General features: G+C 50.9%; 5 protein-coding genes across 7 annotated transcripts; all 5 read right to left on the reverse strand.

Moving 5' to 3' along the window:
* Positions 1–5844: 5844 nt before the first annotated feature.
* Positions 5845–16554, reverse strand: CACNG6 (calcium voltage-gated channel auxiliary subunit gamma 6). The gene is made up of 4 exons (XM_036273825.1): positions 16161–16554; positions 12431–12505; positions 9823–9960; positions 5845–6534 (listed from the first exon to the last, which is right to left on the reverse strand). The coding sequence occupies exons 1-4, from the start codon at positions 16489–16491 to the stop codon at positions 6296–6298; spliced, it is 783 nt and encodes a 260-aa protein (XP_036129718.1). The 5' UTR covers positions 16492–16554; the 3' UTR covers positions 5845–6295.
* A 6958-nt stretch (positions 16555–23512) lies between these two features.
* On the reverse strand, positions 23513–37589 carry CACNG8 (calcium voltage-gated channel auxiliary subunit gamma 8). The gene is made up of 4 exons (XM_036273818.1): positions 37300–37589; positions 26994–27077; positions 25674–25814; positions 23513–24274 (listed from the first exon to the last, which is right to left on the reverse strand). Exons 1-4 carry the CDS (start codon positions 37472–37474, stop codon positions 23532–23534), a joined length of 1143 nt encoding a protein of 380 aa, XP_036129711.1. The 5' UTR covers positions 37475–37589; the 3' UTR covers positions 23513–23531.
* A 14343-nt stretch (positions 37590–51932) lies between these two features.
* CACNG7 (calcium voltage-gated channel auxiliary subunit gamma 7) lies at positions 51933–69228 on the reverse strand. Its single transcript, XM_036273824.1, has 5 exons — positions 69014–69228; positions 68286–68372; positions 67743–67883; positions 52708–52853; positions 51933–52259 (listed from the first exon to the last, which is right to left on the reverse strand). The coding sequence occupies exons 1-5, from the start codon at positions 69207–69209 to the stop codon at positions 52002–52004; spliced, it is 828 nt and encodes a 275-aa protein (XP_036129717.1). The 5' UTR covers positions 69210–69228; the 3' UTR covers positions 51933–52001.
* Positions 69229–74177: 4949 nt separating this feature from the next.
* Positions 74178–93725, reverse strand: PRKCG (protein kinase C gamma). The gene is made up of 18 exons (XM_036273817.1): positions 93265–93725; positions 92858–92889; positions 91788–91870; positions 86281–86392; positions 85998–86129; positions 85377–85533; positions 84374–84508; positions 84063–84150; positions 83760–83789; positions 81493–81645; positions 80887–81075; positions 79981–80072; positions 79831–79893; positions 79572–79710; positions 78081–78161; positions 76325–76432; positions 74770–74910; positions 74178–74558 (listed from the first exon to the last, which is right to left on the reverse strand). Exons 1-18 carry the CDS (start codon positions 93432–93434, stop codon positions 74370–74372), a joined length of 2094 nt encoding a protein of 697 aa, XP_036129710.1. The 5' UTR covers positions 93435–93725; the 3' UTR covers positions 74178–74369.
* Positions 93726–95890: 2165 nt separating this feature from the next.
* Positions 95891–103906, reverse strand: MYADM (myeloid associated differentiation marker). Of its 3 annotated transcripts, none has more exons than XM_036273821.1 (3): positions 103884–103906; positions 100486–100551; positions 95891–98785 (listed from the first exon to the last, which is right to left on the reverse strand). In XM_036273821.1, the coding sequence occupies exon 3, from the start codon at positions 98781–98783 to the stop codon at positions 97815–97817; it is 969 nt and encodes a 322-aa protein (XP_036129714.1). In that variant the 5' UTR covers positions 98784–98785; positions 100486–100551; positions 103884–103906; the 3' UTR covers positions 95891–97814. The 3 variants fall into 3 exon arrangements, with proteins under 3 accessions (XP_036129714.1, XP_036129713.1, XP_036129716.1); XM_036273820.1 differs by lacking the exon at positions 103884–103906 and adding an exon at positions 102578–102638; XM_036273823.1 differs by lacking the exon at positions 103884–103906 and adding an exon at positions 101203–101889.
* Positions 103907–124202: the final 20296 nt, after the last annotated feature.

Genomic DNA, 124202 nt, shown 5'->3' on the forward strand with positions numbered 1-124202 from the left:
AACCCGGGACTCTCTGGCCCACAGGCTGACACTCAACCGCTGAGTGAAACTGGCCAGGGCTTTATTATTTCTTAAATTATTTTTTAATCCTCACTCAAGGGGATATATATATATATTTTTTTTTCATTTATCTTCAGATAAAACGGGAGGGAGAGAGAGAGAGAGAGAGAGGAACATTGATGTGAGAGAGACACATCGAGTGGTTGCCACCCACACAATCCAACCAGGGCGGGGGATGGACTGCAACCGAGGTACGTGCCCTTAGCAGGAATCGAACCCAGGACCCCCCAGTCCATGGGCTGATGCCCTAAATGCTGAGCCAAACCGACCAGGGCAAGTCCTTGGTTTTTAGACAGAACTGGATATACAAACTGGGGAAGATTTCTTAGAATCTCTGTAATGCCACATCCTCAGCACAGACAGATAGCAAACCATGCTTCTGTGAGCAGTGTGACCACCATCCACGTGTTCCCAGCACTGGGGATTCCCAGGATATGGGGATGAGGAATCTCCCGGGACATGAAATTTCAGGGCTAAAACTGAGACTGTTCCAGACCAATCCAAACAAGTTGGCCACCCTAGTTGTAAGTATATCCATTGTAAAGATGTAGATATGGCCCTGGCCAGTTTGGCTCAGCGGTTAGAGCGTCAGCCTGTGGTCCGGAGAGACCCGGGTTCGGTTCCCGCTAAGGGCACGTACTTCGGTTGCAGTTTGTCCCCGGCCCTGGTTGGTTGTGCGGGTGGCAGCCACTCGATGTGTCCCTTCATGTCGATGTTTCTCTCTCTCTCTCCCTTCCTCTCTCTCCCTCCCACTCTATCTGTACAAAAAATGGAAAAATATCCTCGGGTGAGGATAAAAAAAAAAAAAAAGATGTAGATATGATCCCTCCAGTGATTCAGAAAACAGCTATTTCCTTTCCCTCCACCCCCCATCATACCCACCTCAAAGGTTTTATTGTTTACCTGTGGGACACCTAGGCAAGTCCCATGACCCTTACAGTCATCTTAGGTATAATGACTTACAGTCCCTGTTTTTCTTTTTCTTTTTCTTTGGTCACTCAGCAAGGGGAAAAAATAGCGTTAATTCAGTCATTGAACTGCTTTTGGCTTTGGTGGGCTTGGTCAGAGTCTTCTTTATCTCCCCACCTGGAGATTCTAGACTCCCCCCTCCCCCCTTCAAGGCTTCAGTCTTCTCACCTGCAATTAGTTTTCCAGGCCTGTAAACGCATCTCCTTCAGGTGGTCCCCGAGGACCACTGTTCCATTGGACGTCCATCAGCCCAGTTCCAGCTTCTCTCCGCGGGGTTCACCTCTACCTCCAGGTGGCGCTCAGTGAAAGGACATAAGGCACCTCCTGATTCGTTCACATTCTCTCTTCCTCTCCATCCCACTCCCTCTCTCCTCTTTCCAAACTGTCCCTGAATGTCGTCATAGCTGTTATTCAATCTTGATCCTTTGAGATGTTTCCAACGGGGGCCAGACCCCACGCTTCTCTGGGCCCTGCACCTCACCCCATAATACGCGCTGAGTGGTCCAGCTGAGGCTTTGCCCCTCTTGAAGGTGGAGGTGAGAAACCATCACCCTCACCACTCCTACGTTGGTGAATCTGACTGAAGAATATGAGGGTCTTTGGGGCACAATTTTGACTCTTGCAACTTCTCTGTGAATTTGAAATTATGTTCCCAAAAGTTTAAAAATGTATATAAAAAGGACAGGAGGGTGGTAGAATTTCAAGAAGCTTCTATTTTAGTACAGATTGGCAGCTACAAGACAGTCACAGGATGTAAACTACAGCTCAGGGAATATAGTCAATAATATTGTAATTACTGTATAGTGCCAGGTGGGGACTAGAATGATCGGGGTGATCACTTTGTAAAGTATATGACTGTCTGACTGCTATGCTGTACACCTGAAATGAATATAAAATAATATTCAATGTCACCTATGATTCAACGTTTTTAAAATTATTTTAAAAGTTTCTATTTTGTCCCAGCCGGTGTGGCTCAGTGGTTGAGCGTTGACTCATGCACCAAGAAGTCGCCGGTTCGATTCCCGTTCAGGGCACATGCCCAAGCTGTGTGCCTGATCCCCAGTGGGGGGCATGCAGGAGGTGGCCAATCAATGTTCTCTCTCATCGATGTTTCTCTCTCTCGCTCGCTCTCTCCTTCTCCCTTCCTCTCTCTCTAAAGTCAATAAAGAAAAAAAAATTTTTTTAAGTTTCTCTTTTGGCCCTGCCCGGTTTTGCTCAGCGGTTAGAACATCAGCCGGCGGACCAATGAGTCCCAGGTTCGATACCAGTCAAGGGCACATACCTCGGTTGCAGTTTGTCCCCAGGGCCCTGGTCGAGTCGTGCAGGAGACAACCAGTCTATGTGTCTCTCTCACATCGATGTTTCTCTCTCTCTCTTTCTCTCTCTTCCTCCCACTCTATCTGAAGATATTTGAAAAAATATCCTCAGGTGAGGATTAAAAACATAAATAAATACAAAATAAAAGTTTCTATTTTGCTTCACTACAAAAAAAGAGGTGAAGAGATGCAAGTTATTGCTTTGATAAATTATCTCGTCCTATGATGCGATTCCAGTTGTTTGTCTTTGAGGGACCTCTATTCCCTTCTTCCACTTCTGAGAAGTCCAGGAAAGAAAGGGGGTGCAGAGGGAAGGCCCCTCTGGACAAAGAGCCATTTCCCCATGAGCAGAGGCCCCTCCCCCACGGCAGACATCCCTCCTCTGGCTTCCCTGAGCTGGCTGGGCACAAAATCAAGTAGAAAAACCAAAACAAAAAACAAAAAAAAAAGTTGATGATCTCTGTTCCTAGTACTTATCTCAGTTTATAATTACACATTCATTAGTATGATTATGTGATTCATATGTTTCCATCTCCAGACTGGCAGCTCATCGGGGGTCCCTTTTCACTCCCTACTGTATGGTGAGCCCAAAGTGCCACTGGTGGTCCATAGTAGCAGCAAGGCCGAGGCAGCTGTGACTGGGCCTGACTTCTGGGGCTTTGCAGGGATTATTCGGCACGTGCTCCTCACAAGGCCTCGGGGAGGGTAAGACAGGAAGAAACGGAGGAACAGGGAGGGCGGGCAAGTTGCTCAGGTATAAAAGGTGGAGCCGGTTCCGCACCAGCCCCCGGAGTTCCCGGCCCATAGTCTCAACCCCACGCTCCCTCTGCTTGGTCAGTGAAGCGAACGCGCATGCCCAGCTCTCTCCCCGCGGGATCCTCAGCACCACTCCGAGCTCAGTGCAGAAGCGATGGGCGTGGGTTAGGGACTGAATGACACAGGTAGTTTCGTGATCAAGAAAGGGTTACCCCACGTTTCCTGGATGACAAAGTGTTCTCCTGGGGAGGAAGCCGCGTTGAACCCTGAGATAGTGGGTAATTATATTATAAGTGTTATAATATTTATGTAACATATCCTGTGCTAATATCTATGTGAAAATAGCCATGTTATAATGGGATCATATCTATGTAATATAATGTTATAATATGTATGTAAAATAATGTGATTATATTGATGTAATATGTGATAAGATCCGCTATAATATGTAATATTTATGTAATATAATATGCAATATCTATGTAATATAGTTATAATATTTATGTAATATAATGTCATAAAATTTATGTAATATAATATGTGATCATAACTTATAATGTTATAATATTTATGTAATATATGTGTTATAATATTATATATAAATGTCATGTTACATGTGTTATATTATAAATATTATAACACATATAATACAATGTTATATTGCATAAATATGATGTTACATATATGCAATATTATGAATGTTTAAATATTTACATGATAGGATATTAATAGACTATCTCAGATAATAATTAGTATAGCATAATGATGTTATAAATATATAATTATAAAATTGTATTTATAATTAAATATATGAATATTTGAGGCTATATTATAATATAATATTTATCATATTAATATTATAATCCATTGAATATAATTATAGACTATATAATACTGGTATAATGATATGCTTTATTTTTTTAATTAATTTATTTTTTTAATCCTCACCCGAGGACATTTTTGCATTTTTTGTTCAGACAGAGCGGGAGGGAGAGAGAGGAAGGGAGAGAGAGAGAGAAACATCAATGTGAAAGGGACACATCGAGTGGCTGCCACCCGCACGACCAACCAGGGCCGGGGACAAACTGCAACCAAAGTACGTGCCCTTAGCGGGAACCGAACCCGGGTCTCTCCAGACCGCAGGCCGACGCTCTAACCGCTGAGCCAAACCGGCCAGGGCTAATGATATACTTTATATAATATTTTATATACTTATATTTATAATTTACAATTAAATATAGAAAGAGAATCAAACTCAGGATGTGAATACATTTATATTCATAAACCAGCATGTATTCTGTATTTTAAATAGTTTTCTATGTTGAAGAGACTTTGGCCTTTGAGAGGTAAGAGATCAGCTTCAGCGATTCCTATCTAGTGGCAGAACTGAAGCTGTGATTTCTGAGTTGAATCCCTTCATCGGTCTTCGTGAGGGAGGAGGAGGACCCTTCGGCCTGGGGACCCGAACACCTGAAGGAGGCCTTCATTCACCCACGACTGCTAGCGCTGTGTTCTTCCCGCTGCTGCAGCGATCTGTCCACAGCAGCCCGTGTTCCCAAAGGCGGCAGACGCTCTCTGCAGATCTTCTGAGTCCTCCCGAATTCCCTTTCATGTCCTTATCCCTACCAACGGTCTTGTCGAGGCCATCTGGGCTTTTTCTACCGTGCACCTCAAAACTCCTGCAGCCCTACCTGCTCCCCAGTCCCAAAGCCATGTCCAGATTCTTAGGTACATGTTAAGCAGCACCCCGTCTCCAGGTACTAACGCTGGTATTAGTCTGCTCGGGCCACGTAACAAAGCATGACCGACTGGGTGACTTAAACCACAGAAATGTACTGTCTCATGGTTCTGGAGGCTGGAAGTTCGAGTTCACAGTGCCGCAGGGTTGGTTTCTTCCGAGACCATGAGGGAGAATCTGTTCAGGCTTGCAGACGGTCCACCTACTCCCTCTCTCACCTCATCTTCCCTCTGGACATGTCTCCTTTTCTCGCAAGGACACCAGCCATACGGGATCAGGGCCCACCCATAAGATCTCATTTTAATTTGATGACCTCGGTAAAGACCCCCGTCTCCAAAAAAGGTCACATTCCACCCTGGCAGAGTAGCTCAGTTGGTTAGCGCGTCATCCCAATACGCCAAGGTTGCAGTTCGATCCCCAGTCAGGGCACATACAGGAAACAACCAATAAATGTATAGATAGTGGAACAACAGATCAATCTTTCTCTCTCTCTCTCAAGTCAATAAAAAAAATATTAAAACCAGCCCTGGCCAGTTTGGCTCAGCGGTCGGAGTGTTAGCCCATGCACCAAAGGGTCCCAGGTTCAGTCCCCAGTCAGGGTGCATGCTGGAGGCAACCAATCGATGTGTCTCTCTCATATCAATGTTTCTCTCTCTCTCTCCCTCCTCCCTCCCTTCCACTCTATAAAAATCAATGGAAAAAATGATCCTCTCATGAGGATTCTTAAAAAACTAAAAACAAACAAGTGAGGTCACATTCCAAGGTCTAGGCACTGAGAACGCCAACATACACTTTCGGAAAGAACACATTCAACCCATAACAATGTTTGTGTTCTAAATTTTAGAATTTTCCATCATTCTCCATAAGCCCATGCATATGTGGCTTCAGGGCTGATAAGTAACATATAGTGTGTTTCTGGGAGCAGAAGGATCACTGTTCTCTACCCCAGAAGGCACGATCACATCACAAACAGACTCCAATTCAAGGCTGTTACATTTCCAAACCTTTAATCCCAAATCAGACCACAGTGAGATCAGACCCAGACATTTCCCCCTCCTGTTTCTCTATGTCTCCAAATTTCAGATTAGTCCGAAGAAGGCTTTCCCACAAGTGAATACAGCCAGATCTCAGAAATGAATAGGTCCAATTCTCTCCCAACACACCCTGACCTCATCCCCCCATCCCTAGTTACCCCATCAGGTCCCACCAACCTTCCCTGGGGACCCTCGTTTGCAAAAAGCCTCTCCCACCCCACCCCCAAGTGACCCAAATTCAGCCACTGAGGAAAACATATTTACAAAGGGAAAGATGAGGGCATGAGAGACAGGTGTGCGAGCAATGTAGGCCCCAGAGCAAGGAGAACAGCTTCTCCAGGATGTGGGGCAAAAAATTTTGAGGGGGCAGGGGATAAAGAAGAAGGGTTTGGAAGGAGCTTAGAGAAAGCAACATGGTGGCTCTAGGTGGCCCTGGGCCCCTGCTTGGGACAGAGTGAGCCCCAGGGCCAGGGCGGCAGGGTGAGCAGGAGAAAGCAGATGCCCACCAGCAGCAGGACCAGGCTGGCGCCCACACAGCAGCCCAGAGACCAGGAGTATTCGTAGGTGAGGGCCGGGGCCGGGGGAGGCTCTGGGCTGACTCTTTGTATCAGGGCTCGCACGGAATGCCGGAACACCTCCAGGCTGACCAGGAGCAGCAGACCTGTGGGGAGAGGAGTGACATGATGCTCAGGCCCCCAGAAACTCCCGACTCGGATCTCAGTATCTCCTCCAATGCACCCTATCACATGCTTCTCTAACAAGAAACCTGGGGGAACCCCCCGCAGGCACTCTCTCATCCATCCATTTATTCATTTATCCAACAACTATTTACTAAACACCTATTACATAGCAGATGCACATTTGGAAGCTGGAGAGAAAGAAGGAACAATAATTGTTAGAGGCAGAAAGTAGAATGGTGGGTGCCCGGGGTGGGGGAGGGGAGTGGGCGTTGGTGTTTAATGGGGACAGAGTTTCAGCTGGGGAAGATTCAAAAATTACAGAGCTGGCCCTGGCTAGGTGGCTCAGTTGGTTGAGCATCGTGCCATGCACCCAGAGGTCACTGGTTCAATTCCCAGTCAGAGGACATGCCCAGGTTGTGGGCTCGATCCCCGGTGGGAGGGTGCAGGAAGCAGCTGATCAATGTTTCTCTCTCACACTGATGTTTCTATCTCTCCCTCTCTCTCTAAAAAAATAAATAAAAACATATTTTAAAAAAAATCAAAGCCAACCTTTAAAAAAAAAAAAAGAATGCAATTTGATTTAAGAAAAAGAAAAAAGAGCCCGGCCGGTGTGGCTCAGTGGTTGAGTGTCGACCCATGCACCAAGAGGTCACTGGTTCGATTCCCAGTCAGGGCACATGCCCAGGTTGTGGGCCCAATCCCCAATGCAGGGCATGCAGGAGGCGGCCAGTCGATGTTCTCTCTCATCGATATTTCTATCTCTCTCTCCCTCTCCCTTTCTCTCTCTCTAAAATCAATTAAAAATAAATTAAATAAAATAAAAGATTAAGGAACAAGACAGACAAAGACCCTGACATCATGGAGCTTATACTCTACTTGGAAGAGACAGATGGTAAACGATGCCTACAGGAGACAATGAGAAAATATAAATAATGAAGCAGGCAGGTGTGACGGGAACAGTGACAGAGTGACCGCAACCCAGCTTCTGCCGACTGCAGCCCTTCAGAAATGGGGACTTAATTTGCCAGACTTTCTGATTTTTCGAGAGAGAATTTTAATTTTTAAATTTATTGATGAGAGAGAGAGAGAGAGAGAGAGAGAGATTGATTTATTGTTCCACTTAGTTATGCATTCATTGGTTGATCCTTGTATGTGCCCTGACCAAGGATTGAACCCGCAATCTTGATGTATCGGGATGACGCTCTAACCAACTGACCTACCCGGCCAGGGCTAGAATTTGTACATGATTATGACTTTCATGGGAATTCACCCCACCTTTAAATACTGGCTTAGAAAAATCTTTGCGCTGCCTGCCAAGGAAAGCGCAGTACGGGCCATCGCTGGCCTGCCGGCTGCCAGGTCACAACCTCCAAAGTAAACACACGAGGAGACATAATTTCAGGGAGTGATGCACTCTGGGAAGGAGATAAAAACAGTCAGTGATGGGAAGGGGAGTGACATCCAGGGGTGGGGCAAGGACTTTAAATAGTGCCATCAGGAAAAGCCATTTCAGTTGAGACCAGAATGAAGGATGACAAGAAGCCAGCCACGCACAAAAGCAAGCGACAGCTATTCCAAGCAGAAGGAACGGCTGGCGTGAAGACCTGTGGTAGGATGGAGTATAGTGCGTTGAGGAAAAGAGAAAAGGTTCGTGTGACCAGAGCAAAGAGAGTGTGGAGGAGGAAAGTGGTGGGCAAAGTGCAGACAGAGGTGGGCAGGGGTCAGATCATGTAGGACCATCTAATGGTCATCATGGGCGTGAATCCTAACTGCCTCTCCTCTCAGATCCTGGAACCTGGCTCTAAACTCAGTTCCTGACCCTTCTTCCTCTTTGCCCTCCAGTTCCTCCAGGTTCTACCATGATTTTTTAAAAAACATGTTATTATTGATTTTTAGAGGGAGAGGGGAGAGAGGTAGAAACATTGATGAGAGAGAAACATTGATCAGCTGCCTCCTTCATGTCCCCTACTGGAGATCGAGCTCACAACCTGGGCTAGTGTCCTGCCTGGGAATTGAACCTGTGACCTCTTGGTGCATGAAATGATGCTTAACCAACTGAGTCACATTGGCTGGGCTTTCGCATGGTTTTTAATCAGGGGCCTGAAGAATACAGCCTGGAGTCTGTGTACCATGGTTCAGTGTCCTCTCTTGAGCCCTTTATGGCCCCACACAGCTCAGCATTAGGGCATTGGAGATGGAAAAACATCTGGACAAGGAAGAGACACTGTCCAATCTCCTACACTTCTTTGTTAGTTCATGCATCTTTCATTCATTCAACAGATCTTAATTGAGCTCTCATTATGAAATATATACATGAGACTAACAAAGGCCCTGTCCTCCTGGTACATCAATCCAGAAGGAGAGATGAACAATAATCAGGTTAATGTATTGTGGGCTGACTTGCATCCTGTATTTGAAGATACGGTCTTTAAAGAAACAAATTAAAATGAGGTCATTAGAGTGGGCTCTAATCCAATATGGCTGCTGCCCTTAGCAGAGACTGGGACACAGACACACACAGAGGAATGACTGTGTGAGGACCCAAGGAGAAAAGGGTCATCTACAAGCCAAGGAGAGAGGCTTCAGGAGGACCCAGCCCTGCTGCCCCCTTGAACTTGAACTTCCAGCCTCTAGGACTGTGAGAAAATACATTTCTGTTGTCTAAGCCACCCAGTCTGTGGTGCTTTGTGTTGGCAGTCCTAACAAACAAATACTTAAATAATTAATGACCTTTCTATCCACATCAGAAAACATTTGATACATTTCACAAGATGCAGTATTTTTTTTTTTTTTGGACCCTCAACTCCAAGGATGCAGACCCCTCCAGGTCCAAATCTAAAAGAGCATTTTTCAAGACTCTCCAGTTCCCAGCCAACAACAGGGCTTAGAACTCTCATATTTGAACCTACTATTAGCCCTGTGCCTCCCAGCATGCAACAGTGTTTGGAGATGTCCTCAACCTCCCAGCATGCAACAGTGCTTGGGGACCTTAACTCCCAACCTTCAACAGTTCTTGGACATCCTACCTCCCAGTATGCAACTATGCCGGGAGCTCACATAACCCAGCATGCAACTGTCCTTAGAGATCCCACCTCCCATCATGCAACAGTGCTTGGAGACCCTACCTACCAGCATGCAACAGTTCTTGTAGACCATGCCTCGAAGTATTCAACAGGGCTTAGAGATCTCACCTCCCAGCATGCAACAGTGCTTGGGGATCCCACCTCCCAGCATGCTGTGTCCTCAGTCTCCAGGCTCTCAACCCTCACCTGAGAGGCCAAAGCAGACAGCTCCAACTCGGACCAGGAACTCTGCGCCCTTGCTGAGCACCATGATGATGCACAGGCAACCCAGGGCCAAGACGGTCAGACCGAGCACTGCTATCACCGCAGCTGCCAGATTCATCTCTGCAGAGGGAAGGGGAAGAAGTGGAGACCACGGGATGGAGGAGTGGGGAGAACTCCCTGAGAGGGATCCAGAACCAGGAAGAGGGGAGATTCAGGCCAAGAGACTTTTCAAATAGAAGATGACCCAGGCCAATACTTATACTGTTTACTTATACTGTTGTGGGAACTAAGACTCAGACAGGACCAGTTATTTGCCTGAAGTCACACAGCAAAGAGGAGACAGAGCCAGAACTAGAAGGAGATGGGAGCCACCACTGATTACTTATGATCTGGTTACCGTCTGTGTACAGGTGAGGAAACTGAGGCAGTGGGTGTGTGGGTGACAACGGAGGAGGTATGTGACCGTGGAATGGTCCAAGTCCGAATTCCCCCTGGCCACTTCCTAGCTGGAAGATTCTGGTTAAGTCATGGAACCTCTCTGAACCTCTAGAAAATCAAATTCCCCGTTGGATCAGGCTGTTTCGAAGACTAGAAATCACAGGTGTGAAGGGTCCAGTGCAACACGTGGCACCCAGCAGTTGTTCCATATGTGTGCACTGATATTTTATCATCCCAGAGGAGCCTAGTAACATGTCCAAACTCACTGAACATCAAGGCGAGAGAAAAAGTAAAGAGAGTAAGGAATCGGTGTTTATCAAGGACCTACTGTGGGCCAGACAAGGACCTACTGTGGGCCAGACAGCACGCTATATGTCCTGACTACATCAGATGAGATTCATGAATTCATGACGTGGCCCTGGCCACTGTTGCTCAGTGGTTAGAGCATAGGCCTGCACAGCAAAGGGTTTGATTCCTGGTCAAGGGCACATACCTGGGTTGCAGGTTCAAACCCCACCCCAGTGGGGGTATGTGGGGGAGGCAACCAATCCGATATGAGATCAATATTGTTTTTTTTCTCTCTCTCCCTCCCTCCCTACCTTCCCACTCGCTCAAAGAAAATCAATGGAAAAAAATATCCTCGAGTGAGAATGAACAACAACAACAGCAAAAGATTCATGACATGATCACAATTCTCTTGCGGGTGGGGCTTTTGAAGTGCCAGGGTGATTAAGAGACTATGGTTAGAATAGAAAAGGTCAAGTCTTGCCCTGGCTGGTTTGGTTCAGCGGTTAGAGCATCAGCCTGAGGACTGGAGAGTCCTGGGTTCGGTTCCCGCTAAGGGCATGTACCTTGGTTGCAGTTTGTCCCAGGCCCCTGTTGGGGTTGTGTGGGTGGCAACCACTCGATGTGTCTCTCTCACATTGATGTTTCTCTCTCTCTCTTTCCCCCTCTCTCCCTCCCACTCTGTCTAAAGATAAATGCAAAAAAAAAAAAACGAAAGAAAAGGTCAAGTCTTAAGTACTAACTTGTCCAGTGTGGTAGCCATTAGCCACATGTGGCCTTTTCATTTTAAATGGATTGAAGTTAAGTAAGATCTAAAACTCAGTTTCTCGGTCACAGCTGCCGCTCTCCAGATGCTCAGCAACCACCTGGGACCAGTGTCTACCACATCGGCCAGCACAGACACTGCACGTTTCCATGTTCACAGAAGGTTCTGCAGGAGAACGCTGCTTTGGAGTCAGAATTACTGAGGTTTGAGTCCTGACTCTGTCTCTCCACTTCCTGGGAAAAATACATGTAACTACTTCTGAACATCCCTTTTCTCACCTGGAAGGTGAAGATAAAGCCCCTGCCTGCAGGGTGTGGCAAGGATGGAGGCCTCATGAAAGGAACCTCCAGCACCATGCTGAACTCAGCATGTGGTAGGTAGAGGTGCATTGGTGAGATGCTGAAGTGCTATCCGCAAAGAGGGGCTGTCACTTGCCCAAAGTTGCACAGCACGTGGCAAAGGCAGAGCTGGGGTAGGACTGTCGGGCACAGGACTCTGGAGAACCATGACCCTACTGTCACCACACCCCAAAGGTGGGCCTCCCCAGGACATAGGAGCTGAGCCCTTCCTGAGCCAAAGCAGAAAAGAGGACAAGTCTATCAGGAACTCTAGCCCATCCAGTGTGACTCAGTTGGTTGGGCGTCATCCTGGTCAGGGCACACGCCCAGGTTGTGGGCTTGATCCCCAGTAGGGGGCATCCAGGAGGCAGCCGATGAATATTTCTTTATCTCTCTCCCTTCCTCTCTTTGAAATCAGTAAAAACATTTAAAAAAAAAAAAAAAAACCCTCACCCTGACCAGTTTGGCTCAGCAATTAGAGCATCGGCCTGTGGACCAAAGGGTTGTGGGTTTGATTCCCAGTCAAGGGCACGTACCTGGGTTGCAGGTTTGATCCCTGGCCCTGGTCGTGTGGGAGGCAACCATTCGATGTGTCTCTCTCACATCGATGTTTCTCCCTCCCTCCCTCCCTCTCTATATGTCTATCTGGAAAAAATCAATGGAAAAATATCCTTGGGTGAAGATTGGAAAAAAAAAAAAAAAGAACTCTAACATGGTCAGCATATCCCCACCACCACCTCACTGCAGGGTGAAAAGTTCCTACCTTTCTTTGTAGTTCTCTGGAAGATGTGTGCATTCTCCCCCGTGGTGAAGAATTTAAAATAGGTGCAGTTGGCTTCTGTGGGAGCAGGAGAGAGAGAAATTAGGGAGGTGATGGCATGGAGGCCCCTAGTATAAGTTCAGAAGTGGACATTAAACAGAGCTCACAGTAATCTAAAAATATGACATGAGCCCTGGCCAGTGTGGCTCAGTGGTTAGATGTCAGCCTGAGCACGGAAGGTTCACGGGTTTGATTTCCGGTCACCAGCACGTACCTGGGTTGCAGGTTCAATCCCAGGCTCCAGTTGGGGCACATGTGGGAGGCAACCAATCAATGTGTGTCTCTCATATCTATGTTTCTCTCTCTTTCTCTCTTTCCTTCTCTTCCACTCTCTCTAAAAATCCATGGAAAAAAATATCCTCTGATGAAGATGAACAACAACAAAAAAATGACACGAGCATCTCTGGCAGACAGAAGAGAAAAAAGGATGCTCAGTAAAAGCCACCTGCTGCCACACAGCTTATCCAGGAGCGGGGATTCCAATGAGGAGCTTTGAGATCCAGATCTGGGGCTTTGAGTGGGCTATTGACCCCTCTGGGCCCTCTGACTCTTCCTCTATTAAATGAGATAATAGTCTTTCTTGGCTCCATCATATGGGTTGGCTGAGAGTCGAGTGGGGTTTGAAACAGACACTCGCTTTATTCAACAAAGGACCTCAAGATCCAGGCAACAGAAGAAATGATTTCAGAATGGATTCTGGTCTAGGATACACAAAGGACTCCTGCAGGTTGGCAAGAAAACAAAGGTAACCCTGTTGAAAATGGGCAAAGGATATGAATAGACAAGTCATGGAAGAGGGAGCCTGGATGTTTCACAAGTCTGTGAAGAGAGGCTGCCCCTCACCAGGGATCGCAGAAATGCCACTCAAATCAGCAAGGAGATGCCACTTAAGAGCCATTAGATTGGCAAATATTAAGAGGCTAATACCAGGCGTTGGAAGGCTCAGAGGGAACAAGCTGAGAGGGTAAACTGGTCCAGGCATGCTTTGTTTTATGACACTTAGAAGATTCTGCATTTTCATCAACATTGAGGTGAGACCCTCCCTCCACCAGCAAAACAATACATTTTTTTAAATTATGACTCACTAAAGGCTTGGAGGATGATTAGCATTTTTTAGCAATAGAGGGTTTTTTAGACCTAATGCTATTGCACACTAAATGCACTATAGTATAAACATAACTCTTCGGTGAGTGGGAAACCAGTGCATTTGTGTGACTGGCTTGATTGCGGTGGTCTGGAACAGAACTCGTATCTTCGAGGAACGCCTGTGCTAGTCTTTTTAGAAGACAGACTCTGCCCTGGCCAGTTTGGCTCAGCGGTTAGAGCGTCGGCCTGCGGGCCGGAGAGACCCGGGTTCGGTTCCCGCTAAGGGCATGTACTTCGGTTGCAGTTTGTCCACGGCCCTGGTTGGTCGTGCGGGTGGCAGCCACTCGATGTGTCCCTTCACATCAATGTTTCTCTCTCTCTCTCCCTTCCTCTCTCTCCCTCCCACTCTATCTGTACAAAAAATGGAAAAATATCCTCGGGTGAGGATAAAAAAAAAAAGAAGACAGACTCTGACAGACTAGCAAATCAAGTATGTTTATACCCTATAACCAGCTATTTAAATTCTGGGGATACATACAGACAAAAACCATATGTAAGAATATACACCAAGGTCAGGGTGTGATCCCTGGTCAGGGCACCTACAAGAATCAACCAATGAATGCATGAATAAGTGGAACAACAAATCGATGTTTCTCTCTCTACCCCACTCTGTCTCCCTTCCCCTCTCTCTAAAATCAATCAATAAGTGAAAAATTTGTAAAAAGAGAGAGATGTGAGGGACCTCATCGTATGCAGTGTGGTGGGGTGGGAAATCCCCTCCAGGACAGCGAGAACCTTTGGGACATCTTTGTGGACTAGTGAGATGCAATACAATGTCGTTGCTAAGAACAGAGATGAGCAGGGTTCAAACCCCATGGACAAGCCTGCATGTATCCAAGGAACTGCTTTAGGTCTCCCCTCCTCACTTTTCTCTTCTGTAGAATGGGGGTGATAACAACTACTCACAGGGCTGCTCTGTGGATTAGCGAGTTAATGCATGTGAAGTACCTAGAACAGAGCCGGGCACTGCATAAGCGTCCAATATTTATATTACCGGGGCATCCCATTTCACAAAAGTTTAGGAACTTTCTGCGCTCGAGGATCTTAGAGGCGAGTTGTAGCCTGACTGCCGGAGTGAAGTGTTTAATCTGGACACTGAGTGGGTGGGTACCTCTGGCAACAAGAGTTCTTGACATAACGCTTTGCTACCAAGGGCTCAGCTCATCCTATTTGGAACCCCTTGGAGGTAAGAGTCCACATCTGGAGAAGTGACAAAGGAGGGAAGGCCCCTCTGGAGCCCAGAGGGGCAGAAGATCTTTGAGGGGTACAGAGGTGATAGGACAACCTTGGGACAGTAGAGTGTGGGAGACCCATGTGGGTGACCAAGCACGGAATGTCCTAAATGGGCCCTGAGGGGTGTCACATAGTTTCATCAGTAGAGGAGGCATGAGATCCGGGACCCAAGATGGGCAGGCTGGCTCCCTGGTATACACAAAGGGCATGGTGTACCATCAGGAAGCGTGGGTGGTAGGGGAATGCTCCCTGACATAGTTAGGGGTGAAGAACCACATTGTGGGAAAGTGAGGTGTGGGGGTGTCTGTAAGAGAAAATGAGAAGGATGCAGTGTGTAATCTGGGTATTTAGAGGTGCGAGGGATGGGAAATGAAGAACATTTCTCTGGAAGCGGCTGCCCTGGGGTGTTGGGAGGTGTTTGTGAGAGCTCATTTCGGGGAACCAGTAGGAAGGAACAGGCATGGATTCTACTTGGGGTGGGGGTCAAGGCTGTCTGTCTCCCAGGGCCCACAGGATGGGGTACAAGCTGTCTCAGGAGTGGGAAGAGCAAGCTGACACCAGGAACCCAGTCTCTCTCGAGGGGCACAGGCTGTATGTGGGCACATGCATGGGGCACAGGCTGTCTCAGGAGGTGTGGGTGTTTTGGGGGGACGCAGGCTGTCTGAGGGCACCAGCTGTGTCTGGAGTCACAGGCTGGGTGTCGGGGCCGAGGCCATGTATGGGGAGACAGGCTGGTCTGGGGACACACATGTCTGGGATCATAGGCTGTACTGGGGTATAGGAGCTCAAAAGGTCATAGGATAGTCTGGGGCACAGGTTGGTTGGTCTAGGGGTACAGGGAACAGGCAGGTCTGGGGGTATAGCTGGCCTGAGGTTAAGGCTGGTGTAGGGGTACAGGCTGGGCTAAGAGTACAGGCTGGTCTAGGGGTACCTGCTGGCCTGGGGGTACAGGCTTGTCTGAGGTACAGCCTGGTCTGATGGCACAGGCTGGTCTAGGGGTACAGGCTAGTCTGAGTTAAGGCTGGTCTGGGATACTGGCTGGTCTAAGGTTAAGGCTGGTTTGAGGGCACAGGCTGGTCTAGGGGTACAGGATGGACTGGGGAACAAGCTAGTCTCGGGGTGCAGACTTCCCGTCTCAGCAAGGTTGGTGCCTGGAGCAAAGGCGGTTGGGAGCACAGGGCACGCTCCCTCCCTGGGGCTCCGGCTCTCTCTGGGCACAGGCTGTTTCTGGGGCAGTTTTCTCCCACCCGGGTTCTCCCGCGGCCTGGGGTCCGAGCCCTGGGGGCGGCCTCACCTCCGGGCAGCTGGGCGGGGCCGCACGTCTCCCTGCCGGCGGGCACATCCTGCTGCCACAGTCGCTTGACGCACATCTTCCACAGTCCCAGGTAGGCGGCGTCACACACGGCGCTACCGTTGGCCTTGAAGGTGTTGAGCTCCACCCAGAACTCGGTGCCCACGGCCAGCACGGCCAGCGTGGCGCCCACCGCGGTCAGCAGCAGCACCAGCTTGACCTTGCCCTCCTGCTCCGGCGACAGCCCGGGCTGGCGCTGCCCGTCACCTCGCCGGGCGGCCGCCCCCCGCCTCCGGTCCTCCTCTTGCATCAAGAAGTTGGACCACATCATCATCCCGGCGGCTGGATGGGCTCCGGTGCCGGTGCTGAGGAGACTGAGCTGGGAGGGCTGGGGGCGGGGCGGGGATGGGGGCGCGCCTGGGGTCTTGAAGGGGGTGAGGGGCTGTTTCCACTGGACTACAAAATAAGGAATCCCAGAATCTCCCTGGAACCTCAAATGGGGGAGCCGAGGGTGCCTCTGGGTCCCAGAAGCGGAAAAAAAACAAGACCCCCTACACCCCGCTGGGGAACCCGTGGAGGTTCAGAATGGGCCTGAGTTTCCACAGAAACAGCAAAGACGATGGGACCCAGAGGAAAATCAAAATGCCAAGGAGGGGGCCTGAGGGCCCCAAAGCAGAACTGAGTGCCACTTGAAGCTCTCAGGGGCTGCTCCGGGCTCCCACGAGGCGCAGAGTTCGGGGTACCCAGGAGAGGAAGCTGAGCTCCTCTGTGATCCGAAGAAGGCACCTCCTGGCTTCTTTTGGGCTCAGAGTCGGGGAAGGAAGGACTTGGGTCCCCTCTGGGGTCTAAGAGGGAGATCAGATGGCCTTCTGGGTCTCAGAGAGGCGGCAGGACCACCGCCCCCCAACATTCACAGAAGGGAAAGCGGAGTCTTGGCCGGGGTTCAGAAAAGGGGGGGCTGGGGACCTGCTGGAATTCAGAGAAGAGACTCGATCGGAGCTCTGCACTGGGGCTGAGATGGGGACCGGTGAGGGACACAGCGGAGTCCAGAGAAGGGGCTCAGAGCTCCCCCAGAGCTCCCACTGAGGCTCAGATAGAGGGGCTGTGCCCCGAACTGCGGCTCAGGAAATGGGGACAGAGATTCCCCACGGTTTAAAGGACAGCTGGGACCCGGAAGGGACTCTGTGTCCCCTCGGGATCACTGGGCTCCCCCTCCCCCGGGCTCCCAGGGCCTGCTGGGCCGGGACAACTCCAGGCTCAGCTCCAGGCCGAGCGCCTCCCACAGGCCTCCCACCCCCGGCTCCTGGGCTGGGACCCCTCTCGCCCTCCTGCCTGGGCGCCGCGCCGGCCCCAGCTCCGCGATCCTCCGAACCGTGGGCTCCGCACCGCCGCCCGCCCGGCCGCCGGACCTGCGCTGCGCTCGCCGCGGCCTCGCCCCCAGCCGCCCACTCCACCCTCCCGGCTATTTCGGGCCCGACCCGTAAATAACACCCGCACCTGTCGCCGGGCGCCTGTTGCCATAGGGATCCCGGGTATTTTAAGGAGACAAGGGGCGGGGGAGGGACTAGGGGCCGAGTCCCAGACCCGGCTGGGGCCTGAAGGGACATTTATTTCCTTAAGGGGCAAGCGTGGGAGCTGAGGGTCCCATCTCCCAGGTGGCAGGGAGCCGGGAGTTTGCTCCCGAACAGGCCCAGCTGGCCCGAGGGAAGAGGGGCTGGGGCCTGGAGCGCTGGGTCCGAGGGAGGAGGGCTGGGGCCCAGATCCCTGGGTCTTGAAGGTGGAAGGACAGATTTGGTGCTGGGAGCTCCCCAGGAGGTAGAATGGCCAGGCCCAGGCAGAGGCTTGTTGATGGGAGCAGGGGAACCAAAGCCATAGTCCTCTTCACCGAGTTTATTACCCGAGCACCCCGAGGGCTTCCCATGCAGATTTGCTCCTCTAGGGGCAGGGACGGGACAGCCACGTGGCATGGCAGCAGGGTCTGGTCTTCCCCCTTTCGCCCCCACCCTCAGCCCTTGTGCAGACAGCCCAGGTGGGACCCACCTGCACCAACTCCTCTGCCCACAGTGGACTGCTCCAGCTGGCTGGTGTGCCCCGGCCTTCTCCGTATACCCTGCTCTGGACGCAACTTCCATGGGAACACGCATCACCCTGGTGTGACTGTGTGCGTCTGTGGGCTCGCCCTCCAGCCTGGGGCACAGCCCAGATGCAGGAGGAACTCACCTCCTCCACAGCACTGCCCAGCCCAGGACCACACAGGAGGCCTTAGGAAAAGTGCGCTAGGCCACGTGAATGAATGAATGAATGAATGAATGAGCCAATGGCTGAACCATGTGAGATGACGACACACAGACATCCCCTCCCAAGCTAGCAAAAGTGCCCCCCTCAGAGCACAGCCCCTTCCGCTAGGCTGTCCCACCTGTCTGCAGACCTGGGCAGCTCTGAGATGCAGGGCAGGGTGGTACCTGGAAGGCCTCAGGACATTTCTTAAATGAATGAGTGCAACCTGTTTCTTCCTTCACATCCCTGCATCCTCCCAGGCCTGGACAGGCTCCAGAAGGGGACCTCGGGGTGCTCGGTGTTGAGCACAGCCTGGGTGGAGGATGGAGCAGGGCAGGGCAGCCCCAGGGAGAGTCAGCCTGCCCCCTGAATCCATGTCCCCTCTGGGCCTTGGGCTTCCCCATCTTTCTCAGTCCATCTGCTGTGACAGCTCTCTCGTTTCAGGGTGCACTCTCTGTCGCCCATCTCCCGGTCTGCAAAGCTCCCTATCTGTCCTTTCACAGAAAGGGTAAGAACTTTCTTTGGAATAGAAGTCCTTGTCACTTTCACACCCGGAGGATGGCTTGGTCTCCTTGCCCTTCCCCCCCCACACACACCCTCTCTCTTTCTTCCACTCCAGCAGGGCCCCAGTCTCCACCCTTGTATTGCAATCACCTTTTATCAGGGTCACATTATCAAACCAAACAGTCGCTTTGGGGATTTTCCTTGCTCTCAGCAGCATGGCTGGTTTCCTCCTGGTCTCCACCCACTTCATGGCCACTCCTCTCCCCACTCTGCTATATTCCCTTCTGACCCGGATGCAGATAGATGCTCCGCCCCCACCCCCACCCGCACCCCCGTCCCACGCCCTCCCTGGGCTCTAGCTGGGGTAGATTCTCTGTCGGCATTCTCCTCCTACCTCCTCACCTAATCCAGTCTCATGGCATTTAATGTCTCCTGTGTACTGACCTTTCCAAAATTTATATTTCTAGCCATGACCTGTCCCTCAGCTACAGTCTCACATTTCCAACTGGCCACTTGATACCCCGACTTGGGTTTCTCACAGGCATCTCCAAAAGATGCTGATTCCTCCACCCAAACCCTGACTTCTTCCCCGGTGCCCCCTCGTGCACTGCTAAATTAAGAATTCCTGTCTAGTTCGGTGGCTGGTGTGGCTCAGTGGGTTGAGGACCGACCGATGCACCAAGAGGTCTCCAGTTCAGGGCATATGCCCGGGGTTGTGGGCTCACCCTCCATTGGGGGGCGCACACGAGGCAGCCGATGGATATGTCCCATCAATGTTTCTACCTCTCTCTCCCTCTCTCTTCCTCTCCAAAAAAAAAAAAAAGGAAATCAATAAAAACATTTTTTTTTTAAAGTTCCTGCTTTGGTTTCTCAGTCTCTGTCCTGCAGCATCCAGTTCATTACTACTGGTTCTGCCTCCAGAACCCCATTTCTGTCCATCCTTGCTGACTCCACCTGGGTCCAGGCCTCCACCTGCCTGAACTGGACAAGGACCAGAGCCCCTACAGCTTGACGGCCACTCTCACTCCTGCATCCACTCTCAGCGCCACAACGTGGTTCTGTTATTTTGGTTTGTTTTTTAAATGCGGTTTTTATTGATTTTTGAGAGAAGGAGAAAGAAACATCGATGTGAGAGAGAAACATCAATCAGCTGCCTCCTACACGCCCCTTACTGGGGATCAAGCCTGCAACCAGGGCATGTGCCCTGACTGGGAATGGAACCAGGACCTGTCAGTCCATGGGATGGTGCTCAATCCACTGAGCCACTCTGGCCAGGCCTGTTATTATTATTTTTTTTATCCTCACCCAAGGACATTTTTCCATTTTTTGTTCAGACAGAGTGGGAGGGAGAGAGAGAAAGAGAGAGACAGAAACATCGATGTGAAAGGGACACATCGAGTGGTTACCACCTGCTTGACCCAACCAGGGCCAGGGACAAACTGCAGCCAAGGTACGTGCCCTTAGAGGGAACCGAACCCTGGTCTCTCTGGACCGCAGGCCGATGCTCTAACCACTGAGCAAAACAGGCCAGGGCTGTTATTCCTTTTTTTTTTTTTAATGAAAATATAATCATATCCTGCCTGTGCTCATCTCAGGGAGTCTAGAAAATCAGGTTTCTCCCCAGAACTAAAAGGGCCTATGTGAAGGGCCACCAGCCTGTTCTGACCTCACCCTGGTTAACGTGCCCACCCTGGGACTCTTCTGGGTGTTTGTGCTGCCTTTAGTGACCAGGATGCTCACCCTGTCCCTCACAACCCCAGTCTCCAGGGCCCTACCCCATCATGGTCACTACATGCTGCTTGGTTTTTAAATCAGTTCCCTGTGACTGAAATTCTCTTGTTTGCCTCTCCTGTGAGTTCCAGGAGATCAGGACCAAGGCTCAGCACATGCTTTGGGCCTCACCCGAGTCCAGAACAGGATGGTGCTCAGTGAGTACTTCCTGAACACTGAAAACTAGCAAAGCGAAGAAATAGCTCCTTCCTGTACAGCGCACTCACTTAGGAGTCTCCACGTTTTCGTCTAGGCAGATCTTGGGATCTTTCTCTGTGGCCCTAGCTCTGTGTCTCTGTGGATTTGCTGTCTCTGAGCTGTCTCACGTCTGAGTTTTGCATCTTTGTGCCAGCCTTCCTGTTCCTTTTTCTCTCCTCTCTGGACCCCCTAATCTTTTCCTCTCTGCCTCTGTGACTCACCTAGTTTGGGTCTCTATTGCCCTCATCCCTCTCCCTCATCTCCCTCCCTCTGCCCACCCCCCACCTCTTTGTTGCTCTCTGACCTTTTGACCCTAGAGTCTACTACCCTCAACCAGTTCTGCCCCCTCTCCCACCAAACTTGTCTCAAACCCCACCTCTCCCTTGTCCCCTCCTATTGGTCACCCTACACCAAGTTCTTCCCCACATTTTCCAGGATGTCTGAGACTATCCCCACAGCATTTCTCCCTGGTCCCCACTCTCCAGTCTCTCTCTCCCTTTCTAGTACTTCCACAGGGGACCCTATGGGAAGTCCCAACACCCAGTCCCACCCTTTTCTGCTGCTGCTCCATGTTCTGAAGACAGAGGCTGGCAGAGCCCCTGGCAGCATGGGCATCACTGCCCACTCCTCCCTGTCTGTCCTCCCACCAGACCAGGGCAGGGCCAGGCCTGATTATCTCTGTCCTCCCAGCATCTCAGAGCACCGGGCCTGGCACCTGGGAGACCTCAGGAAATGTTTGCTGAGTCAAAGAAGGGAAACGGCTAAGCACCATCCCTTCTTCGACCTCAGTAACCTTCAAACCCATCTCCCCTACCCCCACAGCCCTTGTGGAGCAGACTGTTCGCTTGCTCAAAGCTCTCCCATAGTTCCCTGCTGCCCCAACTGAAGCCTGAAACTCCAGCTCCTTAGGCTCTGCCTTCTAGCTGCTTCTCTGGGCTCACCTCCCATCCCCGCCTCATCCTTCAGTGTACCCAAACTATGTGTACTGTCCCCTTGCAGCACGCTGGTTCGCTCCTCCAGGGCTTTGCCCCCAAAGCCTTCCTCGCCCGGCAGGTTCCTACTCATCCATTTGAAACGGAGCTTGGGCATGACATTCTCTCTCAATTTCCCTAAGTACTGCCCATTCCTGGCAGCCGGTCACTCCATTCTCTCTCAAGGTGCCCAACGTGGTCCCTGTTACCAACACCAGTCACCCTGCCTGGATTGTGGTTTCGCCGGCTCCCGTGAGGTCTGCTTCACTGTTTTACCTCCTGGGATCCTGACTCTAGCACAGTACCTGACACATTAACAAAGACGCAAAAAATGGGGAGTGAATGGCTGAATGAATGAGTGACACACATTTCTAAGTCCCGGCGCCTCTCCTGCACACCAGACACCGTGCCTGTGCGTCGGGATTTGTGTAATGATCTGCTTTTCTCCCGAGTGTGCCTTTCAAGAGCCAGTGCCTGCGTTTGATGCTGAATTCCAGCGTGCCTCTGCCTCTCTCATCTCTGAGTTCCTGCCTCCCCTTTGTACACCATTCACGTTGCACTCCTGCTGAGTGCCATTCATTCCATGGCTCCACACTGCCCTCAGAACAAACTCTCAACTCCAGGCCGAACCTACAAGTCCCCGGGAAGTCTGGCCCTGTCTCTGGCTCCAGCCTCATCTTCAGCCGTTTGCACCTGGCTCACTACATGACAACCTTCCCTGGCAGCTCCTCCTGCCCCAGGGCCTTTGCATATACTGTTCCCTGGCTGAAACACTTCCCTCCAGCTTCGCCTAGCTTCTTGTCATCCTATTCGTGTAAGCTAAGATACCCCTTCCCTTCAAAGTGGGTTAAGCCCCCCCTGACGGAGCATACTGTAGCATTTTGGATTTTTCCTATGTCTTAACTGTAATTTACTATTTATGGATACAATTCCTCGATTAACACACAAGATGTTAACTCCACGAGGACGGTGGGGACCCTGTCTGTTTTCCTCCCTTCTGTAGGCTCAGCATTTAGCACAATGCCTAGAACTTTCAGTATGCAAACAACTCGCTGGTAATGACCGAACCAGTCACGTTCTGTGCCTGTTTATATCCTTCACAGTGCGGTCCTTGTATACAACGGGTGCTTAATAAACCCTGGTGGAAGAACGAAGGGAAAGTGAATGAATGTCCACCGCCATGGCTAGTCACTCCGCCTTTCCGCATCCCTTCCCTTTACCTGTCTCTTTACATAGAACATATATATAGTTTGTAGGTATAACTATATATTTGTGTGTTATGGGCCCCTCTCCAGGAGTAGGCTGGGCTGGGAGTCCCTCCCTCCCCCCGCCCCGCCCCCACATGCACACAGCAAAATATTAAAAAGAAAACATCTCAAAACTGCAAAAAACACAACAGCCCCGCCCCCAGTCCCACAAAAAAATAAAACACGACGCTCCCTCACGCAGCCCCTACCCTTTCTTTCCCTTCCCCCTCCCTTGGGGTCCCTGATCCGAAGGTGGGGGCGCTCCCCCATGCCTGGGGGGTGCGGGGGCGCGGGGGTAAGGCCAAGCAGTCTCCAGCGCGCTCACGGGGAAGGAGGGGGCGCCCACGACCCCCGGCAGCCTTGTTGCACGCGCGCCTGCGCACGCGCCCGGCGCCCCCCGCGCGCCCCTACACCGGTGTGGTTTTCCTGTTGAGCGTGTTGGTGTTGGAGGCGGCTGCCTCCTTGGCCAGGGTCCCGGGGGCGGGCGCGGTGGGCGCAGGCGGGGCGGGCGCGGGGGCGGCGGGCGGCCCGGTTACTGTGACCGTGACGCCGCCACCCGCCTCCTTGGGGAAGGCGTTATGCAGCGTGAGGAAGCCGGGCGCCCCCCCGCGGTCCCGCTCGGCGCCCGCCCCGCCGCCGCCGCCCGCCCCCCCCGCCGAGCCGCCGAACGCCCCTCCGCTGCTGGCCCCCGCCAGCCCCGCCGCCACGCTGCCCTTGGACGGGTCGCGGCTGAGCGTGTACATGGAGATGTCCGTGGAGGCGAAGCCCGGGCCCCCGGCGCCGCCGGGAGACACGTCCCGCGACGGCGACGGCTCGCTGGAGCGGGAGCTAGAGCGGGAGCGGCGGCGGTAGCGGAAGCGGTAACTGGGCAGACGGAGGATGGCCGAGGGGCCGCTCCCGCCACTGCCGCCCGCGCCCCCGCCGGCCTTGAGCAGGTCCGAGCGAGACTGGCAGTGCGCCTCGCGGCTGCGCTCGATGTAGATGTTGACGGCCAGCACGCCGATCACCTCCGCCAGGATGAACGACAGCCCGCCGAAGTAGAAGGACCAGCCGTACGAGTAGTGGTTCTTCTTCTCGTCGTCCCGCTTGGGGCCCGGCTCGCCCGCGTTGGCCGAGATGTACACGATGACGCCGATGATGTTGCTCAGGCCTGGGCGGGGATGGTCAGACGGGAGCCTCTAGGCCACCCCGGCCCCAGCCGGCCTGCCCCCGCAGGCCTAAACTACACCCGGATGGTATAGGCCCCGCCCCAAAGGTTGAGCCTAGTCCCAGGTGGTCTAAACTCCTCCCAAACTGGCCAGTCCCCGCCCCCAGGAAGCCTAGGACACTCCCCAGGTCTAATCCCACCTCGTGGAGAGCCTAAGTCCCACCCCCCAGATAGCCCAGGCCCCGCCCCGGCTACACTAAACTCCGCCCCGGCTACGCTAAACTCCGCCCCCACATGGTCTGAGACCGTGCCCTTAATGGTTCAGACCCTGCCCCAGGTGGTCCAAGCCCCATCCTAGGTCCAGGGCCCGCCCCAAGGTGTCCTGGGCCCCTCCCTCTCTGGTAGCCTAGGACACACATCATCTGGTCCAGACCTCACCCTGGGTGGTCCAGGCCCTACTCTGATTAGTCTAATATCAGTATTGCTGTTAGACGCCTGGGTTTTCCCCTGTCTGCAAGTTTAAACTCTTAATCAGATAATTCCACTCTGACTCTCTAGGCCCTGACCCTGGCTGACCTAAACTCTTCCTTTCATGATTATCATCCCAGCCTGGTTATCTCGCCTAGGCCCTCTCCTGCTGGTCTAAAATTCGTCCTTATTAGAGCAGGTCTCATTTCTACTCTAAGCCCCGCCTCCAGATTGCCCGACACCGCCTCCCGCGGGTCTAGGCCGGACTCCTGCCCAATCGCAGGTCGAGCAAGCCCCGCCCCCTGCAGATCTTGCTCCACCTCCAAAGTATCTCCTACCCTTTATGCTATATCCTACCCCTTCTCTGGGTTCCACTACTTCAAAAAAGCTCTGCTCCCACCCCCCCGGAACTTGGCAGCACTACTCAATTCGGGTAGAAAGGGGGCGCTCTCCTTAATGAGATGCCTCACTGGGAGTCGGTCTGGAGGGCTCCCAGGACCTTTCTGGACCCGCCAGAATCTACAAAACCCTACCCCCTGAAGCAGGCTCCTTCCCCTCTGCATCTAAATCACTTTCTCTCTCTGCAGCCTGGCCTTCCACTGCCCAGCCCTGCCCCTCTATCTTCAAGACCTCAATTATGTCTCAAGGCTTAAGCTCCTCCCCCTTCATCACCAGAACCGCGGTCTTTGGAACCTAAACTCCCGCATCCCAGATTACGCGCTAGACACCTGTCTGTGCTGGGTTCACTCCCCCGGAAACAGCGGGTGGCGATGGAGTTTGGGAAGAGCCTAGGCGGGCTCCGGGCCTCAGGGGGCGCCCGGGGCAGTGTGGCTCTGCGCGCGCGCGCGCGCGCACACACACACACACACACACACACACGTGGCGACGCGGGTGGGCCGCCCCAACGGCTACCCCCCCTCCCTCTGCCTCTCACCTGCTGCTACGAACAGAATTCCTGCGCCCAGAATGATGTTCCTCTTGGACTTGTAGACTCGGGAGGCCGCCACGCACACGCCCCCAAGCAGCAGCAGGATGGCGCTGAGGATGGGGAAGATGCTGGACGCCCGGACGACTCCTGCGAGGGAGAAAGGAGAGGAGGGTGTGAGAGGAGGGGGTGAGCGCCAGGGCTGTCAGACGCGGCCGCCTGCGCCCCCCACCGCCCCCGCGCGCTGCTCCTCCTGCCTTCTTTTGCCTACACTTGTCCTCTCTAGTTCTCCACTTTTCCCTCCCTGCCCGTGTTCTGGTTATTTCATTCATCCTCCTTTTTAACATTTCTCCATTTCTCGCTCTGATTTCCTCCTTCTATTTCTCCTTTTTTCTGTCTTCCTCGGTTAATATTTCTCTCGCCTGTCATTTTCTTTTCCCCTTTTTATTTCTCTAAATCACTCTCACTCTCTTTCTCTGAACTTCTCTATTTCTGTGGACCCCTTCCTTTCTCTTTTCCCTTCTTGCACAATCCTTCCCTTTCTGTGTATTCCCACCCCACCCCCCCACCATCCCTCTCTCAAACCAGTTAATATTTCTCTCCCTCCTCCTCTCCATTCTGCCTGGCTCCATCTATCTGGGTTTCTCTTTTTTTTCTCTCTCTTTCTCCCTGCATCCCTGCATCCCTCTCTCTCTCTTCTTTCTTTCCTTCTTCTCCTCCCCGCCCCCTCCCTCAGCTTGGCTTCATCTCTCCTGGTTTCTCCTTTCTCTCTCGCTCCCTTCTCTCTGCCACCACCCTCCTTTCTGTCTGGCTTCATTTATAGCTCTGGGGTTCTCTTCTTTCTCTCTCTCTTTCCCTCTCTCAAGTCTCTCTCTCCCTCTCTCTGCAGTCCTTTCCACCCACCCCCCAAACCCTAGGCAAACAGATTTTGAGATTTCTGAGCTCCGCGGAGGCCACAGCCAATCATAAATCAGAATTTGCCGCGTTCTCGGGGTAGCTACCAATCGCATCACAGGCTTCCCCAGCCCGCTACCGAGAGTGGCCAGTCAGCGCCGCAGATTGCTTCACAGCCCAGCAGCGGCCAATCCCAGTTCAGAGAGCGACAACATGGCTGCCAATCAGCTCCCGTGATCCCCTCTCAGCCCGCCCCGAGGTGAGAGGAGGGGGCGGGGGAGGGACCACTGGGCCAATCCAAGACCAGAGGATCTCAGTGTCTGGACTTGGATTAGCTGGCACGCTCATCTCTGCGTGTAGATCTAACTGCCGGCCCCTCTCCCGCCCACCCCCAGGCCGCGCAGTTCCCCGAATCTGTCCCGGACCCCAACGTACGGAGCAGATACTCCGCGCTGTCATGGTCGTAGTCAGTGTCCTCGGGGAAATGGTTGATCTTCACGCAGACGCCTCTTTTCAGCCCTGGAGGGGGACGGAGGTGGAGGTGGTGGTGTGGGGGGACTTAAGAGTTGGGGAACCCCCGGTGAGAGAAGACTCACCCCCTTCCCCCCCAATAGCTCTCTCTCTCTCTCTCTCTCTCTCTCTCTCTCTCTCTCTCTTTCTGACAAAAAGTCCTGGCTCCTGAGCCTTTCCCCACATCTGGGACAAACTGTCAACCTCCCTGGCCTCAGTTTCCTCATCAGTTAAAAAGAGAAAAACAGCCCTGGCTGGGGTGGCTCAGTTGGTTGAGCGCCGTCCTGTGCACGAAGAGGTTCCCCAGTTCGATTCCCGGTCAGGGCACATACCCGGGTTGTGGGCACATACAAGGGTTGCTGACTCATCCCCAGTAGGGGGCGTGCAGGAGGCAGCCATGGATGGCTTTTTAAAAATTCTCTCTCATCGATGTTTATTTCTCTCTCCCTCTCCCTTCCTCTCTCTCTAAAAAAATTAATTTAAAAAAAATGTTTTTTAAAGGAAAAGAGTCCAGCCGGTATGGCTCAGTGGTTGAGTGTGGACCCATGCACCAAGAAGTCACCGGTTCGGTTCTCAGTCAGCGCACATGCCCAAGTTGTGGGCCAAATCCCCAGTGGGGGGCATGCAGGAGGCCGGCAATCAATGTTCTCTCTCATTGATGTTTCTATCTCTCTCTCTCTCTCCCCTCCTCTCTCTCTAAAAATCAATAAAGAAAAAAAAATTCTTTTAAGGAAAAGAAAAAAAAAATCCAAAACTCACTAAAAGGACACAAGAACCTTTTCCCTGAAGCCCGGGCTAGGACAGCAAGCTCTCTGGCCTTCTGTTCCCCTCTCTATAAGAAGGCGTTGGTTTCAGCAATGTCAAGTCGCCCTTCCAACCCGAACGAGTCTGCAAATGCGTGGGAACACCAAGGAGGCTGCAGAGGGCGGGGAAGACTGCATTTCCCTTATGAAGTTTTGAGTTCAGTTGTGGGGAGAGCAGCCCTGGTGGTTGTAGTCTGTTCAATCCTTCCTATAAGGAGATTCCCAGCGTCTTACCTGGAATCTGCTGGAAGGGGATGGAGTGATGGGAGCAAACAGAGGCACGTGAAGGGTATGCCTCTAGAGGTCTTTCCGCCTTATCTCCTTCGTCCACCCCAGAATCCTATCCTCAGGTCCTGAACCTCACTCCCTTTGAGAACCTATCATCTCATGTTTGAGAACAGTTCCCATGCTAACACATAGCTGGAGACTGATATATATATAAACATAGATATACATTTTGTTTCCTTGATTCTTCAAACTCCTTCTGAACTCCAGGCTGGGAAACAGTCCATTCACATTTTCCAATGATGAAAATTTACTCTACCAGTGGGCAGCTCACGGGCGCCTCCTTGAGGAAGCGGTTCCTGGGCTCGCGCATGCGCACATGCATTCACTCCTCCCACTAAGTTGGGTCGGGTTCCCCATCTCAGCTGCAGCGGCTCCCTGTACAGTACTACCCGCTTTCTGCCATGCATTGGGTTGATTGATAAACTGAGAGTTTCTGCAGGGGTTGGTGGGCGGGGAGCACTCATGGGGTCTGATTACTCTGTGTGTCCCTAGCATTGCCTGGCACAACGGAGGCCTAAAGAATAGGTGTGGAATGAATGAATGAATGAATGAATGCATGCATGCTAGCAGAAGGCGAGATCCGAGGCAAAAGGTAACAGGAAAAGGAATGAGGATAAAGACAAGGATTTCGGGCCCAGCCGGTGTGGTCAGTGGTTGAGCATCAACCTGCACACGAAGAGGTCGCTGGTTCCATTCCTGGTCAGGACAAATGCCAAGGTTGTGGGCCAAATCCCCAGTGAGGGGCATGCAGGAGGCGGCCAATGGATGTTCTCTCTAACCGATGCTTCTATCTCTCTCTCCCTCTCCCTTTCTCTCTCTAAAATCAATAAAGGGGGGAAAAATTTTAAGACAAGGATTGGGAAGAAGAAATATAAGTCAGTGAGTAATTCTGCTAAAAGCTAACTTTGGTAAGTGGTAGATGAACTCATCCGGAGCTCCCCAGAGTCCCATGAAATAGGTAATGTTATTGGTGTCGTGCAGTGGCCAGACATTGAGAATCAGAGTCCTACTCCTTGATAATGAAGCCCGGCTCCATCATGTCCTTATTCGGTGACCTTGTTGGCGTTACTTTAGGTCAATGTGCTTCAGTTCCTTCAGCTACTAAAGGGGGATAATAAGACCTACCTCGTGGGGTTGTTGTGAGGATTGATTGAATTCAGGTAGAGAGTTAGCACTTTGCCTGGATCACAATTAAGTGCTCAGTCATTATCACTGGATCTGCCCATTGTGCGGATGAGGAAACAGAGGCACAAAAAAGGTTCATCAATTCACAGCTGATGGGTGGTGGAAGCAGATTCAAGCACACAGCGTTTGCCCTACTGGAATGTAAGCTGTTCACCACTGTATCCCTAGCACCTAGAACAATGCCTAGCACATAGCAAGTGCTTGATAAATATTTTTATGAAAGAATGATTGAATGGGCCAAAAAGCACGTGAAAATGTACTCGACCTCACTAATCATTAGGAAAATGCGGATCAAAACCACAATGTGATACCACTTCATACCCATTAGGATGGCTACTAGAAAGGCGGAGGGGGCAGAAAATAACAGAGTTAGCAAGGATGTGGAGAAATTGGGAGCTTTGTGCACTGTTGGTGGGAATGTAATATGGTGGAGTTGCTAAAGAAAATAGTAAGAGGTTTTATCCCCAAAATTAAAAACAATTACTGTATGATCTAGCAACTCTACGTTTGGGTATACACTCAAAATGATTGGAAGCAGGGTCTCTACGAAACATCGGTCCACCCATTTCCATAGCAACATTATTCACAATAGCCAGAAGCAACCTGAATGCCCATCAATGGATGAATGGATAAAATGTGGTATATACAGTCAATGGAATATTATTCAGCTGTTTAAAAAAAGGGGAGGGGGAATGCCCTGGCCAGTTTGGCTCAGCGGTTAGAGCATCGGCCCACGGACCAGAGTCCCGGGTTTGGTTTCCACTAAGGGTATGTATCTCGGTTGCAGTTGTCCCCGGCCCCGGTTGGGGTCATGTGGGTGGCAGCCAGTCGATGTATCTCTCTCACATCAATATTTCTCTCTCTCTCTCTTCCCCACTCTCTCCCTCCTGCTCTATCTGAAGGTAAATGCAAAAATGTCCTCAGGTAAGGATATAAAAAAAAGCAGGGGATGGAATCTGACATGCTAGAACCTGGATGAACCTTGAGAATATTGTGTGAAGTAAAATACACCAAACACAGAAAGACAAATACTGTATGAGTCCACTTCTATGAGGTACCTAGAGGAGACAAATTCAGAGAGATGGAGGCGGGGGGAGAGCGAATGGGGAGTAGCTGTTTAATGAGGACAGAGTTTCCATTTTACAAGATGAAGAGCTCTGGAGATGGATGTTGGTGACGGTCGCACAACAATGTGAATGTACTTAACACCACTAAACGGTGCACTTAAGATGGTTAAAATGATCGGTTGTATGTTATATGTATTTTACAATTCTCAAACGATGATCGGATAAATGAATAAATATATACACCCTCAAGAGAAAACTCCTACCCATCAGCACATTCATTACGGTGTGGTAGATAAGCTTGGGGGTTCAAGTCCTCTCCTTTCCTGAGTGGGATCACAGACCTTCTCTCACAACATTGATGGCAATTGAATGACACTGAACACGGGAAGCACAAGGCACACGGACTCTTTCAGCAGAACAGCGGTGAGAGCAGTATGACAACTAGCATTTCTGAGGGCCAACCACACACCAGCACTGCTCCAAGCCGTTGACAGGTAGTAACGCACTCCATGCTTATGATGGACCCTAGGAGCACGAAGCAATAACGGTCCCCTGCTCTGCAGATGAGGAAGCTGAGGCACGGAGTTGAAGACGCCGCCGAGTCCCATGTGGATGGTGAGTCTTGAGAGGAGATTCAGGAGCAACTGGGCTTCACAAGCCAGCATATTGCCCTGGCTGGTGTGGCTCAGTTGGTTGGGTGTCATCCGGTGCACGGAAGAGCATATGCCCAGGTTGGGGGCTCGATCCCCAGTAAGGGACATGCAGGAGGCAGCCAACTGATGTTATGCTCTCACATCAATGTTTCTCTTTCTCTTCCTTTCCCTTCCTCTCTCTCTAAAAATCAAATATATACTTTTTAGCCCTGGCCAGTTTGGCTCAGTGGTTAGAGCATCAGCCTGTGGACCAAAGAGACGCAGGTTGGATTCCAGCCAAGGGCACGTACCTCGGTTGCAGTTTATCCCCGGCCCTGGTCGGGGTTGTGCGGGAGGCAGCTAATCAATGTGTCTCTCTTGTATCAATGTCCCCCTCCCCCTCCACTCTATCTAAAGATAAAAGGAAAAAATATCTTCGGATAAGGATTTAAAATATATTTTTATATTTTATTAAATATATTTAATATATAGCCAGCACATTGAGGGCAGTGGAACACAGTGGCTTGAGTGACTAGGAGCTGCCTCAGCTTCCTCATTTCAGAAATGAGAATGATAATACGACCTCAGAGAGTTGGATAAGAATTCAATGAAACACACAGTCAAGCACAGGACACATGGGGGTCAAGGGGGCGCTATGTGTGCTATATGACCTGACTGGGCAGGGAGCGTGTCCTGTGCGGTGATGGCGAGGGTGTGTCCCCGAGTCTTCCCCAGGACCGGCCTAGGTTGGGATGAAGGGGGAGCAGGCGAGGTGAGGACGTGTGGAGAAGTGGGTTTCAGCCAGCTCTGCCCCTGCCACGTCCGGTGGCCATGTGGCTGACTCACTTCCCCTTTCTGGCCATCCGCTTGCAGCCCTGACCAACACAGGCGGTAACGGCACCTTCCCCTGATGCAGCTGGGAGGACTCGGTGAGATTATAAGGCGTGTGAAGAGCTGAACACAGGGGCTTTGTGCTCAGAAGAAATGTCTATGGGTCCAGGTCATTGTGTCCTAGCAGAGGACCTGCAACTGCAGCTTAAGATTCCCGGGGGAGGGGCTAGACCCACACAGACACTACCAGCCCCGACGGCTCATGGGCACCAGAAACATAGCAATGGAAATAAACTGTGAGGGTAAAATACTAATTTCAGGCTTAATATGAAAAGGAAATGCATAATATTTCATTAATTTTTTCATATTGATTACGTGTTAAAATGAAATTTCGGCTCTGATTTCAGAACTTCCTATAAAAATGCACAATAGCCCTGGCAGTGTAACTCAGACGGTTGGAACATCGAACCCACCAAAAGGTGGTGAGTTCGATTCCTGGTCAGGGCACACACCCAGGTTTGGTGTTTGATCCCCAGTCTGGGCGTTTGCGCAGGCAACTGCCTGATGCTTCTTTCTCACGTTGATGTTTGCTTCTCTCTCGCTCTTGAAAAAAAAAAGGTGAAAAAAATACATAATGTTTTATTAATTTTTATATTGATTACATGTTAAAATTAAGTTTTGGCTCTGCTTGATTAAATACAATATATTGTTAACCTTTATCTGAGTATATTCTATTGTATAAACTATGTTCATTGAAGTTTTCCCTGTGTACTGGTGTTAAAGTAGCTATTAGAAAATTGAAATCATTTATGCACTCATGTGATGTTTCTGTTGGGCAGTGCTGGGTGAGAGGTTCTCACTTCTAGATTACCAAGGTGGAGAAATTCTACAAAATAATGAGAACAACAAAATAGGAACTACATAACCTAGTACTGCTGGCCTTTTAAATGCTCTACACGTACTAACTCACTGACTCCCTCCATAACCCTATGGTTAGGGGCTATTCTAGTCCCCATTTCACTGATGACAAAATGAGGCACAGAGAGGTTAAATATATGGCCCAAGGTCACCCCTCTGTGAGTGACACACAGGAGGTAAACCCAATCTACTGCATCTCTCAGAGAGGGGGTTGGACCCCAAGAATCCCTGGGGACACAGTGCCTTCAGGAGAAAGCACCTCAAGGGGACCAGCTTCTATACTCCTGGATCCCTGATGGGCTAGAGGCTGGTGGATGTGCTGTTTTGCTTTCCTAAGGAAACAAAACAGACCTGGATGCAAATCCAGACTCTACTCCATATGAGCTATATGACCTTGGGAAAATTGCTTCACTTCTCTGAGCCTCAGCTTCCATTTCCAGCATTTGGGGATATAACTTTACACACTGCACAGGGTTCTCATGAGCACTGAGCGACAAATGAATGACAGTGATGGTAGCCCTGGCCAGGTAGTCCAGTTGCTTAGAGCATCATTCTGATATACCAAGGTTGAGGGTTTGATCCCTGGTCAGGACACATACAAGAATCAACCAATTAATGCATCAATAAGTAGAACAACTAATTGATATCTCTCTCTCTCTCTCTCTCTCTCTCTCTCTCTCTCTCATCAATCAATTAAAAATGTTTTTTAGGCCCTGGCCGGTTTGGCTCAGTGGTTAGAGCGTCGGCCTGTGGTCCAGAGAGACCCGGGCACGTACCTCGGTTGCAGTTTGTCCCCCGCCCTGGATGGGCCGTGCAGGTGGCAGCGACCCGATGTGTCCCTTTCACATCGATGTTTCTCTCTCTCTCTCTCTCTTCCTCTCTCTCCCTCCCACTCTATCTGAACAAAAAATGGAAAATGGAAAAATGTCCTCGGGTGAGGATAAAAAAAAAAAAATGTTTTTAGGTTTTAAGTGACGGTAATGCTAACAATAAGGCCAGCCTGCGTGTACCCCTCCATAAAACACTTACTTCCTTTGGCTTCCAGAACACCCACTTACCTCATTTCCCCCAAATCTCTTTTCTCAGCTCCCTTTCTGGCTTCTTTGTGTCTCTCTGATTGACTTTTTGTGGACCATGTTTTTATTGATTTGAGAGAGAGAGAGGAAGGGAGAGGGAGAGAAAAACATAGATGAGAGAGAACCCCATCTGAGAGAGCCACCATTGACTGCCTCCTGCACGCCTCCTACTGGGGATCAAGCCCACAACTCGGGCACATGTCCTGACAGGGGATCGAACTGGCGACCTCTTGGTGTACAGGATGACACCCAACCAACTGAGCCACAATGTCCAGAGCTCTGATTGCCTTTTAATAGTGGACTAGTTCAGGTGGCACCCCTTCAACTAATTTTTTGGTTTCTGTCTCTTCTCATTATCTGGGGAACCTCATCCATTCATAGACCACGACCCTTAGTTTATGTCTCCAGCTCAGACTGTCCCCTGAGCTCTGGCCTCATATCATATTGCTGACAGTCCAGATCAGGACTCTGCCAGCTGTGGCCCATGGGCCAAGCCCAGTGAAGAATGGGTTTTAAGTGTTTCAAGTGACTGGAAAAGTCAAAAGAGGTGACCGTGTGGCACTTGAAAATGATACAAAATTCAGATGTCCGTGTCCACAAGTGAGGTTTGATTGGAACACAGCTATGATCATTCACTCACACCTTGTCTCTGGTTGTTTTCAGGTGGTTGTGACAGAGATGACATGCCGCAAAGCCTAAAATACTGACTATATGGGACACATTACAGGATTTGTTTGTTTGTTTGTTTTGTTGTTTGTTTTATCATGATGACCCCTGTCCTAGAGATAACTCTGACAGGCAGGTTAAATTTAACATGTCCAACCCTGGCTGGGTAGCTCGGTTGGTTAGAGCACCATCCTGATACACCAAGGTTGCTGTTCCGATCCCCGGTCAGGACACATACAAGAGTCAACCAATGAATGCATAAATAAGTGGAACAACAAATCAATGTCTTTCTCTCTATCTCTCTATCTCTGTCTCTGCCCCCCCCCTCCCCGGTTCCATTCTGTCTAAAAATCAATGGAAAAAATATCCTTGGGTAAGGATGAACAACAACAAAAACTGAAGTCACTGCTCTGCTTAAGAACTTACGATGTGGAAGCAAAGATGGTGTGGGATCTAGAAGGACTGCGTGATCAGGGCCCTGCCATCTCTCGGACTCCCTTCTCCTCACATGCCCCTCACTCCCTCCGCCCCCGCTGCTCCACCTTCCCAGTGGTCCTGCCTTCGTAGCCTCTGCTTCGCCTCTTTCTACAGCATGTTCCCCCAGACAGCCACAGGGCTCATCTCCCACTTCCTTCAGACTGCCACTCCATGTCACCTGCAAAGCCTCCTTCTGCACAATTGTACACACATGCTCCTCACATGTCCATCGCTTTGGCACTGAGCTCTATCTAACACCCTAAATGTTTTCTTTATTTATCTCCTTTATTATCTGTCTCTCCTTCTAGAATACAAGGCATATAAAAACAAGGATTTTTTTTATCTGTCTTTTTCTTTTTTTCACTGTTGTAGCCCCAGAATCAAGAATAGTCCCTGGTAGTCCAGCCGGTGTGGTTCAGTGGTTGAGCATCAACCCATGCACCAAGAGGTCACCGGTTCAATTCCCAGTCAGGACACATGCCCAGGTTGTGTGCCCAGTCCCCAGTAGGGAGCATGCAGGAGGTGGCCAATCGATGTTCTCTCTCATCGATATTTCTATCTCTCCCTCTCACTTTGTGTATCTCTAAAATCAATAAAGGAAAGAAAAAATAATGGTTCCTGGCAGCCCTGGTTAGTGTGTCCTCCCCATACGCCAAGGTTGCAGGTTCAGTCTCTACTCAGGGCACATGTAATCAACCAATGAATTCATGAATGAGTGGAACAACAAGTTAATGTTTCTCTCTCCTTCGTTCTTCTCTAAAATAAATAAATATATAAACTACTTTATTTTTTTAAAGGAATACTTCCTGGCATTTCTTATAAACGCAATAAACATTGGTTGTTGAATGAATGAATGAATGAATGAATGAGTGAGTGAATGAGTGAGTGAATGAATGGCATTCTTGCTCTGTGCCCTACACTGTCCTAGGGGTTTCAGGATGCAATACCATCCACGTGGCTCTGTTCCTGCTGCTGTCAGACCAGTGAGTGAACCTGAAGTCAAGTGAGCACAAGAGGAAGAAAGTAACCTAATGAGAGAAGTGGACAGGATGTGAGACGATAGGGAAGGGAGGTGACTGTGGGAAAATGAGATTCCTGCCACCATGTCTTATCCAGAGAAGCAGCAACTGCTTAGATCCCGCCAATCCTGGCCGGGGCAGACCCCCTGGCCAGGGCAGACCCCTGTGTTGTTTGTCAGCCTTCGGCTAGTTCAAAAGAAGTCAGAAATTAGATTTTCTATGAGAAGCCTCCCTGTTTTTAAATGTTGGCAATCATTTCAGATTTTGGTTTCGTTTTTAAACACTCTGCATGCCAAACCAAGCAGAGCTGCAAATCCCATTCATCAGACCTGAGTTCTCTTGGCTCTGTCCCACCCACGGCTGGGTGACCTTGGGCAAGTGACTTAACCTCTCTGAATCTCAGTTTCCTCATTCCCGACAGGAGGGTGGCACCCAGCTCACGGGATTACATGAGATGATAACATTCCCTGCTCATCCTGAGTACTCAGCCGAACAGAGGAGGAAAGGGGGGGGGAGAAAAGGATGCAGGAGAGAAGGGGAGATCCCAGATGGAGCTCTGGATTAGGCTAGTCCCACAACTTCTTGTGGCAGCCCGGCTGCAGCTGCGAGGCCCAGAGGTGCACCCTGAGGTGCTAAGGCAGCGGTCACACATGCGGAGAGACCTCTGGGAGAGTAGCCTGGAGAGGGAGAGAGCAGGACCAGAGGAAAAAACAGAGATGGAGATAAGAAGGGGCGGTGGGTGGGCTGGAAGAGAAGTGAGGTCTGGAAGGAGGCAGAAGAGAAGGTAGGCTGGAGCAGAGGAGACAGAGGGAGCCATGGGGAGGACAGGGGGGACAGGGTCAGGGTGGGAGGTCGGTAGAAACCCTGGTGGGGAGAGGCAGGGAGGGAAGGAGGGAAAGTGCAGGAGAGATCGGACGGGAGGGCCATGAGCATGGCCAGCAGCGCGAGATGTTAAAGGGGAGGAACGACCAAAGCGAGGCAAAGGAATGGACGAGATGAGGAGGGGACCGTGAATGGGGCAAGAGAAGGGGCGCTCCGAGGACTGGGGTAGATTGTGGGAGAGAGAACAAGGGTGCACTCAGGCGGGCGTTCAGACGAGGGGTGCAGAGGAGTTGAAAGGCTGGCGAAGGGTGGCGGGTGGGCAGAGCGCGGACCAGCAGGAGCTGCAGGACCACCCATGGAGACCACCCAGCAGGTTCAGGAGCGCAGGGGAGGGGCTCCCAGGAGCGGCGGAGGGGCTCCCAGGAGCGGCGCAGAGGCCCCGCCTACCTTCCAGGCAGCAGATCCTCCAGAGGCCCGAGTGGGTGAGGCCACCCGGGTCCTTCTTCTCGGAGGAGCCGCCCCCGCGGTGGTGGGGCCCGTCGTCGCCCGCCGTGAGGTTGGTGGTGTTGCAGATGAAGGCGCGCGTGTACAGCCAGTAGTCGGTGCTGATGGCGATGGTCATGAGGCCGAAGGCGGCGAAGGCGCCCACCGTGGTCAGCAGCACCTGCACCCCCTTTTCGCACCAGAGGCCCCTCTCTTCGTTCCAGCGCTTCAGCGACTCCAGTTTGACCACGGGCAGCCGGGGGGCCGCGGGCCACCACCGGGGCAGCGGGGGCGGGGCCGTGCCGGCGGCTGGGGGGGGTCACAGCGCAGGCAGAAGTGGGGGGCCTAGGCCCGCTGGGGCTGGGGAGGGGCAGCGAGGACGAGGCTTGGCCAGGAGGGGTCAGAGGGTGGCCATGGTCACCAGCTGGCGGAGAGCAGGAAGCGAGATGAAGGGTTAGGGGACACAGGCACCTCCCCAGCCACCCTGGCCCACCCACCCCAAAAAGAACCCCACTATTTTCTCCGTTAAACAAATTCCTTCCACTGTGCTTCCCACTGCCTCCCTGTCTGTGACAAAATCGGCCTCTGCTCAGGAAAGTCTACGCATCAGTCCCACTCCAAGAAGTACCCCCACCATCCTGACAGGCTAAGACCCTCCTCCAGCCCCTCCCCCAGCCCCTCCCCCCTGCTCCCTGTTCTCACCAGGGAGGGCAGCCCTCACCCCGGTCCCCAGTGCTTCCTTATCCCAAGGACCCCTTCCCCTTCCTCCTTTCCTCCAAGACCCCATCATCATCTTCTCATACACTGGCTCCTTCCTCTCTTCCCTACTAGTCCTACCTCTTCACCTACTGTGTCCTCTACCCAATAAATATAAATCTCGCAATCTCTTCACAAAAAAAAGTCTTCCCAATGAACCCTCACTGTTTGCACAACTCAGAAGAATCACGTGGTTACCACTAACACTTGCCCCCCCAAAAAATAAGCTCCTCTGCCTGGGGACCCCCTTCCCCACACTGAACCACCCCACTCTCTGAACCAAGGTTTCCAACCTCTAACGCACCTTGGAAAGGTCACCAGAGGCCATTGGAAGAACGGATACCTGAGTCCCAGCGGAGAAATGCTGATTTTATGGGTCTGCTCTGGTGCAGCCCAGAGCATCTTAGCTTTTGAAAGCTCCCCAAGGGGTGGGGGGAGATCTTCATGGGCAACAGACAACACATTAGCCCCACTGGTTTAGAAGAATGCCCCCCCCCATCTCCATCATATCCCTTCTAACAGCTCCTACTGTGTCCCCTGGACTACCTCCATCTCCTACTACGTCTTTGACTCAAGAAAGCCCTCCAGTCTTTTCTTTGCTTAGACAAGTCTTCCAAATCTGGCCCCCACCATCTCTACAACTTAGACAAACTCCTCCTGACCATCGCTTTCTCCTTCTCCATTAAGAAAAATTTCCTCCATGAGCTCCATGGCATGTTCTACTCCCAGGAATCTCTTCCTCCCGACCCCCCATTCCTCTTCATTCAGAATCTCCCAAGCTCTGACCTGGACGCCCTCTGCTGTCCAAGGAAACCCACCTCCCCCTGCCCAACACCCCCCCACACACACTCCATTCCGCTCACTGCCCTTCCACCATCTCCCACCCCCTCTACTCCACCAGTTATCACAGGAGATGAACCCCCCAACTCTAGATCTCCCCAGCTTCCTTGAACCTCTCTCTCTCTCTCTCTCTCTCTCTCTCATCAAGTTCTACGAACCTTCCCTGACCCCCTGCCCGACTTCTCTTACATCATAAAGGAATCTCCTTCACCCCCTCCCATTCCCATCATCTCATCTGTTCAGGAAAACCCCCTTCATGTCCCCTTCAGACTTCCCTTCTTGGGAACACCCCCAGAACTCCCCCTACTACTTCACCTGTTCAGGAATACGCACTGTACACGCATTTTCTTCCCAATTTAAAAAGAGGCCCCCTGCAGATAGTGCCCCGGAGAAAAATGTGATCTACAGGACCACAACTCTATTTCAATGAGGAACAGTTTTCTCTTTTTCACCCCCCACCCCAGTACCCACTTAGTTCCCTCTTTTAGAGCAGTCCCACCACACGGCCCAGCCCTCCCTCCAGACAGGTGTCCGTTACCTGCTTCCACCCCTCACTTTCCTAGACTTTCTCCCCAAACCCTGATTAGAGTCAAGAGCCTGGAAGCCATAGAGGATGGGGGGGGACATGCTGGGTCCCAGTACCAGGGTGACCTTGGCCCCTTCCACCCCCATCAGCTAGCCTCCACTGGGTCTGCTCCCAGGGGTTGCTGTAAAAGGTTGTCTATGGGGGGTGTCTCCATGGCAACTGGGCCCAGGGACCCACACATGTGTTCCCTCCCCCACCTCAGCTCCTGCCTGCCCACACGCAGCCCGACCGGGCCCCATTCATCAGGCACTCCACACTGACACCCCCAGCCGCCCTCTCTCTCTGGGGCTGACCCCTTCCCCTCTCCTCTCCAGGAAGAAGCCCCGTCTCTTCTCCTCTGGTCTCTGGGCCTCGTCTCCCCCACCTGGGCCCCTCGCCACCAGTACCACCACCTCCACTGTCCTGGCACATTGCTGCTTCCCCCTGGGTGAGCCTGTGACCCCAGGAGATACCCCTCTTCCTGCTGGGCCCCCTACAACACAGGACCAGGAGGAGATGGAAACAGGGATAAATGAGGGAAATTCTCCATCCAAAAACGATTTGAGGACCTTTCATTGTATCGATTTGGGGGGCAATCTGTTTGGTTTTAGGGACTGTTTCCTCGATCCATCTGTCAGAGGCAGCAGAGGAGGGAGCAGGGGACCCCCAACTCTAAAGCTTCTGAATATGACAGGGGTTACCATCCCCTCTCTCTGAAGGGGGCCAGGCTCCTTCCTCTAGAATGAGGGGGGTCACAGAACCTTCATTCTACATCCACCCACCTCCGTTTAATAAAAAGATCTGTCTCACCTCTGTTAATGGTAGGTCAACTCTCCGGAGCACTGAGGAGGGGACGATGAGCCCCCTGTCGGCGCCCCCCGGAAACACCCTTGTGGTTTCCAGTCCTCGCTGTTCCCCCTCCCCCAGCAGCGAGGGACCCAGGCGTCCGACCTGGTTGTGGGGTGCAGATGAGGAGGCGTGTGGGAGAAGGGGTGCTGAGGTGGGAGCGGAGGCTGAGGGGCAGCTCTGAGATTGGGCCCCAAGGGAGTAGGGGGGTCGCGATGGGGAAATAAAAGGTGAGGAGACAATTTGGTTCTCGTGTCGCTGGGTAAAGTGCGGAGCTGGAGGACGAGAGAAGAAGGGAGGAGGGAGGGAGCGGGAGGGGGAGCCGCTGAGGATGGGGGAGCCACGGAGAGGAGATGGGGGAGGGAAATGATGAGGGGGGCAGGGTCTGGGTGGCAGAAGGAAGTTGGAGAGAGAAACACACACAGAGGGAAATATCCAGAGAAAGAAGGGGACAGGGACGGAAACCCAAAAAGAGAAACCAAGAGACGGGGGAGGGTGGAGGTGGGGGAGGGTGGGGGTAAGGGAGGGGGGGCAGGGTCTGGGTAACAGAAGGAAAGAAGAGACAGAGTCATCCAGAGAGGGGGAGGAGAGACAGATGGGGAGAGACAGATAGGGAGAGACAGAGAGGATGGGGGAGAGGGATACAGGGGGGAGAGAGATTGGGGATGGGGCACAGTCTTAACAGAGAGAGGGATGTTTTACAAAGAGAAAAGAAGGAGAGAGAGAAGGAGAGAAATTTAGGGGAGAGGGGTGTGAGTGGCAGGAGGTGTTTGGAGACAGAAAGGCAGGTGCAGAAGGCAAGAGATTCAAAGAGAGAGTCAGATGGAGAGAGACTGTGACAGGGCAAGAGAGAGACCCAAGGAATGAGAGACAGAGACCCGGGAGGCATGGAAAGCAAGGTGGAGGAAAGAGGAGAGAGGCCAGGCTCAGAGCAATGAAGGGGGTCTGAGAGAAGGGACACCCCTGCCTCCTCCCCCACCCGCATCCCAGCCCCTGATCCCTACCCCCAGCCCCAATTCAAAGCCACCACCCCCACCCCCACTAGCCTCCATCTCCACAGCATCGCTTGCTACCGCCACCGCCTCTTCCTGTCGTCATAGCAACAGGATCCAGGCTCCTCGCCAAGGCTGGCAGCCGCGGCCGGAAATGAGGGGAGGGCCTTTGAAAAAGGACCCCAGGAGCTCGCCCCTTTCCCAAAACCAGAGGGCTAACTCAACGTCCGAGTCTTCCCACCCCCGCCACACACACCCCCGAGAGGCATGGGCGAAGATCCCCTGAAAATACAGTTATATTAAATGTACGAGATTAGCAAGCTTTTTGAGTTGTGCCAACAAATTTCTTTTTTCTTACCCCCTACCCACCCCTAAATCCGAGAGTTTGATTTCCCCGAGGTGGGCATGGGAATGAGAAGCATAAGTAGGATGTCAGAACCCGGGTGGACGTAAGTCTGAAAGGAACCTGTCTGGGGTTGGGTCAGGGGGCTATGCCACAGTTTCAGGAAGAATTAGAAGTAGCCCGTGGGTAGGGAGTGAAACAGGTCAAGGGGGAAAACATCAGCTGAGAGCAGAAACTTCAGGGCTGGGTTCAAATCTCAGAGATGCCCGCCCCTGTGCGTGACCTTGGACAGAACACTTCCCTTCTTCCAGTTATACCAGGGGCCAAACTGCCCCCATTGAAGGGAAACAGGGGAAAAGTTTCTGCCTGCAGCTTTAGGTGAACAATTATTTCAGGGCTGCGTCCTCATGATAACCTATCACCCCGAAAAGCTCGCTCACGGGGACTGAGCATCGGGCTAGGCAGTTTGTACGCTTTGTTGTGTCGTAGAATTCTTACCGAATCCTTGCACATGGACACTGATGTCCCCATATCATAGACGAGCAGACTGAAATTGGGAGATGGGTCATGATTTGCCCACATTCACCCAGGGAATAAAAGGCAGAGCTGGGATGAAGTCGACTCTTAGCAAGGGTTGCCAGGAGGGTCAGCCATGGGTGAACTCCAGAGCCAGTGAATCAACCATTCCTCTGTTTTGGGGGGCTGGCAGAAGACAGAGATGACCTGTGTCCCCGACACATCCAGCGACCTCCCCCGGAAGAGCTCAGATTTCCAGCGGAATGTCTGTAGGTCAGTTTACTGACTCAGGAAAGGCGTTTAGAGAACCCTTGGGACACCCCCGGTTTAGACACCCGCCGAGAAATGCCGGCCTCGGAGAAGGGCCTGGAATTCACTGGGCTGAAGAACCGTTGTCCGGCCTCTGCTTTTCCGCCAGGAGAGTACAGCCGGGACAACAATGGGAACTGATACACTTGAAGTGCTGATCATACAGATTCTGAGTGGTTTTCCTGGTGGCCGTGGAAATCAGTCAGGCCTGACTGCTTCTCTGTTCTTTGCTGGGTGGGGGGCTGATTATATCCTAAGTGAGAGAACTAAAAATGAACAACGAAAGCAGATACCTTCAAAGGGTAAAAACAACTCTAAGGTAATGAAACCAGCCGGGGTTTCTAAACCTTGAAACTGTTGGCATTTGGGCCGGATAATTCTCTGTGGTGGGGGCCATCCTGTGCAGTATAGGAACTGGAGAAACCTCTCTGGTCTCCACCCACCAGATAGCAGGAGCAAGGGATTGCAAAAAAAAATAATTCAGTCTGTTTCACCTCAAATCTTGTTTCTTATAGGAAAAGGCTTTTTAAAAAAATCTTCACCCAAGGACAGGCCTCCGTTGATTGAGAGAGAAAGGGGAAGAGAGAGAAAGGGGCAGAGAAACATCGATGTGAGAGAGAAACATTGATCGGCTGCCTCCTGTACATACCCAGAGCAGGGCTCAAACCTGCAACCGAGGTATGTGCCCTGACCGGGAATCGAACCCACCACCTCTTGGTGTACAGGACATTGCTCCAGCCAACTGAGTCACACCAGCCAGTACAAAAAGTCTTTTTTTCTTAATTAATTAATTTATTTATTTTGGAGAGAGAGAAACATTGATTTGTTGTTCCACTTATTGATGCATTCACTGGTTGATTCTTGTATGTGCCCTGACCAGGGATCAAACCTGCAACCTTGGCGTATCAAGACAATGTTCTAACCAAATGAGCTACCTGGCCAGGGCCTAGAAAAGCCTTGTTGATGTTGTTGTTGTTGTTAATCCTCACCTGGGGATATTTTTTCCACTGCTTTTTAGAGAGAGTAGAGGGGAACGAGAAAGAGAGAGAGAGAGAGAGAGAGAGAGAGAGAGAGAGAGAGAGAGAAACATTGATGTGAGAGAGACACACCAATTGGTTGCCTCCTGAATGAACCCCAACTGGGGCAGGAAATCAACCTGCAATCCAAGTACCTGCCTTTAACTGGGAGTCAACCTGCCCGTGTGAGGGCTGACGCTCTAACCACTGAGCACAGCTGCTAGGGCTAGAAAGACCTTTAAATGTTTATAGCTGTTTCTTCTCTTACTTGCCTTTACATCCCTAAATAATTATTTTCTGGCCCTGGCCAGTTTGGCTCAGCGGTTAGAGCGTCGGCCTGCGGTCCGGAGAGACCCGGGTTCGGTTCCCGCTAAGGGCACGTACTTCGGTTGTAGTTTGTCCCCGGCCCTGGTTGGTCGTGCGGGTGGCAGCCACTCGATGTGTCCCTTCACGTCGATGTTTCTGTCTGTCTCTCCCTTCCTCTCCCTCCCTCCCACTCTATCTGTACAAAAAATGGAAAAATATCCTCGGGTGAGGATTAAAAAAAATAAATAAATAAATAAATAAATAATTATTTTCTGGATGCTTCCACATTATGGACCTTTCTTTTTTTCCTCTGATAGATCAGGATTTAACTCATCTAGACATCACTTTTCCTGCTTTTTCTCCCCATATAAATATTTTTAGTTCTTCTACTGGTTAATTTGGTGACATTAAGCAACAGACTTATATCATGATTTCTTGTTTCCGGAAGCATCTCTCTTCTTCTTTTTTTTTTTTTGTAACAGCTTTATCGAGATGGAATCCACATACCATACGATTCACCCACTTAAAGTGTACAATTCAACGGCTTTTAACTGTAATCGTAGGATAGTGCAACCATCAACTTGAAATCCATTTTAGAACATTTTCATGAGCCCGAGGAGAGACCACACACCCCTGAGCCAGCCATCGCTCCCAATCTCCCCCCACGCACACCAGCCTCAGGCACCCACTGATCTACTTTCTGTCTGTGTAGATTTTCCCAGTCTAGACACGTCTTACAAACAGAACGCTCATTAGCCACTGGCCTCTCTCACTTAGTCTAATGCCTTCAAGGTCCACCCATGTTGTAGCAGGTATCGGAACTTCATTTCTTTTTATTGCCAAATAATATTCCACTGTGCAGAGAAGCCTAGTTTTATTTGTCCACTGGATAGTTGGGTTAGTGCCACCATTCTGGCTATTGTGAGTAATGTTGCCATGAACAGTCACGTACGAGTGTTTCTATGGCCATATGTTTTCACATCTCTTGGGCATAGACCCAGAAGGGGACTTGCTGTGTCACAGGCTGAGAAGAAATGAGGTAGCATCTCCAGACTTCATTTTTTGGATAGAAATATGAGGACCCCCCATCACTGCATCGGCTCAGGGAAGGACCCCTCAGAAGGGGTGTCACAGATGTCACGGGGGATGGGCCCTTTCAGATCTTCATTCTCAGCTTTGCTTGTCAATGCATCTTATATGCATCAAAATCTCCAGTGGGCCTGACCCAGACAACTCAAGACTGTGGACACAGAGATAAGTCTGCTAAGCCCCTACCTGAGAAGGCCCTTTGCTCTTACTTCCCCTCACCCCATGTGATAGGCAGAACTCGAAAAGGACCCCCAAGATTCCAATCCTCTGTTATATACACCTTGCAGGATCTGTGAATGGGACCAATATCACCCCATGATTAGGTTATATGACATGCCAGATGAAGGGATTTTGCACATGGAATTAAAGTTCCTAATCAGTTGCCTTGAAGTTCATTAAAAGGGAGAATTATACTGGGTGGGCCTGGCCTAATCAGGTGGTCTTTTAAAAAGGGGTCAAGAAGTCAGGGAGATTCCAAGTAAGAGATTCTCCTACTGTCCCGGTACAAGCAAACGGGCCTGTTGTAGAGAGGGCCATGTGACGAGGACCTGAGGGTTTACTGCTAGAGAGAACACAGGGACTTCGGTCACACAACCACAGGAATTCAATTCTACTCAACCTGAAGAAGCTGGAAAGTCTGTCTATAACTGAACCTCCAGGTGACATCTGCTTTCAAGCCTGTGGGATCCTGAGCAGAGGACCCAGTGGCACTGGACTGGGTTCCTGATCCATGGAAACTGAGATAAGCCACTGCCTTTATGGTGAATTATTACACAGCAACAGATAACTGATCCACCCTGTCAATCACCGTGACCCCTGAAGGTCACACAAGGTTCTTCAGCCTCCTCAGTGCCTCCCTGCCCCTCATTCCCCACGTGTGGAGCCCTCTCCCTCCTGATGCCTTTCATAGCCATGCCCTTGTCTCTGTCCTGCTCTGTCTGGACTCTGCCACCAGCCTACACCCCTGGTGGTAGAGTCCAGCCTACTGTCCCGCCAGGACAGTTTTTATTTGGCCCTTAAAGGCTCCTTCTAACATTCCAATCGACCCTGTCCCTCCCCTGCTTAAAACTGTCCTCTGACTCCCTGTTGCCCTCAGGAGAAAATCTAAGCTTCTCCCCTACATCCTATGCCAAGATTGCCAGTCACATCGGATGCCTTCCTCCCCGGTGCTGCCCCCTGCAGGCCGGAGACATCCCCACCCCCTTATGCCCCGCACCTTCCTGTGTTTGAGGATTCTGAGTGAGGCTCCCTTGCCTGGAATCCCCTCCCATCTCTCGGCCATAGGACAAACCCTCTACCTTCTCTTGAAGATTCCATTTCCATGCTTCTTCCTCCAGGAAGCCCTCCCTGATCTTCCCAGGCTGCCTCAGAGGTTACAGCTGTGTTTCTACCATGCCCTCTACTGCTCTCATTAGAGCGTAGTCACCCTGTGTTGTGAGGTTCACGGCATCGGTGTCGCGGTGGGAGACAGAGAGCCTCGGTCTGCAGGTGCTGAATGAGTGGATGGATAGATGAAGGAAGGAAGGAAAGACTCCGGGAACAAACGAGTGGATACAGATTCTAAGGTGCCTACCCTCCAGCAGCCACTTAAACCCTCTTATCCCTGTCCAACCCCTCTCCCGCCTCACATCCTGAGTGTGCTGTCTCCCAGGTGCTCGAGTGTTTGTCGGCAACAGCAGCTGGGCCCTTTGTGTTTTCTCAGAGGCACAGAGTGGTGGTGGCGTGTTTTCCTGCTGCACCAGGAAGAGAAGATCAGCGTTTCTGAAACGTCCTCATGCAGGGTGAAGTGGAAATATTCCAGCGCTAGGGAGTCAGGCGGCCTGAGTTCCAATTCTTGCTCTGCCTTGTCTCCCAAAGGGGCCCAGCACCAGACGCTTGTTCTCTCTGCACCTTCGTCCTGTTGTCTGTAAGAGTGAATTGCAGTCGGTGATCTGTCTGTGGGTGGGGTGTTCTGGGACTGTGATTCAAAGTCACACATCCTAGGAATTCACATAGGATTTTCTGGGTATCTGTGAAGCCCCTGGAATTAGCTACCAAATTTTGTGATTATGGGTATTCTTTTGGGGAGGGGGTTCATAGTTTTGATCTGTTTTATAAAGGGATCCCTCATCCCCTAGAGTTAAGAGTCACTGCTTAGCCCTGGCCGGTTTGGCTCAACAGTCAGAGCGTTGGCCTGCGGATCAGAGAGTCCCAGGTTCGGTTCCCGCTAAGGGCATGTACCTCAGTTGCAGTTTGTCCCCGGCCCCAGTTGGGGTCATGTGGATGGCAGCCAGTGTATGTGTCTCGCCCACATCAATGTTTCTCTCTCTCTCCCTCCCACTCTGTCTGAAGATAAAAGCAAAACTGTCCTCGGGTGAGGATTTAAAAAAAAAAAAAAAAAAGAGTCACTGCTTATACCTCAATTTAGCAAAATCTCATTTGTGCTAATAAAAATAAAGGCAGAAAAAACAAACAAGGGAGAATATATATACACACATAATGTCTAAAGCAGGTTTTTCTCCACCTCTGCACTAGTCCTATCTTGAACCAGATCATTCTTTTATCTTTTATTCTTTTAAAGGAAAAAAAAATTTTTAATGGTATTGCCCGGCCAGTGTGGCTCAGTAGTTGAGGATCGACCCATGCACCAAGAGGTTGCCGATTCGATTCTCGGTCAGGCACATGCCCAGGTTGTGGGTCAAATCCCCAGTAGGGAGCATGCAAGAGGCAGTCAATCAATGCTCTCTCTCACTGATGTTTCTCTTTCTCTCTCTTTCTCCCTCTCCCTCCCTCTCTCTCTAAAATCAATAAAGAAATAAAAATTTTAATAAAAAACTTTTTATTGATTGATGTTAGAGAGACAGAAATATTTATTCATTGTCCCACTTATTTATACATTCATTGGTTAATTCTTGTATGTGCCCCGACGGGGGATCCAACTCACAATCTTGGAGTTTCAGGATGATGCTCCAACCAACTGAGCTACCCAGCCAGGATGCAATGGCTTATATTTTTTGAAAATTTACTCAATGTGTGGCCTCACAGAAGTAAGTTAGGTTCTCATATCTGCTACTGCATTTAATCTGTTGTGTTATCATCAGTCCTGAAACCACTCAGGGACACCAAGTTTGTGGGTTCAATCCCTGGTTAAGACACATAAAAAAACAACCAATGAATACATACATCAGGGGAACAACAAACTGATGTTTCTCTCTCTCTCTCTCAAAATTAATAAATAAAATTAAAACAAAACAAATCTTTAACTATGGAATCACCTTCCATTTTCAAAATATAAAAAGCAAAGCAATAAGAAAAAGCCAGCATAATTTTTTATATTTTTAAAAATATATGTTTATTGATTTTAGAGAGAGGGGGAGGGACAGGGAGAGAGAGAGAGAAACATCAACTGGCTGCATCCTACACATGCTCCAACCAGGGGTCATACCTGCAACCTGGGCATGTGCCCTGTCCGGGAATTGAACAGGGGACCTTTTGGTGCACGGGACAATCCTCAACCAACTGAGTCACATCAGCCAGGGATAGCTTGATTTTTTTTTTTTTTTTAATCCTCACTGGATTTTTTTTTTTTTTTTCATCTATTTTCAGACAGAGTGGGAGGAGGGGAGAGGGAGAGAGAAAGAGAGAGAAACATCGATGTGAGAGGGACACATCAACTGTTTGCCTCCCACACGACCCCGACCAGAGCCGGAACCAAACAGCAACCAAGGTATGTGCTCTTGACTAGAATCAAACCCACGACTCTTTGGTCCGAGGGCCGTCGCTCTAACGGCTGAGCCAAACCGGCCAGGGTTTGCTAGCTTGATTTTTTTAAAAAAAGAACATAAACGTTAGGATTTTGGGTTGTTACCTTCTGGACAAACTCAGCAAAATTTCCAGCGCTGGAACCACAATGTCCCATCTTGCTGGCGAGACAGACAGCGCCAATTGATCAGGACGGCAGACAGCACTAAATGATGGGGACATCCTTCCCCGCTGAGCAGAAGTTTAAACTCCTTATCAGCACTGTGCTCTGGGCAGCCACAGGGAATCGATTAATCTTAACAAAGAAGCGGAAACATATTTGCCATCCCAAATTTCGAGCATGACTGCCAGAAGTTCTTGAAACCACTGAAAATGACTCAGAATATTTCCCCCGGGGAGTCTGGTCCTGCTGAATCTTCCTTCTTTCCTGCTAACCTACACCCGCCTCCCTCCAAATCTCCCCATCCCATCCCCCTCCTTTGTTACAGAAAAACAAACCGAAGCCCCAGAGATTAAAAGACTTGCTCCAGCCCGGCTGGTGTGGCTCAGTGGTAGAGCGTCGACCCATGCACCAAGAGGTCGCTGGTTCAATTCCCAGTCAGGACACATGCCCAGGTTGTGGGCCCGATCCCCAGTGGGGGGCATACAGGAGGCAGCCAATCGACGTTCTCTCTCACTGATGTTTCTATCTCTCTCTCCCTCTCTCTTTCTCTCTCTGTAATAATCAATAAAAAGAAAAAAAAGAAAAGACTTGCTCCAGGTGGGAGAATGAGTTTGCACCCAGTTCCTGACAGAAAACGTAGCTTCCCAGAGAGTAGACGCTGGGGTTAGACAGGCCTGGATGTGAGTTCTCCTATGCATCTTGCAAGCTAGGTGACCTCAACTCCCTGGGTCTCCATTTCTGCACCTACAAAATGGGACTCTGTGGAATGCCTAGTTCATAGGATAGCTGGGAGACTCTAATCGGGTAACCAATGAAGAGTGCCCAGCACACTGTCTTCTGACACAGAATGACAGCTTGATAAGTGTGGGTGCGGCTGAAGTTCTGAGTGTCCCTGGGAGGTTAAGGCAAAGAGCCCTGGCCAAGTGGCTCAGTTGGTTGGAGCATTGTCCTATACACCAAAATGTCCCGGGTTCAATTTCCAGTCAGGGCACATGCCTAAGTTTCAGGTTCAATTCCTGGTCCTTGGTCAGGGTGGATTGATGGTTGTCTCTCTCTCACATCTCTCTCTCTCTCTCTCTCTCTCTCTCTCTCTCTCTTCCTCTCTCCCTCCCTCCCTTTCTCCTTTCCTCTCTCTCTCTCTCTCAAGTCAATAAAAACATATCCTTGGGAGAGGACATTTTTTAAAAAGACAAGGCAAAGCTAGCACTATGTTGTGTTTCCTTTTCACTACATCTCAAGAACAAGTTTATCAAACATTCAGGTTCTTTTTAGTCCCTAAATGTAGGCAGTGAGATCACAGATCTGTGAGCCCAGTGTGTGTGTGTGTGTGTGTGTGTTTCCTGCACCAAGGTTGCTGGGAACATCTCATGAGGTCCTACAGGAGAGGAACGTGTGTGGTTCATAGTAGGTGTGCGATCAATGGTAACAGTTAGTTCTCAACAGAATGGCTGAGCCGAATGTCAGGAGAACCCATCACTCCCTCAAGGCTCAAGGTTCTGCCAATTTCTACCCGTGTGACCCTGGCGGAGTCATTTCACCTTTGTGGCCCTAGTGAGTCCAATAGACTCCAAGTCTCGGGGAGAAAAATTAAATGAAACAGTGAATGTAGAAAAAAAAGGCGAGTAATAGTAACAGTACTCTAAGTGGTCAGAGTAATACCAAGAGTTCGTTTTTATTGATCCTGACCCGTGTCATTTGCTGTCCTACATGCTTTACACGGACTGAATGATAAAGTGCTGCTGTTAATAACGCTGAGGATTAAGCAGTTAGACAAACACCAATCTAACCTTATTCCCTGACCCTAGGGGTAGAGACCTGAACCCTGCCCTCTGTAGCCAATGCCCTCCCCCTGGGCAGGCAGAGACGTGTTTGAAATAAAGTTTATTGAAGTTCTGTTGGTATTTACATATGATACACGGTAAATAACAGAGCCAGGCCCCAACCCACCCCGGAAGCCCCCCTCCCCCCAGCCTCGTTAAAAATCGCTGCGTAAAGACAAGTTAACTGCTGCGGTCCCCCTCCCCCCTCCCACCTAAGATGCAAACTAAAAGCCCCCGCCCTCCCCTGCCTCCCCCCACCCCGGGGGCCTTTCTGCTTCCGTGTACAACACTGTGCTACCTCGCCCTTCCTCCCCTAATAAGGGGGGTGGTGGGCGAATTTCTAGGAACCCCCCCCAAATCTGTCCAAGGGGGAGGACGGACCCTTGAAAGAGGCCAGAGTTTGGAGTCTGAGACGGGAAGGGGAACTTCAATGAGTGGGGAGTGCCAGAAAGTGGAAGACTTCGAGGTTTGGGGGGTGTTGACCCCCGCTACTGTCTCTCCCTCCCCCGACGGGGCCTCGAGGGGAAAGAGGCGGGCGCAGGTGTGGAGACGGCGTGGGATCCCTCACCCTAGGGTCTCCCTCCTTGTGTGGTGCGCAGGGCAGGTGCACCCAGGGGTTTGGGAGGAGCGGTGGAAAGAAGGAGACAGACTTAGAGGAGGAAGAGGAAGAAGAAGAGGAAGAAAGGGACGCGAAGGGCAGCAGAAAAAGCGAGAACATTGGGGAGACAGCACCCCCTGAAAGGCAGGTAACCCCCAGGAGGCCGAGAAGAGCCCAGCCGGTGAGAAAGGGGGTCTCCCAGGGGAGCAGAGAAGGGTGTGGGAGGCCAGATCAACCATACCCACGGCCTCCAGACCCCAACCCACCCGGAGCTGTGGGCGGAGCAAAGAGGCAAGGCCCGGAGGTGGGAGGGGGCCAGGAAAGAGAGAATGAGGGGCCGAAGGGAGAAGAGGATGGTTGGCATTCCTGGCGGCTGCCGGACCCTACTCTCCAGCCCAGCGCCCCTTTGGGGAGGCGGCAGGTTGGGGGTCTCAGGGGAGGTGGACGCCTACAAGGTGGAACCTAGAAGGAGGGACTGGGGTTGGGAGGGCGGGGCCAGAGGAAGGGGCGGGGCCTAGGGAAGGGCAGGCCATCGAGGGAGGGGCCATCTGGAAGTGAAGGGCCCAATGACGTAAAAGGCCAGGGAAAGAGGAGGGGCGATTGAAAGGGGGAGGGGCTAGGGCGGTGGGCGTGGCCGCTGGGAGAGGGCGGGGCTAAAGCGTGAGCAGCATCCTCCAGGTGGAAGCGGAGTCCCGAGGAGGGGGAGGAGCTGCGTGGAGGGGAGACCCCAAAGAGGAGGCGGAAGGGCGCTCCGAGGGGCAAGGCCTCAGCAGGGCGAGGTGGAGATGTGCAGGTGGTCTGGGTACTTGATGGCGGGAGGGTAGTTCTGCGTCATCTGGATGGACACGTCGCTGGAGATGTCGGAGGGGCTGCGGCCGCGGCGCCACGCCTCGGGCTGCAGGAACTGGCCGGAGTAGTCGGAGCAGTCGCTGAGCCGCGGGCGGTAGAAGGCCGGGTGCGGGCGGTACATCTCCTCCTCCGCGTAGCGTTTGGTGAACAAGTACACTGACATCACGCCAGCCCCCTGTGGTAAGGCAGGGTCAGTCCCAGAAGCTGGTCCCAGGCTTACTTGACGCCTCTAAGACTCAAGACCCCCAGGCCCCAAGATTCCAGGCCTCCAGCTTCCTCCTCCCCCAGGACCCCAGGAGTTGGAGCTCCCAGTCCCCTTTCTCCCCAGGACCCCAGGAGTCCAGGTTCCCAGCCTCCTCTCCCCCAGGACCCCAGGAGTCCAGGTTCCCAGGTTCCTCCTCCCCCAGGACCCCAGGAGTTGGAGCTCCCAGTTTCCTTTCTCTCCAGGACCCCAGGAGTCCAGGTTCCCAGCCTCCTCTCCCCCAGGACCCAAGGATTAGATCCTCAGCCACTACTCTTAATCCAGAGTCTACACTCCCAGGCTCCTCTTCCTCCTGGACCCAGGAATCAGGCCCCCCCGACCCCTCCTCTTTCAAAACTCTCATGTGGACCCCAGACATCACCTCTTTGAGTAGGAAGGAGGACGCAGCGAAGGCAAAAGACCACCCGTAGCGATAGTGAAAATACTGCTCAGAGCTGCTGGGCCGGTTCATGACCTCGTCATTGATGCTGGAAATGTAAAGAACCAAGCCCACCACCAAGGAGAGGCCTGGGGGAGCAGAGGGGTACCCTTGGTCCATTAGCAGTGACACCCTTTCCCCAGCCCAGACCCTCCCCCCCTCCCACCAAGGTTCTCTCCCTCTCCTCCCTACTCGGGCCTAGACTAACTTCTAGTTTTTGAAGCCCTTTGGATGCTGGGCCTGGGCTGGGCGCAGATATCCTGGAGGTGAATTACCTTCCTTCTCCCTCACCCCAAATGTGTGTCCAGGAGCTCACAAAGTCATTGGGGAAGGCAAATATGGACATTGGTCACCAGGCAGGGTCAGGATCAGAACAGGGTCAGGGGGGGCCAAAGAAAGCTTCCTGGAAGAATGGCCCTTGTTCAAGTCCTACAGGATGAGGCTCAGGGAAGAATAAGAGTGTCCACTGTACCACTCTGGGCAGAGGGAACAGCAGGGACAAAAGCTTGGAGGCTGAGCATGACCTGACCCATCCATGTGGCTACGGCACAGGCCACCGCCACAAGAAATAAGCCCAGAGAAGGAGGCAGAGACACAACCATGATGAGCCTCGCATGCTAGGCTGAAGGGCTCAGCCTTGAGGCCAAGGGCACTAGGGAGCCATGGAAGGTCTGGGGCAGAGGAAAGACAGGGTCAGAAGATCTTTTGGGGGCTGATTGTTTCTGAAAAGAGATTGGAAGGGAGACACTGAAGTTCCGTGTTCCAGGGGGGAGGAGGATGAGGCCTGAGCTGAAGCTGTCTGGATAATCATAACCACAACATCAATAATAATAATAATAATAATTAGGAACTGCTTACAGAGGCCTTGCTCTGTGTCAGGCACCATTCATTCTCAGTACCATATATGCATTAACTCATTCAAACCTCACAACAACCCTTTCAAGGAGGTACCATTTTTATCTCCATTGACGGATGAGGAAATAGAGGCACATGAGAAAGGTGGAGAGGAGAGGCCTGGGTTGAGAATTTTTAAGAGGCAAATACTTCCTCAAGGTGAACTTTCTTTTTTTTTTTTTAATCCTCACCCGAGAACATTTTTGCATTTATCTTCAGATAGAGCGGGGCGGGGGGGGGGGGGGGAGAGGGGAAGAGAGAGAGAAACATCGATGTGAGAGGGACACATCCACTGGTTGCCTCCCACACGACCCCAACCAGGGCCAGGAAAAACCACAACCGAGGTATGTGCCCATAGCAGGAACCAAACCCAGGCCTCTCTGGTCCACAGGCCGACACTCTAACCATTGAGCAAAATTGGCCAGGGCTGAACCTTCATTTTTTTTAACAGTAGGCATGCCAAGGGTGGCTTAAGGAAGCTACAGAGTCCCCTGCCCTAAATTAATCCATGTAATCCTTATCAGCATCTTCCCCCAGAATCCTACAAATAAGCTCTTGTGTGCCCATCACCCCCAGAATAAATAGGAATTCCTCCCATTGCCTACAATAGGGTTCAGCAAACTATGGCTGGTGGGCTAAGTCAAGCCCACCTTCTGTTTTGGTCTGGCCTACTAGCTAAGAATGGTTTTTATGTAACTAAATGGTTATAGAGAAATCAAAAGAATGGTATTTCGTGGCATGTATAAAATATGTGAATTGCAAAATATTAAAGATAAAATAACCGTATGACCCAGCAATTCCACTCCTACATGTCTACCCAAGAGACTTGGAAACATAGAAACATATGTCTACACTAAAACTCGTGCACGAATGTTTGTAGCAGCATTATTCATAATGGCCAAAACGTGGAAACAACCCAAATGTCCATCAACTGCATGGATAACACAATGTGGTATAGCAATAAAAAGGAATATTATTCAGCCATAAGAAGGAATGAAGTACAAATTTATGCTACCACATGGATGAATCTCGAAAATATGCTACATAAAAGAAGCCAGCCCTGGCCAGTTTGGCTCAGCAGTTAGAGTGTCTGCCCAAGTACCCGTAATGAGTCATGGGTTCAATTCTGGTCAAGGGTTGCAGTTTGTCCCCAGCCCTGGTCAGGTCGTGCAGGAGGCAACCAGTCAGTGTGGTTCTATCACATCGATGTTTCTCTCTGTCTCTCTCTCTCTCTCCCTCCCACTCTATCTAATGATAAATGGAAAAATATCCTCGGGGGAGGAATTAAAAAAAGAAGAAGAAGAAGAAGAAGCCAGACGCAAAAGACCACATACTTTATGGTTCTGTTTATATGAAATGTTCAAAACAGGCGAATCCACAGAGACAGATTAGTGGTTGCCAGGGAACGGGGTGGACGGGGATTTTGACTGGCTGCTGTTAAAGAGTGTGAAGTTCCTTTTGGGGGTGACGAAAATGTTGTGAAATTAGGTAATGGAGATGGTTGCACAACCTTGTGAATTATGTGTGGGAGAAAAAACAGAATTAGATGACCTTTAGGTTATATGAATTATAATACTTCAATTTTCAAAAGTCTGTGAATTTCAAATTTCAGGGTCCATAAGTAAAATTTTATTGCAATACAGCCAGTATATTTACACCTTGCCTGTGGCTGTCACCGCAAAGTTTAAGTAATTGCAACAAAGACTGTGCAGGCAGCAAAACTGGAAATGTTTCCTATCTGGCTCCTGGGCAAACGCTCCTGAGCGCTGAACTAGTGCCCACATGGGCTGGTGCCTGCCGGGCTCGTCCCGGGCCAGCCTCCCCTTGCTCCCTCTGCTGAGACCACATGAATTCCTCATGTTTGCTTGAATACAGCAAGCTCACTTCTGCCTCAGGGACTTTGCACTTGCTGTTCTCTCTCCCTGGAATGCTCTCCCCCAGATGTCTCTGTCTCTCTCTCCATTACCTCATTTAGCTCTCCTCTTCTTCATCACTTGTTTAGAAAGGATTTCTGTGATCTCCCTGATTAAAAAAAAACAACAACACTCTCTCTCATGCAAAGTAAGAGAAACGTGTGGCTCACTGGTTGAGCATCGACCCATGCACCAAGAGGTCACCGGTTCAATTCCCGGTCAGGGTACATGCCCACGTTGTGGGCCTGATCCCCAGTGCAAGGCATGCAAGAGGCAGCCAATCGATGTTCTCTCTCATCAATGTTTCTCTCTCTCCCTCTCCTTTCCTCTCCCTCTAAAATCAATTTTTAAAAATGTTTAAAAACAAACTACTAGGGGCTACCGTGTCTCATGTAGCAGATTATCAAATGTTATAAAGCTTGCCTTGTCCAGTTTGGCTCAGTGGTTGGAGCATTGGCCCAAGGACCAATGAGTCACGGGTTCGATTTCATTCAAGGGCACCTACCTCAGTTGCAGTTGGTCCCTGGCCCTGGTAGGGGTTGTGCAGGAGGCAGCTAGTTGATGTGTCTCTCTCACACTGATGTTTCTCTCCCTCCCTCTCTCTCCCTCCCACTCTATCTGAAGATAGATAGGAAAAAAAATTCTCAGTGAGGATTTAAAAAATAAAATTAAGCCCTGGTCGGTTTGGCTCAGTGGTTGGAGCGTTGGCCTGCAGACCAGAGAGTCCCAGGTTTGGTTCCCGCTAGGGGCACGTACCAAAAAAAATTAAAAAGTTATGAAGACAACATTTTTTTCTGGGGAGGCCAGAGGAACAAAAGCTCTTTTTTTAAAATCCTCACCTGAGGATACTGTTTCAAATATCTCCAGATAAAGTGGGAGGGGGGAGAGAGAGAGAGAGAGAGAGAGAGAGAGAGAGAGAGAGAAACATCAACATGAGACACATTGCCTCCTGCATGACCCCGACTAGGGCCAGGGACCAACTGCAACCAAGCTACGTGCCCTTTGACCAGAATCAAAACTGCAACTCTTTGGTCCTCGGGTTGAAGCTCCAACTGCTGAGCCAAACCAGCCAGGATGGAACAAAAGCTTATATGTTGCCATTGGGGATGCAAAATGGTGCAGCCCCTACGGAGAGGAGTTTGACCATAACTAACAAAACCACACAGGTATTTATCCTTCAACTCAGCAACTTCACTCCTAGGAATTTACCCTGAAGATATCTGCCCAATGATACGGAAGCTCATAGGCACATGTTAATTCCCCGCAGCAGTGTTTATAACGGCAAAATATCTGAAACAACCCGGCTACCCTTGATTCATGAAATGATCTATAAAATCCCCTAACGGAGTCCTGAGCCACCGGCCAAGGAGAATGAGGTCGAGCACTGTGAACTGATGTGGATGGAGGTCAGTGGCCGTCCAGACTACATCACTAATTAAAAACAAAAGAGAATGCACAAAAGAGTATACAAAATGCTACTGTTTTTTTGTGGTTTTTTTTTAAAGCCTCACCCGAGGATATTTTCCTCATTGATTTTCAGAGAGTGGAAGGGAGCCAGGGCCAGTTTGGCTCAGGGGTTAGAGCATCGGCCTGTGGCCCTCAAGGTCAAGGGTTTGATTCCCAGTCAAGGGCATGTACCTGGGTTGCAGGTTTTATCCCCAGCCCCCAGCCGGTGTCGTGCAGGAGGCAACCAATAGATGTGTCTGTCTCACATTGATGTTTCTCTCCTCTCTCTCTCTCTCTCTCTCTCTCTCTCCCTCCCTCCCTCCCTCCCTCCCTTCCACTCCACCTTAAAAAAAAATCAATGAAGCCCTGGCCAGTTTGGCTCAGCGGTTAGAGCGTCGGCCTGCGGTCCGGAGAGACCCGGGTTCGGTTCCCGCTAAGGGCACGTACTTCGGTTGCAGTTTGTCCCCGGCCCTGGTTGGTCGTGCGGGTGGCAGCCACTCGATGTGTCCCTTCACGTCGATGTTTCTCTCTCTCTTCCCTTCCTCTCTCTCCTTCCCACTCTATCTGTACAAAAAATGGAAAAATATCCTCGGGTGAGGATAAAAAAATAAAAAAAAAATAAAAAAAAAAAAATCAATGAAAAATATCCTTGCATGAGGATTTACAAAACAAAAAACAAAAACAAAACCATACTAAAAAGGAAACCTTAAAAAAAAGAGAGTGCCCGGCCAGTGTGGCTCAGTGGATTGAGCGCCATTCCATGGACTGAGAGGTACCAGTTTGATTATGGGTCGGGGCACATGCTCGGGTTGTGGGCTCGATCCCCAGTAGGAGGCATGCAGGAGGCAGCTGATAGATGTTTCTATCTCTCTAATAAATAAAGAAAATCAATAAAGAAAACTAAATATTTTTAAAAAAACAAAAACAGAGAGTGGAATGGAGAGAGAGAAAGAAACATGAATTGGTTGCCTCCCACATGTGCCCCAACCAGGGTGAGGATCCAACTTGCAACCCAGATACATGCCCTTGACCAGGAATCAAACCCACGACTCTTTGGTGCCCGGGCCGATGCTCTAACCCCTGGGATACACTGGCCAGAGCACAACACACTGAATTTTTACAAATGTGAATCCTACTGACATATTGTTAAAATAAATAACTCGCAAAAGAAGAGAGAACTGTCTTACTTACAGAGTTAGAAAACACCATTTTGCAGCCTGAGTAGTAATAGAAACTTCCTTTATCGTAAAGAAACCTCACAGACACCAACTTAACCAAGGGGAGGGAGCTGACATCCCCAGTAACTAACACCATGACCTCCCGACGGGAGCCTGCCATGTCTTCATTTGGGGAGCGTTCCTGCTGAAAACGTGTAACCTGAATCCACTCCTGAGGAAACTGGGGCAGCGTACAACACAGCCACTGCACCCTTCAAAAAGAGTCGACATGAAAATAATTTTGTTAAAGGTACAGGAACTCTCTAAAAGATTAACGGACATGAAAGAGACACAGCCAGGAAATAGAAAGCGTGATCTTAGACTGGGTTCCAAATCAGGTGGGGAAAAGACTATAAAAGACAGCTTGGGGGCAAAGGGTGATATTAGAATGTCGACTGTGTATTAGTTATAGCGTTGTATAAAGGATTAACGTCCTGGATTTGCACATCGAACTGTGGTTACAAAGGGAAGGGAGCTTGTTCAAAGCAGGTACCTGCTGAAATGTTTAGGGGTGAAGTGTGTGTAATGTATGTGCAAGTGGTTTTACAGAGAGATGCATAGATGATATAAATACTTGATAAATAGATATTAATAGATAAATACAACATAAATAAAAGTAGATGAGAGACAATGGTGATACTTAGATAAATAATAATATAGATATAGATAGATGAGTGATGTATATAATAGAAAGCTAGATAGATGAGAGAGGTGATAGATATGGATGATTGATAGATGATAGATAGATAGATAGATAGATAGATAGATAGATAGATAGATAGATAGATAGAGGCAAGTGTGCCAAAATGTTAAAAATTGGTCTAGCCCAGCCGGTGTGGCTCAGTGGATTGAGCCTTGTCCCATGGACTGAGAGGTCCCTGTTCTATTCCAGGACAGGGCACATGCCCGGGTTGCCGGCTGAATGCCCAGTAGGGGGCGTGCAGGAGGCAGCCAATGTGTTTCTCTCTCACACTGATGTTTCTCTCTTCCTCTCAAAAATCAATAAAAACATATTTTAAAAAAGAAATCCAAACAAAACATGGAAAGGCACAGTTAGGCCCTGGCTGGTTTGGCTCAGTGATTAGAGCGTTAGCCTGCGGTCCAGAGAGACCAGGGTTCGGTTCCCGCTAAGATCATGTACCTTGGTTGCAGTTTGTCCCCGGCCCCGGTTGGGGTCATGCGGGAGGCGGCCACTCGATGTGTCCCTTTCACGTCGATGTTTCTCTCTCTCTCTCTCCCTTCCCACTCTACCTGAACAAAAATGGAAAAATGTCCTCGGCTGAGGATAAAAAAAAGAAAAGAAAAAGAAAGGCAGTTAGAAACATCTATCTCTCTCCCTGAAATTAAGAAACAAAAACAAAATTGGTCTAGGTAAAGGATATATACGAGCTCATTGTATTATTTTTGCAAATTTCCTGTAGGTTTAAATTATTTCCAAAATAAAACAATGTTTAAATAAAATAGGTATTCCCAAGACTTAGAACTACAAACTGGTAGTTACAAAATAGTCATGGCCATGCAAAGTACAGCATAGGAAACATAGGCAATAATATTGTAATAATTATGTAGGGTGCTATGTGGGTCCTAGAGTTATTGAGGTGATCACTTTGTAAGTTATGTAAATGTCTAATGACAGGGCTGTACACCTGAAATTAACATAATATTGTACATCAACTGTAATTTTAAAAAGCAGGTATCCACAAACAGGATCACCCCCCCCAAGGTTCCAAAATGTCTCCTACAGGTTATTTATTCACTGTAAAGAGGAAAATGTCCTTCTTTAATGGAGAACTCTGGTAATCACCACCTTAACCAAGCGTTCAAACTCTGTACCACCTGATATGATTTACTACCTTAAAGAAAAATAGAAAGAACACAGCTCCTCCTAATCTTCTTCCCAAACATGTTTAACCCGAATCTCATCAATCTAAGCTACTCTAGACAAAACTTCCAGGTTACACAAAATACAAGGAAAGAGGAATAAATGAAATGATGCCGTGAGGACCCGATGAAACAAATCCAGGGTATGGGCTATTCTCTATGAGAACAAGGATCGGGGTCAAGCCGATAACACTGAAAGCAATTACCAGTCTTAACATCCCAAAAAGAGATAACCAGACATTATTATGTCTCCAATGTAAAGCAGTCAGACGTGAACAGCACCACTTATCTATAAAGTATTTGGGGTGGGGGGAGGTCAAACCTGCGCCTGGTCAACAACAGTGTTACAGAAAAATATGGGTAGGGATGGACATCTTAAACCATGACACAGGGATGTGACTGGAAAAAATCTAGAGCGTGAGAATTCTGCAAGACAAATGACCAGATTTTCTCGACAAATAAGTGGTAAGAAGAAAAACAAAAAACAGGAGAGGGACTGTTAGGGACTGAAAGAGGCTTTGGAGAGCTATCCACTGAACATGCAAGTGGAATGTGGATCCCAATTTACACAACAAAGTAACTGTAAAAAAGGCATTTATGAGGAACGTGGGAACATTGAACACGTAGTAGATATTAAATGATATTAAGCAGCTATTCTGAATTGTTTAGGCGTGATGACGGTGCTGCGATGGCTATGTTAAATAACCCAATGCTGATTTCCTGGAGAGATGCTGAAGTGTTCGTGGGTAAGATGATTTAAAGCCTGAGACTGGCTTTAAAATAATGTGGTGAAGTGTAGAAGGGAGGTAAGACAGTGTGGCTTAAAAAAAGACTCACCATATGTTGATAATTGTTGAAACTCTGTGAAGGATACATGGCATTTCTTTACACTATTCTTTCTATATTTTTTTTTAAATGAAGCACATTTTAAAAGTCGGCGCTGTAAATAAAATAGTGAGAGAACCAGTCTAGACTAAAAGAGACATTAACCAAATACTATGTGTGAACCTAGATTAAATCCAGGTTCTGTGGGAAAGCTATTTTAAAAAAGAACTGCCCTGGCCTGTTTAGCTCAGCGGTTAGAGTGTCGGCCTGCAGTCCAGAGAGATCCGGGTTCGGTCCCCACTAAGGGCATGTACCTCGATTGCAGTTTGTCCCCGGCCCCAGGTGGGGTTGTGTGGGTGGTAGCGAGTCAATGTGTCTCTCTTGCATTGATGTTTCTCTCTCTCTCTTTCTCCCTCTCTCCCTCTCGCTCTATCTGAAGATGAATGCAAAAGTGTCCTCGGGTGAGGATTTAAAAAAATTAAAAAATAAGAACAGCCCGGCCAGTGTGGCTCAGTGGTTGAGCATCGACCCATGTACTAAGAGGTCGCCAGTTTGATCCCTCTCAGGGCACATGCCCAGGTTGTGGGCCAAATCCCCTGTGGGGGGGCATGCAGAAGGCAGCCAGTCAATGTTCTCTCTCATCAATGTTTCTATCTCTTTCTCCCTCTTCCTTCCTCTCTCTCTAAAATCAATAAAGAAAAACAAATTTTAAAAAATTTCTCTTTTAAATTTATTTTAGAGAGAGAAGGAGGAGAGAGAGGGTGAAACATCAATGTGAGACAGAAACAAGCCCGTACAAGCCCCAAACAGGGATGGAACCCACAACCTAGGAATGTGCCTTGACCAGAATTGAATCCTCAACTTTTTGGTGTATGGGATGACACTCCAACCAACTCAGTCAGGGCTCCAAGGCATTCTTGAAACTACTGGGAAAGTGTGAAAATGGAATCAATTATATTATGGAATTACTGTAAAATTTCTGGATGTGATCATGGTGTTCTGGTTATGTAGAAGCATGCCCTTACTCTTAGATATACATACTACAATGTCTAAAGATAAATTATCATGGTGTCTGAAACTTACTTTCAAATAATAAAACAAACCAAAAAGTGTGTGTAGCAGAAGGTGGGGGGAGAGAAAGAGAGAGAGAGAGAGAGATGCAAAACATTAGCAAAACGCAGGATCTAGGTACACCAGTGAAGTTTTCACTAGAAAATCAGAGTGACTGACGTGAGATAAAATAATGACCCCTCCATCACTCTTTCTCTCCTTAACCTGCTTCATTTTTCTTTATAGCACTTATCAGCACCTGACATTACATTTTTCACCTTTTTGTACTTTTTTGTCACACATCTCCCCCACCTCCACTAGGGTGCTTGAAACTAGTCCACCTTGTTCCCAACTGCATTCCTAGCATCTAGCACAAGACCCAGCACAACCAAAAAAGCTGTGTCTCCTTTTTAATCCACTCTAACTCTCGTTTCTCAACCTCCTCTAAGAATTGACCTTTTCTTGCTCAGCCGGTGTGGCTCAATTGGTTGAGCATCATCTCATGCACCAAAAGGTCACTAGTTTGATTTCCAGTCAGGGCATGTGCCAGGTCTGGGGTTCAATCCCTGGTCAAGGAGCATGAGGGAGCCAACTGACTGATGTTTTTCTCTCCTATCTATGTTTCTCTGTGTATGTCTCTTAAAATCAATAAAAATCATACACACACACACACACACACACACACACACACGTGTGTGTGGTGCTCAGTCATCAAGTCATGTCCATTTTACTTTCTGAATCTCTCATAAATCTAAACCTTCTTTGTAAACCCAGGTCTGCTGATTCAGCTAAGGTTAACTCTCTATATCTATACCACTACTCCCAAATCATCATCTCCCTGTTTTTTTCTAATACCCATACCAGAGTCTGTTCTTTTCTTGTCAGAACTCCCCCTTGGGTCCCCACTATACACATGAAAAGGTACTCATTCCACAGCCTGACATTCCAGCCTCTTTATGACCTGATCCCTGCTAACCACACCGGCCTCCCCGTTAGTCCCATATTTCACATTACAGTTCTAAATAACAAACCTTCTCCATTAGGAGGGGCAGGGGCAGGGGTTGACAAAAAGGAAACACACATTTGCAAATACAAAGGTTTGGGTTGTAGTTTTGCTTTTAGTCATTGAACATTGAATAAAAACAGAAGGTAAATGATTCTTGCTCCTTACTGGCCATTTTCACAGTGGCTCTGGCTCTCCAAAAATAACCTTTTCCTTTTTTTTCTCTTTCCCTCTTTTTCTCCCTCCCTTTCTCTGTAACCCAGCTTTCTCCCTACCCCCTCCACTGCATCTGTTCCAGAATTCTTAGAGCGCAGGAGGCAAGAATCACCTACATTCCAAGCGGAATAGACACCCTGGATTTAGAATAGTGTTTCAGCACCACGGAGAGCGGCACAGTGCTTCCTGAGGTCTTCACACACGCTGTGAATTCCATACAAGGCACTTCTCTTCATTTGAAAAAGTCCCCCCTCGCTTTCAGCATCATTCCCTTGGATGTCACCTCCTGTTGGACTCCTGGTCACTGCCATCGCGCCCACCGCCCCTTCTGTGTCAGGTGAACACATCTCCCCTTTTGCAACACCCCCTGAGCTGTCCTTATCATTAATCCCTTCTACAAATATTTCAGTATGTACTTTGTACCAGCACTTCATCTAGGCTTGGCAGATATTTGTAAAAGTCCCTGACGTTCGGAGTTTTCCTTCTGGGTTAGAGGGGACAGAAAACAAATACGATGACTGACGGCAGCAATAGTGCTAAGAAACAAATCTAAAAGAAGGAATGGGGTCGTAGAGGGGGAAGGCAACTGTACATACTGTTGTCAGAAAGAAACGCAGAAGAGGAAACATTTCCTGCCCTTTGGAATGGGGGGGGGGGGGTTGAGTGTGGAGGGCTGGTGAGTGTGAAAGTTCTCAGGGTGGGGCTGAGATTTGCATTTTCAAGGAGTAGCAGGAGGCCAGTGTGGCTGAAGTTATACGCAAAGGAGAGAGTGTCAGTGGGTTAGGAAATGAGGTCACAGATCTGAGCAGTTGCCAAAGCATGAAAGGCCAGCATGAGGAGTTTGGACATACTCTAAGTGCAAGGGGAATTCGTCAAAGCGACGAAGAAGTAAGTGGTGTGTGACAAGCTTTGATGGATGGCAGTCGGGGGGCTGTTCTGAGAGTGACTGCATGTGGGCTCTCATTTAGGATCCAGCCATGTCTCCAGTGACCCACACACGTACAATGTTTGATGAGTGAATAAATGAGCACATGCATAGAACAAGTTCTTGAGGATCAGGGGTTAATAGGGGCCATGCCCGGGAAGCATGCCTCATATGACCTGGAAAAAAAATCAATGCCACTCCAGCCTCCCCACTCTGTCTCTCACCAACCAAACCCAGTCAGCCATCTGGTTCTATTGATTTTTCTGCTGATATTCTCTCTCAGTGCCATCCAGTCTTCTTTATCCTCCCAGCCTCGGTTCAGCTCAAACCTTATCTGCTATTTCTCAGACCACTGCATAAGCATCCTTCTCAGTTTGTCCATTTTCCTCTGGCCCATCCCCCACACAGGTCCCCGAGGGATGTTTAATACCCACCGTGACCCTGTCCTTCTGCCCCAACACCGGCACTGCCTTTTCCAGGACCGAATGCCAACTACATCACTTCCCAGACCTCGAGCTTCTCCTCTCTCTCTCTCTCTCTCTCTCTCTCTCTCTCTCTCTCTCTCTCTCTCTCTCTCGGTTTTCTCATGGGGAACATGAGATGATTGGACCAGATTCTCTCATTTCAAGATCTAAGATATTTATACTATTTTTATCCTTTCCACTCCTTTTGAATCACCTTTGTTTTAATGATTTTATGGGGCAGTCTAGTGCCGGGGTAAAAGCCTGGGTTGGAATCCAGCTTTCGTGATGGAGCAACTTCACCTCTGATTGCTTCTGTTTGCTCAGCTGGAAAATGGGAATAGTAATGACATCTGCCTGACCAGGCGAAGAGCAAGAAATCGCTTCATTTGCATAAAGCATGTAGAACTTCCCCAAACCATGGCACTCAAGAAAGTGTTCATTATTATGCTGGATGTTACTACTACTACTATTTATGTTTGCATGTATATATGTATATAAAACTACCATGTCTTGACCAGTTATTGTTATTGACCAGACACTGGGTTAGCCCTTCACACCCATGATCTAGACCAGGGGTCAGCAAACTTTGATTGTCCCACTGAATGTATTTGTATGGTTTGTGAGCTAAGAGTGGTTTTTTGGTTTGTTTGTTTTTTTAATGGTGTGGGGGAAGAAAACTATTTCAATCCTTCACCATTTATCCCCCCTTTACCTTCTCCTACCTCCCCCCACCCTTCTTTCCCTCTGGTAATCACCATACTGTTGTCTGAGGTGGTGAATACACAATACAATATACAGATGATGTATTATAGAATTGTACCCCTGAAACCTATGTAACTTTATTAACCAGTGTCACTCCAATAAATTCAATGAAAAATGTAAAAAATATATATTTCATCACCCATGAAGTTGACACTGAATTTAAACTTCAGGGCCCATAAATAGTATTAGTGGACCTCAGCCATGTCCACTGCTTCATCTCTGGGTGCTTTAGCAAACTTCTGGTTCGCAAAGTCTGAAACATCTGCTACCTAACGTTTGCCGACCCCTGGCCAAGACTTGTTTTCTTAACAACTCCACACTTTTGTAGCATACACAGGAAGTCTTGAGATTTGAACCCAAGTCTTTCCAGGTTCACAGATGCATGTTTCTTCAGTCATTTTACCCACAACCTTGAATGTACATGATGGATACCTTGTGGTGGATGCATAGGTTGTAGTCTATGAAATAAACTCAAGGAAAGTATTCAGGAAGTGGGGTTCAATCCCCTTCAAATTACTCTATGGTTCCATCAGAGGCCTGATTTCCAGTCCTAATAGCATCATTGATTCTGAGCTTGGCCTTGAAAAGTCAGGTCCTGGTGCACTGTAGTAAGCATGGATTTGTGATGAGAAAATCCTCAGTTCTAACCCCAGCCCTGCCATTGGCTACCTAGGGCTTCTCTTCTGTTCCTACTTTTGTGAACCACAGACAATGGGGTTTTCTTTCTAATGTTTTGGGTGGATTAAATCCAGTCTCCATGCCCCACTTTCTCTCTCTAGGCCACTATTTTTTTCCATCTGAAAAAAGGATGAGACCTTTCGCTCTGACACTCTGGGATGGTGACATCCCATGTATCTTATTTTAGCTCAGTGTCTGGCTCCACATGCTATGATTCAAGTCTGCACAGAGGAAAAAGTCCCGTCAGTTCAGGTTGGAGGCACAAGGGAGGCTTAACCTAGAGAAAGCTGGGGGAGGAGCAGGGAGGGGCCCGAGGGAGAGGATATTCAAAAATCTATCTTTATTTGCAGAATCACCTTGAAGCAGGGACCTGAGCGTGGGCCCCAGGAGATAGAATGGAAATGAGGCGTACAAAAGGGTTTGTTCATAAAATATCAACTGGATTCAAAGGACCAAATGGAGTTTAATTCAGTTATGTTGAGTTCATTTTAACTGAACTGAAGAATTGAGTCTGAATGAATTGGGGTTAGGTGGACCAGATGGATGGAGTTAAACATGTTAGAGCTGAGTTGATCTGGGCTGACCTAACCTGAGTGGGACTGAATAGACCAAACTGAGCTGCATTGGGAAGGACTCTATCCTAGACCTCAGCACACTCGAGTCCTCGGGCACCAGCTTATGCTGGTATCTTAGGTAACTCCCTGCATAATTCTGGAACTCAGCACCCCTATTTCATTAAGTGAGTGTTCATAACAACTCCCGGGCAGAGATGTTATGAGAAGGGTGTGCAATTACTCATAGATCAGAAGAAAAAGAACTATAAACACATACTAAACTCTGATGACATGCATAATGAATTATTTAAGGTAAGGTGTACTGACGCTTCAACTCACTTTGAAATGCATTTTTAAAAAATTAGTGAGGTATAGCCCTGGCTGGGTAGCTAAATGGTTAGAGCATCATGCCACTACACCAAGGTTGTAGGCTTGATCCCCAATCAGGGTACATTCAAGAAACAACCAATAAATGCATAAGTAGGTAGAACAACACATCTCTCTCTCTCTCTCTCTCAAATCAATCAATAAAAATAATAATAAAATAGGTTGATGGATGGATAGAAATATAGATAGATGAGCAGATTCAGGACAAAGCAAATCTAGTCCTATGGTAATGGTTGACTCTAAGTGGTGGGTCCATGGGTGTTCATTCACGCCAACATTGTTGGCCTTTTCTGTCTGAAAATTTTTTAGATAAAATGTTGCACAGGAAATTGAAAGCCTTGTAACCTGTTACTTGCCAGAATATCAGGAGCGGTTAAAAAAATGCAGCCTCTGGAGGCGAAAGTCATGAGTTTGAGCCCCAGATCTGCCTCTCACTGGTTGTGTGGCCCTGAGCAAATGACTTCATCTCTGGGAGTGTATGTTTCCACATCTGTGAAATGGGGTTATTCATAGCATTTACCTCACAGGGTCCTGAGTATCAGCACAGAGCCTGGTGCCTAATGAGCACCTAATAAGCATTTGGTCCTCTGTAAAATGGGCGCTGCTATCTCCACCCCACAGAGGAGAAGCAGGGCTCAGAGCGGTTCTGGAATTCCTCTAGGATCACACAGCAAGGAAGTGGCTTCCTTAGCGGAAGAGGAAACCACGGGTTCCTGGACCCTAAATGAGCCCCCCAGCCCATAAGTCCTTTCCTTGGGCTCACCCGATAGGATGAAGAAGATTCCAGAAACGAAGGCCAGAATGGTCCTCTGTGGGCGGATGTGGCCGATGTTGCTGATGACGAAGGCGGTGAACACGAGGAAGAGACTGACCATGGGGAAGGGTGTGGCTGTGCGCACCGTCTCTGGGGAGGGGACACAGGAGAGACTGGGTGAGGACGACAATCTGGGGGGACACCTCCCCATTCCTCTGACCTCTCTACTTTCTGCCCCTTTAGGGGGTTTCTCCCCTTTCCACAGACTCTTCCCCTTTCTGATAATTCCACTGCTGACTCCACGCCTTCACCTAGGCCACACCTCCTGTGGTTTGACCCCACCCCTTGTGTGTTGGCTCCACCTATTGTCTAGGCCCCGCCCCTTTCAGCCCAGCACCTCCTCCCTACCTAACCACTCTGCCTTCTTTCCAGCCTCCACTCCTTCCCCTCCACCCCAACCTTCCCTGCTCCTGCCCTTTCTCCCAGGACCTGCCCTGGGATCCTGCCCCTTGTTGCCTAGCCCGCGCCGCCCTCTACCCCGCTTCCCCTCACTCAGAATATTCTCCGTGTTTTCCGTCACCAAGTTGATTTCTGGTTCAAGAAAATATTCCGAGGCCACGCAACGACCCTTCTCCCGACCTGGGGGGATGATGAGAAGGCAGGGCTGAAGGAGAGGCTTCTAAGCTCTGGAGAAGCAGTCAGGGGCATGATGTAAAGTGGCGAGACCCGGGATGGGAATGGCTTAATCCAAAGGTTATGGAAGGAGATGGACAGGAGATCTGGGAGCTCCTGTGGCCGGATGCCCTAGAGACCAGACCCATGGATGGAGGACAAGGCTGGAACCCTAGGTCCCAGGTGGGGAGGGGCTGTGGGCCAGGGCTTCTGGACCCCTAAAAAGAATAAGGCAGCGAATGGCAGGATTCCGCAAAGAGGGAGCCTCTGCGATCCTTGAGAGGCGTGTTTTTTAAATCCTGTTCATTCAGCACTAGCACTGTCCAGGGGAGAGCTCCGAACCTAGATTACCGCTTCTAAGGGAAATGAAGGGACTGCGGTTCCCAGGGGCTTCGGGACCAGGAGATTGGGTGAGCCCTGTGGCTCCTAGATCCAGGGAACAGAGGGCTAGGAATCGGGTCTCCACGTAGGAATTTGATTCTCCAGGACAGAAACGGGATCCGTTTCTGGATTTCTGGAACCCAAGAGATGGAACTAAGGATAAGGGCTCTTGGGTCCCACCCAGGCAAGGCAGGGACAGTTGAGTGGAGGGCAGGTGGGGTCTGTACCTGCGAAGAAGCAGACGCGCCAGAGGCCGGCGTGCAGTGCCATCTTGACCTCCGTGGTTTGGTTCTGCGGCAGCACCGTCCCCTCCTCCATGTACAGCCAGTAGTCAGTGCTGACCGCGATGCCCACGAGCAGCAGGCCACACGCACCAAACACGCTGCTCAGCAGGGTCAGGGCGCGGCTGCTGCAGTGACTCATCCTCAGCGGCGGGGGGCGCCCGGCGGGGCCTGTGGGACCGGAAGCTGCCCTGGAAAGGCCTGATGGGACCAACTAGAGCCCTCACCCCCATGCAGCCACGTGGGACAGTGTGGACCTGGGCCAGAGACACCAATCCCCAAACCTCTCAAATCTGACCTCTGTGTCCTGACCCATGACTCCCTCCCTGGATTTGAACCAGTGACACCAATTATTGACCTGAAACCCTAGAACTGGCTTTCCCAAATATGACACGTGTGCTCTAGCTCTGGATCCTGATTAGAGACCCCACACCAGACCCCCAACCCCGGGATAAGATTTCTCACCATAATCCAGGACTGAACCTCAACTCCAACCACATGTCTGGACCTGGGTGCCAAATTATCATGACTTCAACTAGAAATTCAGTTTCTAGATTCTAAGCCCTCCAACCTGAACCTCTTGCCTTGAGCCAAGACCTTACCACAGACACTAGACCCCACCAGAATCCTTAAACCTGAGCCTGGTCCCGTGACTCAGAAGCTATTATACTGAGCAGGCCCTCCAACACTAGGACCAGGCTCACACCCCCAACTTTGACTCTGTGCCCTGGCACAAACCACAAACCTTGAATACCAGGCTCCAACAAGGGCCCATGACCTCAACTCTGAGCCAGAACCCTGAGTGTTGAAAGTTCAACACTGGATGCTGAGCAACATATCCTGTGTAGAAACCCTAACCCAAGCTACCCAATTTTAACTCTACCCACTGACCCCTTTCCTTTGAACTCTGTCTCTGAATAGAAACCAGAAATCCCCCAAATGTGTCACCAACAAAGGACCCTAATCCTATGCCCTGGCCTCAGGCCCTTGACCTCAAGCCTACCTAAGACCTTGAACAGAGGCCGTAACCTAAGTTGAAACTTTTAGACTCATATCTTGATTCTTAACACCCAATTCTAACACCAAGAACTTAACCCATAATCTTCTAACTCTGATCCTGTGTCTTGACCTCAATTTGGTACCCCAATGTGAGATTCCAGAACCCTAATTGTCCCCCAGTCCCAATCCAGGCAGGCCCCTGAACCTGGGATGCTGGAACTCCATCCCAAGCTGCTAAATCCCAAAAGAATGGGACCCAGAAACCTGGAGCCAGAATTTTGGATACAGACTTCAGAATGTCAAATCCATGATCTGCGCCCCCCCCCCCCAATTCAGCACCCTAACCAGTCAAACAAATGACCCTCCACACTAGGAATCAGTGCTCTGAACTCTAAAGGAAGTCTAGGATCCCATTCTCCTCCTCTCCCATCACAAGACCCCAAAATTCTCTACCAGAGGCTCTGGACTCCACCTCCCATGCTCGGACTTCCCATTACAGACCCTCTTCAACATCCAGCCTAGAACTGTGATCCCCATAACACTGGATCCTCAAAACAAAAGAACCCCAGTTCATAGCTGGGGCCCCCCAATTCCAATCAGAAATCTGGAGGTTCCAACGAGGATGCTCCTCATCTCTTATCCATCACCCTCACCCCCACCATGAACTTCCCCCAAACTGTGCAATCACATAATTTGGAGGACTCGACATGGGATCCCCATCCTATCTCAACCAGAGACCTCTACATCTCTGAATACCAGGGTCCCCGCCATCCTTTTAACTATAAAGGTTAAGACCCCTAAACACTTCCCAACAATGCAGCCAGGATTTGAGACCCCATTTGTTTAACCATAATGCCGGTAGCCTTGAAACTCTGCGTCACCCCAATAAGGAGTCCAAGACAACTTTCACCACCACCTTCATCCCAGCATCCAGTGCCCCCATCCCCCCGGACTCAAGGATCTGAGACCGGCAGAGCTCAGACCAGCTTTTCCCTCCCATCCCCCGTCCCATGGCTCCAGGGCTTGACCGCCAGCTGCCTGCCCCTTTTCTACTGTGTTTCGCTGGGAAACCAGCATCAGAAACGTTACCCTGACTGCCTCAGCCCAGGTAGCGGACCTCAGCTCCACCCTTCCTTCCTCCGACTCGGGCTGGGACCTGGCTCGGGGTCACCCATCTCACTTCCCCTTTGGAGGCCCCCTCCTCCGTCGCTCGATTCCTCCGCACTCTGAATGGCCCGCCCAGACCTCTACATTCTCCGCCGGCCTCCAGCCCTTTTCCTTCGGGACCCTCCCCCGGGCCTGGGGCCTCCTTTCCGTTTTCTCCAGCCTCTCCAGGATTCGAACATTCGGATCCCCGGGGTCCCCTTCTCCAAGCCTACGTCCAAACTCCATCTCCTTGCAACCTCTCGGGGGGACAGACCCCGCTTTCCGGAAACCCCTTCTCGGACTTAGCGGGCCAGGCCCTCCCTCTCCGCCAGGACCGCCTCCCCCAAGGACCTGGTCTGCACCCTTCCCAGGGCCCACGTTCTCCACTACTCGGACGTGCAGTATAGTTGCCCCACTCCGGGCCCTCGGACCCCGTCCTCCGGGATCCCCTAGGCCCAAATAGCCCTCCGTCCGCCATTGCCTCCCGAACTCGGCCGTCCTGACCGCCGGAATGCCACCCCCAGAGGCCACTCAGGCCCCTTTTAGCCCCAAGAGCAGACCCCATCCACCTCAAGGGACACCCCCACCTCCTTCGAGGACCCTCCCCTCGCGCTCACCTCGCTCAGGGCTGGGCGGACGCTCCGGGCTGCGGGCCCCGCAGCCGCATGACCGGCCCCGCGGCTTCCCCCGGCCGCCGCCGCCACCACCGGGGTCGCCGATGCCCGCGCCCCCCGCCCCCGCCCCGGAGCCCGGCGTCCCGGCCCCCTCCGGGCCTCCCCCCCCCCACCCCCCGCGCCCGCGGCCTCACTCGGCGGACAACGCCGGGAGCTGGGACCGGCGGCCGCTCATTGGCTGCCGAGGAGGAGGGGAGGGGCGGGGAGGGAGGGGAAGGATGCAGGAGGGAGGGAGACAGGCCCTGAGAATGGGGGAGGCAGGGAGAGGATAGAAACAGAGCGGAGCGCCGGTAGGGGCTGGGGCAGGGGCACCCGGAGGGGTGAGACAGCAGAGGACCCGGGCGCACCCAGAGCTCGAGGCTGAGGCTGAGCAATCCTGGAACTCGCAAGTCTGGAGACGGAGGAGACAGAGATGGAGAGAGAGAGAGAGAGAGGGAGAGAGAGAGAGAGGGAGAGAGAGAGAGAGAGAGGAGATGGGCAGAGCGCGGGTCCCAGACCCCCGCTTCCCCGGGCTCAGAGGCTCCGGGGCGCTGGAAGTGGAGAGGTCAGGCAAGCAGAGACAAAAGGAGACAGGGGGCGCTCAGAGGCCTTGGGCTGAGAAATGCTGAGACCTAGACACCTTGAGCCAGGCAGAGACAGAGACAGAAAGAGAGACAGAGAGAGAGAGAGAGAGACCCTGAAAGGAGAGACAGCACGGGCAATCCTTGGGGTCCCCTGATGAGGGCTGGGGTTCTGGCCGGGCCTGGGGCGGAGCCTGGGGTCAGGGCGGCTGGAGCAAGCGGGAGGGGGCGTCCCGGGCCGGGGTCCCCAGAGCAGCAGGAGGGCGCAGAGCGGAGCCGGGTCCTGCAGCCGCCGCGGAGCCGGGAGCCGGGCCAGCACCCCCCCCCCCGCCGTGATGTCAGCGGGGCCACTCTTAAAGGGGCAGGCCGCCCGCCGAGGGTCGGAGCGGGGGGCTGGGGGCCGCGTGCACTGGGTGGGGGTACCGCGGCGGGGCTGGGGGAGACAGGGGAAGCCCCAGAATCCAACTGGACCAAGTCCCGAAAACCCAAGAGGTACAAAGAGACGCCGGGGCTCCCCGAGAGAGCCTGCGAAGCTTTGGGGCTCAGTCCTTTCAAACACAAACATAGGCACACCATTCGACCAGCCGGCCCCGTCCAGGGACTACATTTCCCATCAGCCCTGGCAGCGAGGGGCCGCACTTGGGGGAAGGGTCCACCGAGGTGTCTGCTGGGATGTGTGGTCCATTTGCACTATCCTCCCCACTCCCCCTGCTCGCAAGTGGGTCAAAGGAAGGAAGCCCGGATGGCGCGTCTGCCTGCTGCCTCAGTCGCTGATCCTTAAGGTCACAAGTCTGGTCGTTTAGGGGTCAGTCCCTCTGATCAAATCTCCAGCTGTCTCAATGGGAGGCTTGCCTTTCATCTCCCCACTCAGGATTTCCCAGTGTCTGGGTGTCAGTGTGTATCTGTGAGCTTGTGTGATGCTCTGGGTATGTGCATGCTTGTCTGTCTGTGCCTGGAGTCTCCCTTGACACATGTGCCCTTTGGTCCTCTCTGTGAATCGTTTTGTCTCTGGCCCCATCTCGGTTCTTCTGCTTTCAAGCTGTGAGTATCTACTCTCCCTACGGCTCTCAGCACTTTCCCTCTCGATCCTCCGCCCTCTCCCATTCTCTCTCTTTGTTTCTATGTGCGCTCATCGTCCCACCTCCGCAACCCCTTCGTTCTCCAAGCTTAGAAGAAAACATCCAAACACCTCAGCGTCAGCATCCCAAATTTATTCTCCAGCAGCTGCGGCCGGATGGGAGAGGCAAAGAGAAGAGGAACTGGGGGGGAGTCCCCAGAGTGGCAGGCATGAGGTGGGGGCGGGGTTCCGAGCAGGACTGGAGCCATGCACCTGGCAGGCAGGCGGGGGGGGGGGGGGGGGGGAGTTAGGATGGGAGAGTCTAGAATGAAAGCTGATTGAGAACAGTGGGGGAAAGATCCCCCGCACACCCCAGGCATCCCCAGGGTGCTGGAGCATGTGGGCACAGCCTCCCACTTACTCCAGAATGGAGTGGGGGTGGTCAAGACCTCGCAGGTGGGGCTTTACCTGGAACCCGAGTCTGGAATAGCCCACCCCATGAGACTATTTCCCAAAATGATTTAAAAAAAGAAGAAGAAGAGGCAGAGATTCTACCCACATGGAGTCTAGGACCCCACGGAGTGGGGGTGGTGGTGGTGGTTCTGGAAACCAGTGGGACAGAGTCCAGAACATGGAGATGGGTGAGAATCTAGAGCTCAGCGCATCCGAACCCAGAGCACGGGAAGGCTCCAGAGACTGTGGCGCTCAGAATGGCAGGAACACCTGAAAGGGGCACCTAGGACCCAAGGGTAGGGACCAGAATGCTGGGGAGCAGGATCTAGAATTCGAAAGGAGGCGGTGAAGTGGGGCCCAAGGCTTGCGCAGCAGAGGGAGCCATGGGGACATCTAGTGGCAGAAGACGGGAATTACATGACTGGCACAGGTGCTGGGCTGATGGGGCTGCGGGCATCCGGGTGCACGAAATCCGGGTTCACGTAGGTGAATCCTTGGAAATCGGCCTGGTCGATGCTGGCCAGAACCAGGCGATCTGGAGGGGTAAGAGCTGGCGCCGCCCTCGTGAAGAACTTGTCGAAGTTCTCGCCGCTTCGGCCACACTGGGAAACAGCAGGAAGGAAACGTGTTCTACCTGCTCCTTGGGTACTTGTCTCTGTCCCCCAAAATCCCTCTCCTGTCTCCTTTGGAAGCCCTGCGCATCCTCCTGGCCTCTGTTCCCCACTCTGTCCGCCCCACCTCCTCATATAGGTATTGGAGCTCCTGAATGCCCCACCCCCAGAGACCAAGGTTTTGTTCACAAAGGTGACCTACCGGGCGGGGTCTGAAGGGAGGTGGGATCTCCAGCTGTTCCAGCCGGTCCCAGTCGATCCAGCGGAAAAAGCCATGAGCACGAATGGTGGGTTCCCCATCCGGACCAGAGCCCAGGCGCTTCGCAGGGTGCTTGGTTAGGAACTGTGGGGAACACAGAGAGACAGACAGGCAGACAAGTCCCAAACGGGGAGGCCCAGAGAGCGAGAAAGAGAGAGAGAAGGATGGAGGAACAGAGAGACACAAGCACAGAGATCCAAGGACAGGAGAGTAGCAAGAGGGGACAGGATGGGGAGGGGGAAGAAGAAAGAGGAAGAGAGAGATGAGTAAGAATGGGGTAGGTGAAGTCCAAGCCCACAGACCCAGTGTCAGAGGAGAAAGAAAAATCAGGGTGTGAGGGGTGTGAGGGCCACAGAAACACAGAAAGAGAGGAGGGGGACCCAGAAAGAATCAGAGAAGGGGATGGAAGGGTAGAGGGAGAGAGGGAAAGAGAGAGAGGTTGGAGACCCAAGAGACAAATCCCCAGAGAGAGGAACAAAGGCCCAATATAAAGATAGAGACTCAGAGAAAGAGGAAAACAGAGACCCAGAAATAGAAGAAGAGGACAAGAGGAGGACCCCAGGAGGAGGAGAGTGAGGATGTGAAAGGGAGAGGTGGGGAGGGAGAGAAAGAGAAAGGTGAAAGACCCTCCCTCCAAAATAGGGGGGAATAGAGATCCAGAGAGAGGCAGAAAGCCGGGGGAGGGGGGGTAGAGACCCAGCGAACACAGGCCATGGAGGAGATGGGGCAGGTGACAGAGACCCGGAGACAGACCCTCAGAGAAAGGCATGTGGACCCAAAATAAAGGAGAGACTCAGAAAGATCAGAGGAGAGAAAGCCAGAGAGAGACGGCCAGAGATCCAGAGAGAGTGTGTGTACGAGTGAAGGGAAGAAGGCAAGAGAGAGAGGACAGACATGCAAGCGATAGACAGAGATACAGAAGGACACACAGACAAGGGAGAGACACAGAAAGCCCCATCATATGCAGATGGAGGCGGAGGGATGAGACAGAGACCCAGGGAGAGAGGCAGTCAGAGAGACGTGTTGGCAGGAGCCAGAGCAGAAGTGTGCAGACACCTGTGGAAGAGCTGCCACCGGCTATGTTCTCTCTCCTGCATTCACTCCAGTAGAGGAGACCGAGGCTCCCAGAGTTTCCTTGACTCGCCCAAGATCCCAGGGGAGGACAAGAGGCAGAGTTAGGTTCATCTGAGCTCCCCGTCTCTGGAGAGGCAGGCCCTGGCCTCCGGCCCTTTCTGCAGTGAGCTGGGGAGTGGGGGCAGCAGAGGGGCATAGAGCAGAGGCCCTGCTTGAACTGGAGGTGGCAGTGGGCAGCAAATTACCGTTCTGACCAAATCGCTGTATTATATAAACTCTTCCAGCAGATGGAAGTCAAGTGACTTGAGGGGTGGGAGCCTCTTTCTAATAAATATGCACAGAGACACTGCGTGGGCAGCCCTGGATGGCAGCAGCAGGACGCATGGGTTGTGAGTCTGGGCAATCTGGGAGTCAGGGCTCTCACCCCCTTGCAGATGGCCACGGCTTCTCGGGAGAGTGACTTGGGGTAGGTGACAGTTTGTTCCATGATGGCCTGAAATAGCTCCTCCTCATCTTCCCCGTCAAAGGGGGGCTAAGGAAATAGAAGGGATAAGAAGTCAGAGACTTGATGGATCACCTCTCCTCACATTCCATGAACCCCACCTTCATCCCCCACCATGAACACAAGCCCCCACACACACACTTCCTAGGGGAAAAAAAATGTAAGCAAACTACCGAAGCTTTATCTACCTCGCTCCCCAAGAGGCTTTGATTTCTGATCTAAAATGCTTCAGCTCTCAGCACCCTTTGCTGCTTTGTCTCTTTTCATCTGCTATGTATATCAGCAGGGTGTTAATTAGGCAATATGTCATCTGAATAGAAGATGGGGACAACTACAAGAAAAGTTGTAGCAGGATTCTGGCTAGATGAGTGGTCTCCGGTCTTCTGGGGTTAGGAAGAGCAACATCAAGGATCCTTCATGTGGGATCCAGAGAGTGTTTATGTAATTGAGGGGGTCTATGAACCTGTATAACCATTTGTGCTCAAGGCTTTTTCCACTTCCTCTGTTTCTGGGGGAAATGCATCTTTATTTTTTAACATATCTAACTGGAATTTAGCACTCCCTTCAATTATGCATGTAGGTACACCAATCAGAAAGAATATATGCACCCCTATGTTTATAGCAGTACTATTTACAGTTGCTAAGATCTGGAAACAGCTCAAGTGTCCCTCAATGTAGAGTCGATAAAAAGGCTGCAGCATATATACACAATGGAGTACTATGCAGCTGTAAGAAAGAAAGATCTCTTATCCTTTGAGATGACACGGAGGGACCTGGAGAGTATTATGCTAAGTGAAATAAGTCATTCAGAGAAAGACAAGTATCATATGATCTCACTTATTTGTGGAATATAATGAACAAAATAAGCTGATGAACAAAATATACCCAGAGTCATAGAAGGAAAAGACTGACAAACCTTGGATGGGGGATAAACCAAAGAACTTATATGCATATATGTCTATGTCAATGGACATAGACAACAATACTGTTAAGGAGGGGTAGAAGTAGGGGGGAGGGTGTCAATGGGAAAAAAATGAGAAACATGTAACAAAAATAAATTATAAAATAAAACAAAATGTAAAATTAAATAAAACAAAAATATTAAAATAAAAAATTATGAATGTAGCTAACAAAGCACAGCAACAGGACTTGTGGCTTAATCACCGATAGAAATCATAGATTTTTTTTTATCACATTAGAGTTGCAGGTATCTCAAAATATCGGTCATCTCTACTTCAAAATGACCAGGAGGCCTTCCTATGCACTTTCTATTCCTGTGAGATATTACTATTTAATTTATTAGTAGGACATCACAAATATGTCCACATCCCAATGTTTAATATTTAGGCAACTGTATATATTAAAATTAAATTTATTTAGTTGGTTAAATTAGATTTCACTAAACTTTTGAAATATTGTTTATAATATTTTAATAGATCGATTTTATAATCCTATTATTTTATTTTGTGCATTAACATTGTTCTGCGAAGGAGTACATGGCATCCTGGGAGGACAATACTTCAGGACCAAGAACAGCGCTATCTGGACACCTCTCAGCACTTCCTTAGACTACAGACCTTCCTTCCCAGGTTTTTCCTGAGAAGAAAGGTCATGTAATAAGGTGACGGCCCACTCCATGTTGCCTTTAGCCAAGCCAGCCTCTCCCCAGCTTCCTTACCTGTCCCGCCAACATCTCATACAGAAGAACCCCAAAGGACCACCAGTCTACAGACTTCCCATAGGGCTGGTAGGCAATGATCTGTGGGGGGCGGGGGAAGAATAGAAGGCAAGAATTCACACTTTGCATGCTTTAAGAAGCATAGAACCGCCCTGGCTGGTTTGGCTCAATGGTTAGAGCATAGGCCCATGGACCAAAGAGTCTCAGGTTCAATTCCGTTCAAGGGTATGTACCTTGGTGGTGGTTGGGTCCCCAGCCCTGGTCAGGGTCATGCAGGAGGCAACCAATCAATGTGTCTCTCTCGCATCGATGTTTCTCTCCCCCCACCCCCATACTCTATCTGAAGATAAATGGAAAAATATCCTCAGGTGAGGATTTTAAAATAATAAATAAATAAATAATAAAAAGAAGCATAGGAACCTTCTGGCTTCACCCTCTGGGCACCCTACCACTTTAAGGGTATTCAGCACAAACTCTCCTCACCTGGAATACATTGTTCTTTGGAAAATCGGAGAGACAAACTTTACCTACTTAGGATATTTCTTTTGTCCCAAATACAAAGACTACCTAAGGGCCAAGTCCCATGTTCCACCACCCAGAATATTTAGGTAACTGGACCCTCTCCTTACAGTATCAGGTACACAAAAGCTCAATTTCAGAGCTCAGAGATTCTTTTTTTTTTTTTTTTTTGGTATGTGCCCCTAGCGGGAACCTGGGATTCTCTGGTCCACAGGCTGACGCTCCAACCGCTGAGCCAAACCGGCCAGGGTGAGACCAGAGATTCTTAAATCTGGATGCATTTCAGATTCATCTGGGGGTGCTGTTTAAAAACACATATTCTCAGCCCTGAAGAATTTCAACCTCAACAGGCCAAAGTCAGAGGCAGGAATATGTGGATCTTTCAAAACCTCCCCAGGCGATTCTGATTACCAGCCTGGTTTTGAAACCATTGCTTGGTTACTTGGTTACTAGCACTGAATCATCTGGCAAGATCAAGGACAGCCCCACCAACACTACCTTCCCCTCCAAGAAAAGTCAGAACACACTCTCTAGACATGCAGTCAGCTCCTTAGCTCCACCCCTTTACGAAGCCAGGGCATACCCTGCCCACTTGAAATATTCAGGAGACAGCCTCCACAGGCTTAGTGTTCTAGGGGGACGGGCCCCACCCACTCAGACTAACTGGTAATTGTCTCCACTTTCTTAGAATAGTCCAGTAACAGGCCCTGTTCTCTTGGAATTCCTACAAGTTGGTGCCACTCTTTAAGAACGTTCACCCACAAGTCCCACCCACTTTGCTTATTTAGAGACCCAGCTCCACCCACTTTGAACAGCTCAGGGCCCAGGCCTCTCTGCACTGTTCTCCGTTAGAACACCCACCTCTCATGTAAAGACCCCAGGGTCAAGTCCCCCGCAGGATGAATACTAGACAACCAGCCACACCCACTCAGCGGACTTGAAGAGAGCCCAGGGCAGTGGAATTAGGGTTACCTCCGGGGCTATGTAGTCTGGGGTCCCGCAGAAGGTGCGGGTCGTGTTCCCGGGGAAGACATTCTCTTTACACATGCCGAAGTCAGTGATTTTGATGTGCCCTTCGGCATCCAGCATCACGTTGTCCAGTTTCAGGTCCCTGGGGTGCAGGGTGGGGTGAGTAGGAATAGAGAGAGTGCAATGGGCTAGAGCCCCAAGTTCAAGTCCCTTCCCCTATAGGGGTCTCATCCCCTCCATGGAAAGACCTGGGGCTGCTCACCGGTAGATGATGCCCTGGTTGTGAAGGAAGAAGAGGCCGATGGCGATTTCTGCTGCGTAGAACCTGGAGGAGGGGGTGGGGAGCCTGAGGTCAGTGGCTGGATCCCAACCCTTCCATCTTCCCCCCACCCTCACCTTGGCCGAGACTCACGCTGCATGCGGCTCCTTAAACTTGCCCAACTGCTGAATGTGGTACATCAAGTCGCCCCCGGTCACATACTCCATCACAAAATACAAGCGATCCTGAGGGGCAGTGGGCGGAGGTTAGAGGCGCCCACTAATCGGTCTACACACGCCTGCGCGCCCAGCTGCTCTCTAAATGGGCGCTTCCTACTCACTAGAGACAGACGTGAAAGGCCAGGGGTCCACCCAATCAGAAACCCAGAGCGACTGGCCACGACCCCCAGGAGGCGTGGAAGATTCTAACAAGGCCGACTCAGCACCTCCACCTGCCTCATCCCCCTGTTACCCAGAACTATAGATGTTTTGGTCCCGCCCTCTCAGAATTGCAGCTTCAGGTGCACCCTTCGCTGGGAATCCCGGGGATCCCAAATCTCTTTCACACCCACTCACACCTGTGTTTAGGAGCCAGCGTTATACAGGCCTCACCTGCAAATTAACCATCATGATAATAATAATAATAATGTAAACATTCAGGAAAGCTGGCCACACCCATTCAGAGCTTTTGAAAGAGCCACGCCCTCTCAAACCCTGGTCCCATTCTAAAATCTTGGGAAATCCTTCTTTCTGAGGAGTCCTTCATTCAGAATCCAAGAGGGAGGACCTCCTCTGGGAGCCCAGTTCCGGACACACCCACTCCAAAGACATTCTTCACGCACTCCTTCACTCAACAATCCTTTACTCAAAAACACCCACTCAACACCACGTTCGCTGGGGCCACGCCCACACAGGGCCCCGCCCGTCTGGCCCCGCCCATCCCGAGTGCGCGACGCCCTTGGGCCTCGCCCCGAGCTCAGAATCCTGGAGCAGATGCCTGCTCCATCCAGGGGGGATGAGGCAGGGCTCTGGAGCCAGCCTCCGCCTCCTCGGTCCTTACCGGGGTCTGGAAGGTGGAGTGGAGCTGGGTGAGGAAGTGGGGCCGGCCTCCCGGACCTCGGCCCCCCAGAGCCAGCACGCGTTTCTCCACCAGGGTGCAGTCCACGTCGTCATCCTGCACGATCACGTCTTTCTTCAGGATCTTGATGGCATAGAGTTCGTCGGAGCCCCTGCGCTCGGCCAGCATCACCTGCGGACAGAAGCCCGAAAGGCCCAGTCGGTCTTGGGGACCCCAGGGGTGCAGGCCCCTGCGCCTCCCTTTCAGGGACAGGGAGAAACAAAATCTCAAGTCCTTCCTCTCCCTCTCAGGGGATCTGGCACCCTAACTGCCAACCACTCCCTCCGGGAAAGCAATCAATGCCCATTTTTTTTTACTTTTTTTGTTTGTTTGTTTTAGCTAAACTGGTTATATATGCCATAAAGCAAGATCTCAAATGCTCTACAATCCACGTCTTTGTCTCTCCTCTCCAGAGGCCCGAGGGGCTCCATTCAACCCTTTTGGGGGATTCAGTAGCCTAGTGTGCCTCCCTCTTATCCTCACTAAGAACTAGAAGTGTGTCCGCCCTTCAGACATCCTCCCCTTCCCCCAGGGCCCCAGCAATCCGACCTTCCCAAAACTGCCTTTTCCTAGAACCATGAGGAAGCTGAAGTCCGAGATGTGCAGACGTCCAGGACTCGCCCCGAAGAAACAGCGCTTGGAGTCGGTGGGACTAGGGGATGGGGAGGGGATGGGAGAGGAAGAAGGGCCCATCCGCACCCGCTGTGAGAAAGGGGAGAGATCCCGAGGTGGTCAGATCCCCCACAGGGACAAGGGGGGTGCCCCCAAGAGAGACAGTATCCAATAATGAAAAGGGTGGGGAGAGAAAATAGAAGTTGTCCCCGCCCCCTCCTTGGCTTAAGAACTTTCTATGACTTTCCAGAGCCGGAGGGTTTAGTTATTATTTAACTAACACTTCGAGGGCTTACTATATGCCATGAGTCCTCTGGAAAACTCCCTCATCACCCCACCGACCCCCATTTTAGAGAAGAGGAAGCTGGCACAGAGATGTTAAGTAGCTTGCCCCACATCACATAGCGGATAATAAGCAGAGCCAGAAATCAAAGTCCATTAAAGCCAGATTGTGTCTGCCCCCTTTCTGTTTCTCCACCATCACCCAGCACAGGGCTTGGAACACGAGGTGTCAGCAAGAGGGTGTTGGATGGATGACCGTCTCAGGAGATGAGGGTGAATGTAATTCCTATTGCTCAGCCTTCAGAGCAGACCCGGAATCTGAACATTGTTACCACCACTGTGCCCCTGGGCCAGCTGCTCCCACCTGTGTGGTTGCAATAGCTTTCTCCCTCCACCCACCCGGGCCTTCCGCCATCTACACAGAGGAAGTCATCTTGTTGAAATGGAAACCATCTCAGGCCACCTCGGATGCCCTCCCATGTCACTCGGTTTAAAAGCCAAAATCCGTCCAATGAATGACAAGCCCCGCCCACTCCCAGCCAATCTTCCCTCTCTGACTTCATCTCCTGCTTCCTCCCACCTCCAGCCTGTCCTCCTGGCTGTGCAGCAGATATTGCTGGCCCATCCCCACCTCAGGGCCTTTGCACGTGCTGTTCCCTCTGCCTGGAAGGCCCTTCTCAGCCCTCCTCGTGGCTCACTCTCTCACCTCCACATCTTAGCCACATGGTCCTTTCTCAGTGAACCCTTCTCTGCTACTGCAGTTAAAACCACAAAAACTGCCCTGGCCGGTTTGGCTCAGCAGTTAGAGAGTCGACCTGCGGTGCAGAGAGACCCGGGTTCGGTTCCTGCTAAGGGCATGTACCTCGGTTGCAGTTTGTCCCCGGTCCTGGTCGGTCGTGCGGGTGGCAGCCACTCGATGTGTTCCTTTCACATCGATGTTTCTCTTTCTCTCTCTGTTCCTCTCTCTCCCTCCCAATCTACCTGAATAACAACAACAACAAAAAAAATGCAAAAATGTCCTCGGGTGAGGATAAAAAATAAATAAATAAATAAAAACACAAAAACTTCTCCAAGGGCAATCCCTACTCCCCCCAACGTTTATTTTTCTCCACATCGCTCACTGTTCTCTAACATATTATCATTTACTTTATCTTGTTTAATGTCTTTCTCAGTGTTGAGCCTCATGGGGGCAGGAATTTTTCTCTCTCGTTCGCCCCTCTTTCCGCAGTGACTCAGACCATGTCTTACCCACAGAGGGGCTTGACGAAACGTCATATGAAAGAATAACTGAGGGGAAAAGCGTTCCTTTCTTTGGCCTGGAAACCTGTGTCCCTCTCCTTTGCCTGGGGAATCCTGCACACCCTCCAGGACCCAGCTCTCTGGGAAGCTTTCTCTGGTTCTCCCAGCCAGTGCCAGGGACTCCTGGCACCGCCTAGCACCCAGCGCCCGAGGCCCCCCATTGTCAAACATATTCCTCGTGGCGGTGAAGGTCTCCTTTGGTAACTTTTCCCTGCACTGAAAGAAGAGATCCCGGGCAACGACCTGACTGTACTTTCGGAACAGGGCTTGGCCCACATGACACCTCCAGAAACAGGATCAGTGAGTGAGTAAATGAATGGAGAGAGAGGGGACAGTCATCCAGGATCAACCCTGGTGGCTCCTCCTCAGGGAAGTCCTCCCTGACCACCCTCCTTCCTAAGCTGGGTTAGTCTATGCTTCTTTAGTGCCCTGAGCTCTGAGTTAGCACGCCGGCCAGGGATTTAAGTATCGTATCTGTGACTGTGACCCTAGCTCAGGGAGTTGCCTGAGAGTCAGATTCACCGAGGATTGCTCATGTGTGTGGAAATGAACAGATATTATGGGAGAGAGGTACAGATCCCAGGAATGAAACTGTCACCACTCCAGGCCTTAGTTCCACTTACCTCATACAGTTCCAGGGGGTAGTTGCAGGCCTGGGTGGGGAGAAAGCCAGAGTCAGAGCCCCAGAAAGGTAGGAGATTGCCCTGAAGCAGAGGGTGGGGGCCCGCAAACTCCCAAGCCACAGGGATGGAGTGGAACTCGAATTCCCATGAGACCCTGAGGCACTAATCCCCCAGAAAAGCTGGGGAAGGAGTCCCAGGGTCTTCTGGGAATTGTAGTTTAGGACCAGCTAGCGGTTCAGAAAGGCCAGCTCTGAACAGAGGGGAGCTGGGCTGGGTTCTGTGGAGAAGCCAGGATCCGGGTACCTCAAACTTCTGGAGGAGGCTGCAGTTGTCAGCATCAGCCACCGGCACATTGTAATATTCGCCCTCCTCCTGGTTCAGTAACTTGTACCTGACATACAGACGGAGACCAGAGCCGGGCAGGAAGGGGGGAAGACAGGTGGGCAGGGGCACCCGCGGGAGAGGCAGAGACATCAGAATGGGGAAAGAGACAGGCAGACGCAGAGATGGAGAGAAAGAGTGAGATAAGGAGAGAATGATGTTGGCCTGGAGGAGGAAGACCACACACAGACAGAGGTGGAGATGCCCACCACCCACCCCATCCTGGCCCTCACCAGCCGTCCACTGGTGCCTTGAGCAGCTCAGACACTCCAAAGGACATGGCACCCATGAAGTCGTTGCGGGAGGTCCGGTCCCAGTCCCACACCTCCACGCTGAGCCTGCGCTCCACGTCCCCAGGCTTCAGGTTGCTGCGGAAGGGTGGGGCAGAATGAGGCCCAGCTGCGGGCTTCCCTCCTCATCCTTGCTGCTGGAAGAGGAGGCTAACGCGGCAAGCTGGGCTCTTTCCTGCTCTGTGAGGTGTCTTCCCACCTGTGGTCCTCACGTAGGGGTTCCCTCCCCCAATACCAGGGCCCTAAGTAAACCTGGATAGCTCTCTCCCTGTCTCCCTCACTCCAACTCTTGGCTCCTTCCCATCCCTGTTTCCAGGTCTTTCTCTCCCACTCTGGGTGTCTATTTCCTCTGTCTTTCTGTCAGTTGGCTTCATTTTCTTCCCATGCATCCCATCCACCCACCACACCACCACCACTCTGTTCCCAACCCCCTCCATTCTGTTGGGTCTCACTCTGGGTCTCTCTCTCTCTCTCTCTCTCTCTCTCTCTCCTGATTGAGAGAGAGAGAGAAAGAGAGAGCAAGAAACATCGATATATTGTTCCATTCATTCATGCATTCATTGGTTGACTCTTGTATGTGCCCTCACCAGGGGTTGAACCCACAACTTTGGCTGATCGGGATCACACTCTAACCAACTGAGCTACCCAGCCAGGGCTCTCTCTTTCTCTCCTCCTCCCTCTCTCCCTCATCTCGGTCTCACTCTAAAGTGGTGGGCATTGATGGAAATCAAATACACAGATGTCTGCCTGTCTCTCCGCTTCTGTATCTCCATTCCCTTCCCCCCAATCACTCCATTCCCTTCTCCCCATCCATTTCTGCTCTTTTGTGGGGGTTCCCTCTATCCTAACCCCTCCCACCAGCTGCTCTCTGGGGTCTTGTGAGCCACCAGGACCCTCAGATCACCCTCTGTCAGCCATCACAGCCTCCCCGGCACCCGAGGCTCACAACACAAAGGTCTCGTTCCACACAGGGTTCAGCGTGGCTTTCACCGTCCGGGTCTTCTGTTTGGTCAAGTTCCGAGGGTCTGGGATGAGCTTCAGTTTCACATAGGGGTCAGACAGACCATTGGGGTCCATTGGGATGAGGTTACGGGCCTCACCGACTGAGCCGGGAGGTGAAGGAGGGTAGATCGGGTTAGAGATCCAGGAAGAGGCCCCCTAGCCCGCCCCCAGTCACCATCAAGACTTCCAAGCTCTCAGCTGCCTTTCTCTTGACCCAGGTGTCTTTGATGTCGTACCTCTCCAGGACCCTGAAGACAGGGCATAAAGTCCTTTGACCCGAAATCAGACCCTCCTCCATTAGGACCCAGGAGCCAGGACCTGGCTACATCAGCAGCTCTTCTTTCTCTCACCCCTCCCTCTCAAGGGCCTTGACGCCTCGAATGGCCAATAAAAGGGGCTAAACGTTGCAAGAGGCGAGGCTGGAGACAGGGCTGCCAGCTAGAAGGGGCGTGGCCCGGGTGGTGCTAGCCTCTGAAGGCGGGTCCTGGTGTGGGCGTGGCCATCGGGAGGGGCGTGGCCTTCCCGTCCGGGCCCAGCGAGCACGGGTAAAGGGGCGGGGCCTCACCCGTGATGTGGATCTCATCCGCAGTCGGAGCTCGGATTTCCAGCTGCAGGCGCCCGCGGCGTTCCGTGTGGTCCACGCCGCACAGAGAGGGCACGCTGCGCACACAGCGCCGGTGCACGTTCATCTCGCAGCCTGTGGGGAGGGCGGAGGAGGGACAAAACTGGGGGGAGCGCTTCAGGCCTCGCCCCGACCCCAGACACCATCCCCAGGCATGTCCCGAAAGCCAGACACTGCGCTTTGGAAGGGCCCCAGAAGGCACATGTTCAGGCTTGAGCAAACTCACAGGAGCATTTCATGCCCTGGTGCACCAGCCCGTACAGGAGGGAGCCGCAGTGGTCGCAGAAGGTCGGGCTGCTGTAGCTGTGCAGACGGAACTTGTGTTTGTTCCGGGGGTCCTGGGGGCACAGAGGAGGCGGTCAGAGGGGGCAGCTGGGTATCTGGGACCTAGGGAGAGCAACCCTCTGAACTCTTCCTCCTTCTGCCCTCTCCCAGTCTCGCTGGTGCTCCGCCTCTCTCGTTCATTGCACAGCATTTATTGAGCATCTACTGTGTGCCAGGCACTGTTGTGGGTGCGGGGACCCAGCCCTGAACAAAAATTAAAACTCCATACTCAATGGGAAAAAACTAAAAGCGTTTCCCTTAAGATCTGGAACAAGACAGGCATGTGCCCTTTTGCCACTCATATTCAATATAGTACTGGAAGTCCTAGCCACATGATCAGACAAGAAATGAAAAGTCATCCAAATTGGAAAGGAGGAAATAAAACTCATTATTCAAAGATGACATGATATTGTGCACAGAAAACCTTAAAGACTCCACACCAAAAACAAAAACTACTAGATCTAATAAATGAATTCAGCAAAGTAGCAGGATACAACATTAATGTCAAGAAATCAGTGATATTTTTATAACCAAGTATGAACTATCGAGAAGAGAAACTAAGAAAACAATCCCATTTACTGTTGCAACAACAACAATAAAAGGTACCTACAAATAAATTTAACCAAAGAGGTAAAAGACCTATACTCGGAAAACTGTACGATATTGAAGAAAGAAAAAGAGGATGATACAAACAAGTGGAAGCATATACCGTGTTCATGGATAGGGAGAATTAACATTATTAAAATGTCCATATTACCCAAAGCAATCTATAGATTCGACGCAATTCCTATTTTTAAAAGAACCCACACTCCTATCACATGGTGTTTGCTTTCTAGTGGAGGGGGACAGGAAATAAACATGGTGAATAAATTATATTGTACGATGGGTGGTGATGGGTACTCTGGAGAAAAATGAAACAGGAAAGGGGCCTGCCAGGAGTAGGGGGAGGTGCTGAAATTTGAAACAGTGATCTATCAGAAGGCATCACTAACACACAAGGTGGCATTTGAGACACACCTGAAGGAGGTGGGACTTCCAAAATCCCATAACCCCTCCGCCTCCACCTCATACAAACTGTTGTTTGAGGACTTGTGGGCCACCGTGAACCCCTGATCATTCACTGTCAGCCTCTGTCATTGTCTGCCTGCAGGCGACCTGCCTTCTCTGAGCCCCTGGTGGGATGGAGAATCTGACTTGTCAGTTATAAAGCCCCAGGAATTCTAAATGAAAGATTAAATGTAAACCACACAGCAGGGCCTAGCACGTTAAATGTGCTCAGTACTGTTCCTCTTACTGCTGTGGTTATTATTAGTGATTTTATTGCAGTCCCCACATGGCCCTGGGTTTAAATAAGAGCTAAACCATTTCCCAGCTGTGTGATATGGGGCAAGTTCATGCCCAATTTTGAGCCTTGGCATCCTTCTCTGCCCAGTGGAAATAAACAATCTATATCTTGAAGCAATGCTAACTGTCTAGAGTCCAATTAAGCAAGAATTTAGGACACCCGTGAAGCACTCTCCCTCCACCCCCTCAAAGGTCTGAGTGTTAAATCATCTGATATTTGCCTTTTGCGGAGTATGCATTGCAACAGTTCTCCGAAGGTGAAAATTCAGGACACTCTTGGACTTTTATTTATTTGGCAGTTTAATGGGGGTCCTATTTCAAATGATACTTGGGTGGTGGGAGGGTGTCGGTGGCTGCCATGATCTCTTTCAATGCTCTGGGCTTCTAAAGATGCTCAGCTGATCCTGAATCTAAGGATTCCTGCCTGACCCAAGGGGATACTGTGTACGAAAGACCTCAGCAAGGTGACTAGCACCCATGCATTCCATTGATAGAAGTTGTTATTCTCAAGGTGAAAGTTGCTTATCCAAAGGGTGATAGTGCTGGGGCTCTGATGAGATAGACCAGGGCCCACATCTTCACTCTGTCCACTACCCGCTGTGTGGGCTTCTCCAATCCCTTCCAGAGACCTAAGCTTCCTTCCTATTAAATGGGGGTGGAGAGCATGAATGAGCCCTCCCTGCAAGGGGTCTTGTGAGACCAAGCGCCCAAGTCATGAAGTCATCCTTGTGAGGCCCTTAACACTTCTTTGTTGTTGTTATGCTTGTTGTTAATCCTCACCAGAGGATATTTTTTTCTATTGATTTTTCAGAGATAGTGGAAAGGAGGGATGGAGGGAGAGGGAGAGAGAAACATTGGATCGGTTGCCTCCCGCACCTGCCGAGACTGGGGCTGGGGATAGAACCTGCAACCCAGTTACCTGCCCTTGATCGGGAATCAAACCCAAGACCCTTCAGTGCATAGGCCAACGCTCTAACCGTTGAGCCACACCGGCCAGGGTCTTAACACTTCTTAAGACCTTGACCCATGTTACTTATGAGCTCAAAAGCATTAAAAAGAAAAAAAGAGCTCTGGCCAGCTGTGTGGCTCGGTGGCCCGGTGGTTGAGCATCAACCCATGGACTGAGAGGTCACTGGTTCGATTCCTGGTCAGGGCACATGGCCAGGTTGTGGGCCAAATCCGCAGTGGGGGGCATGCAGGAGGCAGCCAATCCATGTTCTCTCTCATCGATGTTTTCATCTCTCTCTCCCTCTCCTTTCCTCTCTCTATAAAATCAGTAAAGTAAAACAAAATTTTTTAAGAAGAAAAAAGACTCCAGGTGGATAAAGAGGAAAAACCACCTCTTCACTATTCATTTCTCTTTCATCATCGGTAACAGTACAAATTTTAACAATGATAATAATTCATATTTTGTCTCCTGCCATGTGCTGGGTACAGTCCCAAGTATTTGACTCATTTACTTCTCAAAACAATCCTATAAGGTGGGCATGATGATCTCCCTCATTTTGCAGATGAGGAACTCAAGAGGTGCAGAGAGGTAAGCTACCTTTCAGAAGGTCACAGAGCCCACACGTGATGAAACTGGGCTTTGAGCCCGGATGTTCTGGCTTGAGAGTTCCTGCTCAGAAGAGGATGGACCAGTACCTGACCTGATAAGCTGTCGTGCAGATTCAACCCTACACTGTACTCACGAATCCTGACGCATGTGTGCAACGAACACTGGGTAAATCAGAAATAGCGCTGGCCGTGGGGACAGGCAGCCAAGGCAGCTGATCGATAACATCTACAGGTGCTGGTAGACAGTGGTGCTCAATATATGTTCTAGGAAGTCACATCCTCTGTGGAAACTTCAGTTTTCTTCACCTGACAAGCTGGCAAAATTATTCATAGACTTGTGTGTGTGTGTCTGTCTCTCTTTCTCTCTCTGCCTCTTTCTCCATCTACTAATCATAAAACCATCGCCAACCCTGAGTCAAACCCTGGGCTAGACTGTTAATCCTCCTGATTTCACTGAACTGTCAAAACAAGCCTGGGATGTCTGGGTTTATACTGTTCTGTGTAGTAGCCACTAACCACATGTGGTTATTTAAGTCGAAATCTATTCAAATTAAGAGGAATCTAAAGTTTCGGCCTTCAGTCAGGATAGGTTTTTTCAAGTGCTCACTGGCAGTGTGGTGGTTTCAGGACTGGACACGCAGACATAGAACACTTCCATCCCTTCGGAAGGCTCTATTGGTCAACACTGGAGGGTCAGCCCCACTTTATAGGGGAAGTGGTGGGAGGAGACTGAGGCTCAGAGAAAAGAGCCCCCCTCCAAAGAAAGTGAAGGGGGGATCAGGGATGGGCTGTTTCTGTAATGCCCTGAATGGGGGGGGGCAGAGAGAAATTATAGGTATCTGTGTGTGTGCACATAAAAAACTGTATATGAGAGAAACACACGTACCACATGATCTCACTTATTTATGGAATATCATGAACAAAATAAGCTGTCGATCAAAATAGATCCAGAGACATGGAAGTAGGGAACAGACTGACAAACCTCAGAAGGAAGGGGGGTGGGAGGATTGGGGAGAAATAAACCAAATAACTCATATGCATATATGCGTAACCAATGGACACAGACAATAGTTTGGGGAAAACAGGAGGAGGGTAGGAGCAGGGAGAAGGGAATCAATGGGGGAAAAAAGAGGGGCATCTGTAATACTTTCAGCAATAAAGATTAAAAAATAAAGTACAAATGTAAAAAAACTGTATACGTACATGTGTGAACACATGGGATTCTCATTATGCATGGTGTGTGCACATGGAGGAATTTGCATATGCGTGTGTGTGCACATAGAGATCTCTATATGCAGGTGAGTGTGTACATGAGGATCTGTATATGCAGGTGGGTGTGCACATGGGGATCTACATATGCATGTGGGTGTGTGTATCCAGGGGGATCTGTATGTGCACGAATGTGTGCACATGGAATCTGTGTGTGCACATGGGGATCCATATATGCTGTTGTGTGTGTGTGAACATGGGGATCTGCATATGCATGTGTGTGCGCACATAGGGATCTGTATATGCAGGTGGGTGTGCACATGGGGATCTGCATATGCAGTTGGGTGTGCACATGGGGATCTGTATATGCAGGTGGGTGTGCACATGGGGATCTGCATATGCAGTTGGGTGTGTGTACTCAGAGAAATCTGTATGTGTATGTGTTTGCACATGGGGATCTGCATATGCAGGTATGTGTGCGCATTGGGGATCTGAATGTGCACATGTGTGTGCACATAGAATTTGTGTGTGCACATGGGGATATGTGTGTACACATGGGGACCTGTATATGCAGGTGGGTGTGTGTGCACATGAAGGATCTGTATATGCAGGTGGGTGTGTGCACACATGGGGATCTGTATATGCAGGTGTGTGTGCACATGAGGATCTATATATACACATTTGTGTGTGCACTGAGGATTTGTGTGTGCATATGTGTGTGTGCACTGTATTTCAGGATCTCTCTGGAACTCCCTCTCTCAAAACCTCAGCTGTTTTCCATATCCACCATTTTCTACTCCAGGCTCTCTCTGGGTATCTTCACCTCTGTCTCTGAGTATCTCTGTCTGTCTTTCCAAGTCCCCTTTTCCTTCTTCCTGTGTGTCACTGTCTCTGTTCCATATCTCTCTCTATCTTTTTCTGTATCTCTGAGATTCCCTCTCTTCTTATCTCAGAATCTTGGTACCTGTGTCAATATTCCTTTCCCTCTGCCCCTCAATTCTCTGTTTTTAAATCTCTTGAGCACTGGCTCACAGCCCACCTTTTCCAGTGCCAGTCTTTGGTCCCCTCACGCCTGCCTCCTCTCTGTCCCTCACCTGTGTACCCAGCCTGTCTCAGTCCCCTCTGATTCCCCCTTTCCAGGCCAAGGGCAGGGAATCTGGGCCAAACTAGCTCCCCCTATCTCTCCAGCCCCCCTCTCCTCCCAGCCTTAAAAATAGCAGGAGAAATTGGGACGGACGCCGAGGGGGTGAGGGCGGGGGCTCGGCCTGAGGAGGAATAACCAGGTGTATGGGCACTCACGTCTGTCTGGGGGCCCTTCCCAGCGCCTGGACACTCGAAGGTCACAAATTCGTGGCATCGGCGATGAACCACAAAGCTGCAGACTGAAGATGAGAATCATAGAGACACAGAGACAGAGAAAGACCCCCACGGACCGAAAATCAGAGAGAGAGAAAGAACCCCTAACAGAAAGAAAACCAGACAGAGAGGAACCCTGATAGAGAGAGAGTTCAAGTGAGAGTAAATCAAAGGAGAGCCTTCACATGCAGAGAGAGAGAGAGAGAAACAAGGAGATGGAAATTCAAGAGATGGACCCAAAGACAGAAACAGAGACACAGAGAATCACAGAGAAACACAGAGCACAGAGAGGCCAGTGCATATACACAGAGACAGAGACAGAGACAGAGAGAGGGAGCCAGGAAAAGGAAGAGAGAGAATAAAATCCCAGTGAGAGAGACGGGCAGCAGACAGAGATAAGAAAGCAGGAAGGAGAGAAGCAGAGAGGCAAGAGAAGAAGCACACAGGGATGTCCTCGGACAGAACAGAGAACAGCAACTTGGGCAGAAGTGAGTCTGGGGGTGCCGTTGCCGCCGCCCCCCCTCCCTGACTCACTCTGTTCCCAGTAGCAGCTGGTGCTTTAGGACTCATCCCCCTCTCCACCCCCCATAACTGCCGGCCCCACCCGGCACCCACCCGCCAGTTGGTGACCCCACCCGGCATGCCCCTGCCTAGGACAGTTTGATGTTGTCATGGTGACGGCAGCCTGGGGGGTGGGGCTCTGACTTTGCATCTTCAGCACCCCCCCTTCAGCTCCCCTTTTCCAAATCTCCCTGTTCCCATGGCAACAGATTCTCCAAATATCTGTCCCCACCTGGAGCCGGCCAAGGGAGGGGCCCCCAGCACCACCTCCGCGGTGGCCCCGCCATCAGAGCTGCCTCCCCACCACAGGCTGTGCCTCTGCCACACCCCCCGCCCCGGGCTCCCCCGCGCCTCTCTGGGGACCAGGGAACACGTGTGTCAAGCAGCCTCAGCTGTGGGGTCCCAGCCTCCACCCTCCTGAGGGTCCCGGGAGTCCAGGCTCCTGCTCTTACCTTGACATTGCAGGCCCTGTTTTCCAATCCCCCTGCAAGAGGCAAGGATCTGAGGTCAGAGCAGAAAAGGGGAATCTACATCCCCTCACATCTGCGAGCCATAGATGGCCTCTGACCCTCCTGGGGCAGGAGCCAGGAGTCTAAGCCCCAGCTGCCTCCTCTTTCTAGAACCCAGAAATTCTAGCCCCCCCCCACCCCCCACCCCACCCCACCCCACCCCCGCTCTGCTCCCTCAGATCCTGGAGCCCAAGACCCTCAGCTCTGACCAGGAGTCTAGGCTCTCAAACCCCTCCTACCCTAGAGCCAGGACTACAGCCCCCTCTTTCCTCATTACTCAGGGTTCTGGTGTGACAGGGGTCTCTGCCCCTGGTCCCCTCATCCCTCAGGCCCTGGCCCCCTTCCCTCACCAGATGAAGTCGGTGCAGTGGCTGCAGAAGGTTGGCTGCTTGAAGAAGCGGGCGGTGAACTTGTGGCTCTTGACTTCGTGAACCACCTTCTGCCTCAGAGCTCCCTTTCTGCAAAACAGGGGCCGGGGGCCCCCCTCCGAATCGCCTCCGCCAGGGCCCAGGCCTGCCATGGCCCCAAGAACGTCGCAGGGACCAGGATCCTGCCTTTCTGGGGGAACAGGTGGAAGGGCGAGGAGCTGGAGACTCGAGAAAGCCGAGGAGCCACGAGGAGATCCCGAGGTGGGGCAAACTGGGGAGAGGCACGACCAGGAGGGGCAAGCAGTGGCCCCCGGGAGCGCCCAGGGGGAGCGGGCGAGTGGGGCGCAGAGCCTAGGGCAGGGGCGCGAGCAGGCAGCCGCACCGGCGGCGGTGGTGGGAGCTCCGGCTCCGGCACCTGCTGAAATGTGGGAGCCCCGGGGTGGGGGGAGGCGTTGCCATGACGACCGAGGGGCGGGGTTTCAGCTTAAAGGCCTCCCCCTCCCTGAACACCGGACAAATGTCCAAAAATCCTCCCCCTACTCCCCCCACAAACGCACGTGTGCACCCCACCCTTCCTCGGGGGCTGGCTGAAGGGGGCATCCTCGGAGCCGTGCCCTCCCCCACCCCAATCTGTCGCCCGGCCCGCCCTCCATCTCCACTCGGCGCCTCGGTGGCTTCTGCGACTCCTCTCGGATCTCTGTCTCTTTGACTGTGTTACTCTGTTTCAACCCACAAAGTTTGCACTCGGTGCTGGGATCCAGTGGCGCACAGGGAAGCTTGGTGTCTCACTTTCTCCGACGCCACCCTAGTGTTGTTGACTTTTCTCTCGGGGCCTCTTAATTTCTGTGTCTAGGTCTCCATCTGGGAGTGTCTCTCTCGGCGGCTGTTCCTCCCCTGGGGTTCCTGGCGCGCGCGCTGCTCCTTGATGAGTGGGTTGGTTTTTCTTTCCTGGTCTCTGCGCATTTCTATGTCTCTGTTTTCTCTCTTCTGCGCCTGCCACTGAGCCTGTGACCCTCTCTGGATCTTGGTTCTACTACCCTTCTCTAGGTCTTAGTGTCTCCCCCTTTCTTTGGGGGGGGGGTGTCCCTCTCTCTCCGTCTTTGTAAATGCCTTTGTCTCTGTCTCTCTTCCCTCTGTCTGCCAATCTCTCTCTCTCTCCCTCTCCCCCTGGGGGTCTCTCTGTCTTTCCCTCTCCATGTCCCCGTCTTTGTAAATGCTTTTGTCTCTATCTGTCTGTTCCTGCTTGCCTCTTCCTCCGATCTTTCTGTGCCTGTGCCTGTCCTGACCCAATCCCTCCCTCTGTTCGTTGGGGGGTGGGGAGGGGTCCCTCTCTCTCTCCGCCCCCCATCTTTGTCCCTTTCTCATCCACTCTCTACTTATCTCTCTGACTCTGTGCATCCTGTATCTCTCTTTGTCGGGGCATGGGGTGGAGAAGAGGGTCTCTCCCTCCCTCCTCGTCTTTCTGTGATTCTGTCCCTGTTCCTCTCTGGCTCTGGAGTTCTCTGCGCATCTGTTCCAGGGCTGGGGGGCTCTCTCCGAACGTCGGCTCTGTGGTCTCCTCCTGTCACTCGCACCCCGCCCGGCCCCTCGCTCTACCTGCGTCTCTTTCCCTCTCAGGTTGCGCTCGGTCCCTCCCCCCAGCTCCCGGGCGCTTCCCTGGGCTCGCTCCAGGAGCCCGGCTGTTGCCAAAAGCAACCACGGCCGGCCCCAGGCTGCCGGGCGCAGTGCACCCTGGGACTTGCAGTCCGAGCCTCCTTACCGCCAGTTCTCGCGGCGCGGCCGAGAACTTCCTCTCCCGGCAGGCCCCGCGAGGCGGGGCGGGGCGGGGCGAGGCGAGGCGGGGCGGGGCGGGGCGCGGCGCGGCGCTGTGAACGCGCTTCGGAACCCGTGGCGCCCACCGCGCTGGTCTGGCAATTTGGGGGATCCGGGTCTGCCTTATCGAAGCCGAAGGGGAGGTGAGAGAATCCGAGTCCTCTTCTCACCCCCCCCAACATGGGGGTCCTCTGACCTTCCAGCCACCCCAGGCGTCCTCCGTGTCTCAGCAGATGGGGGCAGGGGTGGCCCTGAAAACTAATCTCGGAATCCCGCCGCGCTCCGGGGTTCTTCCCCGTCACCTACATCTCACCCCGGGTTCCAGGGCGGTTTTCTCTGGCCCCTTCCAGAAGGGGTTCACGCATGGGATGCAGGTGGGGAGAGAGACCCCCAACAAGGGGAGGAGACGCCCTTTGAAGCAAGGGTTAGTACGGGCAAGAATTCTGGGGTGGACACTACTGAGATCAAAGGAGGCTATTCCTCACCAAAAGGGGGTGTCCCTGTTCTAGTTAGCTCTCCCCCCTCTTCCGGCGAGACCCTCCCCTCCTTTGCAATTTCTCTTCACCCTTGCTTGGCAGGTGTAGCTACAGAAAATGGGTGGCACGATCCTGGAATTTCCCGGGATTCCTATAGTATGTATATGATTCTCCTTAGGCTGGAGAAACCAGCAGAATGATCTTATGTGGGACAGAGACTCATTTGATCTTTATCAAAGTTGTCTATTGACCAAGTGTGACAGGGGGTTTAGAACTGAGTGGGAACGTAGGCAGGGTCAGACGCTGAAGGCCTTGAATGTTGGACTGAAGGGCTTTGGTGTTGCCGCCTATGGGCGAGGTGGAGAGGGATATGGAAGGATGTGAGCAGGGGAGGGCAGGATCCCACCTGGATGTTGGAAACACCCTCAGGGCCAGGGTGGGCTGGAGGGAGGATGGTCAAGGAGATTGAGGCAATAACTGGGGTGCAACAAAATGAAACCTGAGCAGGGTCAACAACCTGGAGAAGGGGACAGATATAAATAGCATTTAGGAGGAAGAATAGGCAGTGTTTGAGTAGCAGCTGAGAGAGGAGCCGGTAAGAACCAGTGCCTGGGTTCTCAGCTGATACTGAGATGGGGAACCTGGAAGACGCGATTTTGGAGGAAAGATACTGCTCTCAGATTGGGACCTTGTATTTCTCAGGTGTTCATGGGACTCCAGGGATGGAGGACTCTTATTCATTTCTATCCTAACGAGCTCTCCTGGTTTGAGAGAGTAATTAGGCTCAGCTAGTGTTGTTCTGATGAGGCCTAAGTTGTCTTGGCCCCACCCCCGCTTCTCCCACCAGACTCAGGAAATCTGGGCCTTGCCCTCTCTCCTGGAGCCCTCCCCAACAATAAAGCAAGTACATCTCTTCCTTTTATCTTTATATTGAGGTAAAAAATAAAATAAAGAACATTATGGATGTGGGGGGAGGGGGAAGGCTTCCCTCTATACTTGACAGCAAGGACTGATGGGAACCAGAAGCTCCAGGGAATTAAAAAAAAATAAAATATATATTTATACATTTATATATATATCATGTTACGCGTGTGAGTCCCCGAGAAGCAGGAAGCAGCAGCAGGAAGCAACTAGCACACAGAAACACACACGTGTGTATCACACACTCAAGCAGTTCCTCTATGGCGGCAGTGATCCCCACCTACCCAACCCACCCACAAATTTTTTTTTAAAAATGGAGAAGAAACTTCCCCTTTAAGAATAGGACCACCCAGTAATTTTTGCTCTGGTGACAGGCAGGAGAAAGGAAAACACCCTGACTACCATTCCCGGTGAGGCCAACAATGGCCATTTTGTTCTCCCAGCAAAGGCAGTACGTGCTCATTTTAATACCGAGGATGGAGCCCCACATCCCTGCCCCTCACAAATACTTCAGAAATCTTGATACCCACAGAGTAGTTGGGATGGTTCCTTTAAGATGATCTCTAGGCAGGGGTTTTTAGGAAGCCTGGTAAAAATTCTGGAGCCAATCTCAGGCGAGGCTGGGTGCCAGGTGGGGCTGAAGGACCCAGGGTCTGTGATGTAAGCCTTTCACCCGCTGAAATTGATTGACCGCCAAGGATTTTTTGTTTTGTTTTTTTTTTCATTTAAAGGGGAGGTGCACTGTACACCCCCTTCCACTGTGAGAAAGGGGGCCCAGTTCCTAGCTACCCACCCACCCCCCAAACACACACACATACATACACACACACACATACCTACTAAGGCACAGCCAGGGTGGGCACATGCTTTGGCAATGAGGCCCTTCAGGAGGCCCAGGGGCTGAACAGCTGCTAGGAGGGTGTGGGATGTGGAGCTCAGCACCTTTGGAGTTGGGTGTGGCAGGGGGGTGGGGGATGGGGCAAACAAAGAAGTCTCAGGGCTCCCAAGGAAATAGGAAGAAGGAAAATGGGAAGAAGTGATGAGAAAACAAATAGGATGGATGGCCAGGAAAGGACCGGACGGCAGACTAAGTAGAAAAGAGTGCAGAGAGAAAAAAGCTAAGCAGAATGTGGGCAACCCAAGGAAGGGAAGGGAACAGAGAGTACAGGACAGAGAAGAGCAAGTGAAGGAAACAAGAGAGCTGAGTGAGAAGGAGAGCGAAGGGGAGGAGAAGGGTCCCAGGAAGAGGACATCAGAGGACATCAGAACTGGGTAAAGACACCTCCAGAAAGAAGAGGGAATTGGGAGCTCCTGGACAGAGTCTCAGACCCTGACAAAAACCAGGCGGGCCGAGTACACCAGGTCGGCCACATAAGCCAGCAGGTTGATGGCCGTCAAAATGGCCACAGCCAGGCGGCGGTCCCAGGCACACACGTAGTGGACGTTGCTGCTCCGGCAGCCAGAATCCTGGCGCCGCTGTGGATGGCCGCCGTACTTCTCGTCGAACTGGTAGAGAGGCCAGAGGACCATGGCAGAGGCATAGAAGAGGACAGAGAGCAGGGCCAGCCCGGACAGGAAGCTGGGGAAGGGGATGGGTAGCACATTGGTGCAGTCGAATAGGTTTAACAGGATGGCCACCGCGGCCAGGATGAAGCAGATGGCGTAGACAGCCACGCACCACTCCAGGGCCGGCTTGTTCTTGTACAGGTAGACATCGCTGATGAAGGCAAAGATGATGCAGGCCACGAAGGTCTCGACCACCTTGAGCAGGCCTGGCACCGTGGCCATGTAGCCAGTGATCTCACCAGGCCGGGCCCGGGTCCAGGCCACCTCGGTGGCATAAGCCACGCACGCGATGCAGGAGAAGGCGGTGGCCGCAATGGCATGGTCCCTCGTGCGGCCGTGATTCAAGAACTGGACGTAGGTGGTAGGGTAGATCACGGAGGCCGAGAGGCAGAAGAGGGCGGCGTAGCAGGCGTAGGTGATGGGGAAGTTGCGCCAGGACAGTGGGAAGCGAGCCTGGAGCCCGCCTAACTCCACGAGGATGATGACGAGGGTCACGGCGAAGCAGAAGCACCAGGCGAACATACACCAGTTACCTGCGAACCCTACCCAAGCATTCACGCTGGCTACCAGCGAGAAGGCCACACAGGTGGAGAGCAGCTGGAGCAGCCGGAGGAGGCCCAGGGGCTGGGTCAGTGACCGAGGGGACCCCAGGATGGTCGGGGAGCCCAGGCCTGAAGATGACGTCGAGGTGGTCGTGACGGTCGTGCGGGTCACTGTCACTGGCATGGCTGCAAGAAGAAAGAAAGAAAGTGTCCTAAGAAGGTTCCAACCGGGAGAATTCAGGCTTCCAGCTTTTGCCTCCCCCAGGGGAAAAAGGAACCTGGACTCTAACTGGGGGGTATCCCAGATGCAGGCCTTTTAGTTTTCAAACTGGGACTATTAGGATGGCCTATTAGGGTGAGTTGGTCAAGCAGGCCGCAGCCCCCTCCTTCCCTCTGGCCTCGGGTTCTCACCTCTCATACCAGAACCCAGGAGTCTAGGCCCCTATTTTCTCCTCATCAAGAGGCTCCTTCCCTCTCCCTGCTGCTCACCTCCTGTGAAACCACAGAGCGTTCAGGGTGGGGGGAAGTAGGAGGTGGTAAAGGGGCGATACCTGTCGACTAGGGGTGGTGAACACCCCATACAATATACAGATAATGTATGACTGTACCCCTGAAGCCTATGTAATTTAACCAATGTCATCCAATAAATTTAATTAATCAATAATAACAATTTTAAAACCCCCACAGAGCTTTCTTTCTTTCTTTTTTTCAATTTACTGACTTTAGAGAAAGGGAGAGAGAAACCAGTTTGTTGTTCCACCTGTTTATGCATTCATTGGTTGATTCTTGTGTGCACCCTGACCAGCAATCGAACCAGCAACCTTGGCATATTGGGACGATGTTCTAACAAACTGAGCTACATGGCCAGGGCCAACTACAGAGCTTTCTTCCCACAGACACTCGAGGCTGCCCACCCTGTCCTGGGGACTCGGCCACCCAGCATTCAACACTGGGTTCTAAAGCATCTCCCACCCCAACCCCATCAGAACAAGAGGCTGTGTCCTCCATGACCTCTTAACAACCCATCTCTCAACTTCCTCCCTTTTTGGGGTGCTCTGCACCCCAGCCCCTGTGTCCAACTTCCTCCTTCACCTAACAGGCCTAGATATTTCCAGCCTCCTAAAATGCAGGAGTCCAACCTCCACGTGCACATTCTCAGGGACTCACAGCCAATCAGAGCTTCTAGCCAGTCCCAGTAACAGTCTCACCTCTGGACAGCAGCCCCGCCTTCCCCCACCCCCACCTCAGAGATCAGGAATCTTTGAAAAACTTCAACCCAAAGAAAGTGGAACTGCCTCTTGCCTATCCCCCCTGTGCCACATGGAGTCCCACCCCCTCAGCACCCCAACCAGCTAGTCCCCCACCTATGAAGTCCAGCTCCCTGATTCTCAACTGCCCAGTGCCCCGGCCCCTCCACGGAAATCTTTAGGCCTCCCGTGGTCCCGTATACAGCTTTAGACCGGGAGTTCTGAGCACGCAGCAGCGAGCACACCAGTCCCCCGTGCTCTAGCAAATCGGCCTCCCCTTCACTTCCTCCACATCCTCCCTCAGGCCCTAAAAGAGCTCAAGTCTCAGCTGCCACTCCTAAAACGCTCTCTCTCAGGCCTCTCTCAGTCGCAGGGAACTAACACTTCCCCTTCGGCCTGGCCAGCCCCGCACAGCGGCCTCTGAGGACACAGGAGCCCAGCCCCACACCGCGCTCCTTCCGCAGATACACAGGTGGCAGGGCCCCACTCCTTGGAACACAAGCTCCCAAGTACTTTTCTCAGAATCTAGGAGACAGAGACCCCAGTCCCATCCTTTCCGAGACCCAAATATTTAAGACATCCCCCACCCCCAGCTACCCCCTTCCTCAGGCCCAGGGGTCCAGCCCCCAGTCCACTCACCGGCGGTCTTAGCGGAGGATCCGCAGGGAGAAGGAGCCGGCTGCGCAGGCGGATGAGGTCAGACACCTGGAAAAGGTTAGTCAGGGCGCATGAAAGGGAGGCGTCAGCGTCCAGCTCAGCGTCCAGCTCAGCCCTTCCGCGACCCAGGCGACGTCCGGCCCGCCCCGAACTCCCTAGGGTCTGGGGTGGGGAGTGGGGGACCCAGGGCAGCCCCGCCTCCTCCCTGGTCCCCAAACAGCTGGGGCGAAAACCGAGGCTACTCTCCGAAGTGCACGCCCCGCGGGCCGGCGTGGGCGTGTGTGATCGTAACCCAGCCCCCGCCAGACTGCCGCGTCTCCGGGCCTTATAAGGACTTCAAGTCAGCCCAGCCTTCAGGAATGTGGCAGGGGACAGAGAGGACACGCTGGGACCCCCGCCCCGCGCCGGCCTCCGGGATGACCCGCCCCGCTCATCGGTTTGGAGGGAGGTGAATATGGGGCCTGGAACCTCAGTTCCGGGCCCCAGCTGGAAAGGCAGGGAACCCAAATTTCTGGGACGTTCAAAATTGAGTTCTGGGTCCCTATGAGGATGGGATGGGCGCCTGGTCCCCCAAGAGGGTCTCTAAGAGAGGAGTGACCGGGTACCCGGATCCCTGGGTTCGCCTGGCTGAGACCTTCCGCCTCGAGGCCTGGAACGGTGCCCAGCGTTGAAATCGAGAACAGAGAAAAGTAGTCACACCTCCAACCACCTCCAGGAAAACAGGTGTCCCGGCCACCTGGAAGGTGCCTCCTTCACGCCCCTCCCTCCAGGATCCGTTAGGAGGAAGTCGGGGCCGCCCAGGAGGAAGAGGACGGGCCAAAGCTCCTGAGAGGGAAGGCGGGTTCGCTCTGGGGCCACCTTCAGGGTCGTCTGAGACACAGCTCAGGAATGCGAGGACGGACTCGCAGGAGGGAGAGGAACACCCCTACGGCTTCTCGGCACAGCTCAGAACTCCCCGGGCCACACCCCACCCTCTCCCCACCTCCAGGTGGAGCACCACGCCCCATCACTCTACAGACGGGGGATGGTGCCCCAAAACCCCAGCATGTGCTCTCAACACCCAGGGACACTGGCTTCATCTTTGTTCACTCTCGTCCTGTCCGCGCTTTGGAAACACCCGTGCTGGATCTCAGCCCCGGCCTTTCCAGTCCAAAGTTCGGATTCTGTCCCCAGGATGGGGAGGTCAATATTTCTCATCCCCAGCCACTCTTTCCCAAACTCAGGACTCCCACTCCAAGCTCCTACCCTCCTGAGGACCTCCCCGTACCAGATTCCAGCCCCTTCCTAGGAGTCTCCATCCCTCTGCTTCCGCACACCCAGGAGTCCGAGCCCCCAGCTCTCCTCCCTCGGACCCAGGAATCGGGTCCCCAGCCCCTCCTCCCTCAGTCCCAGGAGTCCAGGCCCCCAGCCCCTCCTCCCTCAGACCCAGGAATCCAGGCCCCCAGCCCCTCCTCCCTCAGACCCAGGAGTCCAGGCCCCCAGCCCCTCCTCCCTCAGACCCAGGAGCACAGGTCCCCAGCCCCTCCTCCCTCAGACCCAGGAATCCAGGCCCCCAGCCCCTCCTCCCTCAGACCCAGGAGTCCAGGCCCCCAGCCCCTCCTCCCTCAGACCCAGGAGCACAGGTCCCCAGCCCTCCTCCCTCAGACCCAGGGGTCCAGGCCCCCAGCCCCTCCTCCCTCAGACCCAGGAGTCCAGGCCCCCAGCCCTCCTCCCTCAGACCCAGGAGCACAGGTCCCCAGCCCTCCTCCCTCAGACCCAGGGGTCCAGGCCCCCAGCCCCTCCTCCCTCAGACCCAGGAGCACAGGTCCCCAGCCCTCCTCCCTCAGACCCAGGGGTCCAGGCCCCCAGCCCCTCCTCCCTCAGACCCAGGAGTCCAAGCCTGGTTCCCCCATCGTCGTTCAGACGAGTATCCTGTCTGAGTCCAGGTCCCCAGCCCTCTGCTCTCCAAAACCCGAGTCTGGCTCAGCCCAGTCTTTCTAGGGACTCAGACATTCTGAATCCCAGCCCATTTTTCCTTCTGCACCCAAGAATCCTGGACCGCTGCTCCCACCCTCAGGAGTCACCGCAGCCTCACCTCACAGGCTTGCTGCGACTAAGTTGAAGCAGAGGCGACAGCTGCAGCCTAGAAGGGTCTGCCGACAGGGTGTGGATAGCGGGTGGGGAGGGGACGTGGGCGGAGTCGGAGGCGGGGCCAGAGCGCTGGGCTCCAGGACAGAACGGGACTCCCCCAAGCCAGGGCTACCCCAGCCCCGCCCCAGGGCGGGGCCAACACCAGACCACGCTCTCCCGCACGGCGGGAGGTGGGGGGTGGAGGGCTGAGGTCACTATCACCATGGTGACAAAACAGGAAGACACAACAGCTGGCGGAGAGGGGGCTCTTGAGGGCTGCCCTCCCTGACACAGCCCTAGAGCAGTCTCCAGGGGAGGCCCCGGGAAGGCCGTTGCCATGGCAACCCGCCTGTTTAGATTTTTGTTTAGAACCGAGACCCTCAGCCCAGGTTCCCACCCCAGCCTCACCTCACTCGCTTCTCCCTCTGCCTTCCTGCCCCTCCCTCCCCGTCTGCTCCACCCCAGCCTTGCAGGATGGATGAAATCTCGGACATCTGGGTCGCAGCGGGTTGGCGACCGGGCCTCAGTTTAATGGGGTCTGTGGACTAGGGTCTCTGTCCCCTGGGACCCTGAAAGAGGAAAGAGGTAGCGATCCCTAGTCTTCAAGAAGTTTCTGGGCTGAGGTCTCCGACTCCTGGGTCCCCAAAAGAACAGTAGTTGAATTTCTATGCTTAAGGATGCGAGGGTCCCCTAATCGTTATTTACACTGGGACTCGGTGCAAGGACCGACGAGCTGGACCCGTGTCCCAAATGTCACATTCGATGGAGTGGGGGAGGGGTGTTGACAGCAAAATTCCTGGGATCTAGGGCAGTAGGAGTTGGGGGCACCGACTCCCGGGTTCCACAAGGCGCCCAGGCTGGGGACCCAGATTCTTGGCTCGGAAGAGCAGTCAAAGCTCAGACACCTGGGTTTTCAGAGCAGACGTGGTTGCAAGCCGAGCCTCTTAGGTCTGGAAGGGAGAGATATTTTTGGCCTGCATTCCAAGCTCTCGGGAAGAGGGAGGGACCCAAAAGCTGAATGAGGACGGGGGCTGGGGGTGCCAGGTTCCAGGTTCCAGAGAGAGGGGAGGAGCCCCAGGGGCCCGTGTGCTCCATCCCGGAGCAGGGTGGGGCTGCGGGGTCCTTTTCTAGCGGCGGCTCTGGGGCTCCAACTCGGATTGACAGAGCCAAGAAACCGGCGGAAACTGAAGGTCTGGCTGCCGGGCCCGGGGTCGGGAGGGGCGGGGCGGGGACCGGGCGCCTGGGTCCCTCCCTGGCGGCCGCGCACTCACCACGCTCTGCAGTTGTCCCCGGCGCGGCCTGGCTCCTGGCTGGCGCGGGGCGGGGCCTGGTGGCGGCTGCGGATGCTCCGCAAAGCTGAGCCAACGGGGCCGCTGACCGCTGCCACCGCTGGGTGCGTTCCAGGCCGACGCCCGCGGAAGCGTTGAGGCCGAGCCCAGCGGAGAAAGCGGCGCGAGCGGCGAAGGGAGGGGTCCGATGGGGTCCGGGAGCTCCGCAAACCGGGCTGCGTGCCCTACGGAGGTGGGAGGGGCTGGGGGGGCACCCGGACGCACGGAGCTCTGCAGAAATGAGGTGTAGGGGAGGGGGCAGAGAGAGGGATGTGCAGCCTGTATGCCTTGTTCTGTGCCCCTGCAAAGGGGGTAGGCACAGACCCTCTCTGTCATCTACGCCCTGCATAGGGAAAGGGTCTCCATGAACCCCGCATCAGGATAGGAGTCAGGACGTGGGATTAGAGGTTCTCCAGGGACATCCCCAAGGCCAATTCACACCCCTCCTTGGCCCCCAGGGTAGCAGCATCTCCCCATCCCCTCCTTCCTGCCCAAATATGTTACTCTCTTTGCCTGACCCCCCTGGTGGTACTCCTGGTACCCCAAAAAGTGCAGGGACCGGCTCCACGCGCACACCTTGCTCTCTTGTGTTCGCTGATAGAAGCCTTCCCCCTTTAGGCACTGACCCCAAACGGCGGGGTTCACAGCAGCCGCAACAGGAAGCAAACATTTACAGAGTGAATCATCCGGTGTGATCTTGAGAAGTGAAACCACGGCCCTGGCTGGTTTGGCTCAGCGGTTAGGGCATCAGCTCGCGGACCAGAGAGACCGGGGTTCAGTTCCCGCTACGGGCACGTACCTCGGTTGTGGTTCAACCTATCAACCTAGCCCCAGTTGAGGTCGTGTGGGTGGCAACCAGTCCCTCTCACATTGATGTTTTCTCTTTCTCTCTCCCCCTCCCTCCTACTCTATCTGAAGATAAATGCAAAAATGTCCTCGGCTGAGGATTTAAAAAGAGAGAGAGAGAGAGAGAGAGAGAAGTGAAACCATGTAATCTGGCACAGAGCATTTGTCCAGCCCAGAGTACAACACCCTGACCAACGATGTTGTCTGCAGCCTGTCACTGGACCCAAGCCTCAGACAGGCCAGGCCTCTGTTCTCTGAGGGTAGCAGCTTAGAAGTGATGGGGTACATGGACCCACCCACTGACTTCCTCATAAACTGAGTTTTTTAAAATCAGAAGCAATATTGTGTGGGTTAGCACGATGGTGAATAGAGCCATTGAGTGCAGACGCAGATGCTGCTGTTGGCAGGAGTGTGAAAGGCTAAGAAAGCAAATAACAGCCCAGAGGTAAAATTATTCCAGGGAGAGCCTGGCCAATGTGGCTCATTTGGTTGGGCGTCTGGTGCACCCAGAGGTTGCTGGTTAGATTTCTGGTCAGGGTGCATGCTAGGTTTTGGGCTTGATCCCCAGAAGGGGGTGTGTAGGAAGCAGCCAATGGATGTTTCTTTCTCTCTCCCTCTCCCTTCCTCTCTCTAAAATCAATTTTTTTTTTATCCTCACCCGAGGACATTTTTTGATATTTTGTTCAGATTGAGTGAGAGGGAGAGAGATAGAGAGAAACATCGATGTGAAAGCGACACATCGAGTGCTTGCCACCCACACGACCCAACCAGGGCTGGGGACAAACTGCAACCGAGGTACGTGCCCTTAGCGGGAACCGAACCCGGGTCTCTCCGGACAGCAGGCCGACGCTCTAACCGCTGAGCCAAACCGGCCAGGGCTCTAAAATAAATTTTTAAAAAAGCATGTCCTCAGGTGAGGATTAAAAAGAAATATATTTTAAAAAGAAAAAGAAGAGCTGGGTCGGTGTGGCTTAGTGGTTGAGCATCGACCCATGCACCAGGAGGTTGCTGGTTTGATTCCTGGTCAGGGCACATGCCCAGGTTGTGGGCCCAACCCCAATGGGGGGCATGGAGGAGGTGGCCAATCGTTCTCTCTCGCGATGTTTCTATCTCTCTCTCCCTCTTCCTTCCTCTCTCTTTAAAAATCAATAAAGAAAAATAAATAAATAAATAAATAAATAAATAAATAAATAAATAAATAAGAGCCCTGGCCAGTTTGGCTCAGTGGTTAGAGCGTTGGCCCGCGGACCAGAGAATCCTGGGTTCAGTTCCCGCTAAGGGCATGTACTTCCGTTGCAGTTTTTCCCCGGCCCCGGTTGGGGTCATGTGGGTGGCAACCAGTTGATATGCCTCTCTCACATCGATGTTTCTCTCCCTCTCGTCCCCCCTTTCTCCCTCCCGCTCTATCTGAAGATAAATGCAAAAATGTCCTCGGGTGAAGAAAGAAGAAGGAGAAGGAGAAGGAAGAAGGAAGGAAGGAAGGAAGGAAGGAAGGAAGGAAGGAAGGAAGGAAGGAAAAGAAGACCAAGTTCCCCGCAGAATAAGCTGTGGAACAGGGTTGGAGAATTAATGTAATGCAGAGGGAATGTGGGACAGGACTACTATCCACCTGCATTACATTGCTAGGGCTGCCATAAAAAATCATCACAATCTTGGCAGCTTAAAATGACAAAACATATTCTCTCACAATCTGACATCAAGATGTCAGTGAGGACACACTCCCTTTGAAAGCTCTAGTGGAGCCCTGGCCGGTTTGACTCAGCAGTTAGAGCCTCAGACGGCAGACCAATGAGTCTTGGGTTCAATTCCAGTCAGGGGCACAGTTCGTCCCCAGCCCTTGTCAGGTTGTGCATGAGGCAACTGATGTCTCTCTGCCTCTCTCTCTCTCTCCCTCCCGTCCACTCTATCTAATGATAAATAGAAAAATATCACCGGGTGAGGAATTTTTAAAAAAGCAGGCCCTAGTGGAGAACAGCTTGCTTCCCTCTGCAGACTTTTTTTTTTTTTTTTTTTTTTTTTGGTACATGCCCCTGGCAGGAACCGAACCCGGGACTCTCTGGTCCACAGGCTAAGGCTCCAACCGCTGAGCCAAACAGGCCAGGGCTCTGCAGGGTTCTTGTATTACACAACGAAGACCCACATGAGATAACAGTTTAGTTCTCTCTCTCGTAGCAGTCCAAGAGTTAGCAATCTACAGTGGAGAGGGTACCTCCACAGTCTCAAGGAGCCATTCTCATATTTTGTTCTGTCACCTTCAACAAGATTTTTCATGTTGAAAAAAAAAATGTTTTAATCCTCACCCGAGAACATTTTTGCATTTATCTTCAGAGAGAGGGACAAAGAGAGAGAGAGAGAAACATCGATGTGAGAGAGACACATCGAGAGTGGTTGCCACCCACACAACCCTAACTGAGACTGGGGACAAACTGCAACTGAAGTATGTGCCCTTAGCGGTGTGAGAGAGACACATTGAGTGGTTGCCACCCACACAACCCTAACTGAGACTGGGGACAAACTGCAACTGAAGTATGTGCCCTTAGCGGGAACCAAACCGAGGACTCTCTGGACCACAAGCCGACGCTCTGAGCCAAACCCACCAGGGTGGTTTTTTAATGTTGAAATGACAGCCAACAGGAAGGGGGTAAGGTAGACATGCTTCTTTCTTTTTATGTGTGTGATTCTGAAACCGTACACATTCCATGCATAGCCCATTGTTCAGAACTCAGTTACACGGTGACATGTGTATAAGAAACACTGGGAAATGTAGCCTTCAGTTGGGGAAATATATACCCAGATAAATCTTGTTTTTATTTTTTTTATTTTAGAGTGAGAGAGAGGAGGGGAGGGGGAGAGAGAGAGACATTGATTTGTTGTTCCACTTATTTATGCATTCATTTATTCTTTTTTCTTTAATTTTTTTCTTTAATTTTTTTCTTTATTGATATTAGATAGAGAGGAAGAGAGAGAGAGAGAGAGAGAGAGAGAAACATTGATGAGAGAGAACATCAATTGGTCACCTCCTGCATGCCCCCCACTGATTGGCCACCTCCTGCATGCCCCTCACTGGGGAGCTGGCCCACAACCTGGGCATGTGCCCTGACTGGGAATCAAATTGGCAAGCCCGGCCGGTGTGGCTCAGTGGTTGAGCATCGACCCATGCACCAAGCTGGTTCAATTCCTGGTCAGGGCACATGCCCAGGTTGTGGACCTGATCCCCAGTGGGAGGCATGCAGGAGGCAGCCAATTGATGTTCTCTCTCGTCGATGTTTCTATCTTTCTCTCCCTCTCCCTTTCTCTCCCTAAAACTCAATAAAGAAAAAAATTTAAAAAAAAAAAAAAGGCAACCTCTTTGCGCATGGGTCGACGCTCAACCACTGAGCCACACCGGCCAGGCTCATTGGTTGATTCTTATATGTGCCCTGACTAAGAATTGCATCAGAAACCTTGGTGTATTGGGACAATGCTTTAACCAACTGAACTATTTATGTTGAATTTAAAGCTAAAAGGTTATATTTGTTCAGTTAGTAGATATCTTTCAAATAATACATAAATAAGTGGAAAAACAAATCGATATTTCTCACTCTCTCTAAAATAAATACATTTTTTTAAATATAAAAAATAAATTAATTAAATATAAATAAAACTTAGCCTGGTCAGTGTGGCTCAGTGGATTGAGCATCATCCCAAGGACTGAGAGGTCCTGGTTCAATTCCTGGTCAGGGCACGTGCCTGGGTTGTGGGTTCAATCCCCAGTAGGGAGCGTGTGGGAGGCCACCAATTGATGTTTCTCTCTCACATCATGTTTCTCTCTCTCTTCTTCTCTCTCTCTAAAATGAATTTTTTTTTTATCCTCACCCGAGGATATTTTTTCATTTTTTTGTACAGATAGAGTGGGAGGGAGAGAAAGGAAGGGAGAGAGAGAGAGAAACATCGATGTGAAGGGACACATCAAGTGGCTGCCACCCGCACGACCAACCAGGGCCGGGGACAAACTGCAACCGAAGTACGTGCCCTTAGTGGGAACCGAACCCGGGTCTCTCCGGACCGCAGGCCGACGCTCTAACCGCTGAGCCAAACTGGCCAGGGCTAAAATGAATTTTTTAAAAAAGAGTGTGGCAGGCCCTGGCTGGGTAGCTCAGGGTGGTTAGAGCATCATCCTGATACACTACGCGTGTAGGTTCGATGCCCGGTCAGAGCACATACAAGAATCAATGAATGCGTAAATAAGTGGAACAATAAATTGATGTTTCTCTCTCTCTTCCTCTGTCTCTAAAATCAATAAATTCATATTCAAAAAGAAAAAAAAAGAGTGTAGCAGCAAGGGTGAAGGTGTCGTTGGTTGGACGTGGTGTGGGGCGCATGTCCAGTGAGAGTGGGGGCAGCTTCCCAGCAGGGCTGTGGTTGCACGTGACCCCAGAAACATTCTCTCTGCTGCCTCATCTTGGCCTCCGGCCCAACCCCAGAGGCAGACTCCCCAGCTTCCCATGCCTTCTGGGATGTACCCCGTGTCCTTTCATTAAATTCCTCCTCTGCTTCTCAGACCCGGGAGCAATGTCTGTCCTTTGCAAACCGGAAGCACATCAGGTAGAAAGCTTTCTTGCCAGGCAGGACAGCCTCCGGAATTCCCCCTCTTCCTCACAATGCAGATGGCATTAACAGACGGCGACTTTCTCGAGCAAAACAGACTGCAGTCTTCTGGCGTGGAGACGAAGGGCTGCATTTTGTGGGGAAGGAGGAAGGAAGTCTCTGAGGTTTGTAAAGCTCCCTCTGCTAAAGGTGCTTATCAGATTGGAGAGAAACCAAGCCTGCCTCCGTGGGGAGTGAAGAAATCAGCCGTGATCCTGCAGACAAGGGAACAGTGTGCCTGTCTAAAATAAATAATTAGGACACAGTCATAAGTGAAAAAAGGCAAGGTGTAGAACAGTGTGTGAGAATGTAACCTTTGGCATGAGAACTGTGTGCCGATTTTATTATGTTTGTTTGCATAAACAGCACAGGGAAATGCGAGAAGCTCATAAAAGTGGTGAGCTGTAAGGGAGGGAGGGTAAAAAAAAAAAAATGAGGGCACAGGGGTGGCAATAAAACTTCTTCATGTGTATGCATTAATCATAATTTTTAAATGTGCGAATGCATTCCCTGTTTAAAAGTATACCTATCTATAGATTATATGACTCAATGCATCTGAGATGCTTAGAACAATGCCTCCAAGGGAGAGCATGCTGAGTATTATACAATCTATAATATATACTAGTGTTATATAAACATGCAATGGAAAGTTCTGGAAAGGTACAAAAGCAATTGGTTCAGACCAGAGAGAAAGAACATGGCAACTGGAAAATGAGTAGGAGCAACAGACTTATTTTTCACTATTCACTTTTTTTTTTTTTTTTTTGGTATTATCTGAATTTTTTACCATGTTAAATATAGTACCAGGCCAAAAGACATAACTATACATGCATTTTAAGGAGCTATTTATATAACCTGCTAGGCAGAGAGCCTTATGATGACAAATGAATACAGACACCTTTTTCTATTGAGCTTCTAGGAGGGGCCTAGAGAAAGCAAATGTCACAACCCTCTTCACAGATGCCGGAGGCCACCTGGCCTGGTTGACCTCTGCATGCCCTCTGGGACCTCACATGGGGCCCAGAATCCAGGAGGTTTCCTTAAATACACCTCATTTCAGAGAATCTAGGGCTGAACTCAGCTTTCCCCACTTGTGGTCTCTCTAAATCTGTAGTTAAAAGGCATAGTTTTGTGAAAACTCACAAAAATAACTCAACATGGTCTGCAGAGTTGGGCCCTGCTGGGGGAGGGGAGGCATCCATGCGAGGTCACGCTCGAGTGAGCAAGAGATGCATTCATCCTGGATATGGAAGAGGGACCTTTCTTTCATGCTCATTTATTAAAAGGTATCGCAAGAGCCCTGGCCACTTTGGCTCAGCGGTGAGAGCATCAGCCTGAAGACCAGAGAGACCCGGGTTCGGTTCCCGCTAAGGGCATGTACCTCAGTTGCAGTTTGTCCCCAGCCCAAGTTGGGGTTGTGTGCGTGGTAACCAGTCGATGTGTCTCTCTCACATCGATCTTTCTCTTTCCCTCTCTTCCTCCCTCTCTCCTTCCCACTCTATCTGAAGATAAATGCAAAAAATGTCCTTGGGTGAGGATTTAAAAAAAAAACAGCCCTGGCCGGTTTGGCTCAGCAGTTAGAGCGTCGGCCTGCGGTCCTGAGAGACCCGGGTTCGGTTCCCGCTAAGGGCACGTACCTCGGTTGCAATTTGTCCCTGGCCCTGGTCGGTCATGCGGGTGGCAGCCACTCGATGTGTCCCTTTCACATCGATGTTTCTCTCTCTCTCTGTTCCTCTCTCTCCCTCCCACTCTACCTGAACAACAACAAAAAAAAAATAAAAAAAACAAAGGTACAGCAAGAAAACACAGCAAGTGAACAAGACATACAAGATCATTGCTGCCCTGACAGGTGGCTCAACTGGTTGGAGCATCGTCCTGATACACCAAGGTTGAGGGTTCGAGCCCCAGTCAGGGCACATGCAAGAATCAACCAGTGACTGCACAAATAAGTGGAACAACAAATTGATGTTTCTCTCTCTCTTTCTTGCTCTCTCTCAAAATCAGTTTCTAAAAATTTTTTAAATTCGCCCTGGCCGGTGTGGCTCAGTGGTTAAAGCATCGCCCATGCACCAAAGGGACTCAGGTGTGGTTCCCAGTCAAGGGCACATACCTGGGTTTCAGGTTAACCCTCCACCCAGTTAGGGCTCTTGTGGGAGGCAACCACTCGATGTTTCTCTCTCTCTCCAATCAACAAATACAACATTTTAAGAACAGAGACCCCAGAGAGTCCCCTTATCCCTTCCATCGCGTGAGGACACAGGGCAAGACGGCACCTATGAACCAGCAAGTGGTGCTTGTGAGACGCAGAACCCACCAGCGCCTTGACCTCGGACGTCCCAGGCTCCAGAACGCTGAGAAATAAATGTCAGTTGTTCATCAGCAACCCTGTCCGTGGGATTTATTTTTTACGGCCGCCCAAACAGACTAAGACACTATTCATCAAACATTACTTTTGGTGAGGGACAGGAGGTCACTTGCGCACAAAAGAATCGTTGACGAGGCAATGAGAGGCAATAAAACCAGAAAAGGACCTGCTTTGTCTCTGGAAGGTGTTCACTAGTTAGGATTTCCCCACCGTCCCTGGGGAAGTGAGGTGGATGCTGGGATTGAGTCTCCCTCAATGTGAGAAAAAGCAGACAATTACCAGTCTGTTAAAGTGACCCAGGGTGGCCCTGGCCAGCTAGCTCAGCTAGTTAGAGCATTATCCCAATACACCAAGGTTGTGGGTTTGATCCCCAGTCAGGGCACATACAAGAACCAACCAATGGCCCTGGCCAGTTTGGCTCAGCGGTTAGAGCGTCGGTTGCGGTCCGGAGAGACCCGGGTTCGGTTCCCGCTAAGGGCACGTACTTCGGTTGCAGTTTGTCCCCGGCCCTGGTTGGTCGTGCGGGTGGCAGCCACTTGATGTGTCCCTTCACGTCGATGTTTCTCTCTCTCTCTCCCTTCCTCTCTCTCCCTCCCACTCTATCTGTACAAAAAATGGAAAAATATCCTCGGGTGAGGATAAAAAAAAAAAAAAAAAGAACCAACCAATGAGCCTGGCTGGTGTGGCTCAGTGGATTGAGCATCATCCCATGGACTGAGAGGTCCTGGTTCTATTCCTAGTCAGGGCACATGCCTGGATTTCAGGCTCGATGCCCAAGTAGGGGGCATGCAGGAGGCAGCCGACTGATGTTTTTTTCTCACATCAGTTCCTATCTTTCTCTCCCTTCCTCTCTCAAAAAAAAAATCAATACTTTTTTTTTCCTTTATTGATTTTACAAAGAGAGAGAAACAGACACATCAATGAGAGAGAACATCGATTGGCCGCCTCCTGCACGCCCCCCACTGGGGATCGGGCCCACAACCTGGGCATGTGCCCTGACTGGGAGTCAAACCAGCAACTTCTTGGTGCATGGGTTTGACGCTCAGCCACTAAGCCACACCGGCCAGACAATACATGAGTTTTTTAAAAGTCTCATTTGAAAAAAAGAAAACAATGACGTGAACTGGGGCGCCTGGAAGATACTGTGGACGGGAAGTGGGGGTGCCAGCTGTGAGTTACACAGGGCTGCCCCTTTCTGACCCTTACACAGGACCCTTCCAGGCCCTGCCATTGCTGAGCGAACGGATGCTTTGCTCACCTGGGCCTGACCTCCAGGTGTTTACGTCCACACCTGTAGTTCTGTAAATGCACCTGTCAGATAGTCGTCTAGAAAGATAAGGGAGAGGCAGAAGAGAGTAGGATTATACCATCATTTGTGTGCAGAAAGGCTAAAAAGTGGGAAAATATTTTCCTATCTTCTGCGTTCTGCATAAATACCGGCAGGATGCAAGAACAATCCATCTAAGTGGCGGCATATAGGGAGACTAAGGGCACCCGGGGAAGAGAGAGAGAGAGAAACATCGAGGTGAAAGGGACACATAGAGTGGCTGCCTCCCGCACGACCCCATCCTGGGCCGGGGACGAATCACAACCGAGGTACATACCCTTGACCGGAATCGAACCCACGACTCATTGGTCCCCGGGACCAACGCTCTAACCGCTGAGCCAAACCGGCCAGGGCTATTTTATAACTAAAGTGTGATACCCATTTGTAACCTTTGTTCTTCTATGTCCACCATTTTGTCTTTTCTTCAAAACTACTTCATCTTTTGCAACTTACCACATCAACGACTGCTGAGTCCGAAGCAGGGTTCATCATTTCGCCAGGCCGCGGGGAGCCTTATGGGGAGCCAGTGAAGGGGCGAGTCTGCCACCTGAGCGGAAGGAGGCTTGAGGGAGCTGTCCCTGCGGAGAAGCAGCCTGACTGCAAAGACAATGATACCGACAGCAGCGAAGAAGACACAGCAGTGGCTGACATGCTCCCAACAGGCAGCTGGAAGAGAGGCCAGGGTTTGAGCCCCTGGTCCATAGACTGGCCTCTGTCTCAGACCCACCTCTGGGCTGTGGGTCCTGTGGTTCAGGCTGTGTTAGCCCAGCAGACCGTAGCTGGTCCAGGGCTACCCTCACGAGCAGTCTCTCCCTGGGAACAGTGCTCTAGATGGTTTCAGGAACCACATCCTATTTCCCAGATAAACTCAGGCCTGAAAAGTGAGAGACTGGGCTGGCCTGGGGCCTTGCCCCTCCCCCTCTCCCCCTCTCTTTTCCCCTCCCTCTCCCCTCCCCCTCTCCCCCTCCCTCTCCCCTCCCTCTCCCCCTCTCTTTCCCTCTCCCTCTCCCTCGCCCCTCCCCCTCTCCCTCTCCCTCTCCCCATCCCCCTCCCTCTCTCCCCCTCCCCCTCTCCCTCTCCCTCTCCCTCTCCTTACACAGAGAGTCTGGGGCAGGGAGTTTCTGAAAGGAAACTAGGCAAAGTATTTCTGTGAATCTGGGCCCCATGAGGATTCTTTTGTGCTGAGATCTCCCCCGGAGGAGGCTGTGATGGGGAAAATGCATCTATTTTAGATCTTGATAAAGATAAGAAAGATTCATTCTGCCCTGGCCAGTTTGGCTCAGCGTTTAGAGCATCGGCACAAGGACCAGTGAGTCTCAGGTTTGCTTCCGGTCAAGGGCATGTACCTTGATTGCATTTGTCCCCAGCCCTGGTCAGTCGTGCGGGAAGCAACCAATTGATGTGTCCCTCTGACATCGATGTTTCTCTCTCTCTCCCTTTCACTCTGTCTGAAGATAAACAGAAAAACATCCTTGAGTGAGATTTAATAAAAAAAAAAAAAAAAGATTCATTCTTTCCTTCAGCAATTGCTTAGTGATTTTGTACAGTGATCACCAGCACGGGGGACATGACTGTGGATAAAACAATCACGGTCTACCCTGGTCGGGTGGCTCCGTCGGTTGGGTGTTGTCCCACACACCAAGAGGTTGTAGGTTCAATTCCCAGTCTGGGCACATACCTAGGTGGCAGGGTTGATCCCAGGTTGTGGTACCTGTGGAAGGCAACCTATCAATGTTTCTCTCTCTCCCTCCCTCTCTCCCCCACCTTTCCTCTCTTGCAGTCTCTCTAAAAATCAATAGGAAAATTATCCTCGGGGGAGGATTAACAGCAAAAGCAAAAGGGGGGGGGGGTGCCACCTAAGCTGTGGGAAAGAACCCTAAGGCGAATGTGGCAGAAAGTGAAGTACCTGAGCCCGGCCAGTGTGGCTCAGGGGTTGAGCATCGACCTATGCACCAAGAGGTCACTGATTTGATTCCAGGTTTCGGATTGGATCCCCTGTGGGGAGCCTGCAGGAGGCAGCCGATGGATGTTGATGCTTCTCTCTCATTGATGTTTCTATCTCTTTTGTCTTTCTTTTATCTCTAAAATATCAATAAAAACATTTTTTTAAATTTTTTTTAAAAAAAAAGAAAATGGCCCTGGCCGGTTTGGCTCAGCGGTTAGAGCATTGGCCTGTGGTCCAGAGAGACCCGGGCTCAGTTCCTGCTAAGGGCACGTACCTCGGTTGCAGTTTGTCCCCGGCCCTGGTTGGTCCTGCGGGTGGCAGCCACTCAATGTGTCCCTTTCACGTGGATGTTTCTCTCTCTCTCTCTCCCTCCCATTCTATCTGAACAAAAAATGGGGGAAAAAAGAAAAGAAAAGAAAATGAAGCAGCTGAGGTTAGCAGGAGCCAGGTCGTGGAAGGCTTGTGAGGATATGATGAAGACTGGCTTTGTTCCAGAGTGGACAGGGAAGCAGTCAGAGGCTTTATCAAACAGGAAATGACAGAATCTAATTTCTATGTTGAAAAGCATCTTGCTGGGTGGAGGAAAGGCGGGAAGTCCAGTCAGGAGGCCGGAGCAGACAGGGGGCCTTGGGAAGACACTGGAGATCTTTGGGGGAGATGGGAGGGGGGTCAGGGGACAAGGGGAAGTAGATGACTGGGGTGAGTCCTTCACTCAGCAAATATTGATAGAGTGCCCTGTGCCCTGCTGTGAGCACTGCAGACAAACCTCATGGGGCTGCTCTCCTACAAGGAGAGACTGGTGGTTAAGCACAGGGACACAGCACGTGACCTCAACAGTGATATATGCAGTGGGAGCAGAAGCAGGGAAGTGATCAGAAGGGGCCTCCCTGGAGATGATGCTCCACCAGGGGCTGGATGCCTCCTGGAAGAGTGTTCCAGCCCTGGCCAGCTTGGCTCAGCGGTTAGAGCATCGGCCTGCGGTCCAGAGAGACCCGGGTTCGGTTCCCGCTAAGGGCACGTACCTCGGTTGCAGTTTGTCCCCGGCCCTGGTTGGTCGTGCGGGTGGCAGCCACTCGATGTGTCCCTTTCACGTCGATGTTTTTCTCTCTCCCTCCCACTCTATTCGAACAAAAATGGAAAAATGTCCTCAGGTGAGGATTTAAAAAAAAAGAAAGAAGAGCGTTCCAGCCAGGCCAGTGTGGCTCAGTTGGTTGTGAGTCTTCCCAGGCACCAAGAGGTCACAGGGGTTCAATTCCAAGTCAGGGCACATGCCCGGGTTGCAGGCTCGATCCTCAGTAGGGGGCGTGCAGGAGGCAGCCAGTCGATATTTCTATCTCTCCCCCACCCTTCCCCTCTCTCTAAAATCAATAAAAACATATTAAAAAGCAACCAGTAAATGCAGAAATAAGTGGAACAACAAATCAATATTTCTCTCTCTCCTGTTTCTCTAAAAGTCCATTTTAAAAATGTTTTAAAAAGAAAGCATTTGGGCCTTCAGATGGAAGGGCCCAGCCTGTACCGAAGAAAACTGACCACGGAGAGTCATCAGTAGGATACACTCTAAGAAAACTACTAGTTCTTTCTTTCTTTTTTTAATCCTCACCCTAGGAGATTTTTTTCATTTTTTTTTGTTCAGATACAGTGGAAGAGAAAGAGAAGAAGAGAGAGAGAAATATCGATGTGAAAGGGACACATCGAGTGGCTGCCACCCGCACGACCCAGCCACCTGCATGACCCAACCAGGGCCGGGGACAAACTGCAACTGAGGTACGTGCCCTTAGTGGGAACCAAACCCAGGACTCTCGGGACCGCAGGCCAATGCTCTAACTGCTGAGCCAAACTGGCCAGAGCTAGTTCTTTCTTATTTTAAGAGGAAAATTATTATTTAGATATCTGAGCAATAAACCAAGTTTTTTTAAATATGTTTTTATTGATATTTCAGCAAGAGAGGAAGGGAGAAAGAGACAGAAATAACAATGCCAGAGAGAAACATCGATTGGCTGTCCCCAGCACGTCCCCTACTGGGACCAAGCCCAAAACCTGGGCATGCGCCCAGAGGGAATCTAACTGGGACCACTCAGCCCGTGAGATGACGCTCAGTCCACTGAACCACACCAGCCGGGCTAGACCAAGTTATTTAGAAGGGAAAGAAAATCAGATTAGCGGCAGATTTTTTGACCAAGTACTGTATTCCAGAAGAAAGTAACTCAACAAATGTATGATACTCAGCATCATAATAAAAAATAATGCATCTTAACAAAGTCAGGTTTATTCTAGGAATATCAAGATGGCTAAAATTAGGAAACCATTAATGAATTTTATCATCTTAACAGAGCTAAGTAGAAAAAAAAAAAAACCATGTGATCATCCCCATAGATGCTAAAGGGGCATTTGACAAAATATCTATTAATGTTAATACAAAATTAAATAGAAAGTGATAGTTCTGTAAGTATTAGGTGGGTAGATAGAGAGGTAATAGCTAGATAATAGGTACATAGACAGATGCTAGACAAATAATAAGTTGATACATAGAGATAATACATAGATAGATAATAGATGGACAAAGATAGATAGATGCTAAATAGATAGAGAAAGGTAGATTAATATCTTTGCCTAGAATCCAGGATCTCAAAGAGTAAATATTAGAGGCTATAATAAGAACAACACTGGAAGCTAAATTTTTATTTTATTTTTTTTAGAGAGAGAGAAAGGGAGAGGGAGAGAGAGATAGAAACATAGATGAGAGAGAACATCGATCAGCTGCCTCCTGCATGCCCCAGTTGGAATCAGACCCACAACCTGGGCATGTGCCCTGACTGGGAATCAAACTGGTGACCTCTTGGTGCATCATTAGATGCTCAACCGCTGAGCCACACCAGTCGGGCTGGAAGCTAAATTTAAATGAGGGACAAGACAAGAACACCCACTGTCTTCACAACCATCTAACACTGGACAACTTGTTGTCCACTGTGTGCTAAACGAGGACTTCTGCACTCTCTGACAATCCCCGTTGGGGAAAATGTCTTGAGATCCCACTGCTCGGCCATGGGGTGTTCCCACTTGTCATAGGATAACAGGTGAAAGGAATTGTTTGAAATGACTTGGCACGTTCATTTGCCAAACATTCTTGGCACATCTACAGTTTGCTGGGCACTCTTTTTTTTTTTTTTTTAAGGATTTTTTAAAATCCTGGACACAAGGATTTTTTAAAAAATTGATTTGAGAGAGAGAGGAAGGGAGAGGGAGTGAGAAAGAAAGAGAAACATCAGTGTGAGAGAAACATCGGTTTTTTGTGTCCCCTAGGCACCCGGACCAGGGATCAAACCCACTACTTAGGTATGTGCCCTGACCTGGAATGGAACCTGCGACCTCCCGGTGCACAGGACAATGCTCCAACCAACTGAGCCACTCAGCCAGGGCTGTTGGGCACTCGATTAGGTGGGAGTGATGTCACGGTGAGCAGAAGGAAAAAGACCAAGCAATCAGCTTGACAGTCTACATCATTCGATGTTGCTTCCCCCAAGGGCTTGCTGGGATAGACAGCGGCCACTTCCTGTTTGACTCCACGTGGGATTCTCTACCTGGGGAAAACCACGCAGGAGGCTAAACCAATGCCTTTCTCTGCCTTTGATGAACTCCTGGGAGATTGGTCTCAGGGTGGCATTGTGCACCATTTGATGCTGTCACCAAGTAGTCGACAGAAGGGACACTTCCCAGCTGGGGTTCTGTTCCCCTCTCTCCCCCTTCCTCCCTTCCTTTGTTAGCCCCTCACTCCTTTCTTCTTCCCCCCTCTCCTGCTCTCCCGTCCTTCCTTTTAAACTAAGGAGGGGAACCGCTGGAAACACAGGTGTGCCTCATTTTATTGTGCTTTGCTTTCCGCTCTTCAGAGAGGGTACGCTTTTTACAAACTGAAGGCAAGATGCTCCACCAGCAGAAAGATTCCAGCTCACTTCACTTGGTGGATGATCTCTGGTGTCTTGGCTTAGGGCTGAACAAGAATCACAGGCTACAAATGGTTTGTTTCCCCGATAGAGGTGTGGAATCCCTGCAAGGGAACGTGGTGGTGTGACCCTATTTACGTCCAAGGCCTCCACCTGACCTTGTGAACTGGCTTTATTTACCCTGCAGGGTTGTAATCAGTAAGAGTTTGTTTTTTTTTTCCCTAAGAGAACAATGGCATCCTTTGAATTTCCTGATGGTTTATTACCTTATCTGAACTTATCTGCTTTGCTAGTTGGCCTCTAACGCCCTTGTTCATTAAGGTTATTTTTTATGCCCTCTCACTTCCTCAAGTTTATTCGGTTGGGAGTTCATTCAACTTGGATGAGGCAAGACCTCCTAGTTTCACTTCCTCCTGCGAGTTTGTTGGCTCTCGCTGTGTCGGAGCGCCCTCTACTGGTGGGGTGAGCCCTCTGCAGGCACAGGCCCCGCCTGGGCTCAGAGATAGAGGACAGAGGTCAGCCTTAAAAACTCAGACAGGGGCACTCTTTGTTAATCCATAAGAAAACAATTTCAGTTGGTTAGAGCACCCTCTAAGTGGGCCAAGGATCGAGTTCGATCCCCAGTCAGGGCACATAGAAGACTCAGCCAATGAATGCATAAATAAGTGGAACAAATCGATGTTCCTCTCTCCTTTCCTCTCTCTCTAACAAATCAATAAAAACATATTAAAAAATGTAAATATATGTATATTTATCTTGCCCCAATTGGCTGCTGGGCAGTAAGTCTTAAGATAAAGTTGATTTTCAATGACCACTAACTCAATTTGCTCAATATGTAACACAGGGCTCCTACTTGCCCAGGTGGGTTCGGTAACTTCCTTGACTACACCCATGTGTGGGGCCAGCTCGGGTTCCAGCGGTCATGGAGTAACTTCAACCCATAAAATTGTTCCTAAAACCAGCTGCATGGGAGAGGTATTCTAAAAAACCGAGGGCACTTTCTGTGGGAAGCCTGAATCAAGAACGTAGTGCCCTGGCCGGTTTGGCTCAGCGGTTGGAGCATCAGCCCTCGGACCACAGAGTCCTGGGTTCGATTTATGTCAAGGGCATGTACCTCGGCTGCGGTTCAGTCCCAGCCCTGGTTGAGGTCGTTGGGGAGGAAACCAATCGATGTGTCTCTCTCACGTCCATATTTCTCTCTCTCTCTCTCTCTCTCTCCCCCTCCCTCCCACTCTATCTGAAGATAAATGAAAATATATCCTTGGGATAAGGATTTAAAAAATAAGTAAAAATTTAAAAAAGAACGTAATACTACTACAGAGTAGTGGCATGAGGTAGGCGAGAATAAAGGGAAGATAAATGGTGATGGAAGGTTTGACTTGAGGTGGTGAACTCTCAATACAATATACAGATGATGTATTATAGACTTCTACCCCTGAACCCTCCACAATTTTATTAACCAGAGCAACCTCAATACAATCAATTTTTTAAAAATGTAGTACTACATTTTGGATAACCACATCCCAGTTTCTTTTTTTTTTTAATTGTTGAAAGTATTACAGATGTCCCCGTTTTCTCCCCCTTGACCCCCTCCTCCTCAGTCCCCCCCCCCTCCTGCTTTCCCCAACCTAATGTCCGTGTCCATTAGTTGTGCGTACATGCATACCAGTTGTTTGGTTTATCTCTTCCCACCCCCCATCCCTCTGAGGTTTATCAGTCTGTTCCCTACTTCCATGGCTCTGGATCTATTTTGGTCGACAGCTTATTTTGTTCATGATGTTCCATAAATAAGTGAGATCATGCCGTACTTGTCTTTCTCTGATTGGCTTATTTTATGTATCATAATACTCTCCAGGTCCCTCCATGTCGTCTCAAAGGGTAAGAGATCTTTCTTTCTTACAGCTTCATAGTGTTTCATTGTGTACATGGACCACAGCTTTTTTATCCATTCGTCTACTGGTGGACACTTGGGCTGTTTCCAGATCTTAGCTATTGTAAATAGTGCTGCTATGAACGTGGGGGTACATATATTCTTTCTGACTGGTGTTTCAGGCTTCTTAGGATATATTCCTAGAAGTGGGATCACTGGGTCAAATGACAGATCAATTTTTAATTTTTTAAGGTAACACCATAGTGTTTTCCATAGTGGCTGCACCAGGCTGCATTCCCACCAGCAGTGCACTAGAGTCTCCTTTTCTCCACACCCTCGCCAGCACTTGTTGTTTGATGATTTGTTGATGGCGGCCATTCTGGCAGGTGTGAGGTGATACCTCAAGTTGTTTTAATTTGCATCTCTCTGATGATTAGTGACATTGAGCATTTCTTCATATGTCTCCTGGCCACTTGTATGTCCTGTTTGGAGAGGTGTCTGTTCAGAAAAGTGCCCATTTTTTAATTGGGTTCTTTGTCTTCCTTTTGTTGAGTTGTATGAGCACTCTGTATATTCTGGATGTTAACCCCTTATCTGATGTATCACTGGCAAATATGTCCTCCCAGAGAGTGGGTTCCGTTTTCATTTTGATGCTGATTTCTTTTGCCATGCAGAAGCTTTTTAGTTTGATATAGTCCCAGTTTTCTTTTGTTCTTTTTTTTTTAAGTATGGAAGCTCATGTTTAAGATGTAGATTTTTTTCTAAGCTTTACCAAAAATTAGTTAATTAATTAATTAAAAATATCCTGGCCAGTGTGGCTCAGTGGATTGAGCATCGTCCCATGGACTGAGCGGTTCTGGTTCAGTTCCAGGTCAGGGCACATGCTGGGGTTTCTGGCTCGATCTCCAGTAGGGGGCGTGCAGGAGGCAGCCGATCCATGTTTCTCTCTCACATAGTTGTTTTTATCTTTCTGCCTTCCTCTCTCTCTAAAAAAAAAAAAATCAATAAAAACATATTTAAAAAATAAAAACGCTCCTGCTTTAAAGAAAAAAATAATAAAGCAACAACTTCCTTTTGCTTTTCATAAAAATTGACCTGGTCTAAGAGGAGCTCCCCTCCCCCACATCCCTACAGTGTGGTGTCTGTGGGACAGGGGCCAGAATGTGTGGGAGCACCGCTGATGGACACCCCTCCTTTCTCCCAGAGCTGTCCCCTGTCCCCACTACCCTCCAACCCCAAGCCACTCTTCTGTCACACATCAGTTACTTCAGAACATTTTTTTGGTTTTACATTTTGTACACCAATGTAACAAAATGAGGGGAGGGCAGACAGTGTTTTGTGCCTATGAATGGGTGGGGGGACAGGGGGTGGGGCAAACAAAAACCACACAGTCTCTATGGAAACATGGCCAGTTTTTTTTAAATATATATGTGTGTGTTTATTGATATTTTTAGAGAGGAAGGGAAAGAGATAGCAACATCCATGTGAGAGAGAAACATTGATTGGCTGCCTCCTGCATGCTCCCTATTGGGGATGGAGCCCCAAACCCCGGGCATGTGCCCTGACTGGGAATCAAACCTGTGACCTCTTGGTCCATTGGACGATGCTCAACTACTGAGCCACACCAGCCAGACTATAAGTTTTCTTTAAGTGTCAAGCCCTTCTCCCTTGTACTATGAAAAAAAATTTTTTATTTTTATTTATTTATTTGTTTTGGAAAAATAATTTTTTAATTTTTTATTGTTGTTGTTAATACTCACCTGAGGATCTTTTTCCATTGATTTTCAGATGGAGTGGAAAGGGAGAAGGGAAAGAGAGAGAGATTCATGGATGTGAGAGAGACACATCGATTGGTTGCCTCCCACAGGACCCCAACTGGGGCCGGGGATGGAACCTGTAACCCAGGTACATCCCCTTGACCAGGACTCAAACCCGAGACCCTTCGGTCCTCAGGCCAATGCCCTAACTGCTGAGCCAAACCGGCCAGGGCAAAAAAAAAATTTTTTTTAATTTTATTTATGTATTTATTTATTTACTGGAATGGCAAGAGAGAGACATCCATTGGTTGCCGTGCATGTTGAAACATGCATTCATTAATAGTTTCTTGTATGTGCCCTGACTGGGAATCGAACCCACAACCTTAGTGTACAGTGTACACGACAACACTCCAACCCACAGCCACCCGGCCGGGGCTGTCCTGGGAGGTTTTAATAACACCAGCAAGTAGCCCAGTCTTCCTGGCTGGTCAGGGCAGACCTGGTGGGAGCCTGAAGGGTTAGGATTGATCTGACCTGCCTTGCACCCCGATGAGGGAGGGGCCAGCCAGGCTGGGCTTCCTGCCAGGGTCTGAGGTCAGAGACAGTAAGCACACCGCTAGGCAGGAAGTTTCACAACCCCTGTGCGCAGGCCCCAGGAAGGTACCCTGTGGCCAGGAGACAGTGGGCCCTGGGCAGTGGGAGCCGCCAGCTTCGGGGTGCTCCGTGATGGTCTGCAGGTGACTGTGCTTCTCTGGGCCCCTTTCAAAGGGGAGGAGTCGCCTGGTGGGTTAGTAAATAAGTGTCTTTGCAGCTGATAGGGGCAGAAGGGCTTGAACTTGGAGCCATGCCGACCTGAGTTGGGAAATCAATCGTCACCATTTTCCAGCAGTGCTACTAAGTCACATGAACGAACAAATGCGAAAGAAAGCAGAGCTAAGAGACTGCTGGTGGCGTAGGTTGTTTATCTAAGTCAACTGTGCCGGCAGCAAGGACTATCCCTGGACTTTCCTTTTTCACATATACCTTCTTTTTTTCTCTCTCTCTTTATTGATTTGAGAGAAAGAGGAAGGGAGAGGGAGAGAGAGAAATATCGATGAGAGAGAACATCGACTGGCCGCCTCCTGCATGCCCCCCACTGGGGATCAGGACCACAACCTGGGCATGTGCCCTGACCGGGAACCGAACCGGCAACCTCTTGGTACATGGGTCGACGCTCAACCACTGGGCCACACCAGCCAGGCTCACATATACCTTTTTCAATTCAGATATAATTCACATACCATAAATTCTGATGACGTGCATGATTCATAAATTCACCCTGATGACGTGCACGATTCGAGGTTGGATTTTTGTCGTAATTGTTGCTGCAAAGTTGTGACAACATCACTACTATGTAATTCCAGAACATTTTCTTTTTGTAATTTTTTAGTTGTTGATTTTTGGAGAGAGAGAGAGAAACATCAATATGTTGTTCCACCTACTCATGCATTCTATGGTTGATTCTTGTTTGTGCCCTGACCAGGGATTGAACTCAAAACCTTGGCATGTCATGACTATGCTCTAACCAACTGAGCTACTTGGCCAG

Source organism: Molossus molossus, unplaced genomic scaffold (assembly GCF_014108415.1).
Source record: "Molossus molossus isolate mMolMol1 unplaced genomic scaffold, mMolMol1.p scaffold_m16_p_21, whole genome shotgun sequence".
Classification (NCBI taxonomy): domain Eukaryota; kingdom Metazoa; phylum Chordata; class Mammalia; order Chiroptera; family Molossidae; genus Molossus; species Molossus molossus.

Coding starts and splice junctions, on each gene's coding strand:
- CACNG8 (XM_036273818.1), bottom strand. CDS start 37,474: ATGACCATCGCCATCAGCACCGACTACTGGCTGTACACGCGCGCCTTC. Junction 27,078..37,299: donor GAGGATCTGCTGCCTGGAAG/GTAGGCGGGGCC, acceptor GTCCCCCTCCAG/GGCTGAAAAGAGGCGTCTGC. Junction 25,815..26,993: donor CAGCGCGGAGTATCTGCTCC/GTACGTTGGGGT, acceptor TCTCCCTCGCAG/GAGTCGTCCGGGCGTCCAGC.
- MYADM (XM_036273821.1), bottom strand. CDS start 98,783: ATGCCAGTGACAGTGACCCGCACGACCGTCACGACCACCTCGACGTCA.
- PRKCG (XM_036273817.1), bottom strand. CDS start 93,434: ATGGCAGGCCTGGGCCCTGGCGGAGGCGATTCGGAGGGGGGCCCCCGG. Junction 84,151..84,373: donor AAGGCACCAGTGGACGGCTG/GTGAGGGCCAGG, acceptor TCTGTATGTCAG/GTACAAGTTACTGAACCAGG. Junction 74,559..74,769: donor CTCCCTTCAGACCCCGCCCG/GTAGGTCACCTT, acceptor GCTGTTTCCCAG/TGTGGCCGAAGCGGCGAGAA.
- CACNG7 (XM_036273824.1), bottom strand. CDS start 69,209: ATGAGTCACTGCAGCAGCCGCGCCCTGACCCTGCTGAGCAGCGTGTTT. Junction 68,373..69,013: donor GCGCGTCTGCTTCTTCGCAG/GTACAGACCCCA, acceptor TCATCCCCCCAG/GTCGGGAGAAGGGTCGTTGC. Junction 52,260..52,707: donor CCTCCTTCCTACTCAAAGAG/GTGATGTCTGGG, acceptor GCCTTACCACAG/GGGGCTGGCGTGATGTCAGT.
- CACNG6 (XM_036273825.1), bottom strand. CDS start 16,491: ATGATGATGTGGTCCAACTTCTTGATGCAAGAGGAGGACCGGAGGCGG. Junction 12,506..16,160: donor CCCCGCCCAGCTGCCCGGAG/GTGAGGCCGCCC, acceptor CTGCTCCCACAG/AAGCCAACTGCACCTATTTT. Junction 6,535..9,822: donor TGTCTGCTTTGGCCTCTCAG/GTGAGGGTTGAG, acceptor CTCTCCCCACAG/GTCTGCTGCTCCTGGTCAGC.